At 44.1% G+C, this 121,896-nt stretch overlaps 6 protein-coding genes across 11 annotated transcripts; 2 read left to right on the top strand and 4 right to left on the bottom strand.

Moving 5' to 3' along the window:
* Positions 1–438: 438 nt before the first annotated feature.
* LOC119163877 (UPF0415 protein C7orf25 homolog) lies at positions 439–11,202 on the bottom strand. Of its 3 annotated transcripts, none has more exons than XM_037415952.2 (4): positions 11,124–11,202; positions 9,773–10,070; positions 6,637–6,930; positions 439–2,374 (listed from the first exon to the last, which is right to left on the bottom strand). In XM_037415952.2, exons 2-4 carry the CDS (start codon positions 10,058–10,060, stop codon positions 1,739–1,741), a joined length of 1,218 nt encoding a protein of 405 aa, XP_037271849.2. In that variant the 5' UTR covers positions 10,061–10,070; positions 11,124–11,202; the 3' UTR covers positions 439–1,738. The 3 variants fall into 3 exon arrangements, with proteins under 3 accessions (XP_037271849.2, XP_075728381.1, XP_075728382.1); XM_075872266.1 differs by having other exon boundaries at positions 10,888–11,173; XM_075872267.1 differs by lacking the exon at positions 11,124–11,202 and adding an exon at positions 10,493–10,865.
* A 173-nt stretch (positions 11,203–11,375) lies between these two features.
* Positions 11,376–19,197, top strand: LOC119163878 (zinc finger protein-like 1 homolog). Of its 2 annotated transcripts, XM_037415953.2 has the most exons (6): positions 11,376–11,691; positions 11,997–12,108; positions 12,805–13,010; positions 14,350–14,527; positions 16,023–16,149; positions 16,790–19,197. In XM_037415953.2, the coding sequence occupies exons 1-6, from the start codon at positions 11,590–11,592 to the stop codon at positions 17,007–17,009; spliced, it is 945 nt and encodes a 314-aa protein (XP_037271850.1). In that variant the 5' UTR covers positions 11,376–11,589; the 3' UTR covers positions 17,010–19,197. The 2 variants fall into 2 exon arrangements, with proteins under 2 accessions (XP_037271850.1, XP_075728383.1); XM_075872268.1 differs by lacking the exons at positions 11,376–11,691; positions 11,997–12,108 and adding an exon at positions 12,311–12,513.
* Positions 19,198–22,575: 3,378 nt separating this feature from the next.
* On the bottom strand, positions 22,576–39,122 carry LOC119163879 (putative E3 ubiquitin-protein ligase UBR7). Its single transcript, XM_037415954.2, has 11 exons — positions 38,920–39,122; positions 35,710–35,843; positions 34,395–34,458; positions 32,327–32,422; positions 31,390–31,443; positions 30,615–30,714; positions 29,269–29,391; positions 28,277–28,560; positions 27,229–27,394; positions 24,404–24,465; positions 22,576–22,970 (listed from the first exon to the last, which is right to left on the bottom strand). The coding sequence occupies exons 1-11, from the start codon at positions 39,085–39,087 to the stop codon at positions 22,878–22,880; spliced, it is 1,344 nt and encodes a 447-aa protein (XP_037271851.1). The 5' UTR covers positions 39,088–39,122; the 3' UTR covers positions 22,576–22,877.
* A 1,209-nt stretch (positions 39,123–40,331) lies between these two features.
* kud (oligosaccharyltransferase subunit 5 kud) lies at positions 40,332–47,454 on the bottom strand. 2 transcript variants are annotated; one of them, XM_037415956.2, is made up of 4 exons: positions 47,332–47,454; positions 45,503–45,615; positions 43,019–43,175; positions 40,332–40,588 (listed from the first exon to the last, which is right to left on the bottom strand). In XM_037415956.2, exons 1-3 carry the CDS (start codon positions 47,347–47,349, stop codon positions 43,049–43,051), a joined length of 258 nt encoding a protein of 85 aa, XP_037271853.1. In that variant the 5' UTR covers positions 47,350–47,454; the 3' UTR covers positions 40,332–40,588; positions 43,019–43,048. The 2 variants fall into 2 exon arrangements, with proteins under 2 accessions (XP_037271853.1, XP_075728380.1); XM_075872265.1 differs by lacking the exon at positions 47,332–47,454 and adding an exon at positions 46,672–46,725.
* A 738-nt stretch (positions 47,455–48,192) lies between these two features.
* LOC119163881 (very-long-chain 3-oxoacyl-CoA reductase) lies at positions 48,193–69,641 on the top strand. Its single transcript, XM_037415955.2, has 10 exons — positions 48,193–48,550; positions 60,166–60,212; positions 60,322–60,397; positions 61,721–61,831; positions 62,292–62,356; positions 63,857–63,901; positions 64,009–64,125; positions 64,461–64,526; positions 67,272–67,421; positions 69,035–69,641. Exons 1-10 carry the CDS (start codon positions 48,352–48,354, stop codon positions 69,224–69,226), a joined length of 1,068 nt encoding a protein of 355 aa, XP_037271852.2. The 5' UTR covers positions 48,193–48,351; the 3' UTR covers positions 69,227–69,641.
* Positions 69,642–74,767: 5,126 nt separating this feature from the next.
* nSMase (neutral sphingomyelinase) lies at positions 74,768–105,674 on the bottom strand. Of its 2 annotated transcripts, XM_037415958.2 has the most exons (10): positions 105,545–105,674; positions 105,413–105,458; positions 101,259–101,355; positions 97,811–97,887; positions 93,624–93,807; positions 81,675–81,893; positions 78,775–78,895; positions 77,629–77,745; positions 76,743–76,990; positions 74,768–75,500 (listed from the first exon to the last, which is right to left on the bottom strand). In XM_037415958.2, the coding sequence occupies exons 2-10, from the start codon at positions 105,454–105,456 to the stop codon at positions 75,255–75,257; spliced, it is 1,353 nt and encodes a 450-aa protein (XP_037271855.1). In that variant the 5' UTR covers positions 105,457–105,458; positions 105,545–105,674; the 3' UTR covers positions 74,768–75,254. The 2 variants fall into 2 exon arrangements, with proteins under 2 accessions (XP_037271855.1, XP_037271854.1); XM_037415957.2 differs by having other exon boundaries at positions 105,413–105,576.
* Between the last annotated feature and the right edge of the window lie 16,222 nt (positions 105,675–121,896).

The following is a 121,896-nucleotide window of genomic DNA, read 5'->3' as shown; positions in this document are numbered from 1 at the left end:
GACGTGCATAAAATTAGGGGAATGAAATGAAACCGAACGAAACTGTGCCTGTAAGGTACTTCAAGTTGTGTTCACACAGTTCCCGTGAACGATCACCACGCGGGTAGACTTCTTCAACTCTCGTTTGACTTCGCTATCGGTCATCCAAAGATTCGTTCGAAACAACAGCTTTTAAGTTGATTGATATGTAACGTCCCAAAATCACATCATTATGAGAGGCGCCGTAGTGGAGCGCTCCAGAAATTTCGACCACCTGGGGTTCTTTAACGTGCACACAAATCTGAACACACGGGCCTAAACATTTCTGCCTCCATCGGAAATGCAGCCACCGCAGCCAGGATTCGATCCCACGACCTACGGGTCAGTAGCCGAGTACCTTAGCCACTAGACCACCGTAACGAGGCGCAGCTTCTAAGTTCAAACAGAAACACTCACACATACGTATGAAGAAGCAGTTCATTTTCCCATCGCACAATGACATCAGAACAGTTTTGAGCAAGCAATTAGCTTGGTGGTTCAAATACCTTGCCCATCGACTATCGACGATCTCGCGCCAGTATCAAAGCAGGCACTTATTCTTACACAATCACGGCAAGAACTGAAGTGAGCCGCAAGACTGTTCACTGCGCAACCACATCAATAAGTTATAGGTAATTCAGAGGAAATTAGCGGGAGATTCAAGTGACATTCCTAGTATAGACAAGGACTACAGAATACAGTAGTTGGTTTCAAAACATGAGCAAATGCATGGAGTGTTGTTGTAACGACGACACATCTGAAGGCATTAAGTGCAACAATAGGAGTCTGTTGGAAATGTCCATTATCTGCTTTACCAATCAAAACACTCCAAATATGACAGCGTTCCGTGGCATGGACAACAAAGGCAAGTAAAGAATACAATAATGAGTCTTCATTAATAAGCAAATCAATTATGAATTACTGCAATTTCATTTCAAATAACCACCAAAAGGCATATCTTGCAAGTGAAGATAATACTCTGGGTTGTGAAAAAAAAAAGTCTGTACAAAATCTTTGCCACTTTTATTTACGGGCAAATGCTAAGGCAATTTAAGAGTAGACTTGTGCTTCTGAAGCCATTGGTTGTAGCTAGGTGCAGTTGATGTAAGTTTAAGCACAGCTCTTATAATTCTGCATAAGCGATCACTGATAAGTGATACTTGTTTTTTTGGAGGTTGGGAAGGGCCCGTACGATATTTATCAATACAGTTATATTGATAAAACGCGATTCCAGTTACTTTATTTTTGCTTGCATTTAAATTTACACCAATGGTACCTACCCACATACCAACTAAAGAACAAGTCTGGCAGCTTGGCCAGCAAGCTATTTAAAAAAAGAGAAGTGACCAGACTGTCAGGTTGATATTAAAGTGGCTATCAGACAAATGATAATCCTAATACAATGGGTACGAATCAGTAGCTTTAACTTAAAGTACAATAGCTGTCAAGACAGCATGATATTGCAGTCCCGACATGAAAACAGTCGCCTGAAATTATACGTAGCATGAAGCTTGCGACCAGTGAGTAGCAGATAACGACCAGGAGTTTGGCAGACAAGACTGCACACTAGGTGATACGTCTGCTATCTCAGCAAAGCGATCACACCCTACAGTCTCCAGTCACGACTTTGGACCTCCCTTCACCTACAAGTGGTGCTTTTTCAACATCACAGAAAGACAAAGCAAGCTAGCACCAGGCTTAAATTCGAAAAAAATACGTCCTAGATTGGCGTAGCGTTGACTTCCTTTGCCTCCGTCAACGCCCGCGACTCGTGCACAAATGCGACAAAGTCGGCGCCCTGGGCTTTCGCGGCTCTCAGAAACCCACTGTTCGCGGTCACAGTCACCGCCTTCAGCCGGTCGCCGGTCCCAAAGATGATCTTTGACCGCTTCCTGATTTTTCCACGAAGTGCGAGCCCTGTGGCCCGCTCGGAGGGAGAGTCTGGCACGACCTCAAGTCTTTCGAAAAGTCTGTGTGCCGCCTCTGTCTCGCACGGTCCGGCCATGATTTTCACGATAGTCGAGAAGTCGTCGTAGGCAGACTGGCAGCAGACGAGCTTGCGGTCTGCGAACAGCTCGTCTAAGGCAGGCCGGATGGGATTGCGGCGCTCACTCTCGGCTTGCTCGGTCAGCACGTTCTCGCGGAAGCGGAAGTGACAGCGGCCATTAGTCAGTGCGGATGCACAAGCAATCATCGTGGACACGTCGAGGTTCAGCACAGCGTCCTTGGGAACCTCATGCAGCTTCAATGCTGTAAAGTTTTCCACGCAGTCGTCTACGCCGGCCTCGCTGTCGTCTGCTGCAGCCTCGGGAGTTTCCTCGTCGCATGTCGACGGGACATCCTCGTGATTGAGAACCTGCGTGGAGTCAGGAAGGCGTGGAGGCTCTCCACATCAATGACAAAAAAAGTATAAATAGGTGTAAAAAAGACGACACTAATCTCATTAGTACATCACCATAGTCGAATCATATGGGTCCTAAAACTTGGGACAAAAAGTGTCGAAAACCTATTGCCACAGACATCAATGCTTGCCGACGATTGAAGCGAGACTAGGTGAGAAGGGGTCAAATAACCAAAACTAAATACTCAATATAATATATTTTTAAATATGTTAGTCATTATTTCATATATGTCAAAGTTAACTATAAGTTTACTTTAGGGTTTATCTGACACTTGGCTAAATAGTTGATTGCCTCAATGTTCAATCGGGTAGCATAAATGGGGGGCATATCTAGGTGACCTGCTATCAAAGCTTGCGTTTAGTTCGGCGCGTTGCCGGGTGAACGAGGAACCACTCACTTCTGGGTTGTAGTTTTGTGTGTACCTCCCATAGTTTATTTATTTGCTTATGGGCTGTTTACCGGTGTGACATCTCGGAGCAGAACAAGCCAACAGAAAGTGTAAACAGCCGCTCCTGGGACTGTCGACCGCCGTTGCGAGCGCACGCCCTCCCCTATGGTGACGGCGAATTTGACATGCTACGCAATGAGACGTTGTGCTCAACGGTTTCCAAAGCGATAGTCAGAAGGCTGCTTTCTCGTTGCAGTGATTTTCCACGATTGGGCAACGCGAGTTTTTGAACTATTATGCTATTTTGCTTGTGAACAGTTATGTTACAATTTGATCTGCAAAGTTTTCGGTGTATATCGCAAGTACACCATTTGGCCAATAAAAAAAATTTGCTTCTTCATCTTTTTGTAGGTCTTTCTTTTTTCTCACACATACAATTAGCCAGCCATAAGGCGCAATAAAATGGCATATTTGTAACGCACGTAAAAGGTCAACAATCAGGAAAAATTTCAATTTTATAAATGTAGGGCAAATACACGACATTGTTACCACTTCCAGTTGTGACGTCACATTTTATTCTTAATCTTTTGTTAGCTGTTAGTTGTCCCTTTTATACTTAGAAGCCAACAGTGGCAACAAGCCGCCAAGTACAGAACACATGTGCTTCAATGAAGTTAGGCTACCAGTTTACACATACCTTGACGTCGCTACGAAGGAAGCCTGAAGAATTTGCTGCTAAAGTAACAGCTGGAGTATGGAAGGCACGGACACAATGATTATGATAACAGTGCAAACATAGCACACAGCGCCATCGCTAACTTAACATCAGTCGAATCATTATTCCCACAAGCCAGTTTGCAAAGTTTAGAGGTGTGCTCTAGTGTACTCTAAACAGTATTTTTTTCTAGGATTGTCTGTCCTTCAGCATCTTGAAAAATAAAGCAATGCAAGGATGCACCCATCTTCTGGAAAATAATTAAGCTTGAGCAAATGGTGAATTTTAGGTTCGTAGCATATAGCGATTTTGGTTGAATGATTTCGAATTGAATTCAAATAGTACATATACTGCACATTATAAAGAAGAAAGGAACAGGAAGGATCCGAGAAGACTGGTATGATACCCTACACAGGAGAAAGAGTGAGGAAGTTTTAAAGATGTAGAAAGAGAGAGGGAGGAGAAAGCAAGCTCACAAAGTCGCACTTCACAGTCACCATAGCACAATAAGCTTATAATCACATGGTGCAAGCCTGTTGCCTTCAGGAAGCTGAGCACCGTCTTCACCCGCAATGTCCTCTCGGGTTTACATTCCAGATTTGTTTCTGCCTCTGTCGGTCTCTGATCTATGCCAGCTAGAGCGGCTGCCAGAGATGTTCTCTGCGTATTATAGCGGGGACAGTAGCAGAAGATGCGCTCTAATGTTTCCTCGCTACCATAGTTGTTGCAGAAAGGGTTGTCAGCCATTCCAATCCAAAAGGAGAACGACTTCGTGAAAGCCACTCTAAGCCATAAACGGCCAAGCAGAGTGGTATCATTTTGCTGTAGTCCAGTAAGTGCCAGAAGACGTAAAGCGTTCGGGCAGTGGCGGTTGTGCAGTCTACTTGCTGTATTCCTATATTAGAAAGTGACTTGTTGTGCAACCACTCGAAGTTGGATAGCGGCATCGATCCTCGATAGAGGTATTGTCTCGACCATGTCCCTCTGAAGAGCTGATCGAGCAGCAATGTCAGAATGTTCATTGCTTGTCATGCCACCTGGTGTGCTTTCTTGAAAGTACGGAGGAGATGCCTAACCTTGAGGACTAACCGTTCCTATGGTGCGTGCCGCAGGGCTTAAAGCACAATATTTTTTTTTTTAATTGAAACAAGGCTTGTGCAACTGTCATTTTTTTGTATCAAGCAAAGTGGAAACAATAAACAGAAGGAGGATTTGACTTTTGGTAAAATGCAAGTGATGGCCTGTAAGATATGTTGCTTTTTAAAATTCGCTATACTTAGAGCATATAAGTTTGTATAACAAGCTTTTAAACTTAAAAAATGAATCGATGTGTGAATAATATGTTAATTTAACCTTGAAGTGGGGCTTAGCAGCATTGTGGGTTTCCCTTGGATACGTGTTTTCACGGCTTACCATCACTTCATTGCAGTAAAACGACTTTTGCAGAGGGGTTACATGCACACAGGAATAAACACTTTCACGGCTTAACACTGCTTCACTGCAGTGAAACCACCTTTACAGAGTGTCACAAGCGAAATACATAATTTGTTCATTTCGAACAATTCAAAGTTTTCAATAATTTAAATTCGATTCAAAGTGAATCAAAATACTGAATTATTCGTTCGACTATTTGAAGCAGCTGAGTATTCACACAAGCCTAGAAATAACAAAGCACAGAAGAGACACAGGACAGGCGATATGTCCTGTATCTGATGGTCTCCCAGCTTTGCGAGTGCGCTTTAGTTTTGCCCTAAGGCTATGGTACCATCTGACTCTGTAGCTTATTTTTTTAATTGATCTTTTCTCTGTTCTGACAAAGCAACAATCGCAAAAAAGGATGCCAACAAGCCCATACTCCTATGCTGTCAAAACTGCCATCCTCTGGGCTTGGTGAGAAAACGCGTCCCACTGTGAAGCGGACGCTACTGTGAACAGCTTGGCCAAATCTTGCAGTCATGCAGGGCAGAGAAAGTTCAGAGGGGGTCCATGAAGTTGCCACTTTCTCAAGCGAGATGTCTTCATACGTACACTCGTCCCCACTCTCTTTGATGGCCAGGCAGCCTGCTGTTCGATGTCACACTGCAGACAGCGTGCTATTGGTCTACAGCCGATGTAAATTAAGGGCAGTGTTTCGATAAGATGCGCCTTTTGCCAAGGGTTGTCGTCACGTGCCGGCGCCATGCTTCACGCAGTAGTCACACTAGCCTGCACAGGAATCGCAACAGAAGAGTGCGATTCATCGTGCTCGCTCAACGTCACGACACACGCTGACCTGATTTCTTTACCCGTGCCATCTGTCCCTGCGCAGCTTCCTGTGTGCATGTCAGGATAAGAGCAGAGAGAAAATGCCTAAAGTGTGCGAAAAATCCTTGCAATTTTGCTCGTTCTTGACAGATTCAAAACTTTTTTCCAGCAATTGATTCATGAGGCTCCGAAACTGAGTTCATTCGATGATTACTTGGAAAAACTCGCAGCATACCCACGAAGTGAATGACGATGAGTGGGGCGAAGCGCTGGAGTTTTATCGCTAAACTGTGAACCACCCACGAATATCGCCCACTACATCATCAAAGACTCGAAAAACACCGCATATATTTATACAAGAAGTATCATTACACGTAAGTGGTAGCTATACATCGCTTCCGTTCCCCCTTCATTATAACGGCTTTATGGTCGGTGGGCCGGTGGATCGATGATGGGGAGTAGTGGAATGTTTTTAAAGAGAACGTATTGGGCAGTTTGCAAAAGTGGAACTATAGGCGGTCACGTACAAACAAGGAATGGATGCAGTGGGACAACCTATGGTTCCTTAACACGCACCTAGATACAAGTACACGACCATCTTGAATTTTATATAGACTACTTCTCAACAGTATTTGCATTATGGTCGGTGGAGTGGTGGATCGGTGATGGGGCGTAGTGGGATGTTTGCAAAGACGAAGCTGTAGGCAGTTGGCAAAGGTGAAACTGTAGGCAGGCGGTCACGTACATACATACATGCATACAAGGGATGAACAGACCCAGGCCTTTAGGAGCTTCGCCCCTAAAATGGTTCACAGACCCTTTAAAACAGCCGGGCTTGTGCTTTAAGGTACGATAACCAAAGGGCCCACCTCAGCACCAACAGCCTGAATGATCTCCCGGAGTGGCTTGGAGACGGGTAGCACGGTCCACACCTTGACCTCGGGCGCCTTGTACAGGTGCGGGTGGCAGCCCGCACACTCCACCATGTCCTGGAGTTGGTCCAGGATGGTGCGCCGGCCGTACTCTCCGTCTCCGAGGGACGAGGTCAGCAGGGCTTCCGGGTTGCGCGCCACCACTTTGATCCACGCCGCACCGTGATTGGCTACCACGTCCACAATGGTTCGATCGGCGCAACGCCTCTGCCTCTCACATTCGGCGTCAATCTTCATCGGTAAAACAGATCGATAATGTACACGTCTGAGAACAACTTGACCATTTTCAAAATATGGCTAATATTGCCATACAGGTATTGGTATACAGACACATTTATGTTCTTGGTCGCAGGATGAAGCCAGGAACGTGATGGCCTAATTTTATTTACAAAAAGTTTGAAGAGCCCTTTTTCTATGAAAGCGTCATATTTGCATGCCTAACCTACTGCCTTTCTCTCTTCTTTTCTTTCTATCATATTATAAAATGCTCCCTCCTAGAATTATTCTTTCTCCATTCCAGAAATCGGACCTCCATTCACGCGCTTAGCAGTACAACATTTCAGTAGCTACAAGAAATGATGGCAGGCATGCGTTCATATCATGGTGATACATTCATATCTTCGCCACAATAAAATGTGCCAAGGTGAAATGACAAGTGACCACGATAAAAGATCACATTGCCATACCATAAATGGCCGATTGTGAACGAGTTCCACAATGAAGAGAGCATGAATTGTTCCAAAATGGCACGCACAAATATGTATGCAACTGGTGCATCCTTGCGGGCTGCACGGCTGTATGCTTGCTGGCACCGAGTTTTTTCACTTGCAGTGCCACCATCTTATTCTGCTACTACCATATGCTTTTTGTTTTTGCAGTGGTACATATATGTAAAGTACAAGAGAATTCAATGCATGCAGGTGCGTCATAGAGGAAAAATACATGTAAAAAGCAAAGATGCGGGCGTGTATAGAATTTAAGATATGCAGTAAAAACAAAACGGTACCAAAACTTTTTTTTTTTCCTCGTCATCAAGAGGTGGTTCCTTATACAATCATAGTCGAGCCACTGTTTGGGCCTACTGGAAGGCCCATAGGATGGCATTCTCGAATGACCTCTTAATTTCGTTTTAAAAAATGTACCGCTGTAGAAGAGAAAGCATATGATAGAAGTCAGCACTGTGTCCGCATCACTTTTCGACTTCGATCACTAGTGCAATAACAAGCGAGACATGAATTAACATTGCCAAGCAATACACTCTTCTGAAAATTTAATCAGTCTCACAAGAGCATGAGCTCTCTTCAGTGTTTTCCTTAGCTTTAGATGAAGGGGCTGTAAACATTGAGCATGGAATGCTTTTAGGTCTTCTCTTTAGCCAGCAAAACGAGACATCTGTGCAACAAGAGAGTTTGACGGTGCAGGTTTCGTTGCCGTTTCAATAGATGGCCCCATACTATGCACAACATAGAGTTACTGTGTTGCACTGCATTACTACCTTATGCAGTGCAACAGCGCCTGGCCTCCGAACGCTCAGGCCAGCATTGCATCCTGGCAACGCCGGCCACAAGCAAAGCCCTAGATGTACCCTGCTTAGCGACACGATACAGTAGTGTCCATGTGTCCCATTACACAGCATGTTGTGATATGATGTACAGTCAACCACAAAAGTTTGCACACCATGCGAGCGCGTGCAAAAATGCCTGTCCGCGCCATCTACCGTCGACGCCAGTGTTAGGGCGGAAACTGCTCTTCTTTTTTTTTCGCAGGCATTTGAATTTTCCACTGCCGCATAGTGCATTGTTAGTTCGCAGTTTTCACGCAAAGCACTTATCTGCAGTATTACCGTCACATTTCTGTATTCATAGCAGGTTGAAAGTCATTATGGCGTGCCTCCAACAGTGTTCCATTGGCTGGTTATCACTTTGTGATAAAGATTGCTACAGTTGTGCTCATAAATTGCTGTCGAGGCAAAAGCACGTAGACGTATATGCTGAAAAGCGCATCGCGTTATGAAGTGACAAGTTAAAATTATTTGTACCCAGTCAGAAAACAGAAAGGCCACAGATTAAAGAAGGAACGCGCCTCAGGCGCTACGCTGCTGTCCATCGCTGCTGACGTTGCGAAAGTGTCGCGAAAGGGTGACCATGTGCTTCAGTGGTCCATAAAGTTCTGTGGTTGACTGTAAAATGTCATCGTTAATGAAAGGGAACGTGTGGACACACGGCTTGCACTCTGCAGCAGCTGCATACAGCTACATCAACTGACAGCTAACGAAAGAATGCCTGCTTTTGGCATCATTTATTGACAAAGAAAACAATCAGCCATTAGCAGTTTACAATCAATGTTAATTTATGTTGCCTCTTTGATTGTGCAATGGGCGATACCTGCAGCACATCACCTGCTGCCAACAAATCGAGTGTGGTGTGCCAGCACGAAGCGAGCTCCAAGCATTGCCTATTAAGCAAGCAAAGAGGCAGCATAATCTATCAGCAATTCACCGGCCATGACTCATTATTTCATTAGCCAATAGATGACGCCAAAAGTGGACATGCTTTCAGCTGTCGATAGAAGGAGCTGTAGGTAGCAGTCGCATATTGAAAGCCACGAGTTTGGTGTTTCTTCTCATAAACGGCGACAGTGTGCCACTGAAAATATGCACACGATTGTGGCTATATCTACTATGTCGGTACCTATTTCATGCTCACGTCTAGTCTCATAATGATAATAACAATAACATTTAGGGTTTTACGTCCTAAAACCATGATATAAGTATAAGAGGCACTGACGTATGGGGCTCCAGGAATGTCGACCATATAGTGTTCTTCTACATGCGCTGACATCACAGAGCACATGGGCTTTTGCCATTTCACCTCCATCGAAATACAAACCGCCACGACCAGGGTCAAAACACTTACGCCTGGTCTCAATTATGGGAGAGCCAGCTATGTTTTCACATGGGTGCTCACACGCTTTTGACAGAAAATTATGCCCGAATGTTTCTGGTGGTAGTCGGTGATGTTATTTGGGGCAGCCAATTTCAGAACGGTGCCAGATGAAATATACATTCGCTCACCTCGGGGAGGGAGAAAGGCTTGAGCACGTCGACCAGACCAGTGACGGTTAACGAGCACGTGACGACGGCTGACAGGTAGGCCAGGTTGGTGCATCGGAAATGCTCCTCCTTGATGCCTTCGGGCGTCTTCGAGAGCTTGCGCAGGAACTTGATCTCGGCCTGAATCTTGCGTTGCAGCTTGCTCTTGCCAGGGCACACGCTCAGGGAGTCGCACTGCGCCAGAAGCTTCTCGGCGTCGTCAATCTTCTCCAGAACTTTCTCTCTGGCACTGTCCTGCTGGAGCACCATGTCTTCCAACCTGAAATCGGATTTCGGTCAAGGTTACAACCCATGTCTTATAACCTGAAACTTGATTGATTGATATGTTCAACGTCCTAAAACCACCATGATTATGAGTACGCCGTAGTGGAGGGCTCCGGAAATTTAGACCACCTCCAACCTGAAATTTAATATTGGTCGAGGTTGAACACCACGTCTTCCTATATAAAACTGGGTTCTGGTCAGGGTTACAACCTCAGCTGTAAGCTGTAAGGTTGGCTGCGACGAGCGCTTAGTAACAGGTGTGGCCAGTTGCACCCCTGAAATCTTCATTTTCCCCACAACTCCATCACCCACTCCCAGATTGCTAACCACCACAAGAATTATCTTTCTCACTGTCGTTAGCAGTGATAGCTCAGGCGCCGGCCTGAGCTATCAGTAATACAGAAATATATCAAATACCTTTGCAGCCGCTCCGACAGTTCTACTAAATCAAACGACGGAACTAAATCGCCGCATCCTGGGACCTCCAACGCGTAATTAACGTGCTTAAAGGCGTAATGACAAGACTAGGGCTCCAGAGCCTATCAGGGGTATATAGCTGACAACTGTATCCACGATTTCGAGCAAACTCAACACTTGGCATAAGATAAAACACTCAGCAACTTGGCATAAGATAAAACATTCGGCCGCTTTTTCGAGGATTCGAGACGCAGTTACCCTCAATCCTCTGCAAAATTAGTTGGGGTCTTTGACAACAGTGCGCCAAGGAAAAAATTAGTAACGATCTAGTAGCCAGCAAAGGAGCACAACAAAGGGGTGAACGCCATAAATAAACAGTCGTGAAGGCTATTTACCGAGGTGGAGAACGAACAGCCTTGAAACAAGCCAGTAACAAACTGGACAACTGCCCGCTCACTTTGGGTATCTCACTGCTAACAAACGCGCCTCCAGCGTTCAGTAAAATGAGTCGAGCAAAGTAGAGGATAACTCGAGCGAAGCGCCAAGGGTGCCAAAACGAGCTGACAATCGCAAACAGTGGGAGATGCCGCCGTTTAATTAGGAAAACAGTTCACGTAAAAGCCGCACGTACTGTACAACATTCACCGCCGGAATCACAGCTGCTTGCAAAACAGAAACAAAACTTGGATAAATTAACTCAAGCCGCTCGCCCGTACTCAATGCAAACAACTTTTGCGCTGCTTCCGTTGCAAATATTCAAAACACTCAAATTAATAAATAAGCTTCAATTTTGTACTTCTGCTTGATTAGAATAAATGATGCTTTTAAGCAACAAAATTTGAGATATAAGTGGTTAGTACGAATGCTTAATTGCGGCTAAGCAGTGGGACGCCACCGAAACCGCACGGTGCCGCTCGTAGGAGCAAGTCGTGGCAAATTGCGAGTTATGACAGCGACCGTTTCCGGCCTTCCGCGAATGTAGTTTCTGAAAAAGATCGAACGATTTGTAGCCGCGGTCTCCCGCGCGCCTTTCGTGAGTTTCTAGTCGAAATTGGTCTCGGTGGAGCGGCCTTCAAAGCCGGCAAGAGGACGCCACCATGGGTCTGTGCAAGTGCCCCAGAAAGAAAGTGACCAACCAGTTTTGCTACGAACACCGGGTGAATGTGTGTGAACACTGCATGGTAGCCCAGCACCCTACGGTGAGCTAGTATTTCACACTATTAATAAAGCTGTTGTCTTTCTGAAGTTGGGTGCGGCGATGTCGGGACCAGAAAACGGCTACGTGGACGCGTTCCTCGTAGTTCCTATGTGAGCTTTGCACATAGGAACATAGGACCTCGTAGTTCCTATGTGCGCTTTGCTTCTTCGCAGCTCGTTTGAGCAACCTCGTTGATCTACAGATCAGAAAAACTAGCAAAACAGAGCGGGGCACGTTTGTGGCCTTTCCACGCGATGCAAACAAAAATCGCACGCTGAAAACAACGTCTCTAATGCGTCTTTGCAGTGCATAGTCCAAAGCTACCTCCAGTGGCTCCAAGACAGTGATTACGACCCCGTATGCCAGATCTGCCGCAAGGAGCTCGCCAACGGTACCTGCACCCGCCTACTGTGCTATCGTAAGTATTGACGCGCTTGTGGTTGCAGCAAACATTTTCGCATGCAGTTTCGGAAGCCACGCCCACACATAATTGTTGACATGCGCATCGTGACGTCATCTTTTACGGTAGCCAATACGCATCAGGGAGCGGCGGACCACGTGACGTGTCCGATATTGGGTATTTCACCTAGGCAGTATCTTTTGACAAGTAGTGTAAACATCATTTCTTTTGGATTTCTTCGCTTTATTTTGCCATGATACCAGCTTCTGGGGCCGTATTCAGAGTGGATCACTTTCGGCGACATTGTCGGTATGCGCGACAATTATCACGTGTCCAATGACTGAAGCGAGTGCTTGCCCGCCAGGAACCGAACCGGCGACCTTCGAGTAATGTGTTCGATGCTCAACCAACTGAGCTACCACGGTATCTCCGTCCACTTTTCTTTCTTCACATTTAGATATGAATTACTTCTCTATACTTTCCTTGGCATTATCGTCTGTAAAAGATCATTAATATTGTGTCTTACAAACAAAATCAAGCCCTTAAATATACATGCTTCTATTTAGTGTGAAAAGTTCACAATATTCAAATTTTGCGTCAGTGCTCCCTTTGGTCTCTCACTTCACAGGAAATGCCCTGATGATTTGATTTGATATCAACGCTCAACAGTATTTCCCGCTCATTCTACGTTTTGCGCTCGTACTGCCTTCTCAGATGTATTCCACTGGGCCTGCTTGGACGACCACTGCAAGCGGATGCCTAAGACAACTGCGCCGGCTGGCTACGGCTGTCCTTCGTGTGGCTCGGCTATCGTCCCAGCCATCAACATTGAGTCCCCAGTTGCAGACGCCCTGAACATGCTGCTCAAGTCCGCATCCTGGGCAAACGCCGGTCCTTCCATACCAGAGATCACACAGCAGGTGAGAAGCGAGTACAAAGGACGTCACAAACCAACATTGTTACATTCAAATAAACCTTTGTCGAAACGCTGCCACTGGTCGTCCAACTGCGCTAATTAGCTACAATTTTGCTTGTCTGCATTCGTTCGAGAGCAGCTTGTGCGAGGTACTTGTTCAAAATACATAACTTCACAAACCAGGGTCCCAAATTGGAGCGACTGTTGCGAGACCCTTGAATTTGGGACTGTGGAACTTGACCGACCAGCGAGATCTGCTTGCTAGGAAGCAGAATGTTTTTGCCTCAAATACTCTCGGTTGGGCCCAAAAACACCTGCCACGTTTCCACAGAACATTTCCACAGAATCGCAGTGCCACTGCATGCAACTTTCTCATCTAATAATAGTTTCACTTCTGTATTCAATAAGATACAGCATCCTATTACAGTACACACAAATTGAAATCTGAAAATTTCGGGCTTTCGTTTCCAGCATTTACAGTCCTTGATTTGCAGCAACATTGGCACAGTTATCATGAGCGATTGCTCAGAACAGTCATTATTCTAAAGAACAAGTGTCTCATTTCAGCCTGTGACTACTGTATCTACCACATGTTTGCCCTACGGAGCCCACACGAGCTGTTTATTGATTTGACATGTTCTTCATTACTGATGTTCACATCAAAGTCGTGAGAACTCGTCAAGCTGCCTAAGCAGTGGCTTTTATTTCTTTCATATGTGTACATTTGTGACATGAAATCTCTCGAATCTCTTACGCTTTTGCCTAAGCTGACTTGAAGGCGAAACTCGTCTTATTTTTTTCAGTAAAAGTATTAATCCTCCTTACTGCCCTTTCGAAAAATTTCCCCACCAAGCGTGGCTTCTTGCTGCCTCCAGGATCAGAGGCGTTGCAACCTTCCTGCATGCTGTCTCATCTAGCACTGCTGCTGTGATCGGCTCAACCTCGATCATCGTGTGAAGTTACGTTGTGATGTTACTGTGACGTGATGATATGGTAAATTTTGGCGATCTGTGATGTCACAATCATGTCATGTGGTGACGTCATCATTTAATGATAACTTCACATTATGTGATATCACAGTGATGTGATTACAACCCTGCAAATTTTGGCGAATTTCCATTTCATGATGTTATATGGTGACGTCATCCTGTGACAATAACTTCCTACATCACTCGTATTGACGCCGACGCTACCAATGCTGCAAATCAATTTCGGCATTTGATAAGGCATCTAAGGTTTTCGCCTTGATAGACGTTCATTGAAGCAGGATGTTTCTGAGAGATTAATCGCGTGCGCGTGAAGAAACTTAGAACTGGTCACCATCGGAACTGTCTTTGTTACAGAAACAGCCTTCCGGACCACAGGGTGACTTGCGTCAGGCCAATGCGAGTCCGGTCAACTCGTTAGCCCAATCTGCGCCTCCACCGTGGCGTGCGCAAAGCAGTGCACCCAACACCGCTTCGCCCTTGCATACGGCGATCGCTCCTGAAAACAGCGTCAACTATGGCACTGCCACCAACAGTACGTCACTGTCTCCTTGCCGCAAGACTGTTATTGGATTGTTTGATGTCGGCTATGGCGGATGCATTTTAATGGAGGTAAAATGCTAGAGGCCTGTGTAGTATTTCATAGGGTCAAAAGTTTGCATTTCATATTCATATTGTGGTTTCGGAATGTAAAACTTGAGCAGTCAACATTATTATTTTTATTATCCAATAAACACACTGATCCATCCAACAGTGTGGATTCCCTATAGCTTTATCGGGAACAAACATTCTGGAGAGTTGGAAGCTATGCTGCAAGGCATGGCCGTAGTCATGTGGTGTGCCCTAGGGGCTCGGGCCTTCCTGACATTTGGGTGGAGGGGCGGTGTTGTTCAGAAAATAAATAATGAAAATACGGATTTTTAAATGCCTTCACGAGTTGCCACCCCCCCCCCAGGAAATAAATTCCTGGCTACGGGCCTGATGCAAGCATAGCAAACCTCTGAACTCTACTGAATATTTATCAGTGCTAATGAAATTCGGGATCACATAATAGTTTGCAGCTGGAAACAATCTCTGAATGACATATTGACAGATATGTATTGATGAAGAGAAGTTCTAGTGAATTTGATGTTTTCTATGATCTGCAAACGTCGCATCAAATTTTATAAAAAAAGCATGTTCTTGTCTGCAACAGAGTTTGATAAGCACAGTGATAAAGTAAACTGTGTGAAAAAATGGTTACTTGTTATGGTAACAAGTAATAATTTCTTAACAAGTAATAACAAGTAATTAAGATACTCTGTTACGGTAAATGCAACGTGCCATCGGCATGATGAATATCTGCTTTGAGCAAGTTTTGTTTTGGTTTTCTCTCCGATTTGTGATCATTTCTCTAAAGATACAAAGGCTCGAAAAGTAAACGTCTAGTTGCAGTTTGCAGAATTCATGCTTATATGTTAAACCCAACATTTTTATAAGCGGGTAGAAGTGGAACGAACTCCCAAAACTCCTGTGTGACTATGGCAATACTCTTGTTGTTTGAGCCCGAGTGTGTCTATCGACAGGAATTGGGACGTTTGCCGCGAGAGAAAGCTATGTTAACGTGCAGAGCAGATAACCAGCAGCCTGTTGCTTTAATAGAGCAAAGAGCTCCATGAAAAAGGTAGCAGATGTTTACTGTATTTATTCAATTGTAACGTGACTGCGATCATAGCACGAGTAGTGAGTTTCGAAAAAGAAAAACAAAAAGCTATAAAAAAACTGGGCGCATCATTGAACTTATTAGATAAATTGAATTTCAGTATTCGATTGTAGCTCACGGGAAAAAGCAAAAGTTGCAAAAAGCTGGGGAAAAATGCACGTTACGTTAAGTAAATATGGTACTAGGTGGCAGTTAGATTATGAAAGTCGCAGATGTGAGGTGAATTTCACTGAATTGAAACACACATTTACCGGAAATAGTGACAGATGGGTCTTCACTGTTGCAGAGAGCTTAGAATTTGCTAATTCTAGACGATTCCTCATTGCAGGCCACCTGACGTCGTCGCGGAAGGTATTCACCGCGACCCAGGCCAACTTCGTCACATCTGCACCGGACTATGACGAGGACAAGTATAAACGACGATCCGGATTTGAACTGCTATCACGCTGGATCAAGTAGGTGTTCGCGTTTGTTGTGGGCTTGACATGTCTGAAAATTAGAGTGCGCAAATATCAGTTTTCACAGAACGATACAGTGAACGGTTGCCAATGTTGCCGAAACTTCCTTACATTATTGCCAATTGTTGACTGTTCTTGTGCATCTTGATGTAAACCGTATGCAGGTGTCATGTAGGTCGAGGAATGCCATTGGCAGATGTAATATTGCGTGGCAGCAGAGCACAATAACGCATTGCACAGTTCAGATTGTCTAATGAGTGGGGCTTTTTTAAAGCTTGCAATCCATTACAAAGAGCCTAGCTATATATCTTCATCATTAGCGACGGCATCGACGAAGTGCACATTATGTCTCACAGGTGCATAGCAGATACCTTGCTTCTTGGCAGAATAATGAATAATGGCATAGTGGGTTCTTTACTACTTCGTGAAATTATGATTTATGGTGTAGTGGATACCTACCTCACAACTATACTTGCATGTACTAGTCTTCTTGAGAGAATTTACTGAGAGCTCTCTGCCGCTGTGACTGTGTGCCCCATCCGCGCAGGCCTAGCGTTTTTTTTTTTTTAATCTTGTCAGTCTTGTGAGATCTTATTAAATAAAACTTGTGAAACGACGTTGTTGCCTTTCCCACCAGGTCAAGAACAATAATGGCCGGCAGTCGTAGACGAGACCCGCACACGTTCCTCAAGCGCTGGGTCGTCCTCTCCATCCTCATCGTGCTCGGGCTCTTCACTGTCGTCTATTTCCTCATGCACTGGGGCCGCGCCGCCGCGGAGTCGGACCCACTGCTAGACCCTCGGCTCAATCCGAACATCAGAGTCAACGACGAGTCTCAAGACTTGCAGCCACGTTGAAGTGTCGACCATCGCATGGGTTTGCGTCTTTGCTGAAAAATAAAGAGCTTGGGAAATGAGGTAGCATCGGTCTGTACATTTGGACTGGCCAATGCCACCTTAAGTGTGTATATAGTAAAGGGGTCTTGGTAAGCCTATCTGCGGTGTCTTTTGGGCAGGTAGTTGACAGTGCTTTCAGCGAGCGTGTGTGTGCGGTCGGCGGGTTAATAAAATGCGATAATCTGAGCATGGTTGCCTTAGGTGTCGATTCTGGGCCATCTACAGTGGGCACGCTGAACAACCATTCACTCAAGTTGTATTCAAGCCAGTGCTTCCAACGTTGCTGTGTCATGGCTGTGATGCAAGATGTATGCACCCTTTATGTGGGGACACTTCTCGCCTTGCTTGTGAGGTGCGTTCTACCAGGCGAAATAGCAGCATGCGTGCATCATTCCAGTGTTGGCAGAAGAGATCTACCAGTGGGAAGATTCGGCTCCAAAGCAAAAAGATATTTTCTAAAACATTGCTACGACGACTGACATGCTTGGCAACAATGCCAGCCTTTGCCGCAAGTTTTTTGCTTGCGGGAAAATCTCTCCGAGTTTCCAGTTGTAGTTGCTAGCGCACCATAGCCACATTCGTTTGCTAAGAAATCCAGATGTCCCGAAAAGCGCTGATTGCTAGGGCAACCCTTTTTTGTATCGAAGCTGCATTGTCCCACCGATAGGTATCCACTGCCTTCATTGGACCGATCAATGCACGTCGTCTCACGAGTGTCGTCACTGAAAGAGTGTATATTCTGTTAAATGTCACATATTGTGTTGAAGCTTTTGTGCACACATGTGTGCCGTGCCTTGTGGAGGATGCAGCAATTTTCTTTTTCAGTGATAAGCTCTAAACCTACGTCAAAATTTTTATAATTACTACAGCACTGTAGCAATTATGAACTGTTGCCAATGAGCTCAATTCCACTGTACTTGAAAACCTAAACTTTGTTGTCGGGTTTCGAGTCTTTTGCAGACAAGGTCGGTATCCGAAAGCCATCGCAAGAAAGAAGCATGGTATTTGATGGCTTCTCATAATGATTAAAAGCAGATAACTAAACTAATTAGTATGGATGTGTTAAACGACCCCACAGAAGAATACAAACAATCCTAATGCATTAACACTTGTCTTCGTGCATTATACAATGTCTCTTAATCTGGCAGAATGTCAAAATAATAAAAGCGTATTTTTGTATTCTTTACAGTTCTATGGAGGGCAACGCACATGCTTCATATTCTGAAAATTACACCTCCACGACAAAACAGTGTTTGTAATGGGCTGCTTTAAAAGCAGTCTCTCAATCGATTATGTGAACGTCGAAGTGTTTGATGGGGTGTGCATTCACTTCACACTTGCCAAGAGGTGTATACAGCTGGTCAACAATAGTTGGTTTAATAACATACGTGAATGTTGGTTCTGTTTTACATCTGCAGTCATGGAACTGCAACATCAAAGCTCGGAAATTGAGCGCATTGAGCTGTCTGGCGAATGTTGCATACAGTTAACTTTTATTGCCAAGTGCACATTTGCCATCTTGCTGGATGTTAAGAAAGCTATGTGCTTTCACTGTGACCTATTCTTTTGCTAATCACGAGTTAGTGCGCTTCTTGGGTATTTTTCAAGTGTGTATATACGAGATGAAAAGTTTTTCATGTACATTTGAAAGGGTTAGGCTTAAATAAAAAAAAATAAAGGCTCTGTTATTTATTCAAGCACAACCACAATGTCAGAGAATAGAGAGAAATAAATCGATTAATAAGTACCCAAGAATTAAGCATTTACTTGCTGTCCTTTTCATTTATGAACAGGTCCTAGTGGTCAATTATGGACAATTTTTTGGGAGTATGCAAGTTCTGATAGAATACGCCAGTGGGAGTGTGGACGTATTGAATGTCCAGCAACGTGCTAGTTCTAGTTATGAAATGTTAAATGCCCTGCACCACAATAGTAATGTATCACGCCCTTCACTTTCGCGCGCTAAAAAAAGGATAGAAATCATGAACACATCTCCATGCCATTTCCGGCTCGATTTGTACCCGTTCTGCCTACGGTGTGGTCAGTACTCTAGCCACCATATCAGTACAAGCAATGTTCCCTTGTTCATGTTATCAGTGGTGGTGCTTTTTTTTGCCTACGCATTTCAATAAATGATTTTTCAGCCTCAGTGTCCTCTTTATCAAGACACGACTCCTGCATGAACAGATAAATTGCCGTGTTCACTCCCACCTCGTTTATATCATCGAATTGATGTAAGTGCTGTCTTAGTAAACGAAAATCTCTTCAACGAAACAAATGCTTAAAGAGCCCTTGAACCACTCAGAGGTCGAAATGTATGTGTGCCGTTGCATTTGTGCACGAGTCTATAACAAACATGTGGCCGTGAGAATTTTTCGAGACGGTACAGTAATAGTGGAGTTATACGCATTTGACGATAGAAATGCAGCCATCGAATGATTCACTCTTTCCTTTGCTACCCTTAGTTCGTCCGCTCTCGTGAAGCCACCTCGCCATCCTTACCGAGTGCCTCCTAATTTCACGCGACGTTTACATCATTCCTGATGCGCACTTCGAAACTGTGTCCACTTCCGGTTACCATGACTATGTCAAATGCAAGCTTCTCAGCTACCTGCCGTTGTCGATCCAGCTAATGCGGTAAATCAGAATGCCAGGCAAGATTGCGTTGATATGCTAGCAATTTGGCATTCGCGTTACCGGTCGCATTTGCCAATTCGCGAGCGTGCACACGCAGGCAACACAACAAAAAATCTCCCTGAAGAAAATCCTGAGGAAATGCGAATGCATTTTTCGCGCCGAGAAAGGGCAGCGTTGCCATCAGACATTCACCTTCACCATCTTCTGCCATCGCCTTGAGAGGGGCCCAGCTAGCAAACGGTCGTGAGTGAGGAGCGAGCGGACGGACGGGAGTGGGGCATCAGCATTCTCAACTCTGCTTTGGCGTCTCACAGTGGCGTTTCGAGCACACATTTCCATATGTTCTTGAGAGGCGCCCAGCCAGCAAACGGTAGAGAGTGAGGCACGAGCGGACGAGAAAGTGAAGTGCAGGGAGGAGAGCAAGCGAACGACGAGAGGAGTGGCGAAGCTGCGCACCTACCCTCTCATACTCTCTCTTGCACCACATGCTCCGGTTGCTAGGGGCGAGGATAAGTGCGCGTGCCCTCAGCTGTTGCAATGGAAAAGGAAGCGAGAGCAAAAAAATAACACCTGGCGGCGCGCGACCACCACTACCGGATGCTTGACATAGCCCGACTAAGAAATGCATTCGCATTTAAAATAGCGAGGAGCTGCTTGCAGACCAAACCGAAGTCGCTGGTTTATGCCGACTGATCGCAGCATTGACTGTCAACAACATCACAAATGCAACGCGTTCACATCGGGCACGTCAACACGAATGCCGAAAAACCCGGAGAGAAGGGATCGTTTCGCTGAATTCATGGCAGGCCACAGTGTAACTTTGCCATGTCAGACATCATTAATCGTGACTGCATTCTGAGCATGATGCGTATGCCGAGATGTTTTAAAAAAATATTTGAGGTGGTTTAGGGGCCCTTTAAATAGAACAACTGCTTGTAATATGATTGATTTTGGTACTTGCAGTCTGCAACTCATTGATATCCCTATAAACAGAACTCTCATTAAATAAAATATTCTTCCTGGTCACCTTCTGGTTCCAAGTATAACGAGATTCCACTGCTTACATGGATATATATATATATATATATATATATATATATATATATATATATATATATATATATATATATATATATATATATAAGTGTGTGTGTGTGTGTGTGGCATCAAGAAAGGCAGGGAGGTTAACCAGAAAGCAAGTATCTGGTTTGCTACCCTGCATTGGGGAAGAGGGAATGGGAGATGGAAAAGTGAGGGAAAGGGGATGAGCGAGAGAAAGAGCAGGGATGAAAAGGAAACACACACACTAGAATGTCACAATCATTCAAAAAGGCGGGTCGATTGCAGGGCCTTCAGCGAGAAGCTGGATTTTTCCGGCATTCCAAAATTAATTTTTCGGAAAGCGGCTGGTCGTCGAGGCGTGCAAACACTGCAGACACGAACTGTCTCAGACAGTTGTACTGAGGGCACTGACACAAAATATGTGCGATAGTTTCATCAGCGCCACAATGTTTGCTCATCCAATGCAGCAAGCAAAGGCGTTCGTGTAAGACACCCCAAGCCACGTGCGGCAGAGAACGGCTGTCTCAGATCTGGATAACCCAGATGGAATGGAAAACCATAAATATGGATCCAGATGGTGAAGACGGGTGTGCATAAATCCGGGCTTACATGGATAAGTGCAGTATAAACGAGTTGGGTTTAACAAGAACGTGCACTTTCTTTGTGAGCAGCACCATACTTTCAATAGCCACATTTCAGCTTGCATGCCTAATGCGAAGCTGGAAAATGAATGATCGAGTATACTGAGCAGTTATGAAATTTCCTGGAATATCGTTTCAATATATAAAATATTTAATACTATATTGAATTACTTATACACGAAAGCTTTCTTGTGATACCCTCATATTAAATTTATCTGGGTTCAACATTATGTCCACTTGTTCTACAAACAGCATTTAAATGGTGCCGATCACCAGGAAGACTGCACAACGCAGCGGCGTTGTTATGACTACGCTGTACAGTAACTTGCACAGATTGTCGTTATGTGCATATAAGTGCAACACAACTGCTGCGCAATCACATAAGACATTCACAAGCCATTGCACATACTATACAGTGCAATGGATGTGCTTATGACCTTTTCACTAGGCCACTGACATTTTCTTTTCTAGCTTAGTAAATGTCTAGACGAGCGCTTCAAGTTCCCGACTTCACTGCAGTCAATCTGGTGCACTCGACTGGCATGCAATACTGCGCGCATGTTTGGGCGTGGAGAGCCGAAACGATGCAGTCTTGCAAAGTTGACAAGATTGTTCACAAAGCACAGATTGAAAAGAAATATTGCTCACTCCCTAGCTGTGAGCTTTTGCGAAACATTTTAGTGCATACAAAGCAGAACAAACACAAATGCTTCCATGAAATTTGTGAGAAGCATGATGTTTACCTGGAGTCATGCAAAAAGTGATGCAAAACTTTATGACAAACCATACGTCACAAAGGAGTCAAATCTGACAGTGCTGCTGCATGTCTACCATGAAGCAGTCTTCAGCAGATGGTCATTGGAGCACAACATGTAAGCGTTACTTAAAATTATGTTTTGTATAAATTATAAGCCTATGTGCACGCATTGGCCAACTTGCGTGAGAACATGCTACATAATGGTGAAAGATGACGTTTATTTGGCAGAACAAATTTAAGTTGTATGTGTATCTGTGAGAGAATTATTGAATCTTAAATAAGTAAATGCGATAAACAAAGTACAGTGCACTCTCTTTAATGTTATAAGCCAAATCTCTAACAGTGCTGAACGATTGGCAGCCAGCTTTATAGATGTCTGTGATTATATTGAGAAGTGTGATAGCTGACATCGAACAAGCAGAAGGGGACGTTTACACACAACAAATCTTTATTTCTACTACGCACAGCTATCGCCGCGATTTGTCGCGTGCACACAACATACAGCGTGCACACAACAACATACAGCGTGCACAGAACAACATACACTGAGATGATGGGAGATAACGTAGGTGTCATCCGGAAAAGACGTGCGCTACAGTTGGCAAAGTCCGTTCAATGTCAAAAATAAAACGCATGTACATAAACACAGATCAGGCTTACACCAAGCGACAACTGGCGACCACCAGTCGCAAATGAACACAAAGAGTTGAGGAGAGCACGCGACCCACCCTACTATCGACAGAAATACGGAACAGCAGAAGTCTTCCGCCGCTTGCGGGCTTCCATTCCGCTGAAGAACTCCCGAACGTCTTCTTCTCTGACGACCTAGTGGCAGGAATGAGAAAACGCACGTAGCATAAACATAGCAACATTGGATAACATGTGCAGCCATGCTTCTGATGAACATTACAAGAGTACTGAGAAAACTTTGAATGCGAGATAATTTGCAATAAATTTGTGTGGATACCAGTATCTGTGAACACACATCATTTACAAAATATTAAAAAATCTCATAACCTAGAAAACACTTCAAACCGAAAATAATAATAATAACAACAAATAACAATACAGTCAAACCCCTTTATAAGAGACACCGATGTAAGACACAATTAAGTAAAAGAGACGCCAGTCTGCCTACATTGAAATAGGTGTCGATAAGAAAACATGTGGTTCCCGGCTCTCAAGAGACACCTCATATAAACGGCAAGAGTAGCTCCCCAGTGCGTGTCTTTTATAAAGGGGTTCAGTGTCCCAAAACCATGATACAATTAAGGCACACCATAGCAGGGCTGCAGAAATTTCCTCCATCTGTTGTTCCTGCACTGGCATCATGCAGTAAAACAAGCCTCTAACATTTCACCTCTATCGAAGGGGGCGCAGCAACCGAGCACTGCAATCGCAACACCACTGCGGTGGGCAACCAACATTAAAGATGTGCAACATTCATAGCTGCGCAAAGGTTCAGTCTTAGATGAGATCAGCACACACTGATGGTGCTGAGGAATGCAAGACGGCAGCCCATGAGGCCGTGCCATGGTCGTGGCTTTTATTTGGGATGCGGGTGTAGGCGAGGTCCAGTTAGGCCAGAAGCTAGTCCGTTCTGAATTCCTCGTGGCTCGCGCGTCATGTGTCACGCGGCTGTCTCCTTCTTTAGTGCGGCAACTGGCCAAGACTGGCGCGACGCTACAATGGCATTAGTTTTGGAACAGCATAATTTTTTGCATTTTACAGAAGCCAGGCCAGGCAGTGTAGGCCTAGCGTACAAAATGCGGTGGCGAAGACAGACAACCGCAAAAGTTGTACTTCTTCCCTCACCTTTTTGTGGCACGGTGGCAAGTGCGTCTCGCGGCCGCCCGCCTTTGCCCAGATGCGCAGTGCCTCGATTATACCCAACGGTACTCTTACAATGAACGACACAGACGTAGTGGCGAGGGCTCTTCTGCTGCGCCGCAAATGTCACAGCAGGAAAGGCTGACGCACGCGCGTGATTACAAAAGAAAAAAAAAATCCTCTGCTGTGGCGGCCATTTTTCGCAAGATTCCAGAGAGCATTCGTACAATCGAAAAATTAGGTCATACGTCGGGAGAGTTGGCAGGGGTATGCATTTGGGAGTCTGTGTATTTCTTATGTGCCACCTGCCATGGGGAACCTCTGAACAGCTTTTCTCGTGATAAGATTCAATTGCTCAAAAATGTGGACCATTCAAAAGAGGCCTAGGGAACTTTCGGCTGTGCCAGTGCCCCAAAAACCCAGCTCACCTTTCTATTGTCGGCAAACTTTTTCAGGAAGTCGACCAGCTGCGTTTTGAGGTTGTTGTAGCCTGCAGTAACAGAATCATGACACCGTGGAATGTCACAGATACCAACATGAAGGCGTAGCAAAAATGTTCATAACATCCTAGATTTCGTATCACCAAAAAACTATCCGAATCTGTTTCCAAACCATGACATGCACACAAAAAGTTTACATTAGATTCTCAAGTATCTAAACTTTTGGTTAATTCAAACAAATTTAAGTTTTCAGTTGGCCCAATACGTTTTCAATGTATTTTAAGGCTACTCGATTCAAACTACCTCTCTGCACGAATTCAGTTAATTCAAACTTTTTGCTTGTCCATGCCCGGAAATGTCCGCCGCTTCTATTGCTTCTAATTGAACATTCGTGTTTTTGTGTCACTAACAGTCACTAACAATGAAGATTTCCTCACAGCTAAACGACCGAAACTATCAAACCACGCACACCAACAATCGCATGACTAAGAAAAAAAAGTGCTGGCTTTGCTACATTGAGTGCGGCACTCAATTGGGAGGTTTGCTGCGGAAAGTTGGTAGGTATGCGTGCTGCGCGTGTTGACACGAGGCTTAGCTCCTTCGCTAAGACCACCTTTTTTCTTTAGGTCCTCGTCCACATCTTACAGGACGTCTGTCTGCAACAACATGGTTTACATCGATGTGGCAGGCGCACGTAAGCATAGCACAATGACGCTACTTCAAGCATAGTAGCACGCATCATGTTAAAGAGAAAAAAAAAAAAAAAACACGCGACTTCAATATTATCCGTACACTATACACGAAGGCACATTAAGGCCTCCAAGATTAGCATGCACTATGTTTGAAGCTACAACGCAATTCATGGCGCCAAACATGTGCCTACACTAGCCTGCGTTTATGTAGGCACGCTAGCCCGCACTAAAGCGAGTTTAGCCCATGTGTGATTGCCGCGTCTTCTGCAACAGCATGGGCAGCAGCTGTTCGTACCTGCACGGCAGCATATATTCATATCAAATGTTGCAGGGTGAAAACCAGTTTGCAACTGAACTTTATTACAGTGGTTCTCATATGGGCGTCCGCAGACCCCCTTTCTATGATCAGCAAAACCCTCACTCGCTTTTTTTTTTTTTTTTTTTGTGACACATATTGATGAACTGTCCAAAATGAAGTGATGAGGCCCGTTTGATGTTCTTCGTAGCAATGAAAGGCACCTGTTTCACGCTCTAGTTGTGTTAATTCACCTACGTACCCCCCTCCTCCCTCCCCTTCGCTGCAAAGAGTCCCCCATCACTTCCACCAGCCCACAAGGGGTCCCCGACACAACCCTGGCTGAGAAAAACTGCTCTATTACATCACAGACTGATGGGCCTCAACCGGGAGGGATCACAACAAGATTCGTATTACCCCGAAATTTGTCCACACCTTCATCGTATAACCGACGTTTTACTGTATTAGGTATGAAATATACTAATACTAAGAAATAATTACTCATAAGGCAGGTTGTATGCACACATAAGTGCAGCTTTAGCAGAACATATTTCCCCTGAATAGGTTTTTGCACTGCATGCCCGAGCCGCAGTGAAGCTTTTTCTGAGGCTCGGGTCCATACTCAGGTGATGAACTGCTTGAAAAGACAGTTGTTCACAAGTTATTCATTTTGTGTTTGAAGCAAACAACTCAGTTGTTTGTTTTGAAATATCAAATTTCTGAAATATCAAATTAATAAAGAAGCGAATTCAAATGCTCTAACAGTTGTTTGAATACTTGAAAAGCATGAATATTCCCAAGCCTATTTCAAAGGAATGTCCTTATAACAGGGTGAACGAAAGTACACTGATGAGCAAGCATCCTTTAATTTAAAGAATGCAAAAGTCAGGGTTTTAAAAATTCTGTTTGGAAATTCGGAGATTTTCAAGAGATCTAAAGAAATATTACATCTAAAAGGGGTCGTGCACTTTTTGAGCGTTGTCAGAAGACGCTGCTGATCGGTAGTAGAGGCTCCAGACAACACGCGTCCTAGAATTCACAATAAATTATTAAAGTGATCTAAAAATTGCTTTCTCTTCTCTCAACAAATCACAGAATAAGCCCGAAAATCCCTCATAGTAAGCCTATCTATCAGCCATTGGCTGATTTGAACATGACGAGCTTTGTCGTTACGGAGACCGCCGTGGGAGGCCGCTACTTGTCCACGCTTGTGCATGCGATCGCACGGAAAAAGCAGCACATTCGAAGAAAAAAAAAAAAAAAGAAAGTGCTCAAGGTCACGAGGCATGTGTAACGTTTTTCTGTGGCCCTGTCATCTTTGCCTGCTTAGCTTCCAGCACTTTCGTCGGGACGAGAGAAGAGAGAATGCAATTGCAGCATGCAACAAACCTTTGCAACTCTACTCGCACTGGATCGACTCTTAAAAATTTTGCGGCGTTGAATTCGTGAGAAAATAAGCTCTTCCAGTGAATTCATTCCATGGTTACTTGAAAAGGTGTTTTAAGAATAACGTGCAAGCAGTAATTACTCTCAAACCTCGATATAGTGAACCCTGATATAATGAAGTATATGTTCTAACAAAAGAAATTAAGAATAGTCTTGCAATATATATAGAGTTAGGAATATACCTTTATGACGAATTTTTGGATATAACAAACTTAAATTTGTGTACTGCATAATTTTGTTATAATGAGGTTTGAGTGTAGTTAGTGCCCCAGACAGTTCGCATAGTTACAGAGCCACATGGCTCGGAGAGGAGAAAGTGATTGCGAACAGTGTCAACATTGGCAGCTACTGTGCAAGCAAGCATTTAGTTGCTTCCGTACCGTGAATGGCTTCGATCTGCTGGACCCGTCCCAACGATCCGAGGGCCGACATGAGGGGGTCACCCTCGGGCACCTGCGCACGGGCGGCCTTCCCTTTCTCCTCGTACGACTGGACCGTGTCTTCTTCGTCTAGCAGGAACAGGCACTTCTGCTCGTTGTACATGGCCTACGAATCATGGAAAATGCAACAGATACGATCAATTAAAACTACAAACCAGAGTTTCACTATCAAGATGCCAAAAAGCTCGGAAAAAAATTACAATAGAAAACATGGGATCATAGAATCCCCAGCTGGGTAGGGTATATTGCAGTGCGGAGGTTTGTCCACCTTTCCAAACTAGTTCTTCTCGTGATCTTCATTGCATTTGTCTGCATGGCATCGGCAGTGACAGCGAAGCCACTGTTTCATTTGCGGCGAACAAACTCGTCCACTTCCAAGTTCTGTGTGTTGGCCCTTGGGTTTTTCAGAACCCATGAGCTTCTCACGAGTTGTGCAGCGCCATAAAAAATCTGGTCCCACTGCTACCTCCACTTGATGATGCAAGCTTGGTCCACACTGAATTCTGCTGCAGCACTTAGGTTTCCATTATCCTCTGCAAATGCAATTGCAGCTCGACTGAACCTCAAGTTGTAGAAAGCCCTCTTTGCACTCGTACTGACCACTTTCAGGGCTATCAAACAACTGACAAAAAAAACACACACCTCTCCGTGACCCCGCAATGCCAGTGCAATCTATCCCAAGCACCGCCAACTTCTGTGCCGCCATCTCTTGTTAGAACCTAGCAATACACAATGTGGCTTCTGAGATTAGTGGCGAGAAAGTGTGCTTGGCAGCATTGACTGCACTGTGCTCGCAGGAGGAAAAAAGAAAAAAAAAAGAAGGCGCTTAGATTCAACAGCAAACTATTCTTCCCAATTCTTTCCAGGGAAAACGGGGAGAAGGGGGTGCTTAGAATTGCGAAAATACGGTAAAAAGCCATCTTTGGTTCTGCGTCCAGTGGGAAATGAATGATCAGCAAAAGCAATGCTTTCACATTAATGCACTCACCAAACACTGGATGCAGTGGCATAGGCGTGACCGCCATCCTCGCGGCCAGTAGGCGCACGCGTCGTGAGGCTTCTTTGAGTCGTCGCCGACGCTCCGCAGCTTTTTGAGGATGCATTCTGACGCTGAAGACAGCTGGCTACCGTCTCCGGCCATCTTTTCAACCTTGACCTCGCTGCAAGAACCGCTTGATCCCGCAGTCTGTTGGTTTGGATGGCCCTCCTCCTTGATTGCCACGGCATCAGTGCCGTTCTCACGAGCTGAAGCCACGCCGTTCTCCGTGTTTCCTGCAGTTGAGAAAATTTGGGATAGTGAGAAAACACCAAGGTTTCTGAAAAGACGAACATGCACGACTAGAAATTTTATTGCAGCAAACTTTCCAATTTCTCTCTCCATTATTCTCACTGCCATCCTTGGCCTTCCCTCCCATCTCTGTGGCTCTAACGGTCCGCCATAATAAAATGTCACTCAAATACGCAGGAGAGTTGCAAAACAGTAGCTATTTTTGCATAACCAAAATACATGCACCTATGAATAACAGCCCATACCCTCAAACCATGATATATAACAAAATACTGGTTATAACAAAGTGAATGAAATATAGTTTTGCAATAAATACAATGTTACGAATATACCTTTACTTATGACAAGCTTGCAACTTATTTTCAGGTAATATGCAACTTTTATATAATGACGTTCGAGCATATTCACCTTAAAAACTATCTACAGCACATTTTCTCTACAGTTGCCAGTGCAACTTTTGATGAACGTGATGGTCACTAAAAAAATTTATTTGCCATAAAAATGCGAATAAGCCCCCCCCCCCCCCCCCAAAAAAAACGCCACTGAAAAATTCTACACGCGTTTTGCCGAAAAAAGAAGCTCCGATTCGCTTCTTGTAAGCGAAACTGGTAACTCTGCTGCCAATCATTTGGTGCACCTGAAAATTAGCATTCACAAACGGCGAGGCAGGCTCACGTGCATCGTTAACGCACCTCCTTCAACCTTGACTCCATTCTCCACAGTAGTTGTTGAAGCGGCGGGGCTTCCATCAGCGTGCTGCTTCTCCGTGTCCTCCTCACAAATGTTGACGTCCTTCTCTTCCAAGAGCGCCATTTCTGCAGGAGGGGGGAGCCAGGCGTTTCATTACACTCAATGACCACCTTCCATTGAGAACGCAACTACACTCAAACCTTGATATCATGAACACAGATATAAGTAATTATTTGTTATAACGAAGTAAATGAAGAATAGATCTGTCACACATGCAGTGCTGCAAATATACGTTTATAACAAATTTTAGGATATAATGAAGTTTTATCGTGGCAGGTATAGCTTTGTCATAACAAGTTATAAGCATATAGCAACTTATCAATTCAAAGTATAATAACTACGACAAACCTCAAAAACAGAAGTTCAAAAAAAAAAAGAACGAAATAGAGAGAAACCTAGGATAATTGAATCTAACGAGACACGCCAGTTTCACGTTTCCAGTTATTTGCAGTTCTCCGGGTTACATTTTCCATCAGTACCTGCTTATCATTTCAGAAGACACCTGAGAAAATGACTGCACTTCCGAGCCACCACAGTGGCACATAGCAACCTTGATATCACCTTCACCATATTTGCACAGCGCAGGACTGCGAGTAGTTGCGGCGTAATTATGGTAGAAGAGATAAGGACAGAAAAGAGTGCGAAAAAAATCAACATCATCATCAGTGGCCAGATGGCACCACGTGTTTATTTGAGGCGATTGTATGCACCACTCATCACAATGTTTTGATTTGTTTTGCAACGCAAGCATTATTGATTGTCTAGTAAGATACAACATTAAAAGACAGAAGGGGCTTCACCCAGATAAACTAAACGCAACTATCAATTGCCTCTGTGAAAAAAAAATGAAAAGTTAGTTTCAGCACATGGGCAAGCAATGAATTGTAATATTATAGAAAGTAAGGCTCGCAGCTGGATCTTGTGGATCCAATCTTGCCTATCTCTACATAACGTCAGTATAGAAGAATAGAGTTCTTCCAGGAAGAGCTGCAGTCTTTGCACCATCTCTGTGCATTGAGAGCATGACATGTAGAAGGGGTCAGGAGCCATCCACTGATGCATGCAGAAACAGCGCACAAGACAGCGATGACAACTGGGCCCTTATGAGCAAAGTTCACAGGTGCTCAAGCACCATGCTTGTCAGGGCTGCGAAAAGATGCGTTTGTTTTTTCGGCTTACCCCGTGTCTTTTACACGATCGTGCGGCCCATGGAAAATCCAAGAAGTTGAGACACAGACTTAACACACCACAGCCTGATTAAACAACCCAAAGAAGCAAAGAAACTCACCATGTGCGAAGTACTGCCACAGGAATGGATGCTTGCTCATGCATCCAGTGCACACGACCTCGTAGTAATCCCGGTTTGCCGGCATGGCTCCACCAATGTGCTGGTAGGGAAAGAAGGGAAAGCCAGAAGGCAGGCCCGGTGAAATGCATAAAGTGTGTCACCATTAATTGTAATCTGCCAATCGCGTTCGGCTTGCCAGTTTTTTGAAAACATTTCTTCAGCATCGTGACTACACATCCGAATCGCTACAGGTAATTAAGACAAGTGGACTTGCAGGAATGTTAGCTCCGGCAACACTTCCCGTTCAATGATTTTTCACCATTTGAAGCCTCCACCCTCCCCCGAACTTCTGTCATGAAAGCAATTATGGCACCTAAATAGGTCTGTAGGACACAGAATAGATGTAAATATTCAGTGCATGTAATGTATTACATTTCTAATGGCCCTTTAATTATTCAATTAATTTATTAACTTGCTATTGCTCACTGTAATTCAATTCTCTTTATGAGCGACTTTTCTCTCTGAACTTACAGGAAACCACGGCACTCGGGCAGATCTGCACATAACTGCACATGAAAAGTGCCTGTGCTCAATTACGTTTCTGGTAGTTTTGCAACTTGCCAATTTTTTTAAAATACTCTGTATTGGTCACGGTACTTAAATTACTTATCTAAATAACCCATTCAATGCAATTGAACACCGCACTGACAAGGGGTAACAGACTGTGCAACCTGGAGGAGCAGTGCATTCCACTGCTTAAAAGGGCAACACCTACCCGTCCGTGGTACCAGTCCTCGCACATGATGCACTGCAGCATTTCGTCTTCCACCTAAAACAACAATATCAAAAAGAAAAGAGAGAGAGAGATACGAGTGGAAAGCACACAACATTATTCACAAAGAGCCATTACTTAAAAACTAGGCTTCAGCAAACACCAATTCTTTGTAACGAAGTGAATGGTTACTACAGTAAAAGCTTGTTAGTTCCACACTTGTTAGTTAACTGGAACATTCGGAAGTGTTCTCTGGTTTCGGCCAGCATATGCACTGTTTCATGGCATGAAACGCTTCATGATTCACTTGTATTAATTGCAACCCGGTTATTACAAATGATCCTCGTAGCACAAAAATAAAAGGTGGATGAATGAAAATGAAACGCGAGTGGAGACTTCACCTTGAGATTCACACACCAAACACCACGACATAGAAAATTTTGACGGCGTTTACTAGGACCTATGTTGTTCCTACTCGGCGAGACAGAAAAACACTGCCGTCTGTGGGGACCTAATGTACGAAGTTTCAGGATATTTCATCATTTTGAAATCCGTGACAGAACATACAGAAACTTCCTCGGTGAAATTCAAAGATGAATCTTTAACCAAGATTTTCGTCTCTAAAAAGAAAAAATAATAATAATAAAACTTACGGCATTAGAGTTTTCAGAGCACATTAATTTTAGCGTCCCTCTAAAGCGATCGAACACTTTTATAAGCCTAGTCTGTTACAGTAAGATTTGTGTAAGTTAAATTACACTGAAGTCCACTCGACATTTTCAACAGTTCAGAGATAACCTTTGGTACTAAATGCACGTCCATTTAAGTGCAGTGGATACCGGGACACGTCTGCCACACCACAATCTCTCCACACGTCGAAAAGGAAGCCGTTAAAATGAGACTACACACTAAATAAACAATTAAATCGCAAGGCACGTACATCATCATCGGGGTCCGGGTATGGTCGCTTGCACGTGCAGTACATGCCGTGAAAGTTGTGGTTGTACTTGTTTTCATAATTCCGAACAGCCTTCCTCTGCAAAAGAGATTCACATTCAAGGGGTACCGACACAAAAGTTTTCAGTAGCCGTTTTGTTTTGTGTGTGTGTTGTGGCAAAAGTAAAACTGCAATGTTGGTTTACCCATAATGATTTAATACGTTTATGGGGCAAGTTAACAACATAGCAAGAATAAGAATAATAATATTAATAAAATTATTGGAATTTTACAACCCAAAACCACAATATGATTACGAGAGATGTCGTAGTGGCAGGCTCTGGAAATTTCGACTATCTACAGTAGACCCACAACAATTCAAACTCTGATAATTCGTACTTTCGGTTAATACAAACAAAATTCAACTTTTTCATTGGCCCTCTATTCTTTTGATGTATTTAAAATCCTCTTAATTCAAATTCGCCATCTGGTTAATTCACTTTTTGTGGTATCATACTGGAAAATATCTACTGCTTTCTCACTATTTAAAAATTTGTGTGCTTGTAAAATCCAAACAGTCTAAAAGTGACAAACAAGCGCCTGAGGCCTTCGAGGAAAAAGGCTTTGCTAGTAAACAAATGTTTTAAATGAAGCACATGTACAGTATACCGTGATGCTTATCAAATGGTATAGAGAGCTTTGTGCTGAAGGCAGATATAGAAAAGAAGCAGTTGGCAATTCACGGTTTCCTGAAAAGGTCTGATCAGCAGTGAATGGCCATAGAACTTATGTATATTACACCTCTGCATTTTGTTCATTGGGTGCACTCATGGTTTGAAAACGCTTAAAAAATTTTTAAATGTAATAAAATCAATATGTCACTTTGCCCCGAGTCATACATACGAGAACTTTGGATAATTCAAACAACATTCAGAGGTCTCTTCAAGTTTGAATTAACGAGAGTCGACTTGGTGTTCTTTGACGTGCACTGACATCACAGTGCACGGGTGTTTGCGATTCGGCCTGCATTAAAATGCGAGCCCCGAGGCTGAGGTCGAACCCGCGACTTTTGGATCAGCAGCCGAGCACTGCTGCACGAACTTGACGCCACCGAGTGCTCATGAAAATGTCGACGATGGGAAATTCACAGAGGTAGAACGTGCTAAATGCACGATTTACTAATTTATCTAAGCGCACAGCAACAAAGACAAAAAGGAAGCACAAGAGGACAAGTGCTTACTCACAACTGAAAAAAACTTCTCGAACAAGAAAGCATATACAGTTAAACCCTGTTATAAGAGGCATGCTCTGGAGCGATTCTTGTCTTCTACACAAGATGTCTCATATAAGTAGGGGACTTTGTATGCATTTTCCTATTCCCCGTATCTTACTGTAGGCACACTGGTGTCTCTTATACCCATTTGTCTCTTATAAAGGAGTTTGTCTCTTACGTCAGTGTCTCTTATAAAGGTGTTCGACTATCACTCAAACCTCGATATAATGAACACAGATATAATAAAATATCAGTTATAACAAGATATATGAAAAACAGTCTTGCAACAGTGTTAGGAATATACCTTTATAACAAATTTTCAGATATAACAAACTTATTTTTGTGTAAGATGCAACTATGTTATAATGACGTATCGGTGTAAATAGAAGCAACTATGCGTGCCTTGGTGTGTGCTTATATCAGTTAAATCACGCATTTCCACGAGCTAGCCTAGCTATCAATTCTCTTGAACAAAAGTAATGCCACTTGAATGTCTGAATCCATAGGTACAATGGCTACGGATGTTAGATGCTATGTTGCATCTACACTCAAACCTCACTATAACTAAGTAACACCTGCATCAAAAATACTTCTTTATATATGAAAATTCGTTATAAAGACATACGTAGCACTGTATTTATGATAAAGTTATTCATAATTTACTTTGTCATAACTGATAATTCGTTATATCGAGGTTTGAGTGCCATGGCATCTAACAGTCCCGGTAGCGACTCTCACTGGCTTTTATATACTTTTTCAAGAATCTCTACGGTGGCAGTTGAAGATGTTGGACACTTACCGGGCACAGGCGGCATGGATTACTCTCGGGAAAGGATGCATTCCCGCAGTCGCATCGAAAGTTCCTGAAACCGAGTGAACAATCTTTCAGCAGCCCTTACCTACCCAGTCATAAAGCAGGTTACAAACTTCATGACTAGAGCTGCCATGTCATCCAAGGTAACAACGCACCCTGGCATGAAAACTTTTTGAGCACAAAATTGCAAACAGGGGGTGTTCTTTTTTTTTGTCATCCTTTTTTTTTATTCACCTCGAGTCTCTTTCACCGCCAGGTTTTATTGGAACTGTTCCAAACACCCTGCCGGCCTTCTTTTTTTTTTTTTCATGTTACACAGAAATTTTCTATTAGCAATGCAGTAGGACACTTTTCAAAGCACATAAACATTTATACTGGCCATTGTCTCATCGAATAAAATTCACTGACAAATAATTAAACCGTATAATTAGCCATCAATTCAGAGTGGCTAAGCCACTGATTATCTATTAAATATATATATTTTTGCTAGTAGCAGACAGTGATATAAAAAGGCTAAACAAGTGTACTCTGAATGGGTAAGGATTGCGTGTGTGTCGTCACCCGAGTGTTCTCAGGATTGGCAGAGAGAACGTTAAGCTAATACTAAGAGAACAGGTTAATGCCTATAACACTGTCAGCTGCAGTACTGTTACTGTTGAGATGCAAATAAATACAGATGCAAAAGAGAACCAACACGAAATACACCACATGAAATGAACTGTATTGTCCTATGATTGTGACGTTGACGAAGGCAGCAAACTGCAAGACGAAACCGTTTATTTGGCCAAACTTGTGGTCGGTGAACGGAAAGTGAGATGACAGTGACACAAGCCGGCACTGATAGCGGCAGAGAGAGCATCGGCTCTCAATAAACTGATCGTCGTTGAAACGCACTGCCTTTTATACATTACCCGTCAAACTATCCAGCCATATCACTGGCGGTTGCCCAAGTTCTGGAATAAGCTCAAGTGTTTGCATCATGCGCGGTATTAACGAAATGATCTACAACAGTCCTGAAGCTTCTGAAACACTGCAGGCATGGCCTGCACTGAACATTGCTTACAGTCTTTGTAGGTGATGATCGAATACAGCAGAAGCAAAATAACAAACACAGCATCGTAGATATGCGTACACGATTGGTAAAATAGCCTAGCAATCATTTTATGATGCAAAAGAAACAGTGAATCACAGTTAAGTGTGCCTGAGACAGACAGTCTACGCTGTAATCGCTACCATCCCAGTTCCAGTCCCCTGCTATGCTGTCAACAACCATGCAGTAAGTGTGCATAGCGAAGCCCACCTCTTGGTGTAGAGCTCATAAAGATTGTGCCCCTCGTGGCACGCATAGCTGCAGGCAAGGCACACACCGGCTGGCTGGGAATCCGGTCCCGTGCACGTGTTGCATGCATACAGGGCCTGCCGCTTGACGTAGCCCTGTCAGACACATTGTAGTAATGATATTTCAGGCATACTGTAATGGAGATGAAAAAGGACAATAAAAAAAAAGCATCAAGGCTGATCAACATGGGGCAGATTTTCGTGGCAAGTTTTCAATCGTAATCACTTATTTAAGGATGTGGAGGCATGCCATTATTGTCGGCAGGACAGCTGACATGCATGCGAAATCCCAATGACTTAAAGGAAGCTATCAATGCTCTAATGCTTTACTTAAGCAAAAACATCAGTTTAACGGCTTATACTTCATACAAAGATTTTTCAAGCCATCAAGGCTTTAATAGAGTATTCAGCATACTTGAAAGTACCAGATATTTGCTCACCCTTAGTTCTTTATTAAATAGACTAAGAAGATTACATTAATCTAAGATCATGTGCACTTGACTGCTTTGGAGACAATTACTCTTGTTATAATGCCAGAATATATCCTATTAATTTACATTTACAAATTAAACAACCAAAGGCATTACATGGTGAGTACTGAATGAAAAAGAAATAATTGGTTAATCTATACAATATTTTCAGAATATACAAACATGGAAATATGAAGAGTGATGACAACAAAGTTACATAAGTAAACCCATTCATCGGCTGGGTTACAAAATGAATGACGCATTTTTTACTTGAAGGTGTAACTTCCAGATTTAAGGGGGCCCTGAAACACTTTTGAAGCGTCTGCGTTTTATTCTTGAGTAGCGTAGACTGATGTCCCGGGGCAATTTCAGCGTAGGTCAAACAACGTGTATCAATGTAATACTTGCAATCATGCGATGAAATCAATACATCACTGCCAACCACATTCCCGCACCAAACACTGCGACATAAAAATTTTCGAAGCCATCTACTGGGTCCCACACAGCTTCCAATCGCTGAAAATAAAGTACGTTGTAATCTTTAGGTGCCACAGACTTAGCATACGAAGTTCAAGCAAGTTTTATTGAGCCAATGCCATGAAAATACCGAAAATACATTTTGAAATTTCTTACATCGTGCATGGAGATTTTGGAGCTAAACTTAAAAAAGAGAACTCAACCTTGACTTTCTCCACTGATATTGATTGATATGTGGGGTTTAACATCCCAAAACCACCATATGTATACGAGAGACGCCGTAGTGGAGGGCTCCGGAAATTTTGACCACCTGGAGTTCTTTAACGTGAACCCAAATCTGAGCACACGGGCCTACACCATTTGGGCCTCCATGGGAAATTTAGCCGCCGCAGCCGAGTTCCTTGGCCGCTAGACAATCGCGGCGGGGCGCTCCATTGATATTGAACCTATGATTGTCAAAGATATAGCATTAGAATTCTTAGAGTGCAGTTTGTCAATCTAAACCAAGTCAATGTTCCTCTTTAGTGTCCTTTCAAATGCAGTTACGGGGAAGTAAACACTCACGCAGCAAGCATAAGCTAGGGGTGTTTGTAAGATTGATGAGCAATGATGACTAATGCAGATACCCGGCAAAGTGATAGCTAATATGGAGCATGTGCATTTGTGAGCAAAACTATACAGACCACAGGAGCGCATGCCGAAAGTTGTGTCTGCGCTGCTTGTGGCAAGCTGCCGGCTGTTGGGTGAGCGTAGCAGTGGCGATTCCGCACCCACCAGCTATGCTTTCGACTACAGACTGCTCCCCACTAGATGGCGCAGACAGGAATTGCAGCTCACATTCCTATGGTCCGCATACTTTTCCTCACAGACGTACAAAGCTATAGGACGGTGCTCCTACATAGTCATGACAGGCAGCTGAAGAAGCGAGAAGTCAGTCACTTTAGTGACATTTAGGCTGCTTATAAACTTGAATCAGTGGGCACGTGGTACCACCTTACTTCTAAGGAGAAATTGCAGATAATCAGTATCATTCATTTGACTGCTCCATCTGTCACTTGCAAGCGTGCAAATACCGCAGCTGGGGAAGCATCGATATGAGCTGCAACAAGTGTCACGGCGACGCTGACATAAATAAAGAGAAAAAGTGGATGGCTGCATAATGCTTGGTTGGATTACTGGAATTCTGGAGGCCAACTTTAACGTTTTCTGTTGTCACTGTACAGACCTGAGGGCCCGTCGATTATAGGCGCCCTGTTACAGCTCGAAGCTCAGAGCGACTGTACACAAAGACAAGGAAATCAAACAGGTGTGTATTCAAGTAGTTCGAGGTAAAAGGGAAAAAAATACGCAAGGCGCCACTCTCTAGACAAGGAGAACTCTCGTGTTTTAGATTAAAACTAAAACACCGCTGCAAGCATCGCTTCCACAACCCGCGCTAAGGGCCAGTATGCACAGGGCTTATTTCGGTTTGCGTTTCACGTAACGTAACTTATGAAGGACGAACCGTACAGCAAAGGCTGCTCGTACTGATGAAGTGACACTGAAAGGAAATCGAAGATACAGATACACAACTGTTCACAAAATACAAAAAAAAAATAGAATACTCATGTAAGTACACAGGCGCGCGCGCACACACAAAGCTTTTGGAACAAATGATTTCGAAAACATACTCGAAACTTCAGTGACCAAAAACAAAAACCTCTCTCTTTAACATCCTCAGCCTGACATAAGTGTATAGACAGTCAAACCGAATGAAGTTTCCGCAGCTCAGACGGCTTCGCGGCAAATCTAGCGACCAAGGCCAATGGAAAAACACCACATTTCGCTGCGTCACGACAACAGCAGCGGTTGAATAACAGCGCACTAACCTGGGACCAGTGTTCCAAGCTACTTTCGAGCTTAACTGCTCATTACCGAGTAGCAGTAGCCATCGGCGAATAAATTATCGCTTCAATGCTACACAACGACGACATTTGCCAGAGCGCAGCAGTCGGCCATTCATGCGAACTGCTTCGCCCGTAAGTCGCGAAAACCGACAATCGCCGTCTCCCAGATGCTTGGGCATATATAAACGTCTGGAGTGACTGCGCGGTGCCGGTCGTCAAGTGCAAACAGTTTGGCACATTGAGAAACACGTACGAAAGACGTAGTTTCGCTCGAACGTCGCCTTCCGAGGCCATTCGCAGATGCGCGACCTAGGCCTACGGCGAGCTTCTTTTTTTTACCTGGTCGTACGTGCAGTTCTTGTCGTCGCTGCCACCCAAAACGGCGTCAGCGTCGTCCTCGAGCTCCTGCTCTTCGTCGAGGACGTCCTGCAGAGTCACGCTGTTCTCGTCCTGCAAGTCAATCGACGTCGACGGCGCGCTCTCCGAAGTCTTTCCGTCGTCCGCCATGATTTTTTGCCACAGACGCTCCCGCCATAAAACGAACAGATAGACGTATGTTACACGTCAGAGTGACGTAAGTTGTTGTCCAAGTTGGGATGACAGCTAGCGCCATCACTACCCCTTCACCAACGTTACTAGAACCTGGTTCTAGTAACGTTGCCCTTCACAGCGTGAATTTCTAGGGACATTTAAGTTAAGCGTGCAATAGGTTTGTATTGACATAATGTGCTCTTAGAAGTCTTATGTAGCTGATTTCACCTCCATACGCTTATTATTACGTCATGAAAATAAGGTCGAAGTTTCATTTTTCATTTTTTTTTTATTTCGGCGACATTGGCTCAAAGAAATTTTGTGAAACTTCACATATTTAGTTTATGACTATATCAGAGGACAATGCGCTTCATTTTTAGCGATTAGTAGGTACGTAGGGCATAGTAGACGTTGTTAGAATCTGTGACGTCACAGCACTCGGTGCGATATTTTCAAGGTGGCGTTACCGCACGCGTTTTCCTGATAACCAAGTTTGCTCGCGGCATGCGAGGCGATTTTGCAATTCTGAGAGTAAATTAATAATATTAGAAAAATCTGTTCTTTTTATTGTTCCTTTGTTAACATCACAAAACACCTGAACATGACTCAACACGTGCACTTCTCACAGTGATCAAATTCATCACACTTGATTGGACCCACTATGCAGCTCATGCGCATGAGCCAATCGCAATTGAGCAGTTCAATACACATCTAGCTTAATAGCAATTAAAATGACTATGTAATACAGTCAAGTAACCACTGCACCCATCCAACATATCGCCTTTCTCAGTCTCATTTTCGAGACGTTTTTCAAGTTTAAAGATGTATCAACTACCTCGCTTTTTGCACCTCCTCCAGTTTGTAACCAGTGCCCCTCAAAAAATGCATTAGTATTCCAATATTTTATTTGGTGCTTTGAGCGACCAGCATTCTTACTTACGAAAGCTTTTCTGTCGCACGAGAGCACTGTAACCATATTTACACTTAAGGATGTGAATAATTAATTTTACTAGCAAGCCTCACTAACAGTTTGCCACATGAACCCCCAGAAGATGGGCAACACGACCAGCATGCTTTAGCGTCAAAATCCCAATGAACTTGAGTCAAACACACGAGCCAGCTTACACTAAATTTGTAGGTATGAAACTACATTATTTAATGGAAGAAAAGCAAAGAATAAAGTCTTAACAAAAGTAGAAATCAGTCAGCTCACACTAAACTTGTAAATAAGAAACCGATTTATTCAATGGCAAAGAAAGGAAGAACGAAGGCTTATCCGAACTAGCCAGGAGCATTTGTAATCAGGCAATGCACTCTGTATAATTGAAAACAGACTTCATTGACTTTAATTCACAAGGAATGTACAACAATTTGAAAGAATAAAAAAGAGAGAAACAACGATGAGATGCTTTTTGAAGTACAAGGTGAGTAACCAATGCCATCCTTTCATTCCAACAGGACCCAAAAGAGGTAGCCCCTGCAACACATAAAAGTGCAGACAGTACAGAAAAATACAAGCTGTAAGAACTCTGTAAAGACAATAAGCAAAACTCTCATCAAGGACAGTCACTAATATCAACAAAACAGAACTATCATATTGTTTTGGGTGGCAATGTGTCTACTGCGATTCTCTGGTAAGTGAAGACATTCACATATAATTATTATGCAATAGCACTTAATAGCGAAAGTACGAACCACAACATCATATAGCTGACGTGAACCACTGCAAGTGATATAGCTGACGTGAACCACTGCAAGTGTTAATTAACGTGTGCAGTTTGATGTTGAGTGCGAAGATGCGATATCCTCTTGCCACACCTGGCAAGAGACAATAGGCTAAAACTCTTTCATTTAACATGATGGGTACCCATTCACGTTTGCCTATGAAGTACTGTATAAACAAAAGCAATGCATGCACAATATTGCTCCCTGTCTACCAGTGACCAATGCATACTACTGAAATTTTGCATACCGGTACACCGGTTGAATTTCATTTTCATAAATTTGCACTTCATTTGCAAAGATTGCTTCCAAAACATGACTTTGCACCACAAGTGACACTATTGCTAAAAATAATGCTGATTTCCGTGGTAGTGACATTTGCATGGTGGACCATACCAAACCAATGGAACGGTCATGCCAGAGGACCTATACATTAAATTGTGCAGTTGTATTTATGAAAACCGTACCTAATTATGAGGCAAGCAGAAGTGGAGGACTGGGAATTATTTTCAATTTGCTCTTATATTTAAAATGCACTTAAACAAAAGCAAGTGGGCCAATGATCCCAAAACCATTATATGATTTTGAGAGACACCGTAGTGGAGGGCTCTGGAAATTTTGACCACCTGAGGTTTTTTAACGTGCACCCAAATCCGAGCACACGGGCCTACAGCATTTTCGCCTCCATCGAAAATGCAGCCGCCGCAGCCGGGATTCGATCCCATGACCTGCAGGTCAGCAGCAGAGTACCCCAGGCACTAGATCACCGCGGCAAAGCAAGCAACTGAGCGTCTTCAGTTTTAAACCACACTAAAGTGAAGCTACAGAGTCCAGGTATCGAGCCGACATCATCTAGCTTGCATATTGACACCCATGCCACTAGTCTACCATGGCACGAGAGCCACTGCGATTATAGAGTAAGAGCTTGTTGATTCAAATCGCACTGGATAGGAAAAAATGTCCAAGTTAATTGAAATACATTTTGAAGGAATTAAGAAAACAATGCAGAAATTTCTACTAAATCACACTTTCACTTTTTATGAATACGTAGCTGCTGTAATTGTGTAAGAGAAACATAAAAGTCGCAATTATCGTCACCCTGAGACTTCTTTCAAAATGCCACCATTGTACAAGACCCTTATGTCTCAATTGAACGAAAATGTACGTTGCAACCCCACCTTATCAAATGCCATCATCGTGCTAAGCACGTGACGATACTTTTTCACTGCAAGACGAAAAACATTTGCTGCAACCGCTGAAGCCTCGGTCGCCTAGAGCGAGATTGTGGATGGCGACATCTTTCTGAACGCCCGCAGTCAAGAAAGTGCCATGTGCAAGTGGGCATGAGCGATCTGGCTTTCCCGTTGTTACCAAGTTCGCAAAGACGACGATGACAAAGCGGATTATACCTTGCTTACAACTTTTACCTTCAGGTCATCTGAGGTAAATGCATCAAACAACTTGTACTTGTGTCGTAGAGTTTTCTACTATTACATAGAGGGAAAACTGGCACTGCGACGCATTGCATGCATGGGAATGCTGCTATATGTCGGCCTCGGAATGGCATTCTCTGCTTTAATTTTGCGTTAAAGAAGTCTGAAATGAACTATTTTTGCTTTGCATTACATAGAAACAAGTTTTATATAAATTTGATTACTTCTACTTTGACATGCAGTTTTATGAAACCTAAAACACAGCAAACGGCCACTAAAGTTGCAATACAGACGACCATAGTTTGTTGTAGGCTTCTTTCATTCACCATTTTCCTACACCCTGCAGGAGTGAAATTTCGTTTTGAAAGTGTAAAACCATTTATCGGGATCCGTTTATTAAGCTTTTGTTTTAGAAAAACCTTTAGTAGTGCATTCGTATCTGCTTTTTAGCCAAAGCCTCACTCAACAACCGCCAACACTAGCCTAGCAGACACTTATATCATGCCATTTCCATCACGAAAACGGCACCCCTCATAAAATTTGAAGTGACAGTGGCACCACATTTCCCTGTAGGTATTATTGTGATGTAGCACAGCTTTTCCAAGTTTTGAAACGACCTAAGCTGAAAACAACTCATCAAAAATCATAATTCTAAGATATTTAATTTAGTGTCACCAGTACTGCCGATTAACAGACATGAATCAATCTGAGTGACATCAGTGACAGTGGTGAACGGCGTGTTTTTCTCTTACCCCCCAACGGCATCACGTGTTGCTACGTTGCTAGACGTATATGCCGACCCAGAGAAGCAGAAAGAGGATGCCAAAGCCCAGGAACACTGCGGCGACTAGAGAGATGATGAGTTCCTTGAAGAGGTCTCGCGTGAACTTTGTCGAGGTGACCTCATAGCTGGACATCAATGTCAAGGAATACAGAACGATTATATGCCTGAAAATGCCACCAACGCTCCCGCACCGTAGTGAAGTTCAAAAGTTAGTTTTTCCGCACAGCCGAATCGCTATGCAGTGAAGCATATTGTAAATCCAAAGGGAGTCGGTTATTTGTCACTTAGAGACGGTTATTTTGCCACAATAAACATACAAAAGTTGATAATGCAGCAGGTTTTCATTTTTAAAACTGATATATTGTTAAAACCAGTAACGTTATAACTGGGTCAGACTGATTTCTATTTTTGTTAACCTATCAAAACAGCACATTTTTTTGATAAAACTGGTTGAAGTTGCCAAAGACCACTCGCAATTTAAATTTATAACAAATTACACATCTTGTTGCTCAATTTTTTTTTGCTGACACTTCTGCAGCTTTTTGTGAGCAAGAGACTGATACTACTGTAACTTGCAAGTTTATTTAACAATGACAATTACTTTGTGTAACTAAAATGCTGCAATTATGCATGTGCTTTTATGGCACACACAAAGAAAGAGTCATTTTCAGCATATTTTATGCCTAGCTGCAGGACCAGGTCTGTAGCCAAAAAGGTGCCTTAGACCCCCCCCCCCCCCCTCCGCCCCAGAAATTCCGATGGAGAAGGGTGCTTTACCGAGGACAAGTAATAAAATAAATAGGCATTTTTCAAGGCATTCGACAAATCTCCCCCCCCCCCCCCCCCAAAAAAAAGGAAATTCGTGGCTACAGGCCCGTGCAAGACAAACGTCTCTCCCAATGATTTCCAAATTTGTTCTATCTGATTCAGTTTTATGCCTGCGAACTTCTTAATTTCATCGAACCATACAATTTTGCTTCTCCCTGGCTACTTCACCAGAATCTTGGTATTTCCGAATGACGATCATCAGTCCTCTGCCTCATGTGATCATCCCAGGTTCACTTTTGTTTTCTCTTAATTCTAGCTAAAATTTCGACCACCCATTTTTTCTCGCTAATTCACTCTGCTCTCTTCTCATCTCTTGAAGAGGCCCTGCAACACTTTCGAACACAGTCAGAAAACGCTGCCGATCAAAAGTCAAGGCTCCTGAGAACACGCGAGCCAACTATTATAGTGTAGCACATGGCCTAGAATTCACAAAAAATTCTCAAAGTCAGCTAAATATTGCTTTCTCTTTTTCGACAAATGACGCTACAGACTCCAAAATCACTGCATCACAAGCCAAATGTCAGCCATTGGCTGAATTGAGCATGGTACACTCGGCCGTTACTGGGACTGTCACGAGAGGCTGTGGCTTATACGCGTTTTCGGATGGTTATACTGAAAAGCAGTGCATTCGAAGAAAGAACAAAAAAAGAGAGAAAAAGTGATGAAAAAAGGGAAAAAAAAAAGAGAGTGCAATCGCAGTGTGTGACAAATCTTTGGAGCACTGCTCATACTGGACAGATAATGAAATATTCTGATGTAATGAATTCATGACGCAATAAGCTCCTTTAGTGAATCCCTTGTATAGAAGGTTTATTTTTATTTATTTATTTCAGACAACGACAAAGACAAATAATGTGTCCATTTGTCCTGCCTAGGAGGTGTGACAAAAAGGCACGAGTGCCTCACTGAGTGTCACATCCCTTCCCAGAGACACATAACTCAAACATCAGTGACAGATAATAAAAAACACATACAAAAGATTACATATACTATACATCATTAGGCAAAACATATACAGGGTTCTACAAATATATACATTATTCCATTACGTTGTGCAACTAAAATGCTGTAATTATGCATCTGCTTTTATGGCACACACAAAGAAAGAATCACTTTCAGGATATTTTACGCCCCACTGCAGGACCGGGTCTGTAGCCAAAAGGGTGCCTTAGCTGCCCCCCTCCCCCAGAAGTTCTGATGGACAAGGGTAAAACCCTTCTCCATCAGGTACGCACGTAATGTAATCGGCGAAGATCGGTAGCGTCAAGGTCGCCACTTTGGCGGTCCGCGCGCTCTCCACATGGGCGGAGAACTCCCTGCACGTGCTGTATCTAAGATCCATATGGCAACTTGTATGTCTAGTGACCTCTGCACGGACATCTGGACAAGCGTAGTATTGAACTTTCAAAAGGGCACGGCGATAGTGCTGCCCCCTTGCGAATCAAGGCTCAGTGCATACCTTCTACAGCTACTTGAAAAAGTGTTGCAGGGCCCCTTTAATAACATGGCTATCTTGATGCGTAACACGCATATATATCCACATAAAAGATAGGAGGGAACTTTCAAATATTAGTTTTGGACACTTTGAGCTCACGTATGTCATGTAGGAACATACAAAGGATACACGAAGAACCAGGCCATGAAGAACAGGCCAATGCCCATGAGCACCAGCGTGAGGTGCGGGTAGACAGCCGGATTGACCGGGCTGACATACTTGTACATGTGCTCGATGCCCAACTGGAAAATCAATCAATCAAAATCTTTTGATTTCACCCTTTTAAACAGAAGGTGAAAAAGGTAGGACTGGAGAAAAAGCCGAACATTCATCAGCTTGACAAAGTTACGGTCCCCAGGCAGACCTATAGTTAAGTTGTTTTAGCACAACATTAAAAAAAATATGTTACACGTACAGCATAGTGGAGTAGAATAGTACATAGTTCATTCGTATATGAATACCACAGGAATAAAAATGTAATGAATAAATTCAATAACAAGCATATAGACCCTGCAGAGTAAAACTGAAAGACAATTTATATAACATGGAAAGTTCAGTAACAGAAGCACACAATCAAAAGTCACTGAGATTTATTTTATATATGTTTTTGTTTTACGTTGTTTTGTTGATAACCTGCTATAAGAATAGGTCTAGCGTTTTAGCCTTGCTTAGTGTTAGAACATCAACATTTTGTTTGTTGAAATGGTTATTTAGGAAAGGCAGTGCATGACAAAGGCGCTGTTTTCCATAATTTGTGCGGGAAAAAGAAATTTGCCACGAAGCCTGATGGCGATGTGAATATATACTTTTATTTTCTCGTAGATCAACTTGGGCTAGAAATGAATCTAGCTTTCCTTGCCTGACATCCCTTGTACGTCACACTTTGCAGGCAAAACAGATTATTCTACGCTTTGATGTAGAGGTGATTATGCTCACTGCCGAGTCTTTGTATATTTAACAATATGTGAACGCCTCCGAGATCTGTTAAACCCTTGCAAGCGTGACTTACAAAGTGTTTATACATAAGCCACATTCACACAAAATTATTTCAAAGTGCTTAATATTATGTTGCAACAAAAACAAGATCATGATATATTGATATGTCTGTCTGCAATTAATCTGAATTAAACTTTAATTAAGGATTTATTTATTAGGGTAGCGTCTAACCAGGTTGTTAACAGCAACCTCACGTCTTGTAGCCTTTGCATTTAGGTTAGCATTAATTCTGCACTCCACTGAAGAGGTAGTTCGCACAGCTTAAACCGAAATAAGAAAGCCTTTGTTCCAAGTTCAAGCACTTTTTCAACGAAGGAACATTCGGGATTATCCACTCCCATGACCCTGATGTCAGTTTGATTTGGCGGTCCATGGCTATTCCTGAAACTCCGCACCAACACCGCGACCACGAGTTATCTAGCTTTTCATTGATATTTATGCAAATCCAACGATTCGCACCGACGAGTCATGAGCGCAAGAAAGCTAGACCTATAGTTACAAACAAGTCTGCGAATTTGTAAGCGAACAATAACCACTGTGCTCGAGAGACGAGCCGAAATGCCGACGCTACGTGGCAGCGGTTTCTCAAGTTTCAGCGCAGATAGCGAGAAAGCACTCGACGCAGCATTTTTTGGCGAAACTACTGCTCTATTCAAACTAGTTAGTATTGAGAATGACTCGTGAGCACATCTTTCATCGTCGGTGGCACTGTAATACTGCTGTCACCTCGTAATTTTTTCGGGTACCGAAATGCCGGTTGACTCGATAGTCGTGTGTCGGTGTCTCAAAACCATCGCCACGTGTACTCCTCCGTCACTCCTACATCTAGAAATAAAGCGATCGCTATTTCGCGTCTGCCGGTAGCGCATGTGTCTTAAATAATTCTAAGTGGGGCGCTAATAAAACTAAGAGGGGTGTAGCCGCGGTATAGCAACGCAAACCGGCGCAACCAAGAAACTCACCAGTCCGATGGTTGCCATGTTTGCAAGTCGAGTGACGTTTACGAAGACGTAGCGCAAGACGGGCTTGTTGGTAAACGCAGCCAGTAAAATCCAAAACTATGTCTAATCAAAAACATGACAATAATGACGTAACTTTTGCTTCTGCGATTCAAAATATTACAACCTCAGAGATTGACACAGTGTAAGGTGTCTGAAAATGATTACAGATAATGAGTGTGAACATGACTACGGAATATTACAGTCAAACTCTATAAAGTTGTATAAAGTTATCACAATTTTTAAGAACTTTTACGAAGCACAAATTACGGCATAGCATGCTTTTTGTACTAATAGTTGAGGAACATTTTCGAAAAACTATTTTGCTAACCAGAGTTTCGCTAAGTACCGCCATGTTTGAGCCATTTTCTCCTGTTTCGTTTTCTTTAGTTGGCATCATAACACGCACCCACTTGCACGTTTCTTTCAGTAGCAAAAGCAAAACAGGAAGTATAGACAACTTTATTTCCCTACACGCTATATTTTTGCTTCGTAGATGAAATACTTCACGAAAGAACACTTGATCGTCCCACGGAAGTGAAGTTTCTAAACCGTTTTTCGTGTCGCACCTCACGCAGAAGAAATCGGCGATCCAAAATCCCGCGAAGCTCGCAAGTCGTACAGTTGAAGCTCGTAGCTTCATTCAACCATAACGCCGCACCGTGAGCTCACGGAGCATTTTATTTTTTCCCTGTTTGCACCGTGGCACGGTATGAGGAAAATCGCCGCAAGCGGGCGTCGGCCATTTTCAGGTCAAGTTCAACAGGGCTCCGCCCCCTCTCTCATAAACGCGCCATCCTCTTCCTCCTCGCTTTCTTTTTTTTCCTCCGAGGAGAAAAAGGAAAACAGACGGGGGCTGCAAACAGATCGCCGGCAAGATTCCGTCGTCTCGGTGCAGCGTTGCTTTTCAGTCGGTGTTTATTTGAAGAAACAGTTCATCACTTGCCGCGTCGAGTCTCGTCGACGGCACACACACCCACGACCATGGCTGCGGAAGGCCAATGTCCACTCGCCGATCCCGGCGTTACGTACTCCGTGTCTGTGTTCGCGTACCTTGGACTTTTTTTCGCCGTCTACCTCCTGTGCCGCATCCTGTACGTGTTATGGCAGGGATTCTACACCTGCTACCTGGCCCGGTGGCTCGGACACAACATTAACTTTCGCAAGATGGGCGAGTGGGCCGGTAAGTTTTGATGCACCGATCTATTCCGCGCGATTAATAACCGGTGCCTCCCTTTGCTGCATCACTACTGGTGCCGGATTCAAGTTTCAGCGCATCGGCACCGTCTCTGTGCACATTTTTTGTTGTCGTTCTAATTACCGTTTCTCCGTTGCGTGCGTCACTTATAACCTTGGAAGTGTCGCTTCACGGAAAGTGAACGTGCGAACGCTCTTCGAGCCTGCAGGTTCTCACGTTCAGTGCCAATTTTCGAGCTCGTCTACGTAGTTTACGAGCGTTTCATTCTTCTGTGGAACGACTTTCACACCGCTATACTGCGTTTACTACGCCGTGAGCCGCCGTCGCTGCCAGTTTTTACGCCGGAAACGTAGAAATTAGTTCGATGCAGTTGATGAACTGCTATCAAGAAACCAGCCACGACGATCTATAGCGTGTGGCAGCTTGGGCTAGTTGGTATGACATGACGATAGCTATAGCGCGAAAACAGAACGACGACACGGAGGCAAGAAGGACATTCGTGTACTTCGTGTCCTTCTTGTCTCTGTGTCGTAGATCTATCGCGGTTGCAGTGCGCGACGGCTGACGTGAAGGTCGTGGGATCGAACCTCGCGGCCGCATTTCGATGCAAAGCGAAAATGCTTGAGGCACGCGCACTTGGATTCAGATGCCATCTAAAGATCACCAGATTACCGGAGCTTCATGCACTGCGGCGCCCCTCATAGTGTATCGTTGACTTTTTATGTAGAAACCGCTTCGGCGTGGGATGCTCGGTTTTGCTGGATCACACGGTCGTATCGGCGCGTGCCCGCTAAATCAGATGCACTGGGATGTTCTGAGATAGCGCCTCAGGCAGGGTCGTACCCAGAAATGTTTTTTCGTGGTGGGAGGCTCCTCCATTATTTCGGGGAGGGCACTCTTAAAATGGTCATTTTCCGCTCTCCATGCCATGGTGAAAACAAATTTCGGGGGGTGGGGGTAGGGGGGGGGACATTTCCTGGCTTCGCCCCTGGCCTCAAGTACTGACGCCGATTGTAGTAGTACAGACTACGACCGTTTGATAGGCTGCGCATTTTCCACGAACAGATCTTGTTGCGATCGCTTTTCTGGTGCCGTAAAAAAAAAGGCATTTATTGACCCGTAATTTCAATGACCGCGCTTTTATGCTAAACGCGTCAGTGCATAGTTGCAGTCTGTTCGTGGATCGCGTGTCACCAGTATTACTTACAGGCCTCGAACGACAAGGGGACACGAAAAGACCAGACACTAGCAGTTATCGAGGCCTTGCGAGGTCACTCAAAAACGCCTCCGAGGCCACGGTTTTTTTCTGATATGCATGGTGATACGAAGAGCATGATAATAATAATGAAAAAAAAAGACAAGGTAAAAGATCGCGTGTACCGCCTGTGGATAGGTCAAATGGCGAGGTCACATTGCAAACCCTGGAGATCGGAGAGAAAAAAATATCTTATTTATGTATTTTTATAAGTTCGAAATAATCCGCCTTTGCTATATTATCGCGATGTAAAGGCGATAACCCTGGGGTTAAATTATGCAAGCTGGACAGTCAACGTCGTCTGCTAAAGACACCGATGAAACGGTGTAAGCTAAGCACCCTTTCTACACCGCTTGCCAAGGACTTGGAATCGGACGGAGTGATTGTGCATGGTGCTTAGCTGTGGCTCAGCGACCTTGTTAGACCGTTTGCGATATATTTCCAAAGAAGGCGTCGCCTTGAAAGCTTAGCACCCGTACTACCACGTCTGCGAACTATTTCAGAGGAGGCGTCTGCGTAAAACAGCTAAAGTAGCTTTTTACGACGTTTTCAAATGGTTTAAGACGCAGCGTCTGCTTAACAATGAGCTTAGAGCCCTCGTCTCACAAGGATGTGAAGGTGTCTCCTACTTAAAAGTGAGTTCAGCACCCATGGTTACACCGTTTACGCAGGGTTTCGAAGGGTGCGTCTGCAGGGAACTGAGCTTAGCTCCCGTTTTAGACTGTTTGCTGAGGGATGAAAACGAGAAATATGTTTAAAAATTACTCTTAACATTATTACACTGTTTGTGTAGGATACAAGGGGCGTCTTCTGCCAGGAAGTGAGCATATCCGCCTTTTTATGTCATCCGTGAAGGAATTTAAAGAGGCGCCTGCATGAAACAGCAAAGCTCCCTTTTTACACCGTTGGCTAAGGATCACAGACAAGTCGTCCGCTTTAAAATAAGGCTATTGCACTTTACTTTTCATGGACGTCAAAGGATTCTTCTGCTTAAAAATCAGCTTGGCGCCCTTGCTAAACCGTCTACGAAAGATTTCAAGGTAGGCGCTTGCATGAAGTAGAGCTGAGGTTCCTTTTTACTCCGTTTGCCAAAGGGTAGAAACGAAACTCCGCGTAAATGACGCCCTTCTTACACCGTTTTCCCGGGATGTCAAAAGATGCCTTCACGTGCAAGTCCAGCAATTCTTGCTCCGTTATCGAAAAATTTTCGAAGGAGATAGTCGTGAGCAATAGGACGCGCAGGGGCGTAGTGGTACCTCCTAGATTTTGGTGGGGGAACCTTTTTGAAATGGTCATTTTTTCGTTCTCTATGCTATGGCAAAAAAAAAAATGGCGAGGGGCACGGTCCCCGTGTGCCACCACTTGGCTACGACCCTGAGAACGCTGAAGTTACGTTTTAGAGGTCTTAGCGACTAAACGCAGTTGTAAAACGTGAAATTCGTCATTACAAAATAAAATTCGTCGCATTCTTGTCGGGATATTACAAGTAGTCGTTGATTAAACATCGACTCTGTCTTCCTTCTTATATTGTCCACGGGCTGTGCGTGTTTGAAAACGTATACAGTTCTGGTTCTTGCTTGCTCGTTTTTTAATTAAGTCGCCTCTGTGATGTCACATTTCCTTGTGCGTCCGTGTGTTCACCATCGCGAATACAAATGAACGTTGCGCGTAGTACTAATAGGCTCGTCCAGCGTGACGACGCCGCTGCTCGCTGAAGTGTATATATTCGCGACGCCAGTTTCCGCGTGTAGAGGAAACGGGCGTAGCTGGCGCACCGACGGGTTCTCGGGACGTCGCGCCACGCGGCGTACGCCCCAGTCTTTTGATACTTTTGTGCGTCTAGCGTGAAGACTGCATAAACTCGCGTACCGGGTAAAACCATGGCGACGGGAAAGCTGCGCTGGTCTGATCGTCTGGAAACGGCGTCGTCGCGCAGCAAGTGTACTTTATAAGCGGACGCGAACTGCCGACCTCGCGCAGGCGCACGTAGTACATTTGTTGATATAATACTTGTAGCTGTTTTGCGTCCCGATACCGCGGTATGATTGTTCGAGGAATTGTGGCCGTCTGCTTATAATCCGCGCTTAAGGGCCTCAAGGTACTATCAGCATGGAGAAATATACCTGCATAAAGAGCGGACACTCCCGTAGGGCCCTGCGGCCCAGCTACTGTGCTGCTTTCGGCGCCACGAGTGGTCGGTTAGACCCGATAATGTCTTCGGCATAAATAAAATAACAATTATTTTTCCTTCCGAAAGTTTAACTTGAACGAAACTTGAACCCGTACCCTCATGCTCCGAAAGCGAGTGTCTTCACCACTAGGCTACTCACCTATGCTACCGCGTAGGGAATGCATGTACAGCACATCTAAACCACATGGATGTGCCTCTTTGTGCAAAACAAATGCAGAAAGACAACACTTTCCAGTCGTACTTTACTGTTTTGTGTTGTGATGCAATAAATGTCCTCAGCGGGACATGATGCATTTCTGATGGAGGCGGAAATGTTGTAGGCCCGTGTGCTCAGATTTGGGTGCACGTTAAAGAACCCCAGGTGGTCGAAATTTCCGGAGCCCTCCACGACGGCGTCTCTCATAATCATATGGTGGTTTTGGGACATTAAACCCCACAAATCAATCAATCAGCGGGACATGATGTACATACAGCCGGTATATAAAATTGCACAAGTTAATCAAATTTCTTCTTTGCAAAAAAGATTGATGCCGAAGTTTGGCAATAATTGTCCTCCTAAAGAGGCTATTATGTCTTGAAAAGGGAGGATGGGCACGCAATCTATCGACTGGTCATACCCTGTCTTGCTGGCCCGCGAATAGGCTCCAGTGGCCACTCAATATAGTATATTTCTCTATGCTATCAGCGTCAAATGAAACCCGAACAGCGGCAGGCCTTTGCGATGGTATAGTGCACACCGTCCACTTATCACTACTAACAGCCACGCATATATGCGCAAAGCTGCTGAACGGGATGCGCGCGCCTGTCAGTGGTGATTAACTGGACGGCATGCACTACGCTATTGCAAAGGCTTGCCACTGTTCGGGTTTCATTTGACGCCGATACTACACAGTCGTCAGCAAGCGTAATGACCTGATGACTTGATGCAAGCCGTGAAGCGCTGGGAGTTGTTGTCGAGGTGATACTTCGATGTGCTTAAAAAGTGTGTCGGCATGCGTGGGCAACATCTCGGCAACAGTCCAAAGCTACGCGGCGCTAGCGTCGAACTGTTTCAGGACAAGCTGTGGAAAGCTAGACTTTACATTAGTTGATGACGGCTTTATTCACCCAGAAGACTAAAAGTTAAGTGCCCTATTATGTGGAGATGAAAGCTAGGGAAGTAGTGGCTGCGATGTGTCTGGCGTAGTGAATATATTGCCATAGCGAATTTGTTATCATTATTGGCTATATTGAGTGGATTGTATTGGATAAACTTTATTTGGTCCTCCAAAACACAGACCACTGTGTTGCGGACAGCTCCCACGTGGGGACTGAGATGCCAAGCTCCTCAGCCGCCTCGCGGGCTTGGTGGACAGCCCAGAGCTGATCTGCCAAGGACGAGCTGCGGATTGCCGCCTCCCATCTGGCAGAGGTGATGTGCGATAAATGAGCGAATTTGGTGCACTGCCAGAGCATGTGTTCTAATGAAGCTATTTCCCCACAATGTGGACAAAGATTACTTGGGTATAGGTCAGGGTACATGATGTGTAACATTTTCAAAGTAGGGTACACCCGCGTTTGCAAAAGGCTATATTGAGTGACTGCAGAGAAATAGCCAAATATCCCGGTATTTCCCTTGCGTATGACGCGACGCATATGATTTCGTCAACGGCGGTCTCAAAAAGGAATCCCGTCGTAAAAAAAAACCGTTTCGAAAATAGAAAAGGTGCCATGACGTTCGCATCTTACGCAGGTGGTGTCGTCTTTGACGGAAAATTATTCACGCAAAGCTGGCATGTAGGCGAAATTATGTATGTTTACTTCTAGCGTCTTGTCCTCTTTATTTTTAATAAAGCTGGCTTTATTTTTCATTGGAGAAATGCATCTTTGTGGCTATCTTAAGCCTCAATCTGTCTTCTTTATAATGGTGTCAACATGGTGGCACTTTGCCAAGGGAAAGCTGAAAATTTGCATTTTGCTCTGCCCAATTTTCACATATCTTTTGACGACAGCCCACCAGTAAAATGCTTGTTTCTCAACTTCTCCTACTTATTTTGATACAAAATCACACTATGATGTAAAACATGGTCTCAGGATTATAGAAAAAAATTAATTGAAAAACTGAACATTTTGACCAAATTTGCGATTCCCATTGCCACGTCCCCCCTTAATTGAAGGCCCGGAGGGGGTTTCATAATGTGGCCCAAGCGGGCGTGTTTCACGATCGTTATCTACCCCCCCCCCCCCCTTTTTTTTTAGCCGCTAAGAAGCAAGGAAACTTTAACACGTTGTGCTGCTGTGTGCAGTTTGATAATTAATCTTAATTATGATTAACTCACAGTAAATGTTATCGACTAACGAAAGTGGCATATGAATGTGGCTGCCGTAACTGAGGGTTTTACTTCAGTAGAAATACTTACGTTTATTTACTGTCATAAAGAACTGAGAACGGGAATGGTAAAGGAACAGAAGACAAAGCAGAAGTAGTTTTTTTTTTTTCGATAAACGTGTCGTTTTGTTATGGTTAAGAACAAGCCGATTGAGGTTGAGATCAAGTTAGAGATAGTAATCAGTTATCACTCGGTGCTTTCGAATGTGTGCACGTATTATTTCGTTACGATATCGCTATTTCGCTTTTGTTTGCTGTTCGTTATCTCCGTCGAAGTCTCACTGGATCTGCCGCTCGGCACTGCTGATTAAAAAGAAAGAAAAAAATGTTCAGTCTGATAACTCGTACACCAAAGTCAGCGAAGCTGCCGCATTAGCCGGTTCTCCGGCCCTTCGGAGAGTAATTTGTCGGTTATTGTTATCTTTATTTTTGTATGGTCGCAGCCACGCTCAAATGCGGCGTCGCTGCAAGATACGTTGTTGCCTTGCAGTGATTAACAATCCGGTTGCACTGCTGCTGCGATATTGCAGTGCGTGTACCTACATTGGGATATAAATTAACCGTTGCAGTTGTACCAATGGCTAAACCCTTACCATGGAGGGAGGGGGGCAAATCTATTTAATAACCCCGAGCGTTTTGCAAACTTTTGGTTTACTTCGGCACACTGTAAAGGATCGCGAATGTGAAAAACAACAAAAAAAGCAATGAATCGGGCTAGATTGACGACCTTGAACACTCTGTTGTCATCAATATCACCGTCGTAAGTTTATTCGTGCAAAAGAAAAGATTCAATTTCAAAATTCGCGCCAAAATCTCATGAGGTGACGTCACAGATTTCTGAGTGCCTTCTCCCACACTGACGATAACGAAATTTGCTGAAATGCGGTATCACTCCCTGGTCCCCTCAGAGGACACTGTACCTCATTTGTTCCGATCATGAAGCTTTAGTGCGCGCCGACGAAATCTATGACGTCATGACGATCGGTGCGGGGATTTCAAGGCGGCTTCGCCACCCACGCGATTTTTATTTCTCATTCCGCGGTAAGCAGTGATACTTGTATTGTGAAAGTGATTTCCTAACAAGAGGAAAAAAAATCGAGTTTCTTCATTCAGTGTTCTTTTAAAAGTGAAACTTCAACCTCGATTTTCTCTCATATTCTTGAGCCTACGATGATGAGATAAACGGCAGTAATTGATCAGAGCATAATTTATCAGTAAAAACTGCTTCATTCTCTCACTTCAATAAAATACCGGCCCCGTATACTATGTCATCGGCACTGCGTTCAGCGCTGCGTTCTGATGCTGTACGCCAGCTCCCGTCTTTAAAAAAAAAAAAAAAAATCACGTGCGTACGTGTAGAGCTGCCGTGGAAAACGCAGCTATAAATATACACACGCAGCCGAGAAAAAGCGCTGTAACTGCGAAAACCGTATCGGCTTGTGGGAAAAGAGAAGCGGCGAAGTAAACATGTCTGTAGCAGCAAGAACACGCGAGAAGGTGAGGAGGGGTTCGAGAAGAAGGGGGGTCACCCCTCGGTCTGTTTCAACCTTGGAGGTGAAGGAAAGAAGGGTGAAGGTACACTGTAGTGAAGGGAACAACCACACTTCTTTTTGTCTGAGTGATGTGTGACGTCATCAAAAGGAGGATCGCGCGGTTTACTCGCCTTTTTTTGTCACTTTTCTTTTATTTGGACGTACGGGGAAGAATATTTTAACCTGGCTGAGCGCTGGATGGAATCTCGTCGCGCGGGTCATGACAAAATTTCGTCGCTGGGTTTTCTTTGGCGAGGAAAAAATCGCGTATGAGAAGGCTGCTGTTTGCTTTCTTTTTTCCTCGTCATTGGAGCGCAGTGGCTGAACGCTTGTTTACAAATTCTATTCCGCCCAACCTCGCCATCTTGTACGCCTCTGCGTGCCGATAACGCACCGTATCAACGAGCTCTGTTGATCTATACAAAAGAGTTGAATGTGCCGCAGTTTCCTGCTAGAGATGCCGAATTGAATTCTGGCCCTGACCTCAGTTAATTAATGATAGTAGCACAACCATTTATGCTATCTTAAGTGTTTGTGGCTTCTGAGGTTCTCTTTGCTTTCCTCTTGCGCTTTTGTGTGACGTCACGGAATTCGAGCTTGTCACCGGACTAGTACCTGAACATGGCGCGTGCATTACGTCATTGAACGCGCGGGCTTCGCCTTGAGCCTGACGCCGGCAACCTTTTCAACAGATTGTAATCGCTGTTATCGGTTCGTCGTTGGGCCGGGGCAAGACACGCGCGCCCGTTTTGCTCTCGTATAGCTTTTTTCTTTTTTCTGCCCACGCGGCTTGATGGGCGTTGGACGTGTTTGTTGCCCAAAGATGGCAACCTTGATGACGTCGGTGCGAACTATCGAAAAGGCGGCAATAGTAGTTTGAAATTTTCGTTTATACCTAAAGTTATTTCGAAAGTAAGCGATTTTCCGATCCGCGGAGATGTTTGAGATAAAAAGTAAGCGAATGCCGTATTTACTCGCATGTAACCCGCGATGAAATTCCGGTAAATCTACTTTAAAAAATTTCAAGTGGGAGTGTGAGCTATGTTTTCTTTTTTCTTTTTAGTAGAGTACATATAGGGTGCGGATTATATGCAAGAAACTATGTTTTAATAGGTGTGCCTGTAATTTTTCTGCTAGCAGGATCTCGGTGCCCGTGGAAAGAAGCGCTGGATTTGCCTCGGTAATCGGCAGGGAAACCTGGAGGTAGAGAAGCCGTCAATTATGCCGAAAGGGGGGGGGGGGGGGTCACAGCCCGCCCTCTGCAGAATGCATACGTAACCTAAGCTGTATCGTCTGCTATACATGTGGGTGGTGAACTGCAGCACTAAGATTCTACAACATATGAGATTCTAAATTTCGGTAACAACTATAACGGATCTTTATTAACTGAACAAGGGCGCGCACACAGACACGGACACTAGAACAGGACATTGAAAAGAACATGAACAGGAAATAGTCCAATTATCTGTGCTACTGCAATACAGTATGGTGGATCTTTTTTATTATTATTTTTCTAGGAGGGGGGGGGGGGGGCGACGACTTATTGCCAATGCACACTTTCGAGTCTTTGCCTGCCCAGGCCTCCTCCCCCCTGCCGGGATAAATTAAAACCTAGGCATCTGCGACTGAATGCAGTGGCTGCCATGTCCAGATTTTGCAATTGTAGTTGTACGGATGACGACTGTGCGCTAAATATTTGTGTGACATAAAAAAAAAAATTGCACCCACAGTTTTGTTTGGTTCATGAGCATAGGGGACACTTTACCAACAGCTGGTTTCAGTTGTTGAAAACAGGTGGGTGGAGCAATCGTGCTACGATTTCTGTCTCAGATCTATTTTTGCAGTGAATGCCATAAATTCTAGAATGATTGCCATCGTTCACTTTGATTGAACCTTCACTAATTAACAGTGTCAATCAAGTTCCTGTACTGTAATTGTGCAATTGAAGTCAGTCAGCCCCCAAAAAGAAAATAATATAATGCATTTTGAAATATTGTCTCCCCCCCGCCCCCCCCCCCCCAAAAAAAAAGAGAAAGCATCGAAACACATTGTCATTCCGTGTGTTTGCAACTCTCATCGCTTAATGAAGGCTGATTAAAAAAGTGATTTTAGATACATTTTGAAATCTGGTGCTTCTTTTTAAATTATTAGTAATCAGTCAGGCATGCTAAAGTTAATAATATAATAGCGTACTTAGGTGATTGTCAGACTGTTTATATATAAGGTCCTACTTGAGGTATCAAATAAATAACTGAATTGTCGCACGATTTCCGATCCACGTCACTGCTGACTATGTAGGTCAACATAAGGTATCGTCTCTTCAGTTTTATGATCTTCATCATAGGAGTGCAATTTTCCAAGGTTTAGTGCCACCTTGACAACTGTGCATTTAATACTACACCCATGACAGATATACAGGATAAGCTAGCATTTGCATTTCTAGATGTGCCTGCCTACAAAAACAATATGCTGATAAACAGAAAGGTGGTGAGGAGATTAGTAAAGAGACCTGTAAGTTACATAGGAGCTTTGTTAGATGTACTAGATGCACTGCCATTCTTATGTTTGAACAATAGGCTTTTCTCGCTAGCTCGTTTTTTTCCAAGACAAAAGAATTGCGGAGCTGGAGAGGCCCTTGAGAAAATATACCTTCATAATGCTTTTGCCCTGCTTTCTCCAAGGTTCTTTAAGTAGCAGACAAAGTAGCTGCTGTGTGAACTGTGGTTGTTGAACTGGCTCGCCTTTTTTCTTCATTGCTACGCAACCCCGAGTTGCGCCCCTTACAATTTGCCTGAGCAAATGAAAACTTGTTACTAGCAGTGTGTTCTGCCAGTAGTATGTAATGCGCGGAAATTTGGGAAGCCAGGAAATGCGCATTGCGCAGTGAATAGAAGCATGTAACAGTTATGATCCACCTAAAGCTGAGAAAGGCATATTTGGGTGCCTTTTTGCGACACTGCAGTAGTCGTCGCATATCTCATGGTGATCGCCTTGCTTTATCACTGCAATATCAATGCTGTTTGTCATGAGCGGGATGAGCACTGCGAGCCCATCACGCTGACATAGCACTACGACTCGTGACAGCTAAGGTAAGAAGCATTCAGTTTTTGAGGAAGTGAAAGGAAAGAAGCTAGACACTGGTTACTGTTATTTGGCGGGACGCTCCGATTTCACTTGCTTGGCTTACAGGACATGGTAAGGCAAAAGCATTAATTAGATAACACCTGTAACTAAGCACCATAAAGTGCAACATCGAAGAAAAAGAAGACTGACTTGCAGAATGCTTTTTGTTGGTTCTGCCTTTTGCATTTAATGCCTAAAGATGTTGCTTCATTAACCAGCTTTGATTCGTACCCTTGTTGGTCAGACAACGAACTGGATAGCTGGTTATACAAGTTAAGGCAGGTTATCGGTGTGCATAGCGGAGGTAACTGGCAGTCAAATAGAGCACCGAAGCTGTCTATAGGGGCCAGGAAATTTCGCATTAAGAAAGTGAGAGACTGTTATATATTCACATTCCCGTTTGAGAAGTGCGGCTGCTGGAGCAATAGTGACCGGTTCCTGGTGGTCCTTTTAAGATGAACTAGTCAAACAGAAAAGGCAACTGTTGTGAACAGAAAGAAAGATAATCTAGCTACAAAATTTGTGCATTCAGGTATCGGTAAGAATTGGCACAGTTGCTAGGGAGAGAAAGCAGGCCAGCTTATTTTATTGCAGTGCCCCGAAAATTGCATTTACTCAAGAGCATGGCACCTCAGTTTATCACTGAAATGATAGTTCGATGTCTCATTGGCCTAAGAGGGTTACTTGCTGGCGTTCCAGTTAATTTTTCATGACACTTTGGCTATAATTCGTATCTTCATATAGGCTGAGCTTTGTTATCTAACCCCAATTGTTTTCACAGGTGTGACTTCACTATCTCCCTTCATCTCTTCTTTCGCTTTGCCCGGCATAATATACAAGTTATGCATTGTACACATGGCAGAGCCATTTCCAGTCCTGTACCCAGCTTCTGCAGTCTCGGAGATAATTAACTGTCCTTATATATATGAAGGTTTAATATTTCACTATGGCCAGTTATCACTAACAGTGTGACTGCCTTATTAGTGTAATGCAATCTGCTCCTCTATTTTGTTACAACAAACTGGCGCACAGCAGCCACAAGCTGGAACAGAATTAGACTGCTTTTGGTCTTTTTTGTTATGATTGCTCTACAGTTATCAGTGCTCACCGGTGCTTTAATTTGTTTTTCAGTTGTAACGGGCGCTTCAGATGGCATTGGCAAGGCATACTGTGAGGAGGTATGTTTTCTTCCTTTCTTTCTTTTTTTCACTGTTTCACAAGCTTTTCAACCCATTCATCAGTGTTTCAGCCCATTTATCAACCAATCTTATTTCTCTATTCTTTCAGCTTGCTGCACGGGGTCTCAACATCGTGCTCATCAGCAGGACTCTAGAGAAACTCCAAGCAGTGGCTCATGAAATTGGTGCGTCACTCTTTCAATGTTGCTGGGGAATCGGATAGTCTTTTATGGGGTTTTTAGAAAGCTTGAAAAACTGGAGCATATGCCATGTAGCATACAAACTCTTATGCATAGGTTCATCGCAGCGCTCCTTTCTATATTATGTCAACGTATGGGGCTTACTTTGCTGCCCCCATCGTGCACACACCTATGATTGTGAGGTCACTTTCTTCACTGCTACAGCAAGGGATTAATTGAGTTACAGCACAGTAGATAGAGGAGTGAGCCAAAGCAACCATCAGAACTGCAGTATTCTCGATAAAGTTATTTGTTGGGCACGTTGGTTCATCGTGATTCGTGCGCAAACGGACAGGACGCAGGAAGAGAAGACAAATACATGGGCATTCGTGTAGTCGTCTGTTCACACTCAAAACCATTGCGGTATCCTGTCCATTGTGGCCGCCTTCTGCATTGTGGCATCAGAACTCGTACACCTAATAACACTTAAATGGAAAGTGTGTTATGAATCCACCTTTAGTTCATTGAAACAAGTATCAAGAAATTTGCTAGTTCACTGTGACGCTTGCGCCCCTTTTATTTCTCCTGTGGTTTGAAGTATTAAGATTTTCATATAAAGTGAGAAAGAAATGTTCAGATGTGGCGTTACTTTTGTCAAGTGCGTGTTTAAGGTGCTAGATTTTAATTTTATCTGCCTCCGACTGTGTGTATAAGTAAGGTTAGTGAGTGACAACAGGGCACAGCCACGTGACATGACACTGCAACCTAATGATGTTGATACTCATTAGGCACTCATTGTCTTGTCTTAAAGTTTGCTAGCTAAGCATGTGACACCAGAAGGATTCATGCTGAGACTTTCATGCCATATTCTTGGCTTTTGTAAAACATGCCTTCCTTAATAATTCAGTACTCCAGCGTGGAAAGCTTCATTAGAGGAAACAAATGCACTGTGTGCTCTTGATAGTACTTGACTGTGTTGAGATGAAGCCAAAAACATTGTGACCTAGGAAAAGTATGAAGTTGAACGAATCATTTGATGTATTTGGCTGATAATTAATAATCTGATAGAGTTACAGAAAGAAAGCATAAAAAAAACTGATGTAGAAAGAAGTGTGGGAAACGTTATCAAAGGTGAGAGAAATCTCTGGCACATTGAGATAAGAACTTAACATAAAGAAAATGGAGCTGTAATACGGTGTCACACACAGTTGAAGATTGCTATCAAGAGACCTTCATCATGTGATGAACACTGATAACAAACTGCACCGATAATTCACTTGCCAAAAAGGTCGGTTTTTTTAAAGGCTTACCAGCTTGTCTCATTTCTAGAGGAGGCATCGAATGTCAAGACCAAGGTTATTGCCGTTGACTTCACATCCAGTGGTGACATTTACAGTACGATCCGGAGGGAGCTGCAGGGTCTGGAGATCGGCGTGCTCGGTAGGTGTTGCTTCACGTTTGTGTTAGTTCTGTACTTTGTGCCATGTTTGCAAGGTGGAGCGAGGAACAGCAATGAACGGTAGGGTGGTCGTCGAGCATGACTTGTCGAGCATGATAGTGCCTTCAGAAAAGTGATATGCTACAGTACGCTGAAAACTGAATTTAACAGAACACGTACTTATCATGCAGGAGATTTAATTTCTCGTGAAGAAGGTTCGAAATGCTCTTTCTTAGCCACTAGTGAATGCAATTAGCCAAAGCAAGTTGTGCACACGAATCTGTACAAAGCACCGCCACAAGTTAGAATTAGCACAGGATAAATTATATTTATGAAATACGGTCAGAAGCGTAATGGTTATTTTGTTCTGTACAGCATAATAGCAATGCCTCTTTCCCAACTCTGCTTCAGTATTATATCTTGTTTGAAAGCCAAACACTATCTTCTCCCGTCTTCCTGCAGTGAACAATGTTGGCATCAGTTACGTTTACCCAGAGTTCTTCAGCGCAGTTCCTGATGGCGACAAGGTAAGTTGCACATTCTTCCAAGGAATAAAAAAATTGTTGAGACTATATTTAGTTAGGTTTTTTTAGTGTAGCGAAACAATTGTACTTTGGTTAAAGCGAAATAAATTATTGATCGTGTTGTATGAGTGAACTCAAATGAGCCCATGCAATTTTTTAACCAGCTTAACTTACACATCTGTGAACAATGCTCCTGTGACAAAATTTGTTAGCACAGACACCATTAGAACTGGCTGGAGTCAAAAGAGTGAAAAATGTAATGCAGCATAGAAAACCTTGTATAGTTAGTAATATTATAAATAATGATGTTTTAATAGTTTTAACAGTATTACTTCTATGAATAGCTTTTTTATAGCTGTTAGAAGCTATGTTGAGTCGACCTTTGCAGCTCTGACACAGTGCCTGAAAAGTTATATAATGAACTATGTGATGTTCATTTCATTGACTAGAGTATTGGGCTACATAGGTAGCATGACATAGCATTCCTGCATAAATCAGTCTGGAAAAAGTGGGTGTGCTAAAGTGTGGCCAGTGGCACGCTGAACTTGGTAGTTTGTCACGTAATAAAGGTAAATTGTTAATTTCATAATCTGAGAAAAAACAGCATTTCCGTTTTTGTTACAGTCATGAAAAATGACAGTTAAAACCGACAATTGTAGATATCAAATATTAGGACACTGTTGATTACTTGGAAGACTTTGCAGCAACGCTACTAATGTCGTAGGCTTATGTGTAAAAGTGCGATAGAAATTTGGACACCTCACAGCAGGTTGTGTGATGATAGGATTCTAACTGTGTGACCAAGTGCTGGTTGGAGGGATACTGAACAAAAATATGAAATCACCGAAATCACTCTTGGAAGGTGCCACTGTTCCAGTAAATGTTCATTTCACGTATTCGTGAACAGTTAACTGTATTTTTGAAGGATTGCGAGTGCGCGGCAGCTTTTGCCAGCGTGCGTGAGGCTGTGCACCAATGGCCATGATGTCAAGCATGCCAGCGGTAGAAGCCAAGTGTGCATTTTCCTCTCTCCTCTCTTTCAAGCTCTCTCCTTTACACCCCACTCTCCCCCTTCCACAAAGGGGCTTAGACGTGGCCTACACGGGAGCGATGTTTACTGCCTGTGTCCTTCATAACGATTTTAGGGATTGTAGCGGGGGTGGAGTAGGCTGAGAGACGCGGGCAGTGGCTTGCATGGTTGGCAGGCCTGGTTTTGGGGAGTTAAATCTCTTGTAATCCACGGCACAGCCGCCAGACTCCGCAGTTTGAACCAAGGGCATCGAATTCACTGTTCTCTACCAGTTTCTGCCTGGAATTGAGGTTTGGTTAGTCAGTTTGAACACCCGTGCTTCTAATTAAGCTGAAAATTTTAACAGCGATAACTTTGTTTCGTATCTCTTCAAATAATGAGCTATGATTGACTTCGAAGAGCTTGTCGCGGCATGGTTGTGAAAACATAAATTTTTAAATATGCGGTAACGTTTCAACGTGAACTGCTTTCAGGTCATGGAGAGCATCATCAGGGCCAACTGCATTGCTGCAACCATGGTACGTTTTGCTATCAATGTTCTAATGTGCTTTTGTTGCGATTGCTCTGGTCACAGTCCTTGATACAATTGTGCCTTCATGTTATTTTGTCTTGTCTGAATCTTCAGATGACGCGCATTGTCCTGCCTCAAATGGATGAGCGTCGCCGTGGAGTCATCATCAACGTGTCGTCCATCTCGGCAATGCACCCGCTGCCCCTGCTCAGTGCATACGCCGCCTCTAAGGTAAGAAGCTTTTTACTAACCATGGGTCAATCACGCTGAATAGTAGAGTAATTAAACGAGCAATGTTGCTTGATGCAAAATTTTAACGAGACGACTTCTCCTTATTTTATCTTTGCCTTGAAAAAGTTAAGCCCTCTTGTCCGAACAACGGCTTCAGCAATTTTTTTTTTTGTGTTAAGATGTGCTGAACCTATGAAAAGCCTGTTTGAAAGGAACTCGAGTTCATGCATAAGAAGCCTGAGGGTGAGGGGCATTTTGTAAATTATATGTAGATGTAAAACTGAGTGCTTGATTTCTGTGCTAAAAGTGTAATGATTTTGAAATTTGACCTGCAGGCTTACCTGGACAACCTGTCTCAAGGACTTCACGCTGAGTACAAGGATCGTGGCATATTTATCCAGGTAGGCTGTTGCACAGGGCTGCTACCTCCAGATTGTCTTTGTTGTTGTGAATTACGTCTGGACGTCTTCTAAAAAAATCGGCAGTAACATGGCCGCCAAGCTGATTGAACAAGTGCCTTACAAGGCATGGTGGTCTTGTGGTTGTGCTGTTTCACTGCTAATCCTGAAATCAAGAATTCAGTCTGCGAATTGCAGGTGCATATTAATAGAATTGAAATGGCAAAATACAAAACACTTGCGTACTTTGATTGAATTGCGCATTGAATAACGTCATCTGGTCAAAACTACTCCAGAATCGCACACTACAGCATGCCTCGTGGTCACGCCTTGTTTATATCATAACACGCCAGAACTTAATTTTTTGCGCCACAGCTTCCTTTGACTTGAGCGAGCCTCACCAGATCTCAAGAGTCTAAAAGGTACCTGCAGAATCTCGAAGACACTGAGATGCTTCAGAAAAACAAAGTGCAAACAGTCAATGCCTCATCTGTAAATATACCGGCTTTAGAAAATGGTTAGATAAGGTGTATTACGTAGTGATGCACAGTTGAATTTCTTTGTATGACACGCATCAGGGAAGCAGTTTTTGTCTCTTATGGGGTCTCCTATAAGCGGGATGCCATGTTTTCCCTGTTTCAATGTAGGCACATTAGTGTTTGCTGGCTTTCGGTGCTAAAATAAATGCGGAAAAACTGCACTTCGGTATCTAAAGGCGCCGAAGGAAAAAGACTGAAAGCCGAGCGTTGATATGGAAGAGCGTTTATATTTTTACCCCGCGTTCTCTTTTTCCTCATCCTCGTCGTCGAAGTCATTTGATGTGCATGAGATTCTCGCGGTACGTTAAAACCGTTTACAACAGAGGGGTTCGACTTTATTTGGAATTAGCCTTCGCACTGCCTCAGTTGAAGTGGCACGTGTAGTAGTCCTACAGCAGCAATCTGAAAAAAGCTAATTAAAATGTAATAAAAAAACCAGATGTATGGCTACATTTGGTTTCTTCAGAACCTCAGTATCCTGTTTGTATTTTCTACGTAACACCGGATTTTGTGTGCTGCCGTTAATGACCACTGCAGTTTATTTATTTATTTATTTATTTACAAGTACTGCTGTCCCATGCCTGGGACATTGCAGAAGCGGGTACAGAAAAATCAACGAAAGCACAGAAACAAACAATAGTGCGCACAAATTTATGTGACTAACACATAAAATTTTTCCCGAACTCTGCAGTGTTCAGTCTACGTAATGCACCATCAAGCTTGTTTCAAACTTCCACCACACGCGGAAAAAAAGAGAATTTGAAACAATCCAAATGAGACCTGAAGGGTACAAGGTTCAAAGCGTCTGTACTACATGTTGTACGCGCTGGTATATCAGCGAAAGATAAGGGCGCGTGAACGCGGGTCATTTTGTGTACAATCTTGTGCAACAAGATAATACTTTCACGTGTACGGCGATGTTCCAGTGAATGAAGTGACAACAAATGAGCATGTGAAGACTGGGAGAAGTCCCGATCATAACGGTTAAAAACGAACCGTATAGCTTTATTCTGCACAGATTCTAACCTGTTTTTATCTTGCTCAAGATGAGGCGACCAAACCACAGAGGCGTACTCAAGCATCTGTCTCACTAGTGTCTTGTAGGCAGTTAACTTACAATCTTTGGTCGAGTTTTCCAATCTTCGCTTTAAGTAACCAAGTTTCCTTAGAGCTTGACAAGTTATCTGATCAACATGTTTGCCCCATTTAAGGTCATGTGTAAAGGTGATGCCTAGGTATTTGAATTCACTCACATGTGCTAGGGTGGACCCATTGTAGTTACAACTGAAACTGAGAGGCTGTTTTTTATTTGAGAAAGTCATAGCTACAGTTTTCTTGTAATTTATGGGCATTTGCCACGTTGAGCTCCAATGGCATATTATAAAGCTTGTGGCTCTGTCAGGAAAGGCACATTTTTCAAAGGATGAAGGACGTTGTCCGCGGGCAAGTAGAGGATAGCTGACGCCAGCTTTGTCAGCAGACATGTTTCTTATTACATCAGCACTCTTGAGGGACAAACGGCCATTCACTGACAGCAGGACAAAATAAATCTATGGTATACATTTGTACCGGACATACGCGACTGAAAGGGTTCTGCAATCAAACACATCATTGCTGCACTTCAGGTGAAAAGCAGCATGTCGCGCTGATTCCGCTATATTCCAGTGCTGATTCTGCAGTTAGGTGTAGCGCTAATGTAGTGATGTGTTGGTCCTGGCGTAGTACTAAGTCCTGCCCACTAGTAAAGCTGCACTACCGTGGAACCCGAGAAAGCGAGTAGCACTGGCAACCAAGTGAATTCACTTGACAGTTGCGCTCTTGCTGAAGCGGTAGAACCCCTGCTTTGCACAGTTTGGGTATCTGCTGGATGTTTCAGGAGCGTTTTTTTTTTTTTTTGCAATTTTAAGTAAATTATTGCAGCTGATTCTTGATTATGCATGCTGATTTTTTTAAAATTTTAGGCCTTGTTAGTCTATTTTGCTCTGGTTATGAGCAATTTTCACCTTGGTTTATGCCTGTATTGACCACTTCATGGCCATGTGACATGAGTCGGTGGATTGAAAACAAGCGGAGCCCCTAAAGTGCTATGTCATTGAAAGTCCTTAGACTTCTTGCCTCGAAACTGCAGGTGCTAGCAGCGTGAGACGTCATTGCACTTTGCACGATACTAGATGCAGCATTTCTGTGTTCTGCCTCCTTCCGTTTACAGTCTGTGATGCCAGCGTACGTGTCCACGAAGATGTCAAAGATCCGCAAGGCCACCTACATGGTCCCCACGGCCACCACCTACGTCCGCGAGGCCCTCAACACGGTTGGCATCGAGCACGCCACCTACGGCTATGGTCCGCACAAGATTAGGGTATGGCCCAACATTCTCAATCTTTCATCGTTTGTTGACGTTGGACCTGGTTACAACTTTAAAGAAAAAAAATGGCAGCTCTGCTGCCAGAATTGCAGCAGAAAACCACCCTTTGCCTCTGAAAGGCAGTCACGCTTGTTTGTTTCTGCTTAGAGCGCAAGATCATTTTTCTCACCTAATGTACGTACTGGACATATAAATGAAAAGGTCATTGCTACTAGCCGAAACATTTCATTTTGCTGAAAATCACTTTCAGGATTCCCAATGAAATTTACAGGGACATTCAATTCACACCTAAAAGCAGCCGGGCAAACGTGGGTCTCTATACGAAAATGAACTATACTCGATCACGAATACGAGAAACTGCAATCGGATGGAGCATTTGTGTAAATTCTCTTTGGGAAGGATGATGGCTGCGAGAAAAGACGACATTTTTTTCTTAGATTTTAAGTGAGTATAGAATCGCAAGTACTGAAAAAAATCTTTTGTTTATACTTTGTTTATTTGGAGGGGCAGCAAAAAGTACAGGACTTGATTTAACAGAATGTAAGTTGAGCATGTTGTTTAACATGCACTAATTAGTAGCTGAAGTAGAATGTATTTTAACATAAATCGTGTTTGTGTAATTAGTGTACTTTCAGTTCCTCTTACTGTCCACTTTATCTGCTTTCCTGTGAATTTTCAATGGACAAAATTTAATATACAAAGCATAAGCTCAGATTATACTTTTTGTGATCATTATTTATGAACTAGAGTTTTAGAAGAAAATGTTTGAAATAATTTATTGATGATGATAAAAATTGATGCGAGTGATATTGATGTTTTGATATTATTAGGCTGCACACATATATTATAAATGGAATGTCACAGCATCGTCAAATATTTGCCTGAACTATCCATAAAGTTTTATGTGACTTTAGCAATATTTTTATAGAAAAAAAGAAACAAAAAAGAAAAAAGTTAAGAAGTAGGGGTCTTTCAGTGGTGATGTAAAATGCAGTACCTAGCGTAACTTCTGAAAAGTGGTGTGTCAGGAAAAAAATGGTTATTCAGCATCACTTTGCATTGATTTATTGCATCACTTTGGTGTTCTTTTGAAGGTGTCCTATTAACCACATTGGCACCTGCACTTATGGCATGATAGTTACAGTTCTTGGCTTCCGTGTTGGAGGTTGTGGGTTCGATTCCTGCAAGATCGTAGTTTTTGAGCTTTTGTTTTACAGTGAAGCTGTCTTACTCTACCCTATGCAGTCGTTTTTGTAGTAGTAGTAGTAGTAGTAGTAGTAGTAGTAGTAGTAATGATCAGGCACATTACCTGACGAAAAGGTAGAAGTGGGCAAAAAAAAAAGGTGATGATGCTCAGATTTATAAACGCGCACATTTTTAATCTAGCAGTTGATTTACGGCCTTTACATGATCTCACTAGCCTATCTCAATAACTAACCACAATCATCATTACCATATTAGATCTCACTAGCCAATCATATTTGTGTGTTACAAGGCATTGATAACACCAGGGCAGAGAACTTTCACACACTTTCTCCAAGCGTTTTGTTGTCTTCACGTAAGATGACGTCACGCAAGACAAATGCCATCATCTATTTCATCGGCAGGCTCTGGTCCAACGGAAGCTCATGGAGTGCCTGCCCCACAACGCATTCATGAACATCTCGAAAGCGTCGCTACTCCAAATCCGCAAGCTGTACTACAAGAAGAAAGGCATCGAGGACACCTTTTTGGGAAAACGCAGCTCCGGCGCCAGCGCAGGGGAGGGCGATGCTGGAGAGCAGATCAAGAGTCAATGAAAGAAAGCGGAAAGCATCGTCAATCATCTGCTTCAAACTTCTCACGTGTACATTGGCGCGTAGAGATGACATGCAGGAACTCATCACTTTCACACCTGTAACGAGTGCTCGGATTTTGGGAAAAGGGACAGTTGGGGATGGGTGGGGATGCTACTTTAGCCACTACTGCTACCAATGTTGAGGAGGAGAGGTTCTACTTTTTTCATGTACCATAGTGTGTTAAACCTGGGTTTTGATTCTTGCCATGCAGTTTTTGTCTCATGCTCAAACATTTCCATGGGGGGACCTTGTCGCGTGTTCCGATGCCTTGCATTCCATGTTTCATTTGTACAGAGATGCGCTGTGCTTTGTCTTTGTGGCTTTTTTTTCTAGTTTTGTCACGTTGTGAAAGGTCAATAAAGGTTTTGTAAAAGTATGTGTATGCAGTTCAGTTTCGTTCACACAAAATCAAATTAAACGTTTTTGCATTTTGTGACGTCCGCTTGCAGGACTATCAGTCTGAGCCATGTGCTAACTTTGCTTCACGTTAAAGCATTTTTCTACAAAAAAGAAAATGCAAAGATATTCAAGACCCATTTGCCAGATTTTTATATTGCACAAAATATTGCGTACATTTTAAACCAAATTGTGTTGACCACTGACAATGTTACACAGAAAGCATATATTTTTACAAATATATGACAAGACTGTAGCACAGGTAGTTGAGGTTGCCCTAGAGCAATAGGAAGTCTTTGCAGTATGTCAGCATTCCCAACTCTTTTTTTAATGTGATAGTGTTAAAGAGCTCGTACGGCAGAATTCCTGGTGGCATTGGCGGCAGCATATTTGGTGGCAAACGAAAATTTGAGGTAGGTGCAATAAAGAGAGGAGCCGGTGGGTGTTTGCACTGGCTTTTTTGTGGCACACTTCAAGTCTTCCCTGAGGAGCGATAATCGAAGGCAGGCTAGCAATTGGGAAGGCGGTGCGAGTGTGCATGTATTTGTGTCTATGCGCTGATATCACTATCATGTTTACAAGCCAGAGCTTAAAGGTGCTAAAATTTTTCTGCACAATTTGTAGCTACAACTGTGCTCCCAAGATGAACGCACAGAGAGAGCTTCATTGAGCCAGTTGTACAACAAAATAGCAGTCTTGATGGTATTGTGGTGATAAAGCAGTGGGGGGGGGGGGAGGGGACAAGAAAGCTGATGCAGTATTCTTGAAGGTTATACTACGCACTGTACATACTATGCTGATGGCAACTTGAAAACGTATGTTAGTATTTCTACACTCATATGGGTGCCTGAATTGAAAGGGCCCTGCAATACCTTTTCAAGTAACCGTCGAATGGCTTCATTAAATGAGTACATCGCTTTGCGAATCGACTGCTGCAAGAATCTTTTGAACCTGTCAAGTACGAGCAGAGTTGGAGATTTGTGCCACGGTGCAATTGCTTTCTCTTTTTTCATCCCCACGAGCATGTTGGAAGCTTAACACTAAATGGCAGAAAGTTGCGTCGTGGCCTTGAGCGCATTTTTTTTCCCTTTTAATGCATGGCTTACTTTGATTGCAATCACAAGTGCACAGGTACATGGTGGCATCTAGTGGCAACCACGATAACTATGCACCTCACTGTGCTCAAGTAAGCTAATCGCCACTAATTGGGTGTATGGCATCACTCGTGGAAACAAGGGTACGATTTCTAGCCGACTTGAAGAAATAATAGTAAACTCTAGGCCGCAGGCTGCTATGTTTGGATCGCGTGTTCTTTGGTGCACCGACCGGCAGAATTTTCTGACCACGCTGAAGAAGTGTTGCGGGCCGCCTTCAATATCAACCCACTTTAGTCTGCCTCTAAAGCTCTTGATGATGTATTGACGATGTTGTCCAATAACAAGGAGAACTATAATGTCACCAGCTGTTCCTTGCGTTATGTGCAGATGACAAACACATCTTATTTGTTAGATGTGCCAGCACTAATTAAGGTCAAGGACGGCACAATAAAAAATACGAGATCAGCAGTGGTATTAGGGCAGTGGCACATGTTGGAGAGCAATTCGGTCTCGCCAATATTAATTTTAGTTACGAAAAAAGAATGAAGAGGCTATGGGAAAATCGTGCATTGTGTAGAGCACGTTCCGAGCTGCCTGTTGAGACATGGACATACTAAGATGCAGTGCATACGTTGGGCGTCATTTTGTCACAATGCCGACAGCTGGAGTCCAACTTTGATGACGCGACGCAACCGGCACGTATGGCACCGTTGCATGTATTTCATTTTTTCAGGTGCATTAGCACTTTTCGCCATATGTGCCATGCTACATCAATGAGCTGTCCCAGCCGCCTTTGCGTGGATAACTATCAAAGCTGAAGCAATTGAAAGAATTTTGTAGCGCGAGGTGAAATACAGAAAGGGGAAGGGATAGACTGAGGACAAAGCGCAACTAGCAACAACAACAAGGTGTTGTCGCTAGTAGCACTTCTATTTCCATATTTTGTCTCGTGCTACAAAAATTATTTCAAATGCATCACCAACAAGCCCACATTGCAACTCGCTAGAGCAACCACTTGCAGTTACGGTACATTTTTTGTACAGCGAAAACTGTTATGAGATCACGACGATTTTTTCAGTTCCCTAGTCTGGCGCCGCAGCTGGTGTCCATAAACACTGTCACGTGAAATAAGAAAAGAACGAACTAAATAAAAAAGTCTGGGGGAGAACAGAATTTGAACCCGGGCCCACTGCGTGGCAACTTTGTATTCTACCACAGAGCCATGCTGATGCTTGAACATGCTTTGTAAAAGGACCCTATGCAGGCTTTATGTAGGCAGGGGGGAAAGGAACTACGTCAACATGTGTAATAGAGGCGCCGCGCTGCAAGTTGCGTAACGAGTGGGTCGCCGAGTGCTTCCAACCAAAGGCTCAGCCACAACGTCAACCAAGTGCACGTAACGCATTGCAGGTGTGTAGCGGGTACCATGCTTCTCTGAAGATCAAATAATGCATCGTGCACACTTTCCCCAAGTCACAGATATTTCGATTTATGGAGTAGTGGATGCCATGCAGGTGCACAACATGCAAAGATGCCATGCAAGCAGTTGCCCCAAGAGCCAAGAGTGTTTAATAACGGTCTAGAAAGGCCGTGCTGAACTGTGCTGCGCATTCCACTCGGACACAGCATTTTTTATGGCCGTCTGAGCATGCGCCAAGTGGTTGCTAGGCAATGCGCCCTGTCAGGGCTGTTGCAGCTCAGTCTCTCAACGCAATGCAGCTAGCTTCAGCAGGTGTGGTGCTGTGTGCCAAGAACACTGGAGCATAGCTCTGCCTTAAGAGTAATGCAATGACTATAAAAAAAAAGTAAAACAAATGATGGTAGCACAGTGTCTTGCAGAGTGACGAGAAGAGGGCATCTCTTGTAGAGATGAGAAAAAGCCAGCCTTCCTTGTCCTGCCAGCAGGACAAGCCAGGAAGGACTCCCCCTGCAACTTCGTTCACTTCAGTTCGATGATTCAGCAATGACAGACAACCAAATAGTGTGAACCCTTTAATGACTTATGAAGTGAACGCATAGTTCAATCGGAACGCTTATAAGACGAAAAGCATCCACACTTTCTGCGGCAGAAATGCGCTGTGGCTTAGGAACTCTATTCTGATCATCTTGGGCATCATTCGTCTCAGTCAAAAATACCTCACACGAGAAACAGCAGTTTCGTTTTAACATGAACTGCATGTTGGTGCGCATCCCTTGAGCCCAATGTTCAATATAAACATTTCATTTCCTCGAAGAAGTCGACTCCATGAATACTGGTGCACTACTTGTAGGCCTTTGCAGCTTCTGAAGTCAAATCTATAATTATATGGGAGACTATTTATTGGAGAGCGTGCCAACCACCACTTCCACACATTGCATAATCGTATCACTCTGAACGACCTCAAAGCATTCGAAAATCAGGAATGCAGAAACACTGAGTCAGTTCCTTAAAACCAAACTCACCGGTATTTGGGACATCACAAGTTCACATGAAATAGCTTCACATCTTGTGAACAATGCTTTATAAACACATCTTATTGCATTTTCTAGTAAAATGCATCTTTTTAATTTATAATCTTTGCACATACCTTGCATGCACACATCTGTTGACATAACCTCAATGACTTTACACTTTTTACACCTATTTCAGTAAAGATGGATTAGGTTTGATCAACCAGCTTGCCTTCAGCTGGTGGCAATAAACTTGCACATTAGTTGAAACGCATTTGATATTCAGTCACATGACTGAAAAGTGCTGTGCGCTTTACGAGGCTGATTTCATGAAATTGGCACAGATTTCAATTAACAAATGAAGTAAAGACATTTTCATCACTCACCACTGCTGAGTGCTTTTTGAAACTGTAGCAATCATGCATTAAAACTGCACAATACACATTTATCATTGTTACTGTGATTCGTTTACCATAAGACCGTTACTCCACTACCACGGTGACATAGGTGCATGTGCACATGTACCTTGCAAAGCTAACAAATTAGCAATGTCACCAATTCACTGATGACTTTAATCTGATGACAAAATCTCCGATTCAACATGATAAAATATGCTAAGTGAAAATACCCACAGGGGTTGTTGTCTTGGTTAAATGCACATCACAATGCATCACTTCCAAGTCATGATGTCCGGTGCTTGTCATGATGTGCTCATGAGCATGATGTCATTCAAAGCTTGTCGTCTATACAACCACTTTAATTTCAGTAGCAGGACTCTTCTTTAAAACACATCAACTTTCCTGTTCTGCACAGGAGATCTACATTCACTTCTAGATGGCGTCGCCTCACATTTGGATCAATCATTAATGTTTGTCGTCTCATGCCATAAGCTTGAGGACATGACACGTAAAAATGAGCACGTTAAGATAGAAACGAAAAACGAAAATAGTCCGGGTGTCAATAAAAGAGACTCTGCATTCATTGAAAATTCGCACCATACAGAATTATCTGCCAAGCAACGATGAAGAACAACGTTAATGCAAAAATGGCTAACATCACGCTAAACACTACTCATTCCATGGTGATTTTAGTAAGGAGCAGAACTACTCTAGAAACTATTAGTCGGACCTCATCGGTGGCTTTTTTTTTTACGCTCGCTGTTGAGGCACCAGTTTAGCGTAAAAACAGAAACCGTAAGGCCTATTTAACGCAACGGGCACTTTGTCCACAGAAACAACGTTGCCATTTGCACACAAATGTGAATGACTTGAACAGCAAAGAAAATTAACGGTGCATAAAAAGCACCAAGATGCGGGGTGGGGGGGGGGGGGGGGCAGTTTTGGTACGGTAAAAGTCGTACTGGAGATAAAAGTGAGCCGACGAATTGTGCAGTACATGAACCGTGACGATCACACGGGTCTAACGCAGGGCCAATAAAGACATGCAAGATCAATTAACTCACGTCTTGGACTGGATGCTATCAGACGTCTGGACTCCTCTACTCTCAACTACAGTACAGTCACCAAACACTCGGGGGCAAAATAGCCCAGATGCACCAGCTTGGCAAGCCACGAGGCTCCCCAATCGTGTTAAGCACAAATTACGTGTCGATAAACTAAAAGCCATCAAGAACTTGTGGTCCCCTAAAATAAGCGGGATGCATCGCTTGAGCAAACTTGTGAAGCTGCACTGCAGCACTGTACAGTGTGCTCGTTCACAGAAAAGACGAATCATGCAAGAATTTGCTCTTTTAAAGTTAACGACACCTAGTCGTCTCTGTCCTTCCAGAAGACACATTAAAACATTGCGAAACTTACCATTACGAGAATGTACACTACATTGCGATACTAAACATTTACAGTACGGCAACCTCTGACACATTAGCACCAACCAACCTTAGATCAAAGGTCACGTTTGTGCCGGCTTTTCGACGCTCATTGCTGACAGTAGTGCGGGATTGCGAAGCACGAGAGTTTGTTTTACAGTCACACATATGTTGGTCCCCGGTGCAACGCTGCCACAGTCCCCGGCGTCGTGAAGGCCGGAGCTGCGGCGGGCTGTGCCTGTCAGACTCGCTGATCCCCCTGTAGCTCCAGCAGAGGCTCGCACGGAATGGAGTTACGCGAGACAGGCGTCGCGCTCAGGCTCAAGTTGCCCTCGCAGGCATGCGCCTTCCACAAGAGGCGCATGGACTTGCGCGCCTCCATCAGGGAGCTCTTCTCCATGGCGGTCCAGAAGAACGCCATGATCAGGCAGAATCCCAGCAGCAGGGCGGCAATCGTGCGGCTCAGCACCAGGATCCAGTGGTAGATCTGGCGAGTGAAATTGGCGAGAAAGAACGCGCCAAGACCAATGTTGCCACGACCTCCTCAGATTTGGCAAAAAACAAAACAGCGCTAAGGACTGAGAACAAGAAGTAAGGAGGGCAGAAGTAACAGCGTAAACTTACAACAAAGGTTTATTCATAAAAAAAACACAATACAAGGCATATCTACGAAGTTAATGATGATGAGTGGACAGAACAGTGGGATCATTCGACGTTACCATTAATCACGCGTGACACTGACCACTCACGCATGTGTATGAGTGACATAGCCGTGTACACAAAGTTTATTTATCATAAATGGTATGTTGTGTTGAGCCCTGAATTTCATTTTGCCTTCATCATTACTGGTTTGTGGTATCGCATCCAGCCTGAAGTTGGCAAAGACGAGGTCTGTGCACGTTCCCCTAGTAGTTGTTCATTGTTTCCAGTCACACGAAATGCACCATTGAGCATATCGAGACGTCATATACTGCACAAGCCAGTGGTCGTCCAGGATCATCATCATCATCATGGCTATGGCACACACCAACGCCGCCAAGGGACAAGCCTTTACCAAATCTTGGTCCATAAAAGTCTCTTATGTCATGATGACTTCCCCAAAGTGTTACATAACACGAGTGACTCCGCCACATGGCATTGCTGCTTTGCATTGCCTCTGTGATCAGTGGACTACCTATCGAGGCAGTGTAAGAGCAGATGATGTGCCCAAAGTTTTCGAGGGGGGGGGGGGGCACATAAGAATCAATATACACGCAAACCTCATTGCAACGAAGTTGCATCTAACACTGAAACTAGTTGGTTATATCCAAAAATTCGTTATAAAGGTATATTTTGAACACTATCTGCTGCAAGATTATTGCTAATTTACTTAGTTATAACTAATATTTCGTTATATTGATGTTTAAATATATGGAGAGAAAAAAAAAAAGAATGGCTTTTGCCTTTGAGCCGTTTTAGAGAAAGCAGCTGGGACCCAGCGAGTATATTTTACTAATGTCAACACCAAATTTTTCAACTCAAGATATACGCTAACCTCATTATAACAAAGTCACATCTGCATTGAAAAGCTTTGTTACATACAAAAACTTGATATAAACGTATATTCATGCCACTGTATTAATTACAAGACTGTTATTAATTAACTCCATTATAATCAATAATTAATTATATCTGTTTTTGTTATATCGAGGTTTGACTGTAAGATTTATGACTTCATAAACGAGCCCACCTGTGGCAGGTGCAGGGGCACTGTGGCAGCCAGGATGCAGGCCATGAAGCAGGCAGCCACTATGTAGAAGATGCGGTCCAGGTGTAGCCCATCCATGCTCTGCTGCAGCTGCTCCTGGCCCCGGTGCAGGGCGTCCAGCAGGCCGGGCGCGGCAAGGCTGGCGCGCTCCACACAGGCCGCACCGCCGGCATTGGGTATGCCCAGCAGTGGCGACACTAGCGACGAGATTGTGGTCGACGCCGCTGCCACTGCAGATGGGAACGCAACATTACTAAGCGATTGCAAGGCCCATGCGTTGACAAAGAGCGTCGTGTCAACAAGGGTCAGTGAGGTGTCTGTCTCTTGCAAAGCACAATGGTCAGCGTAACAAGGGTGTATGGAAAAGACCCAAGATCATCACTACAAGAGGATGCAATTTATTTCACGAGATCCGACTGGCCCGAGCAGCACTGGTGTACGAAACCACAAGTAGTAAAAGTTGTGTTAACAAAATAACATTGTTGTGAGAAGAAAGAACAACATCTCACAGTGCTGTAGTGCTAATTGCACCAATCAACTCTGGTCCATGAACCTCCAATGATTTAATATATCCATGTTTGTTTTTGTTTTATGTATCAATTTTTTTCCCAAATAGTATTTCTTGAAGCACAACTTCAGTTTTTTTTCTCCAAACACACCTCCTTAATTGTTTTAGGCTTCAAACATTCCTCCTTTTCCATCAAATTATTAAGGGCAAATTAATAAGGAGAGGCCTCTGAAGAAATAATAATGATAAAAATAGTAGACTTGAGGCCCAGGAAATCAACCAACAGGCGATGAACAATGATAGCAGAAATTGCAGCCCTACCACACATCATATATCGCTCTACAAAGCACTGCAACTCACATTCGCTGGACTTATTGACCCGCATCACCACCTCGACGGGTTCATGATCCGAGAAGGGGAGCCCAGAGGGAGTCTTCAACTTCAGCGTAGTGCAAGACTTAGTCGTGACAGTGACGCCTGCAAAGGCCAACAGGAGGTACACCAGAAAGAAGATTTAAAGGGGCAGTGCACATAAAAGATTGAAAGTCTAAAATCAGTTTGGGCCAGCAAGTTATTTTTACAAGTCTTGCGCTTGCTCATACACTTGACTAGAAAGATGACTGCAAGAGAATAAATGGGCGATGCAAAAACTAAAATTTTTGTAAATTTTGTACTTGAAAAATGGCAATTCTGTGTGATGTCACGAATTTTGAATTCCTTGCGTGCACATAAGCATGCTTGGTGCAGAAAGACTTCTAGGAATGAATTGTTCAACCTATGTTAAATTTCTCTTTATGCAAGGCGCGATAATTTCTCGGTGAAAAACATCTCACTGTCTCAATTCGAATAGGCTCTTTTTACTGACTGAGTGATCACAAGAAATAAATGCTAACACTAACCTTTGCTTAGCCTTATCTCGTATGCCAAGGATTAAATTTTACCAATGATTTGTCATTGGTACAATAGATAATGAAGATTTTTGTTTTGATGCTGTTAGGCATTACAAAATGCACTAGTACCAATGCACAAAATTGTTTTGGTTTCTACCAACCAGATAAGGCAAAAGCACTCAGTGATCTAGAAATACTCTTTGCTGATCTAGTCTGTTCATGTGTTTATACAGGTCACCAAGATATGGCTGTTTTTGTGACGAAAGAAAGAGGGAAAGTGTGAAAGGAAGTGCTCCATTGACCTCTTCCATCGTTCTTTCGTCGCGCAAAAATGACCATATTTTTGCGGCGTGCACAGAATCACTTACTGATGACTTGTCTACGACAAGCTTGGTTTTTGCTTGAAGTGCACAGGATTTTCTCTTCGCGTCACCCAGTTTTCTAGGTGCCGGCCTGGTTCACCAGATGAAGTCAACACCGAGTGCCCATTACACCTTTAAGAAGTGTCGTTGTAACGGTAACAGCGCTAGTGGCACTACAGCAATGCAACGACTGAAACACCGTCATTCACGAGTCGAGAACAAGCTGTACAAGATCAGGGGGAGACTTCACACACCTCGGCCGACCTTGTACATGACGTAATCTATCCGTTTTCCCGTCGGGCAGTTGCTCTTCTCGTACGACGTGGTGTACTTGTTGTCGGGGTGGCCACACGTCGCACCCACGCACAGGCTCTCCTGCAAAGGAGGTGCATGTAAACGGGCAGTGTTAACCTTTTAATGCCTGAATTATCAAACTTCCAAACAAATTCAAAATCGTTTTCATTTTCCAGCATCAAATAGCAACCTTCAAATGATTCCACAGTTAAATTATCTAAAATTTCAACTGTAATGCATACTTTTATGTATGTCACGAAGTCTCCATATGCTACAGAAGCGAGATCCTTGCAACAAAAAACATACTTCAGAATTCTAGACATGTGTGCCACCTCTTGGGTGCACAGACAACAAACAAAATTATTGAAGCTAGAACTTGCGTCACCCAAACGACAAAGACTAAAAGGGAGGGCTGTTGCACGCACTTCACACTCTCCGCCATCTACAAAGCAATTGGTTCTAGCACAAAATACCTTGGACAAAACAGCGCTAGATTTTTCATGCTGAAAGCTACATTCCCTGTGACTAGTACTTGACAGCCGGCACTAAAGGCAGCATGCATTTCATGACACGCTGGCTTGAAGTTTTTCGATATGTCGCAAATTGATGACACTCGGCAGTAAAAAGTTGAAACAATATAGCTGCATGCTCCTTTTGAACATGCGAAAAAATAATGACAGCAAACATTGTGCAAGGACAGTGCAAGGAACGCCACAGTGAACGCACAAGACACAGCGGCCGAATGAGACTGTGTGTTGCCTGCCTCATTCTTTCGAGATCCACTGCGATAATGTCCGTGAACCAATTAGCACCTACCTATGAGCCTCCGGGTAATTAACACTTCCACTGAAAAGGCCGACAGCGTTGATAAAGGCAATTCACTGAGGCACTGCCTCTAATTTGAGACAGGAATGAGAAAACACAATTAAGGATATGTAGGACAATAAAGGTCCCAGGCTAACACTTCGTAGTGCAGGCAAGCAAATACCCAAACATGTTAACTATATGTCGTACCAGAAAAAATCACAGCCATCACATCAGCAACCTACAAGTAGAAACAGTTTGTCGGTACAACAAATTTCGAAGGGAACACCAAGGTTAGAGCGTCTCCCTCACATAAAGAAAAGAACAATCAAAGTTCAGGCAGTGAATATTCAAGCTATTATCTACATAAGGCAAAAGTTTATCCAGCGATCGCCTTATAAAAGTATTTGTGTATTTTATGTATGCATCCGAATGTGCAGCATTGAAGTTGGCTTCAAGATAACACCTCTGAGAACTGTTTATTGAAAACCATGACGTTAATAGGCTTCAACACTGCGGCACCATGCGCACATCGGTATGCACAGTGATATCATTCACTGCAAAATCTTTAGTCTTTACAAGGTGCTACTGTGTGGCTTCAAAAATAACCATCGAAGAATAAATTTTGAAGAATTAACTCTGCTAAGGTGACGTCTTTATCTTTTTACCTTGCACCCTAGCCAGACCATCTTCCTTTTCTTCAGTAAGCTGGCAGCCTGTCCAACATGATCAAAAAAAAGTTTTGGTTTCAGGCCATTAGCGACTAAAAATATATACAGAATCAACCTTCCCCACGACCGAGAGGCAGGTTTTCTTGGCAGTCAACAGAATTCTAAAAACTTCACACTTCACCAACACTAAAAAAATCACTTTGATTTTTTTTCATACTTCTGCAAAGAACAGAATTCGTACCCACGCAGGTCGATGTGGGTGTGACTAACACACGTCAATTAACTTGCATAAAGACATGAAGTGCCTGGGCAGTAACTTCTCGCGTGGACTCGCATGTGCGTCAGAATAACAGGTGCATGCCTGCGCATGTGCCGGTAAGTTTTTGCACCTTCTTGCTTTACCACCGCAGTGTGTACTCTGTGTCTGACTGGTCGTCGCTTGTGTTGTTCCAAACTCTGTTCTTGCATCTGAAGTTTCTTTATCATGAAACTGTACTAGCCAGCTCAGCTCAGCCTAATAATTATTAACAATGACAATTGTTGGGGTTTAACGTCTCAAAACCACCATATGACTACGAGAGATGCCGTAATGGAGAGCTACGGAAATTTCGACCACCTGGGGTGCACCCAAATCTAAGCACGCGGGCCTCAATCATTCTCGCCTTCATAAAAAATGCGGCCGCCACGGCCGGGATTCGAACCCGCCACCTGCGTAGTCTGCAGCAGAGTGCCTTAGCCGTTAGACTGCCGTGGCGGGTCACAAGCAGCCCATTCACAGCCAAAGCAGGATGAATGGCCTTTCTAGCTAGAGTGCACTGTGAACTCTCCAGGGACAACTACCACAATCACATTTTCAAGGTACGCATTACACCATAGACAAACTTAATTTTGGAAAACAAAAGAAATACTCTCTAGTCTATGCTATTATTTATCATTGTGCAGAAAAGCGGGAGGCCACATACCTGTAAGGCTTTATGCGCACTTTGGTGGTGCTGTTGCTGGAGAAGACATATAATTACAGCTGAGCCCTTTGTGATAAGTGGGAAGCTTTAGACCACCCACTCATGCGATTCTCAGTTTCTATCTTACTCTTCTACCTTGCTATACTACATATGCCAACACGATTCATTGCCTGATACGAAGCCTGTACAGAATCTTTTTACAACAAACTTCTGAGCACCGACAACCAGTGTGGCTCTGCAGTAGAATATTTGACTGCCCCGCAGAGGGCCTTGGTTTGAATACCACTTCATCCTAGATACTTTTTTTTTTCTCGGTGTGCGTGATTGTCGTTACACATACGGGTGGCAACAACGGCGGACAACTACGCCACCAAAATCTACCGTTGCGATCTCATAACAGCTTTCATCGTAGACGTAACCTACCCTATTGTATTTCTCCTGATCCACGAACGCATCCACCAGGTCCGAGTTGTAGATGATGATGTTGTAGGGTGGGTCCAGGGGCTCGGTGTTGAAGTCACCCGCCACGATGGCCAAGTCACAGGTGGCACTGGTGTGCTTCACGTACTGGCTCAGCTCGAACGACTGGCAGATGCGGTGGGACAGGTAGGTGTCGTAGTTGCGGTTGTACTCCGCATGGAGCTGGCGAGGCGGAACGTGGAAAGTTAATGAACACCGAGCTGCAGCGGGATAAGTACTATATTTATTTGAATGCAACACTAGTCTCCCCTCACCCCCCAAAGTTTTGTGACCCGATGTTGACAGGTGCATTCCGATTGAATACTGAAAATTCAAGTTGCCTTAGAAGGGCAATGATGCACACAGTTTTGAAATCTTAATTTTCTTGTTTGTTTTTATTTCCTGGAAGATCAGCCCTCATGTTACAACCGTGGTCGTGTTACAATCGAGTAAATATGGCAACAGGCACAGGTTACTTGACGAGCTTATTAAGTACAGCTAGACCTTATGAAAGCAAGTCACATCTGTACTAGAAAGACCTTTTTATGTGCAATAGAAGGCAACTCGAGGAGAAACGTTTGGTGGGCCGATCAGATTACGTAGCTTGCGGAGATGACATGGCCACAAAAAGCATGGGACCAAGTTAAATGGCAAAACACGGGGCAAGCCTTTTCCCTGCAGGGAGTGCAGTAAGGCTGACGATGTCCAACAATTGACTATTTGCGCAAATTTCCAAGCTGACTTTTCTGCATGGTTGTTTTCCAACTGAAAGGTCTCGTCCCCAGACTGCTTGTCTCACTCATTGCATTTTTGCCTTCCCCAAGTCCTTTCTTTACGAACGACAGGTGTCTCAGCCGCCATGGGATTTGAGGGATCGTTCAAAGTTTGACAACCGCACAGTTATTGTTGGGGGAAAAAGTTGTTTTGTTGCACTCGCATGCCTTGACAGGAATAGGGGTGGTAAAAGCACAGTGAGCAAGAAAATCAGTCTGGGCAGGAGCTATTTTTTTTTTTGTTCTTTTCCTTCTGGTTGGAAAACAGCCTTGCAGATTTCTGCAAATGGTCATTTCACTATGAATACATATGGGGCAGACTGCAAACGCGACAAGTGCATCTACAGACCGTTTTGCTGTTTGTCAACACAACTGCGTGTGCCAAACGACCTGTCCACGAAGGTAAATTGAGTAATGCCGGGCGACGTTGCATGGAATAGGTACAAGCAGAAACTGCAGTGGCGAGGAGACGATTTGCCCAACAGGTAAGTTTTCGACTGCAGCTGAAAACCTGCCTCCTGCCACAGCCACCGACATATTTATGTACATTTGTCTAGGCACACAACCTCATGGAAAACGGTTATTACTGCACCTGTGTTACACTGGGCACTTTTGATAGAGATCAGCGCCAATCAAAACTACTCGCGACCCGAAGAGTTTGGTGTGAATGAGATAATACAAAATGTACTGATTATTCGATAATGTCAGGTGCAGCTGAGTCACATGAACCACTATGTTTTACTAACGAGTACACTATTCATGCATCAAACTTTCAAGTTAACCCACCTGTCGGCACAGTCATCTGCCACTCATAAAAGACGCACCTTTTCCGAATCCACTAGAATAAAAATTCCGAATAAACACCCATCGAATGATGTTTCAGGCTAAGTGTTCTTTAATTATACTTGAAATAACATAACTGAAGTTTCACATTCAAAATTTTTGTAGAGAGTTCTCTCATGGAGTCAATATCCCATGAACTTGACGAAGCCATCCCCAATTCATTGTGCTCAGCACGCTTCACATGAGCGCCAATGAAAACGGTGAAAATAAGTTTTCAGTAGACATATTTAATTAGTGCCCGAAGAAAAGCCTTAGGAGGCCCCGTGCAGCGAAAACAAACCGGTATGTACAGAACAACCCGCAGAAGTCTCAACGCCGTTTTCATCACTGCAGTGCATTTATAGATGAGATATTGCATAAGATGGTATCATCCAGCCACTTATTCCAAGTGACCTTATATGCGTAACATTTATCTGCAAATCTGCGTGCGTTCCAGATCAACCCACATATCTCAGCAATTAATGAACTAGCTTCAATCTGATACCATTCCCGCATTCCGCGCAATGCAACCTCTAAAACACAAGAAGTGCGCAACGAAAATAATCAAATAAAAGCAAGCGAACACTGCAATTTCCAGATTCGGCAAACGCTCGCCATTAGAGGGGCCGCTTATCGGCCGAAAAACGCAGCGCACACAGCGCCTCCCCCGGCGCGGAAGACCGCCTTTTCACGGCCAGCATTTCAGATAGGGTGTCTAAGGGCATCAGGTGCTCCCACATACTGACGATTCAGCGGGGACGCTACCGTATCGAGGCCACTTTACATTGGAGGACAAGTATCAACGGCCCTAAAGTCCCTAGAAATAACTAAAGTAGCGCCAATCGCGTCGCCGTGCAGGCTCCTCCTCTCCCCCGCGCTTGGCAGCCTTGGTAGTGCGAGCGCCATCTTGTGTGTCCTTGGCACCATGCTTTTTTTTTTCTTCTTTTGCTTCCACGACGACACTGGCGAGGAGGAGGCGATGCACCTCAGCTAGGGTAGAGCACTGATCTCCACTAGTGCAACCCTAGTGGAGATCAGTGGGGTAGAGTGTGCTAGAAGGATCTTCTAGTACACTCTAGTTAGGGATTCTAGCCACCCTATACCTCAGTGGCTGCACCAGCTTACCCTCCCATGCGAGCCGGTAGAGAATATGCCGGTGTCTGTAGTTTCTTGCTGGACCCTGTAGGGGCGCTGCTGAGAGAGGAGGCAGAGGCGAAGGGGTGCGGTTGGCACTAAACTATTTTTAGGGACATTACGGAGCGCACGTCGACCCTGGGGGCCTCTGCGGAATAAACGAAGGAACGCACACGAAGTAAAAGAAAAAAAAAGATAAAACTGGCAAAAAAGATCGCCCCGCGCGATTTGGTAATCGCGCCTGCAATCTGCACTGCACGTGTGTAGCGGACGATGTAATCTGAAGATAACGCGCGCGCTAGTCTGCCCCGCCGCATCGAGCAAAAGAAAGGGAAAGTACGTACGCGACGCTTATAATCTCACATCTTTATTTCCTTTTTTTTATTGTTTCATTGGAAGCGGCGCGAGATAAACATCGGCTGGGCATAAATTTAGACCGTTTCGCACGTCGGCGGGGCGCGTAAGAAAAAAGCGCGTTGGTTGGTTGAAGCAGCTGCTTCAAGACTGTAGATGATGCGGCTTCCGACGACAACCTTCCGAAAAAATGGTGACGTAACCCTTTAATCGCCGAAAGGACGTCAAAACGAGATAGCAGTGTGAACCCTTTTACAAGGTCTTTTTCTGTGGACCACGTTCTAATGGATATACCGACGTTATCTGAATTTTCTGATATCTACATTTTCTTCTTTTCGCCCAAGAACGTTTCGATAAACGCGTGCCTTCGACACGTGCTCGCATGCGACCTTGAAAGTGTGGTTCAAGGGCCGGTACAACACACGCAAAGACCGCATGTACAGGTCTAAACGTGTATGTTACATAATCCGTTTTTTTTTTTAAAGACGTTAGTTTTTCTTGGGATACTTTCACGCAGAAATTTTGGTCTGTCTTTCTGTCACACGAAACGATTCAGCATTCTTCATATGGTGGCTGCATTCATACTTTTGAACATTGCCGATCAAAAAGCAAATATTACACACATCTGAGGAGAAACATCAGTAGGTAAATATTAGGTAGTGTGTTTATTTATTAGATAATGCATACATACGTAATTATAAATACCCTAGTGTTTCTGACACTGCACTGCCAATGCAACACTTAGCCCGAAAAAGCCGTGTTTCCTACGCTTCGCCAACACGATGAGGTGAAGAAGGCGGATTGTTTGCCACCGGCGTCGACATTGGCGTCGCCGTCACTCACCGTATATGTATCTGTATGAAAACGCAAGATAGAAAAATTTTAAAAAACAGACTCCGGCCCGCGGAATCGATCGTGGGACATCTGAAGTTCGAGTGCAAGGTGTTAAACACTGAGCTAAGAAGGAGCACCTCCTACAACGTTCAAACGGCAAAGTATTTATAACTAACACTTACTGCTGGTGACGGGCATCTCGGTGGGAACTATCGTGTTTTCAGCATGACCAGCAAGATGGCGCGATGATCGCACGTCGCCACATCGTCCCGACGCGGTGGCGGCGCGCGCTCTCCCACGCGTATTTTGCCCCGCGGATAGGGAGCTGGGTGGACGCCAACGGGGCACGTTTCGATCTGCTTAACTTTCTGCGCGTGACCTTCCAACTTGTTGCTATCGCGCTCATTGCTTCGCCTTTGCGGCAAAGCTGTAACTTTTTCTTATTTATTTGTCCGCGGACTCCACAGCATTCTCAGCAGCACCGCCTACTTCCTCACTTCACTTCAATATCTCGCCTCGCCGGCGCATCCACCACGCTAATGGACATGTTGCAAAATAGTAACTGCGTAAGCGCGAGCAAGTTTGTTTTACACCAGACAGCATCAACTAGAGCCCCAGACTTTTCCCTCTTAGTTAAGTGGGCCCTGAAATACTTTTTTGAGTAACCTAGGGATTAATTCACTGGGAACGCATATTGCCTCCCAAATTCAATGCGGCAAAAAATTTAAAAATCCGTCAAGTACCAGCGGAGTTACAATCATTTGTCACATGCTGCAACAGCATTCTCTTGTCCCGACGAAAGCGCTGGAAGCTAATCAGGGAGAGGTAGGAGGAGCAAACAAACAAAAAAAAAAAACGTCACACAAGCCTGGTGAGCTTGAGCCCCCCCATTTTTTTTTTCTTCGAATACGCAACTTTTTTTTTCAGTGCGCGCGCGCACGCGTGGACAAGTAACGGCCTTTTGCGGCGATCTCTGTAACAACCAAGCGCGTCATGTTCAAATCAACCGATGTCTGATAGATGGGTAATTTACGTGTGATTTTTGAGCATCTCCTGTCATTTGTCGAGGGCAGAGAAAGCAATTTTTGGTTGACTTTGATCATTTATTTTGAATTCCAGGCCACGTGCTGCGCTATAACGTTTGGCTCGCGTGTTCTCGGTAGCCTCTACTACCGATCGGCAGCGTTTTCTGACCATACTCAAAAAATGTTGCAGGGCCCCTTTTAGTGGCTCCTCTTTTCCCGGCACTTCGTCAGGCGCAGCCGGCGTCTGCCACCATTTTCTTCTTAACTTGGAAGATTTACAAGGCCACATACATCTAAGTACATTAGCCACGCATTTTTCAGAGGACGCGACGTGCCTTTCTCCCCCTCTCCCCTGGTCAGTGCACCGTAATTAATGAATGGGGAACTAGTTTCACAAGGCACTGGCAAAGCGTTGGAAAGAACAAGGCTGCCAACCGAAAACGAGCGTCAGCCTATGAGATTCGTCGATGGCGCTTCGATGGCTATCGGTACTTAAATGGACACTAAAGAGGTACAATGACTTGGTTTAGATCGACGAACTGCACTCTGAGAACTCTGATGTCATACGTTTAACAACCATAAGTTCATTATTCGCAGAGAAAATAAAAGCTGAAGTCTAATTTTTAAATTTAGCGCCCAATGTCCGCACGTCACGTAAGAAATTCAATGTGTACTTTAGGTATTTTCGTGGCATTGGCTTGATGAAATTTTCTGCAACTTCGTACACTAAGTCTATGGTACAAACAGACTACAATGTACTTCATTTTTACCATTGGAAGCTACATAGGGCCCAGTAGACGCCTTCGACATTTCTTACGTCACAGTGCTTGGTGCGGGAATCTCAAAAGGGTGTCGCTACCCACATTTTTTTCCTCGTTTTTTTGCTTATTAGGCGTCGTGTGTGGTAAGACTGGTGCTTTCGGAATTGTAAATAGTACTTCACCAATAAGCGAACAATCATTTTACTTTTTAGTGTCCCTTTAATAAAGAACAGGAAAAAATCTAGGGACCTCAGCCTCAACTACAGACTAGCCAGGACACTATTATTTCCATTCACCATTATAACCACTTAATTTATTTATTTCCTCTCTGCCATTCCTTTTGTTACATGAGGGGAACATGTAATGAGGAGTGACATTTTCTTGCAGTGTGCTTTGAAAAAACCTGTGTGGTACTCCAACACCTTTACTGGATTGATAGGGGTCAATTCATGGATGAAAGAAATAAAAAATGAGGAGGGGGGAGAGCACGCGTAGCATCTACAGCCAACCTCCTTCGTAGCCACTTGCTCCTCGCGATCACACTCATTTCCCATGATGCTCCTGCTTAGTTCTCTTCTATGGTGGGCAATCGTCAAAATCTGCCATAATCGCACACTCTTCACTACGCGGTGTGGGTATCCCTCTGGCTTCAGTAAAGACTATGCGTATCGCAAGGGAACACGCTCAGTGCAGCTGGCAGTCAGTCCCGGGACTCCGCGTAGTACAGGTGGATTTTCTTGCTCTGCGTCTGTGTACATCTCGAAAGCTTCAGGCAACCCTTGGCTTTCACCATACAGCTGGAACAGCCAGAGTTAAATAAAAGTACAGGGCACCCTCGGCAACCCCTTCGATGATATGAGGGTGCAGTTGCCAACCACACCTTCACCTCCTTTGTGCATGCTCATCGTCGAAGTACAACTACTAACGCGTGTTTTTGAAATCATCCTAGCGTTTTTCATCGGAAATATGCATGGCTATTGTGGATTTCACCACAGTAGCAGTACAGAAAAGAGAGCAGCCTTATTTTAAATCTTTCAAGGAAATTGGATCGCCATGCGCCAGAAACGGTGGCTCCATAAGAGAGAAAAAAAAAAATGGCTTCACCCCTTCAAAACACATGGTTGTGTCTGAAGGTTGCAGGATCAGTCCTTGCCGGTGACAAGTTGCCTTTTTGGACACTTTACTTTCTTCATCTCTGCATAACAATTGCAATGAACTTAACTCAGTACAATTAACATCCCATATACACTCATTGGTTTTATTATCAGCAGATTTTCGTAAAGGCTGTGAGGAATGTGTAACAGCCTTTCTAATATTTTGTGGGTAAAGCTGGATGAAGATTTTTTATGCTTCATGTACACAGCACTTTAGGAGCACAGCTTGTCATCCATTCATCACACTCGCCATCAAGCGGTCAATACAGGCTTAAAACAACGCTATCATTCTCAAAAACCTGGTTAAAGAAACGAACAAGCTCTAAAGTAAGTTATTAGCAGAAAACACCCAAAGTGTGATGCAAATAATCAACTTACCATTGCTGAAAGTGCATCAGAAACATGCGGCTGACACCCAACCACCTGAGAGGGCGCTACCTTTCAAAGTATATATGATTGCTCCCACGACCAGCGCTTTTCTTTGTTTGTCACTACATACGACCGAGGAAATGACCTGACGTAACTTGTTGCAGATGACATGTATCACAAATGCCGTAACAATTAGGAAGTTGATGAAGTGAAGCAAAAGGTGGCATGCATGTCACACACCAAGTTTGGAAGCTTCCCAATTATGTTCTGCTTGCGTCGTGGAAACCCTACATGCTTACATTAAACACTCACGTTGTCGACGGTTCTGTGAATAGAGCAGTGGGATCTCAACAAACGGGAATCCCTGCATTCCTGTGTTATAAGCACTTTCTCAAATCCTACAGTAGTGGAGCTGCATCTAACGTAGAATTTAGAAAGACACTCGAACCCTGGTATAACAAAATACTGGTTATAACAAAATAAATGAATGGTACTCTTGTAATAGATGTAGTGCTAATAATATACATTTGTAATGAATTTTCAAGTATACTGAACTCATTTTCGTGTAAGACGCAACTTTATTATAATGGGGCTTGAGCACAACAATCACTAATTAACGTTTTCAGGTAGCCGAAACCTTGCTTCCGTTCCTGTACGCGGTACCTCTAACAGCACATAGAGTACTTCTTTAAAGAGGGTGGCTTAAGTACTACTGTTAACCGTTCCTGCTATAATAAAAAAATTTTTTGTAGACATTTGTTACTGTAAGCTAGTAATTTTGTTTATGTAGCTTTTTTGTGATCCTCGAGTTTTACCCTTGTGAAAGCACTTTTAATTTCCTGTGTGTTTACCATGCACAGTTATGTCTAGGAATTAAAAAGAGAAGCTTCATTAACATACATTTTTTTGCTGCATTGCAATTTCTAATTTAACTTGATCACTAGATTATTATTTTAGCCATGTGAGATAATTACACGTTTCACAACAGTGGATCTAACGTATAGACAGCATAAACGGAACCTCAAGAGACAAGAAAAAATGCGTTACGTTTGCCGAGAGATGAAGAGAAGCGCATTATTCAAGTATGAAACTGATCATATTAGAGGCAGTTGTTCCATTCAGGCAGCATTTATTTCAAAATATTTCTGTTTACCGAGTCTACTGGTCTACTGTACATAATAAAACTCAGTTCACCAAATTCCCAAGAAATAATCTTCCAGCCAAGGCAAAATTCATGGAATTTATTGTGGTATATTTTTTTAGAATCGCCTGCTAGGCCAGAAAGTTTTTGTCTCGCCTGGACCACATATTGACTCTACTGTGGAGACGGACCGTCATTAGTAAGTTCAGTTTGCCAGCGTGGCAGAGACCGAAATTAGAGAAAAACATGCTATTAGAGGAGACTCTCACTACTTTACAAGATTAAGAGGTTCTAAAGAGTGGTCGAGCCATCTGATGGTGCAGAGCCCAACCAGACAATAAACAGGCTTGACCTGTGGTAACCAAGCATATTCCACATTGCTGCTAGCGCATTTCAGAGCAGCATAATTGTAGACATGTTCTATTTTTATGTGTGTTTCTCTTTAAAGACGACCACTTGTCAGATGCAATACCATGTCTTCGTAGTGTGATTGTAGTGTCATAAGCAAATACATTAGGCTTCGTGGAGACTAGGCCATATATTCATCGCTGCTATATTTGACCCTTAGTGCAGTTTTAAGGTGCCCCCAAATAAAAATGTGACATCAAAACTTCAAGAATCATAACTGCCCTACGCAACTACTCGCAATAACCACATCATTGTTTCTGGGTTCCATGTCGTTTTGTTTTTAATTTTGCTTGTTGTATTTCTTTTGGTTTAATGGTTGAAACAGCTGCTAGTTATTGTTTTATCAACTTTGAATCATCACCGTGGGTACCATTGCAGTACTGCATTTTAGAACCATCGTCTATGTTTTACGTTCTGTAACATCCTTTTTCATAATAAAACTGATTGATTTATTGGTTAATCATATCCTAAAATTCATATCCTAAAATCATATCCTATTGGTTAATCAAACCCTAAAAAAATCTACGCATCTACACGAAGTGAATGATGATGAGTCGGGGAAGCACTGGGGATCATTCTTACCGTAAATCACCCATGACCTTGGCCACTCACCATGCGCCAGTGGGAAATGAGTGACCACGCATGCACACAGTATATACAAAGAGTTTTCTGCCACTGAAACGCCGCTTTCAACGCCTCCAACACTGGGGTAGCACCTTGCTGTCAGCGTAGGCATTGAGCTGCTGCCTGCTGCATGCACTCTAACCTTCCGAATAGCAGATTGTGGTCGACGTGGCCGCCTTGCCTTTCCCGGGCGAGAGCACTTTCACAATGGTTTTTATCCATGGCAGAGAGAGAATGTGTGTTCTGTAACGCACTTATTTCTTATCGTCAGCAGCGTTATCGTCATGCCGCATCATGGGTACCTTGCATGTGCTGCGCTGTGATGGCAGCGTCATCTTTAGCATATTTTGCATGTGCTGTGCTGGACAATGGTCAACTCTACGGTACTTCGCCCCTAAAAGATGCTGGTTCTGACACAAGTGTACGAGCTAATATCGCGCCGATGGGACTTGAACAGACGATGGCAGAAACGGATGTACAGATGTGCATTACTTGGCCCTAAACTAACACATCTCGATCCATGAGCACTCTTTATACTGTACATCGTTGCATCTCTGCAGTCGTTGGTGGCTGCCAACTACTATTTTTAAAGCACAAGTACAAAACACACTAGAAGACAGTAACTTGGGTGTAGCTTAGTGTGACACATGCGACGTGCTCGTGCCGAAGCACCAGCTTGCAAGCACACAAACTTCATTTTTGTTGTCTTTTAAGGAGCTATAATACTATGAGGCTTGTGCGAATATCGCTTTTTGTGGTCAGAAGTCAAGTCGAAGCAAATGGTAATTACATTTGAATGATTCTGTAGTGAATTCAAAATTTAAAAGAACTTCAGCAGTAGCAAGGTTTAAATTGCAAGTAGTAAAACTTATAAGCCCATATGTGCCCTTTGTGTTTTCAAGTTTTTTATAAAAAAGAAATGCAGCCAGCTCTACTTCGCAAACACTGTCTGAACGGTGAAGCTGGTGACCCTCCATCACGAGGCTATTGTGAGTTTATGTCTTTTTAAGTTTTCCCTTGATTGGCACTTGGCATCGTCCTCTATTGCGCGAAAATCTTGGTTGGCTCGGCAACAACATGCCGTTCACGCGTAAGCTCTCAGTGACGCTCACGTTAGGTGGCTTCTTTCTCTGGAGCAGTATTCGCCCTCACGAAAATGTGAATTCACAAAGAACGAAAGTCCTGCTTTAGACTTTCATCCGGGCACTCGCCGACCGACTCCTCGCAAAACGGCTGGATTCTTCTACTGAGCCTCCCCTCTCGCCCCTCTTGAGAGCCTGTCACTAGTTGGCCAATCAAATTTCACCCTTGCCACGCTTGGCACTGTGCAGCCTTCCCCTTCCTACAGGGCCTCACTCTCGACCCACTGCGATGCCATGTGATCAGTGTGGCGCCCTCGGACAGGGAAACCTTGAATAAGAACAGCTTCACCATTACAAAAAATTATAGTAATCAGAGTGAAAACTTCCTCTGTATATGCAGTCTCACAGCATAGCTGCCCCGAATCGCACTGACACCTGCTGCAAAGCCAGGCTACATGTGGTAATGTATGCCTATTTGTTTGTCTCAATTAGTACTTTGAAATTCTGAAAATGAGTTCACGTGGAGGTGTATTTAAACACTGCAGTATGAGCTCGAATATTCAAGGGAGGATACTGGTTTTTAAAATAGAAAAAAAATGAAACGAAAAGTGAGCCCCACAACTTTCTGCATCAGGGTGCGACGCCTCAGCAGTAGCTCTCACAAGCGAAGGGGATAAGGAGGGATTAAAAGTGAAAGGGAGAGAAGCAAAGTTTGAGAAAAATATAAAAGATTGGAACTTGGTCGAAGGAGTCCAAAGATGGGGCACCGATCCGCGAGAGCTACATGACACTAGGGGATCGTAAACGACGGCTTGAACGGCGAGAGCCACGCCAGCGCAGAGGAGATTGCGGACAGCAGAACCGTTCAGTACGAAATCCACCGAGCAAGTTCGTGCACTCAAAACACTTGAATAGGTAGGTGCACAGTCCTAGCCATTGTTTGATAAGCGTGACAAATTTGAATGTCTTTTGAGTGCCCTTTTACGTAGTTTCTTTTCTTGTTTAGAACATGGCACCACTTTAGCTCCAGGGAGATGGGCAGACAAGCAATGATCAGCAGAGACTGCAGTCGCCCCACCCCTCCCAATAAGCTAAGGATGATAGCACGGTGGAATGAATTGCCTTCTGAAGTAGCAGAGGTTACTTCACATGAAGTATTTTCAAGATTACTGCAGGGTCTAGAGTAGTGTATTCACGAGGATCTGTAGGAACGAAATGGTACTGTGAAGCTGCTTTGTATTGTGTACTCCCACGTGCCACTACGTAGTTGACAATGAATTGTGTTATTATTGTGGTTTAGAAGTGTGAGTATCTGTATTCAGTTTTGAAATTTTGTATTCCTCCCCCCCCCTACTGTAATACCCTTGGGGAACGAGGGTACTGTGATAAATAAACAAATAAATAGAAGTCCCACATCGTGGCCACAACTCACATGCGTGACGTAGAGGTTGACGTTCAGCCCCCGGTGGCGCACTTTACACAGGCCGACCACCTTGCCGCCGAACCAGTCGCCGTGGAAGATCTTGTGCGCATAGCCGTTCAGGTTGTACTTGAGCAGGCCCGTGTCAACGATGGGGCTCTTGGATAACAGGCACACACCACTGCCCATGACACCGCTGCAGGCACAAAGGACAGAAGAACGGGGGCAATCGAGTAAGCACTTCTGGAGACAACATAAGGGTGTAAAAATTCAAGATCTTTGAACGAAAAATTCAATACGCCCGCAGGTCGCGGGTTCAAATCCCGACTTATGGCCCCGCCGCGGTGGTCTAGTGGCTAAGGTACTCGGCTGCTGAACCGCAGGTCGCGGGATCGAATCCCGGCTGCATTTCCGATGGAGGCGGAAATGTTGTAGGCCCATGTGCTCAGATTTGGGTGCACGTTAAAGAACCCCAGGTGGTCGAAATTTCCGGAGCCCTCCACTACGGCGTCTCTCATAATCATATAGTGGTTTTGGGACGTTAAACCCCACATATCTATCGAAAATTCAATACACTTGTTGGATCATATATGGGGCTTCATACAGTAAAACCTCGTTGACAAGTTTCAAAAAAAAAAAAAAAAAAACACTGGAAGTAAACATAAAACCCAGGAAAACTTGCAATCCGAACTAAATGATTCGAATCGGGTTATTTTTGGTTTTCTCGATTGTAAATGTAGGTGCCAGAAAATTTTATTCAGCGGAAACGTATCAAAGAAGTTTTACTGTATCTCGAGGCGACTTTGGCTGTGACAGATGCCATAGCGGAGGACTCCACATACCTTCAGCCATCTGGCATTCTATGGAGGGCCACTAAAAGAAACCGAAAAATCAGTTTGAATTCGTAAATTGTGCTCAGACAATTCTGTAGTTAATTTCACCATCACAGGTTTATTATTAATAGAGCAGAAAATCAAGGTCAAAACTTCATTCTTAAATTTAGTGACAAAATCTCTACGTGCAATGTTACGAATTTCAAAGTGATTTTTTTATAATTTGGTGATATTGACCCAACCATATTTCACTGCGCAACCTGTCTTGGCCTCAGCAATTTACTATGGTCAACGACCTTTCATCTAATGTTTGTGATGTCATGGCCAGTGTTCCTGAAAGGAGTGTGCTAGGTCCATTCCTCTTTTTAACTGACAATAACGATTTGCCCTCTAACCTTTCACCTTAGAATTTTTGCCGATGATTGCATCACCTACCACAATATTAAATGCTTCGGTGATCATTACACTCCCAAACAAAAATACTTTGAGCACACGTGCACTTGGCAGATGTCCTGTAACGCCTCTAAATTGTACTATCCATCTTACAGATACCTCTGCATTTACCTTTAGTTGTATCTATGCTGGACAATGCATACAGCAGCCGTAACTTCTCAATTTCTCAGCTATCTTTGCAGAAACTTGCGCAAAATTCCTCATGTACACACATTAACATACATATATTACTTATGCTTGCCCGCAACTAGAGCACGCATCGTCCACATGGTCATCACATCAAAATTATCTAGATCGTATGTCGTAAGCCATTCAGAACAGAGCATCAAGATTCATCTCTGGTAACTACAATCAGCATTCAAGTATTACACTAAAAAACCATGTATTAAAGAGATTGGAAGAATGCTGCATCATTACTCTGCTATGTTTGTTTCACAGGTACACTTATAGTCTACCTGTGAAACAAATTTCACTCTCTGCTTCTTCATTCTTATGTGCACAAATCTAGACACATTTGCAATGCACCTGTTTTCATGCGCATTCATCGTCACGCTCAGACATTTTACTCATCCCTACTACACAGCATTAATGCACAGTAAAACGGTGTTCTGGATCATAAATCCACCTCTAATTGTCAAACATTTTATGATAGCTAGATTTCCCTGTCGATTCGTATTGTATGTTGCTGTTGCATTTTGCCATTTGTAATAATTGTATTTTTTTATGCTTCATGCTTTTTGAATCTACATTTCGTCTTGTAGTTATAGTGAAGCCCCCTTAATGAATGCCATTCAATGGGCCTGTAAGGTATTTTGAATAAATAAAAATAACGAACATAATTATTGAATGACTCAAGGACATTTTTTGGCAATGAAGGGTAATCTACCGAGCGGAGTTTCTGCACATAAACACCTACACCAACTAGACCTCATGGGCCCGTATCTTGGACCAATATGAAAAGTGAGGGTTATGTGTCATAAGCGGTTCGTGACATTTGGCTCGCCTGCTTCACAACGTTTGGTTTGCCCACTTTGATGACCATTCGTGGGTGAACTTTTTTCGCGAGTTTCTTGGGCAAATAAGCAAAAGAGATGGAATAACGTAGATATGAAGATGCAGATGACATTTAGCATTTGATGTATACATAGAAAGTGCGCAAAAATGCAAAATTACAGTGTCTAAATTTAAATAAAAACAATTATATTATTGGTGTCTATCACATCCTGTATCAAAGAGCTTTCTGAAGAAAATGAAGAGTTCTTTTATAATTTTTTGTCATTCTCATCTAGGAAATGCGGACATGACTGTGGAACCACATTCAGTAGCAGCTGAATTCTCGCACTTTGGCTCTGTACCTATGGATTAACTGCGAATAAAAGTTCCCCATGACTGTATAGCGAAGTAATAAAAAACTTCTCACCTTTACTGCAGCGCTATCTACTTAAAAATTTTGTTATAGAGTGATGCAAATACACTGTAATCAGGTTGCATTGCAGTCACTGCTCACAATTATGAATGTTTTTTCAAATAGTTTGTGAGAACTTTAAATCCTCAACTGTGTGTTGATCCCAGTGGCCGCAAGGGACATGAAATACTACAAGCTTTAATCTGTCATGTGCATTGTGTCCCTCAAGGAAGCTGCACATTATTAAAGTGAATGGAGTGCCTCTTCCGATGTTGGTCTCTTACACAATAGTGTTTGAGCCTAGCCCACTCCTCAAGACATTAGAGGGACCCTGAAATGGTTTGGACGATTTTGTACACACATTGGGCCTATAGACCAAGTCCTAAACGTCATTTACAAACTCACTTAAGCTCTCTGCGTAAACTGTGTAATTCATTACAACGCTTTAATGCTGCAAATCACTGGGGCTTAGACAAACGTGTTTTGAACTGCCCATTGACAGTAGGACATCTACTGGAACCGTGACGTCACCCAGACTGCTGATTTTATTGGGTGTGGAATGCGCGGAAGTAATATCGGCTGGTATGGAGGTGAAACTTGTCGGAACTCCGCGATCTTTGTCTCTGTTGCCAGATAGCAAGCGAGCTGCCGGGTGCACTGAACTATGGTCTCAGAGATTGCTCACAACCTGTCGGCGAACAATTTTGGAGGTCATGACTGGGCCAAGCTCAAATCGTTGAGTACGCTCGTGAGGGCTCTGCGATCACTAGCAATGCCAGCATTCTCATGAGTTGAGGAGGTGAGGTAGGGGTGAGAAGGATATCACAATGTAATTGTCCGTAGGGTCCTTGGTACATGACGTGTCACTAAATTTGCGATATGAATGGTTTGATGAAGCTTGAGCCTACACGCTGACAAAACTTCAAGAAACCATTGCAGGGTCCCTTTAAAGGGGCCTTGCAACACTTTTTGGGCATGTCAGAAAACGCTGCCGATCGGTAGTAGAGGCTCCCGACAACACGCGAGCCAAATATTACAGGGCGGCACGCGGCATGGAATTCACAATAAATTATCGAAGTCAGCTAAAAATTGCTTTCTCTTCCCTCCACAAATCATGGAAAATAAGCCCAGCAAGCCCATCTATCAGCCATTGGCTGATTTGACCATGGCGCGCTCGGTTTTTACAGAGGTCGCCGCGAGAGGCCATCACTTGTCCACGAGTGCGCGCGCGATCGCACTGAAAAAGTTGTGCATTCGAAGAAAAAAATTTAAAAAATGCTTAAGGTCACGAGGCGCGAGTGACGTTTGTTTGCCCCTCCCATCCTTCCCTGCTCATCTTCCAGCGCTTTCGTCTGGACGAGAGAAGAGAGAATATGATTGCATAGTGTGACAAAGCTTTGTAACTTCAATCGTTCTGGAAGTGAATTAATTTCATGGTTACTCAAAAAAGTGTTTCAGGGCCCCTTTAAGCTCTGATTATAAGGTATGTAAAAAAAAAAGGCCATCACCTGAAGAAGTAGTGACCATAGGGAAGGTTGTGCTTGGCCTTTTTGCGGATGCGCTTGAAGTCCTCCTGGCTCCAGACCTGCAGAAGAAGTCAGCTGATGTCACTCCACGGTGTAACCAAGCAGAGCATAAGCATGATTTAAATGCATGAGCCATTACACCAAACCTTTAAGCTTGAGTGATGCACCACATGTTAAACAGCAATCCTTCACACAGCAAGCAGATGGTCAATTTTGACCATCTGGTGTTCTTTAATGAGAACCAACATCGTACAATACACGGGCCTCCGCCCTTTCGCCTCCACTGAAAATGCAACTGCCGGGTCCATGAAGGTACCGACAACCTTCGGGTAAGCCACCAGGCACCGTAGCCACTGGTTCAGAGTGGCGGACTGTCGTTGGAGCTTAATGGCTATGACAATGTGCTGATGACCATAAGATTGCAAGTTTGAATTCCCATTGTGGAGGCTGCATGTCAATGGGGCAAATGAACTGTCACACTTTGTAATTTAGTTCTGTTAAATTACTGTTAAATAGGGAGTGACAGATGGTCAAAACATGATTGTATTATTGCAAGTTATATAGGCTTACATAAATATTACGCCGCAGTCTGAAGAATACATGTAACGATTTCGTACACGAAAACACTCAATTTTCTTTCATAGTGCATTTTGGCTAGCAGAAACTGAAAATCCATGAAAATGGGGTGTCATTGCACAGAACATTTGGATAAGTGGACTTGTCGGAACGTCAGCTCCAGCGGCGCCCCGTGTTCACGAACTTTTTGTCTCCTTAAGCTTCCATCTTTCCCAAAAAACAATTTGCCTACTTGGGCTTTCATTAACATTCTCTCCTTTGAACAGGTTGCCCATTTCACGTTACCAAAATAAAAAAGCTTTAGCTTGAGAACCTTCGCTCTGAAAAAACATTCAGAATCAATGTCCCTGGTGTCCAAGAGGTTGGTCAACCTGGCGGTCCATAGAATTCTTAGTAGTCTATGCCAGCATCAGGGCTTTGTGAGATAAATTTGGTATTTATACAGACAAAGCTGTTACGGGATCACAATGACAGTTGTTTATGCCATTCCAGTTGTAAACTGCTGCCAGTGTACGTAATCACTAACGCTCTAAACAAAAACATCAAATTAAAAAAATATTCAGAATAAAATGGGATTCTATCCTGGGCCCTCTACATGGCAGCTGAGTATTCTATCACAGAGCCACACCAGTGTGCTTGAAACTCCTTTGAAAACAGGCCGTGTGCAAGGTTCATGTTGGTGAAGTAATAATGTTAACATATGCAATGTGATCTGTTACAAAATGTGAATTGTGTAACAAGTTGGTGACTGAATGCTTCCAACTATGCAAGTTGTATTTCTTCATCGTCATGAGCCACAGCATGTAAAAAGTGCACCTGATGCACTTTCAGTACTTGGCCCACTCTTGTTTCTTAAAATTATAAGTGACATTGCTAATGACATCCCTCTGAAAATTAAACTGTATGCGGATAACTGCATGATATATTCAGAAATTGATACTATCAGCAAACAGATTCGACTAAATGAAGCCCTTTATAAAATAGTGAAGTAGTGCAATGATTGGCAGATGGGTATCAAGTTTGACAAAACAGCTTTTATGAAAATTTCACGCAAGCGTAGCAATCTGAATTTCCAGTAATAGGCACACAATGTCTTGCTCTCTTAAGTCGACCACATGAAATATCTTGGTATCTAAATTTGTAATGATCTCAGATGGAACAAACATATCGATACTATGTATAATTCCACCAATCAAAAGCTTTTCTTCCTTAGACAGGCTTTAAGATCCGCAACTCCCGATGTTCGTCTCCTTGAATTTAACGCAATTGTACAGCCTATAGTAGATTACGCATCCATAATCTGGTGTCCGTTCATCAAAAAAAGACATCGATAAAGTAGAAGGCATTCAAAAGCAGGCGATTCGATATATATACAACAGCTTTGGATGCACTTCAAAGGCAGCCTTGCTAAAAAGAGCCAATCTACCAACCTTGACACAAAGAAATCGTGTTCTCAGGTTAAAATTTCTTTATCAACTTATCAAGGGACACTAAAGCCTTAATATTGCCGAAATCATCTTATTTTCTACAGGTTATGCTACAAGACAGCGACATGCTCTAACAATCACCCCCTTCACTATTCGCAACAACTGCTTTAAGTACCCATTTTTTCCCATAGTCATAAATGAATGGAATCAATTGCCCAACAATGCAATGTTCCAGCCATCCCTGAATTTGTTCATGTCTCATATTGTGTAACTAGCTTATTTTCCTTTTTGTTGTGTTAATAACTGCATTTGACGTAGTATTTCAATTATACTTGAAGAATATTTTTTCTATATTTGCATAGACATTGTACCACATGTAGTTTATTTTTATTGTTTTTGTTTGCCCTAGTAGTTGAATCAAACATTTGTATCCCATTTTGCCCTAGTAGTTGAATCAATATTTGTATCCCATTCTAAGAAAATCTCTTAATGGGGTTACAGTATTTGTAAATAAATAAATAAATAAATAAATAAATAAATAATGCCTTACAGGCTGGTAGCAGTTATCACGCTTATCCAAAGAATGATAAATGAAATGCACCTGATGCCTTACAGGTGGGTAGCTAGTACCACACTTATCCAAAGAATGATGAATACAATGATGGCGCAGTGAATACTTTTCTGCTTCACAAAAATTATGATTTATAGCGTACTGGCTACCTCTATAGTGTTAGGCATTAGCTGCCTGGGAATCATGTTAACACGCGCAATATAGTGCCGTAGAAGAGTAAAACAACAGCTTGGCATCACGGTATGTGACTTAGGTAATCGGTGGGTCCTTTACAGCTTTCAACGCATTACGAACGGCTCAGTCCTCATCAGTCTCCACACAAACAAACTGCACACAACGCCTTACAGGCATGTATTGGGTACCTTGCCTTTTTCTTACCAAAACGCCGAACAATGGAGTTATGGGCGTTTCTAAACTTCGCAAAAATTATGATTTATAGCGCAGTGGGCACCATGCAGGAGTACTTTAAGCAGTTTCCCCAAGCGAGTTTACAAAAGACTCCTGAAAAACCCCTCTTTCCGCCTTCACAGTGACAGTTCTGTGCGTTCTGCAAGGCCTGAAATATTTTCTTCCGTCTCTTCTTTTTTTTTTCCATATTTGCACAGGACCCACAATTTGAACAAGGGGTGGGTGGGGGTGGCATAAAACGTTCACAGGTCACCATCCTACATTCATACAGCAGCATGGCTTGTGAACTTTTGATGACCACTGAACATCTTCACACAAAAAAAAGGGGGGGGGGTAAAAATTTAATTTAGAGGCTTACTGTACAGCGCTCCTAAGCATCGAAGAATTAGTTTTGTAGGCCAAGAACAATTAACCAGCATATTAATCTTGCTGGAGAGCACGTGCTCACCTCTTGAAGAAACACAAAGTCGTACTCTGTTGTGGCGAGGTAATTCGCGATGGCCGTCATGCGTTCGACGCGGTGCTTGCTGATACCAACAATGCCCCTGCAAAGCGAAAAAACAGGTAAGTATAACTTTCTCAAAGGAGGAGAAAAAAAACGCTGTCACACTGGGCTGCGCGCGAGACTGCAAAGGACAAGTCCCAGCCTCGGCCTTGCATTTTTGGGGGAAGGAGGGGGGGGGGGGGTCAAAACCAATTTGCGTGACCCAGACAGGACTATGACAAGACCCAGGGAATTGTTTTCGAAAAGGTCTATAGTGAATGCATGAACCACAAGCTTGACCAGAGACAATGCGACTGCAGAAGAGTTGAAAGACGGGCTAGTCTGTATAGGATCATTGTGAAATATTTGCAGTGCAAAGTAAAGGGACAGAGAAAGAACGGGACACAAATACGCACAGGGTAGATTTGTTACGAAATATTGCCAGTGCAATATTTGTATCTGTGCTTGTTTGTGTTCATCTCGCTCCATGTTTCGTTATTTTGTACTGGCAATATTTCTCAGCGAAGCGGACTAAATTTTCCTCAAGCAGCCACACAATTTCTTTATTTCTCAAACATGCTGTTGTTCCCTTTAACACCAGCACGACAAGTGATCCAGCTGGAGACAAAATTAGTCTTTTACCGTTCCACGCTGAGCTTATTCAAGTACGCCCACAGACACTGACAGTGTTAGGAACAAAACCAGTAGATGTCAGTTCATCCAATTAGTACCAAATAACAGGCTGCGGTGGTACAGGGTCACGGTGCTCTACCGCTGAAGCGAAGGTTACGAAAAGGAATCTCGGCTGTAGCGGCCACATTTCGATACAGGCAAAAAATGCTATTAAGCCCTGTGTACTTGTATTTGTGGGTAAATTAAATAACCCTGGGTGCTTGAAATTTCTGTAGCACTCTACTGCAGTGTTCCTTATAATCATGGAGTGGTACTGGGACGGAAAACCCCCAACAACAATTACTTATACCAAATGAAGAATGTGACTGAATTAGACAGATCAGTTGTAGTAACTGAGCACTCTATGGTCACATACAAGAAAAGTAAATTTAGCCATCAGAAACACGAAGGCACACGTTAGGGAAATTGTGAAGTTACACAGCCAGTCGTGATAACACGAATTAGTGACACGATTAAAGCAGCACTAAAGGGCGAAAAAGAATTTTCTCATGTCAGTAAATTAAACTTTGGCAATGGAAAAATGACCAATCTCACTACAAGAAGGTGCCTGTTAAGTAAAAAAAAAAACACATGAAGAAAGTGCTAGTAGCGACACTGCCTTGAAATTTCCACATTCAATCACTGAGACATCAGATTCTGACGGCATCCACTACAGCGTATGCAATTTCTTATCAGTAAAGATGAAATACACTGTCCTCAGAAAAGGGCCGGTAACATAATATATCGAGTTTTAGGTAATTTCAATGCATCAATTTACCACAAAATGCGAAAACTACACTCTGAAATCTACGATTTCACATACAGTGATCTTGACATGAAATTTAAAAATGGCACTTTAACCTAGGCTTTTTACTCTATTAATGAACTCATGAAAGCGAACGTTTCATTTTAGCATTTCTTTAAGCACGGCATTTGCTGAGGATGTAGACAACAACCTAGAAATTGCATCCGGATTTCGAAGATACATTAGGCAATGTTCACTTACATTCCTTCTACATGTATGGCTGAGTAACTTGCACTTTTTCCCTTTGTTTATTTAAGCCCCTATCTATTCTTACCTGTTCACCCCTGTTATGCGTATACAACACGTCTGATGCACGAATCAAGAACAGATTAATCAGAAGACAGTGTAACATCTATATGATATGTTTCGATGTCTAGATCTTTTTTCCCCTTTGGTTACTAATAGATTTCTTCCAGCGTGCCTTTTTTAAAATATCTGAATTTAATGCATTCACACTTCCCTAATATAACCACGAACTTTGTTCAACTTCTTGTTAATGCTCATTAATGCATTGGACATTTATTACAGACATTTATTACTATATATTAACTTATAACACATCTCATACAAATTAATATTTACACTTGCTGTGTTCGTGCGCAGTACTTTCTCGACATTAGTAGGTTACATAGCTTCGCAATTTATTTATGTCATAGTTGTGTTTGTAGCCCTTCATAAATTCTTTATTACAATTGGTAAAAATGAAAACAGCATATTAAGTACACAGACACTCACATGATTAGTATCTAGAGAATATGAAGTGACTCAGCATTCGCACAAGATAGAAACCACATATTGGTGTGTAACACAATATGCATAAAGTCTTATACAAGTCTCATAATGATTGTTATTCAGCTGAAAGCTAAAGTCATTGAATATTATATCAATCATAATTTTTTGATGAGAAGGGCTTGAACAATGTCCAACACAACAAATCTTACAGTGTTTGAGTGACAAGCCATGCACAGATTGTTTGGCGAAGTTTGAAGATGACATGCAGTCCGCTCAATGAGCATGGTGGCTTGAGGTTGTGACACTACGGAAGGATTTTTGCCGCAACACAGACTCAAACAACATACGTCAAAAAGTTGGCAACTGTTCCTTGTGTTCGTAACGAGGTATCGCAAATACGCAGAGACCATTTTGTACTGACTCAAAGCCCCTCGAAGAAAGTGACAAGACATAAATAGCAACCTCTTTCAAGCAGCGACTTCCGTCAGCCGCCAGGAATTGCACAATCGGGAGGAACGGGGTACTCGTGTCTGCCCCATTCACTCAAAGGACGAGCACACAAATGCGAGCCTAAATTGAAATACTTTTAGACACAAGCTGGTCATTCTGTCAATCGTACATCATCTTCACACGTGTGTCATGATGGCAACACCAGTCGTGCATGCATGACACGTCTCTGAACGAATGGAAACAGTCTCTGCAACAACTCAAGGCACCGTTCTGGAGTCAGGTTCGTTGGCCACTGCCGTAAACAACCGCTACCTCGATCACGCATACCTGCATTTGGGCTTGCTCGAACGAGCTCACAGCGTTTGTCTCTCCACTGAGAGAACGAACTCCGATCCAATCGGCAAAACTACAATCCGAATATTGCAGAAAAGTGTTTAAAGCAACGTCAATTGAAGTACGTGCGCGTACGTACGCATACAATGAAACACCTATATATAGACTCTCTCCTGACCCAGAAAAAAAAGAAAGGCGGCAGCCGTAGGACCACCAGGGAATGTCCCCCCGGGCTAAGATTGCGTAGGCTGGATATGTGTGCCAGGCGCCCAAACAAACGAGATAGGAAAGAAGAAGAAAAGACGCTCGAAGCGAAACAGGATGGTCTGACAGCTATGAGGAAGCGCTCTCCCTTGAGAGGCTTTCGCTTTTTTTTCTCTTCCTCCGATCCGATTCGACCGTTCGCTTTCCCTTTCGCACGCGGTAGTGCGGCGCGATTTTACGAAGAATCGGCGCAGCGTTCTTTTCTTATTTGTCAGCTGCAGTTTCCTGAAAGCGAGTGGTTAGAATTAAGGGCGGGCCGGGCTATGTAGTTCCCGTGTTTGCTAATTTATATGTTTCGCGGAGAAGCTAGGATTTCACACTACCGGCATTCAAAGAGATACATGAGTCAGACGTGATCAGCTACGGCTAATAGAAATTTAATTACCCGTTTGATTATCGGGTTGCCGATGACACGGAGTAGAGACCGACCACGGCCGATTCATAGCGACTTCTTCCGAACGACTAGTTGTATGACAATTTTGTTGCTAGGAACAAGGAGTACCATCAATCCAACGCTACAAGCGGCAGCACAGATTCAATTTTTATTCCCCTTCATTTTAAACTGTTACAAACAAACACCGAGCTACGATCGAAACCTTCATTCAACGAGATCAAGCAACCGCGGCCTCTGCTGCAGTGATTACACCTGCAGCCCACCGGGTGCTTTTATTAAAGAGGCGTAAAAAAATCTGAAGTCGCAGTGAGATATCACGACCATGAAATCCCCCTGATAACAGACTAGGGACACGCTACGCCGTCGTTCCGTTCTTTTTAAGCTTACGCAGCAGCGATGCGTGTGTTAGGCCTAACTCGACGGAAGGAGACCCGACACGGTAACGACGAAATAAAAGGAGTCACTTACCAACAATTGAGGGTCAGCACACGCACTTCGACTTCCATCTTCATTCCTGCGAGACGCGTTTCCCAAAAAGAATGGTCATCAAGCCCGGACCGCGCTTTCGGAGCTAGAGAAACAAAATCGAGGCGCCCTTACACCGTGAGACGATAACAAGCCCGGGAGAAGAAGCAGACGACGAAAAGCCAGCTGGGCGATCGCGAGAACTCCTGGCGATCGCTTCCGGAATCACTCGAGTTGCGAAATTCCTGTCGTCGAAATCGTCGCCATATTCGCCATCACGGTGGCATCCATCTCGCTTGTCGATGTGTCACGCCAGCTGCTTCAATACCACGCGTCGTCGACGAAGAAGCGGCACAAGACTCGCAGGGGACTTCTTCGGGAAGGATAAAAAAGATATCTGTGGTGGAGAGGGAAGTGCGCGCGCGGCAATCTCAAACCCGGCGCGCGCTCAAGTAAAGACAGCGAAAAAACCAGGAACACCACCGTAGCTGCGCTGCGCGGCCTGTTCTAAATACGCTTCACGCTTCGTGCGCGTTGTCCTGGTTCGTCACTGTCGCGGTAGTACTGCAGCATGCGAGCTCACACGCGTCGCAAAGTTAAAAAAAAAAACACCTCGAAATAGCGTTCAAGTGATGCGCTTTTCAACCTCTTAATTCACGCTTCACATACGCGCGCAGAAAGGTCGGTAGACCACGCAACACAACCGCGTCGGCCGGCGGCGCACGACAGTCTGGAAGATTTCGGAACTCGACACTAAGTTTTTTTTTTTGCCTTTTTTTTTTAAGAGCTGTTCGCTTTTACTTCAATGCCGAGATTGCGTTGACGCGACGCGCCGACTCAGTTTCGCTTCATTACTAATGGCGTTCACGAAGGCATCACACGTGCGCGGTAAAAATTCAGCATTTGAGGACGCGGCCAACGCGGCTCGTCCTACAACGACCCCGCGCTTTCTGTAGGGATGTCTTCTGTACATTTGCGCTGCCAAGGTCGCTTCCTGACCACTGACCGTCACGCGCGCATTTCAAAAGCCCGCTTCGCAACCCACGCCGTTACATTTTCATACAGAAATGAGCGGGTTCGTATATAAAGTCGGTTTACACAGAGTATGCGCCTTGAGGACAGAGTTACGTTGAAAGACAACATAGAACCTTCATATGTTTTTCGTCACGTGAACTTTCAATGAATTCATGTAGAGGGCACTCTTCAATTCAGTCATAAGGTCGCCATTAAAACAAGATAATGATGGTCGCGAGCCTGTACTTGCCGTGACAATGCCGGAGGACATGAAGAAATACCCCACCCCACTGCAAAAACAAACAAAAAAAGCGACAGTCGACTCTCATTCATTAGAATTTTCGCTTATTTTGAGCTATGCGCAGTGGTTCGGACGAACTTGAATGTCCTGGTGAAAAATTAAGGAAACTGTTTCTGTCCGAAAACAAAAGTTTACCTGGCGTCTCCCTCATGCACGCATTCGGTGCGGACAACCCAGTAGATGTGGGTTTCCATGGTTACATAGCAAATGGACACTGGCTACAAACATGCGATGCAACTGACAGGCCACATGTTTTTTGTCGTGAACGTTTGTTTAATCTGATCCGCAGCAGCCGACCAACGCTGAAAACTCTGGGCATTTTCTGGAGAAAAGTTTTCGTCAGACGAAAAAGCTAAACTCCATTGATCTTGGCTTCGGGTGGTAAAAACTTTTATTCCGTTTCCTACAGTTCGGGCGACCCAGGCTCAGGTCCCCCACGTCGGGACGTCCAGGTCTTGCTTAGTCGCCGCTACGCGTCCAGATTTGACCGGTGAGCTCTGAGTTTTGCAGGATACATCCCACCTCGCCGATCGCCCGCCGCGGGGGTCTAGTGGCTAAGTTACTCGGCTGCTGAGCCGCAGGTTGCGGGATCGAATCCCGGCTGCGGCGGCTGCATTTTCGATGGAGGCGAAAATGCTGTAGGCCCGTGTGCTCAGATTTGGGTGCGTGTTAGATAACCCCAGGGAGTCGAAATTTCCGCAGCCCTCGACAACGGCATCTCTCTTAATCATATGGTGGTTTTGGGACGCTAAACCGCACATATCAAACAATCAATCACTTCGCTGATAGAACGTCGGGATTGAAGGGACACTAAAGAGCAAAACCATTTTTCACGTATTAGTAGAGTACAATCTCGCGATCGCGGAAACGTCACTTTTACCGCGACATGACGCTTGTTAAGCGAGAAAACTCGCGAAACGAAAGTGTGCTCGAAGACGCCACCATAAGATTCCTGCACCAAACATCGTGACGTAGTAAACTTCGAAGGCGTTCATTGGGCCTGCATAGCTCCTACTCGATAAAAATGAAGTACGCTTTCATGTGTGAGTGCGATTGACCCAGATCACGAAGTTTCAGAAAATTTCGCCGAGCCAATGTTGCGAAAACGCAAGCAATACATTTTGCAATTTGTTACGTCACGCGTGAAGATTTAGGCGCGAACTTTAAAAATGGAAGTTCAGCCTTGATTTTCTTCGCTAATAATGAATTTATGACAGTGAAACTTGTGTCAATAGAGTTATGAGAGTGGAGTTTCTTTATGTGAACAAAGTCATTGCCACGCTTTAGTGTTCCATTAAGGGGAAGGGGTGTCGCTGCGACAAAATTTCGTCCCCCCGCCCCGAAGCAGAACCATGGGCAGTTGTCCCCTCAGCCTACACCAATACTTGCCTTTTACCTCAGCCGCGATGCAACACGAATTTACGAATTTGCAACCCCCCCCCCCCCCACCAAAAAAAAAATCTTGCCGACGGCCATGTAAGGGGTACGATACGTAGATCGACCAACGAAGTAATTATTTTCATTTCTTCACTAAAAAGATAAAACAGATTTTGAAGGGCCAAGCCGTGTGTTGGGGTCCGCGTAATATTTGCAAGTCCCTTGACAATGACGCGAAAGACCGCATCTCCTAAAGGATACGCGAGCTCTATTCCATCGTTGCGTTGTTTCTGCGTGTATGCAAATTATAACTATGGCTAGATCAGTTGAATATATATTTCAACCATTTTTCGTAAGTTTTGATTGGTTATTTTTTTCTCATCAAAATGCATTTTTAGCTCAATAATTTGTCTACGTTGTCAGTACGTTTCACGCGTGCTTTAAAACATAAAATGCTTTTTAGGGGCGAAGCTCCTTATAGCGGCACCCGTTCGTCCCCCGTAGTACGTAACAAGTATAACATTTTGACCTCCAAGGTGGTGCCGGTGAGAGACTTCTGTGCGTTGTTCAACAATAAAAAATAGTACTCAATGTACATGTCAATGGCTGCTAATGGGGAATGAGAGACAGGAGCATTCGGCTTTTAGTTAACGCGCAGGCTGAGATTACCATTAGCAGCCATTGGTATGTACATTGAGCACTATCTGATAAGAAAGGGTTGCTACGTTATACTCGCTGGGTGTAACCTCCTTAGCTTTAGAAAGGTTTAGCGAGCGTTGAGCCGCAGTGCCATGAATACAATGAACTTGTATATACCATGAATGAACTCGAGGTGGTTAAAAATGGGAAGTAGATACGAAGCGCAAGCAGTAAGAAAGTAAAAGCCGAATTCTCCGCCTCTCATTTCCCATTAGCAGTCATTGGCATGTACATTGAGCACTATCTGACTGAAAACGTTTGCTACGTCATACTCGCTGGGCGTAACCTCCTTAGTTTTAGAAAGGTTTAGCGAGCGTTCGGCCGCAGTGCCATGAATACAGTGAACTAGTATATACCATGAACTCGAGGTGGTTAAAGGTGGGAAGTGGACCCGGAGCGCAAGCCGTAAGAAAGTGTGCATGTGCCACCTCTCGTTTAGTCCTTGGAATGTCCGCTGGATGGCGGTGCTTCTATATGGGGAATATATGATGAAAAGATGCGAGATGGTGGTACTTGAAGTGTTGAATAGATGGACGAACGGACACATAGACAGATGCATGGATGGACGCATGAACGGACGCAGGGGCGGCTGCATGGACGAACGCAGGGACGGACGCACGAACAGACGCACGCACGGACGGGCTGATGGACGCATGGACGGTCACACTGACGGACGCATGGACGGATGGAAGCAAGAACGAATGGACGGACGAATTCTTCGCCCCACTCTCCATCATTCACTCCGTGGATATGCTGCCTTTTTTTTTTTCGGTAAGTTTCTTTAGAATTTTTCTAACTTGATGTACCTTTTCTGGAAAACTTTCCGACTGATTGCGCTACATATTTTTCAGATCACACCAGAATCCCGTCCGAATAGCCTGGCCATAAACTTTTATGAAATGATTAAGTTTTGATTAAGAAAAAGAAAAGAGTAATTGGAAAGCCGCCCTCGTGGCACGAGACAAGTGAGGACAATATTTTTTTTTATATGAGATAAACATAGGAACTCGCTTTCATAAGATTAATACAAATATAATGTTGAATAAGTGCGCTCCGCATTGCACGATCATACAGTATCTGGGTTTCGAGAAAAGGCACAACTAATTTTGTGCACCAGTCAGAAATTGGGTACTCAGCTAGAAGTAAGTAAGTAAGAAAAGCTACAGGGTCAAAATTGCATTGATTGAAGGCTATAAGCACTTTTATCAAACGCACAAGATATCACTATAAAATGTAGGACATTTCTTGAGATATAAGCCTGAAACCAGGACAGCCTGCCTACCCTACCATAGCACCATATTTAGTATTTGGTTCACAGTCCCAGAGCCAGTGTTTGAGTGTGGCAGTTTCTATACAGTAGATCTTGCAGCAGCCATCGTGAAAGATCTGCAGTGCAGAATCTGTAGGATACGCTTGCGGGTTTGGGTTGTCAGTCTTCACCTCCCGCCAAGAGCAGCTGGCATTCTGCATAGAAAGCCTAAGTAACTTCATTTTAACATGTTAGCTTGTTCTTGTCGGCGTCAACGTAGTACAGGGGGGGGGCGGAATGTCCGCCCTATACATTGGCATAATAAAGAGGGGGGCGCTGCGATAAACCTTCTCCCCCCTTTCTGAAGAAAAACTCTACGTTCGCTTATGTGCGCCCACCACGAGGGAAGTGATGATGATGATGATGATGATGATGATGATGATGACCCCGAATGAATGGCGCTCGTTCACAAAAGCGGATGGGACAAGAATAGGGTGGCAGGAAGCTTAAATTAATGGACTGCGAGACCAAAACAAAGCTGGAAAATTAGTTTAGAGATAAAACTTTGAGTAAATGAAAATGCGTACTGAAAAAGTGGTCCGGCCATCTAAGCTTCCTCATAAAAATAACGACGAATTACAAACCAAAGATATGAATAGATAAAGATAGACGAACACGGTAATGTTTTCGTTGATTTGGTGTATTCCGGCCCCGCCGCTGTGGTCTAGTGGCTAAGGTACTCGGCTGCTGACCCGCAGGCAGCGGGACCAAATCCCCGCTGCGGCGCCTGCATTTTCGATGGAGGCGGAAATGTCGTAAACCTATGTGCTCAGATTTGGGTGCACGTTAAAGAACCCCAGGTGGTCGAAATTCCCGGAGCCCTCCACTACGGCGTCTCTCATAATCGTATGGTGGTTTTGGGACGTTAAACCCCACAAATCAATCAATCAATCAATTGGTGTATTCTGTATCAGTCAGGTCAACCATGTCGCGTGCAGCGGAGAGCGGCCTTTATGCAATTTCACGAGCTTACGGCGCACCAGGAAATGGTGACCGAAAAGGATTCAATACCGCTATAATATCGAGGCCACCGTGAACGGAACGTGACATCGGGGCACGTGACCTTCCTTAAAGCGGTGTCGTGGTGACGTCACTCAAAGCGCTGTATGCCAATGACACAGAGGTGATTCAATTGCTGACGCTTGCGCGCGAAGGATCCAACGTGTCATATTATTTCATTCGCTGAAAAAGTCATGAGGTAGTTGAAGATGCGCACGTGTGAGTTTTCCTTCTGCAATGCCCTCTATCTTCCCTTCTCTGGCTCTCACCCGGCAATTGACCGCTGCAGCGGTAGTCAAGCGATCGAACGTCCGTCCTCGACGCAGGAGATATTGGGTTCGATTCCTGCAGGGATGATGGGTGCGAGCGTCCACTTATCTAACGTGGAGAAAGGTATGCCCTGACGAAACCAACGTTTATATACAATTGTACAAAAGTCTGTAGTCCATGTTTCACATATATCTATGATTTCACCATACAGATATACACGTTTGCACTGCCAGTTTTATGTAGTTAACTTGCACGTGTTGATGAAATTCGTCAAGTATCCTGACATCGCTGTCCGGCCAAAAGCATTTTTGAGTAGTAACGACCATCAGCAAAAAAAAAAAAAAAAATGTGGAGCTCACTCAAAGACACTCATGAAATATAACCCAGACATCGCACTCGCGGAAGTTTTCTTCAACCGGGCTCACTAATTTTTTTTTTCAACTGGGCTCACTCGGATTCAAAACTCGCGAAAATATTACTCCCCTGGTCTCACTCAGACTGAGACTCATGGCTGGATCTGAGTCTGACTGAACCCCAGTGAGCCGGCTCATATGAGTGAGTCTCCCGACATATAGTAACGACGAACCGACAGTGCCAAACCATAGAAGGTTGAACATTGACATTAGAATTCGATTTCTAATGTCTATGAGTGCTCAGCGCCCTGCATTTGGGGCACTCTCAATTACCGTTCCCGCTGTGTCCCACCAAAATATCCAAAGGGAGTTTTAGGGGTGCGCGAGGAAAGCCTCTTTTTTTTGTTAGCTTTCGTACACGCATTAATCATGATGACGGGGCGAAACAGTTTAATATTTCAGTGCTACCGTAAATCACCCGTTGTATTGACCCTTTACGAGTGTAAATGAGTACCAAGCAATGTATACAGTTATATACAATGTTCATTGGTCATAACTGGCATATGTGGTTCTGAATTTCGTTTTTCTTCATTATTACTGCTTTGTGGCGTCGGATCTAGCCTAAGTTGGCAAAGACGAGGTCTGCGCTCTGTCTGCAATGTATTTTAAACTGCGCCAATTGTACGTGGACTTAAATTGACAAGTTGTTATTGTTTAACGCACGATGAAACAAAAAATCGGCAGATCCCGCATGCCTTGGGAATCGATGTTGTGCGAAGCGTGCAGATGGAAAGTGACTGTATTGTATTTTTCATAGCGTAAGCAACACTGGCCGATGGTACGTGATGACTTTAGTTTCGCGTGGCTTATCGAGAGCGGCGTGCTGCGCATGCCCGCGAGGAGCAGTAACGTCACATGACGATCAGCTGGCGCACCATCACTCCAGGAGCTTTCAGGTCTCCACCTGAAAACTCCTGGGGTGGCGTGTCACTGGTAGGCCCTAGCACTTGACTCGTGTCAGTTCACTTTCTAGCCCGTCCGTCCCTCCGTAGCTCACGCCACAGCTAATTTTTAGATGCGAAGCGGCCCTTTGACTAGCATGTGTAACGCTGTCCCTCAGTCCGAACCGCGCTCCCCTTGCCGTAGGTGTTGGGGCAGTGCCAAGTAGGTCACGCCTTCGGGTCTCCACCTGAAAGCTCCTGGAGTGACGTGTCACTGGTATAGGCCCGAGCGCTTGACTCGCGTGAGCTAGCTCTCTAGCCCGTCCGTCCATGCGTAGCTCACGCTGCGTATAATATAGCATCCGAACTAAGCCACAGCTAATTTTTAGATGCGAAGCAGCTCTTTGACTAGCCTGTGTCAGGCTGTCCCTCTGTCTGCACCACACTCCCCTGGCAGTAGGTGTTGGGGCGGTGCCAAGCAGGTCACACCTTCCCTCGCAGTGCGCGCGCGTGGACGTCAATCTCTCCCTAGCCTGTCGCCACTCGCCGCGTGTCATCTAACTCGCTTCACGCTCTCCGCCGCTCTCAGCGTTCGAGCACACATCCAGTGAAGAGTCTTTATCTGCGATGAAACTTACGCGAAACCCTAACCGCCTCGCGCGTTATTGCTTTTCGAACAAACGTTTACTCAAGTAAACGCTACACCGAGTTTCGCTTCAGACCGTTCTTCCAGCACTCGCGTCGACCCCCCTGTTCAACTGGGTCAACGCCATGTGCACCGCCACTGCTTCGCATCCCATCAGCATTCCCTTCGGGGAGACGGTCCATAATTTTTTTATTGAAGAAACATTTCTGAAATTACGCTAAATGTATGTACGAATGTATATGCACGCACAGACTTGCGTTAAACACTTGCATATGTTTTATATAACCGGTTTAAGGTCATTCCTTTTCTCTAGTTATTCACAGTTGCATAACGATGCCAACAGCAACATGTATATTACCAACACCATAAGTGATAGGCGGATATAGCGCTTATAGGCTTGCGGGAATGGTAGTCTTGGACACAATTACATAAAGGGACCAGTTGTGATGGCTGTGTCATATTGGAGGACATGTTGGTACGTGCGAGGAACGCAAAGGCAAAGCGTGCTGCTGAGAGTCGGTCTATCTCTCCCCATCTCCCTCATCGCGCCTTAGTTGGCAGTGCAGATAAATGGAAAGGAATGTCGAGATGTGATACGCTGGCAGCGCCACCTACTGAACCGCGGTGCACTTATTGTTCACCATATAATACATATGCAATTTTTATAAAAATTACATAGCCAGCACTGCCTCTACAATCAACGCTTCACTAACAATACGCATAAATATGGCCTTTTCCAGAAGGAATTCCGAGACCTGGCATGGCTCTGTTGTATAATACTACATATAGCCATGCAGAATGCTTGGGTTTAATTTCCGCTGGGACCATAACATATATTATTTGCAACGCTGCCAATATCAGTTTTCTTAACGTTCTCGGTATTAAATTACCAATGTCCCTTCACATCGTTCCTCGGAAGATATATACTGTCGAGCATCTATGGCGCATACCTGCATACCTGTAGCATGTATCCGCCCGTAGTATACTGGTATAGAGGAGACCCACGCCGAGGGAGGCGCTGCGTAGCGTGGCGCTGTCAGTCAATGTGGGGAGAAAACTGGTTACTCGAGTGTTGGCCTCTCCGCTGTCCCATTCAACCTGCTTGAAAACGCGTTGCTTTGCTCGACCGCTGCACGCGTTTTGCACGTGTTTTTGAGAGTCTCGCGTCGCGCGCGGTTATGATGTATGCACTCTCTCCGCATTTAGTAGGATGCCGCAATTGAGGATTTTTTTTTTTTCGTGGCAGCAATTTGGTAAAAGGGCAGCGAAGCAAGTTGTAGCAGACGACGCCGTCCTCGTCAGAGCGAAGTGCGTTTCGCAAGTGGAAGACGACGCTGTTTACGACGTTAGAGGTGAATAAAACTTTATGTACGTTCATAATTATATACCTGTTTTATTTGGTTTACTCTGTACTGTGCACTATGTTTGTTACTGGATGCATGGGTAAGGCCGCTTCTCGTGCTTTAGGTTAAGCGGTTCTTGCGCTGTAACTGATATATTAGTTGGGATACCTTAATTTACTAGCACCCACCCAAGTTATCGTGCGGTATATACACATCACTTCAAAAATAAATGGTCTATTTGGGGCTTCATTCTGACCCACAAGAATAATTCACATCTATCTCGCGTGTCTTTCCTTGCATTAATTATCACCGTTCTCATAGCGGGTACCTTGAGTTCACGAACAGCGTGCGTACCATCATGATGAGCGCCCAGCTTTGAGACAAACTTTTGTGTGTGTGTCTAATCTGCAGGGGAAGAGCGCATTGCTATAAAGGCATTTTATCTTGGCCCCGTATCAAAAATGCACCGTGTTGTTCGGGCTGCCCCTGCACACTCAGTAACAACTAGTTCACTGTATCTGCCAACGGACGTGCAACAACGGCTAATGCATTTTTTTCTTTTTTTCATAGTTGTCCAAGCTTTTGGCAACCACACACTTCTGTCGGCGCTGCGTAGATTTAAAAAGATATAACAACACATTACCAATACCACATGTGCACACAGCTTCAACTACTACGTCCTCAACAATATCGAATAATAGTAGCAGCATAAAATATTTCTTCGCTATTTTTTAACAGTGCTCTAAAGACGGGCGTTGAAAATTTATACTTTTAAGATGGGGACGTGCATCTCCCAGTAACTCGATAGATTAGAGGAATGGTGACGCAGGAATTAACACCCGTAATTTTGAATGCATTGTGCGCGTGCCAATTTTTATGAAAAAAATTGTTTACATACTTTTTTCGGCACACTGCTTTAATCCATTTCTGTCGTCTGCTTGTTTCGTACCATCGGTTTGGGAATCGGTATAATTTCACTGGCGGAGTCGACCTCTTCGTGTTGGCATGGTTATTGTGACAGTTGACGACGCAGCAATGTCACCCCCTTTTCTGTTGGGGTGACATCGCGGAACGAGGGACGTTTCACGTGCAACGCGTGCTTCGCATATGCGTGGAAGCCAAAGGGAGCTGAAGGGTCGGAAGGCTCTACTGTTGTGCGCTTTTTCTGGCAGGGGAAAGGCAAGCGCTGGCGTCGCCGGGCAAACTTGAGCGGGTCTCCCCTATGGGCCACACATGTCTGATGGAAAGAATTTGGCGACATACGCGACAGGATTGCCACACTATTCATGTCATGAGCAGCCGGTCATATTCGTCCAACCTTCTTACCCTCTTTTGACATACCACCAGCTAATGGGGTGATCGCAGCCAGATGAAGGTGGCTAGACAGACAGACAGACAGACAGACAGACAGACAGACAGACAGACAGACAGACAGACAGACAGACAGACAGACAGACAGACAGACAGACAGACAGACAGACAGACAGGCAGGCAGGCACGTAAAATGTATTCAGTACGCAAATGAATGCTTCGTGTTTAATAAATTACTGTGCACGGCCACCTTTGCATTTCATCCTGAAGCAGAGACCGGCGGCCGTTTCGCGCAGGGTTATGAAGGAATCATCATCCACGATATTGGACATGCAAGAAAACGCAAACGAACTCTGATAAGCGTCTATAAGCGGAAATTTATTACTACTATAATTGCCCACCTGTGCTTCATTACAGTCTCGAGCATGTACGGAACAAGAAAGGTGGCATCGAAAAACCGTTAGTTCACTCACGGCCTTGCCAAGTGCCGTAGTTGGCAACGATGGACACCCGGAGGACTCGTCGCAGGTATTCTTGCTCTTTCGGGTCGTCCGACGCCACCACGACGACACGCAGACCCCGGTCTCTCCAAAGGCGCACGAAACACTCGTTAACGTGACTCATGTCGACAACCACGGCCGAAGCCATTGACGCGCGAGTCAGCAGGCCCCATCCGAAGCACCATCGGTAAAACCAGTCAGCAGCCGACGCCACAAGGTGCCAGCCGAGGTTATCGTTGCGCGGCCTGGTGCACATCGCGTCCGTATAAGCCACGGAGCAAGGGCACCAGACCAGTGCCTTCACGATGGCCTTGTTGTTTCCTCCCAGCGTGAGAAGAAACAACGGGCTGGAAGATGCCACCACGACTCGTCGGGACATGTCTGGCCACCAGCGGAACAGGTAACTGACGAACTTCGCCGTGCGGCCGTCGTGATCTTCGACCTGCAGCATGAGCCTGACGTCATGGCGCCGAAGGCTCTCGTAAATCTCTTCCACCAGCGCCGGCTTCTTGTTGCGGAGGAGGTCCCAGTCGACGGGGCCTTCGATGCTCAGATTCAGATAAATCCTGATTCCGTGGGCGCCCATCCGCTTCGCTTTCAAGATGGCCTCCGACACGTCTAGTGGTCGGTCCCGCGTTTCGCCGAAGTCCACGAACACAGGCGGCAGGCTGCTCTCGTCCTCTCGCCAGTCCCCGAGAAGCGCCTCGGCGGCCAATGCATCGTCGGCGGGCTGCGCAAAGTACAGCACGGCGAGCGACAGCGCGAAAAGCGCCACGGCGGCAGACGTCACCATCGCGGACACCATGGCGGCTTTCGACAGGACAGAGCATGCGCCGGGTCCGAGGTTACCTCGCCGTACGTCGACACTAGCCGCCTTACCGTCGTGATTTTTTGTGTCTTCTTTGGGAATGGAGCGCCTTGGGGGATTGGCTGGCAGACGAGTGAGAAACCAGCTGCTCGAAATGGCGGCGACGCCTGCAGGGATTTCTTCTTCTTCATCATCTAAGCTGCTTCTTTGCACGTGCACACCAATACGAGTGTCACTCAAATGTGGAAGTATTAATTAACGTATACACTTACAGAAATAGTGACCATTGGCTAACTTTATCCGGAGCCCTTCACTACGGCGTCTCTCATAATCATATGGTGGTTTTGGGACGTTAAAACCCACAAATTAATCAGTCGATTGGCTAAGTTTTTGCCATCCAGCGTTTATGCTATTACGGCTTGGTTGTAACAAGGTTTATTGGCCGTGAACTCGGGAACGAACAAGCGCAACGGACCCGAAGATGAAGCGCACGTTCAAAGACGAATCATGACTGTCAGCCAGAACAGGTGATGATGATTGACTGCTGTCCACATGAGGATGAAGCGCATAATAGATGCCTACAATACCGTTATCGTTCTTCCTTGTTAAGAGCTCCGCGTTATTTTCTTGTTGTGTCTTGTCGCCTAGAAGATCTCGGCTCATACCCACAAGGGGGATTGGCCACAGTGTTTCCTTCATCTTCCCGACACCGATGTTGCCACTTTTTATAAATCAGAACTATCATCAGCATCGCTTTACGCAGGTGAAAGGTCTTAGCATGAAGCTTTCAATACACATGTTCACGGTAATCGCTGCGTTATAGTGTCTTAACTTATTAGAAAGTCGATAACCATTCGTGATATATGTTTATAGAAAGTGCACACGGGTATTCTGTTACCATAGTCATACGAACAACGCTTTGCAAATTGATAAGGGTCTTACATAAGGGCTCAACTATCACTGAAGTTTCCTGACAGCTGTTTTTGTGAACGATTCCATGTCATTGCGTCGTTTTAGGGGCGGAGCTCCTATAGCCGTTGGTCTATCCATGCATGTTTGACTGGTTCATAACTACATAGTTGTATGATTCACTCAGCAGGTGGTGCCATAATGTGAGTGACAGACAGACGAACGGACGGACCAACAGACGCATGGACGGATGGAAGCATAGATGGACGGACAGAAGCGCGGGCTCACAGAAGGACGGATGAATGCTTCGCCCCGAGGATATGCTTTGATTTTTTGTTAGATGTTATTTGATTCGTAAAATACATGTTAGTTATTTAGATAAATAACGATCACAAATAAAAATACTACCATGGTCCCTTGTGCAAGGCTGGGCGAATATACTCTGGAACAGAATCCTGATAGGATACCAGATACTCAAGTAAGAAATATTCGAGATACCGACACAAGATATTCACGGCATTACTGTATCCAATGTGATACTCCCCGATTGTATCTTAAAATGCTTTGATAAATTCGCCAATTTGCTATAATAGATCCATAGAGTGAAGCGGCAATAGCCTATGTACCCTCTATAGTAATCTCATGAAGTTTTCTTAACTGCGACGAAGCGAATTTTTCAATAATTTATTTTTTCTATCCCGAAAATTTGGTATATTTCTCGCTCAAGGAATACTATAATTACGAAACAACTTATTGGGATTTAGTCGGCTGCAGTGTTGAGGGATACTACCCTCGCACGCACCAGCGCAAACACCAGCGCTTCATATCAGCTTACCACTTATGGTGTTGCTAGTATCCAAGCTGTTGTTGGCATCATTATGTATACAGCTGCTAATATAAAACACATGCGGCTGTGTGACGTATGTGTGTGGAGGGATTTGTACATATACGTATTTAGCGCCACTTCACAACGTCTTCGCATCACATCGATTCCCAAGGTATACGCGGGATCGGCGGAATGTTTTCCTTCTTCGTCTACTATGCGCTAACCAGCTCAATCAAGCACATTAATCAGCGCCCAAGAAAACACGCACGGAACCAAGAATTCTTTTGACCAAAATTAAATGTATTAATACCTCTCATATTTAAGTCCCACAATGAGGCCCACGATGAGTCCAACGATTAGACCCACGATGAAGCAGAGCTGCCTGTGATCCGTGGACTCGTTAAAGCTGTTGACAATGTTGACGTTGACGTGGTATGCGCAACTTGCGTCCGACGGTCCGTCAGCGGGCTCTTCTAGCGGCTGTGGTTCTTCCATGACAGGAGCGCACCGCCATAGGACACTCGCATAGAGGAGGCCGAACACTACGACGCAGAAGCCAGCAATCATCAGGGTTCTGACTCGCAGCGTCACCAAGCCCTGTCCATGACCTCGGGGCCCGACCGCATCACCTTCCTCGATCTTCATAGCTGCGTACACAAGCGCAGGCTCTTGATTCTTCGTGGAGTCACCGGCTGAATCCACAGGCGCGCCACGTTCGCGACCTGGGCGGTGCGATGGTTCGTTGTGCAGTACTCGCAAAGACATCAGAAATTGAATTCGTTCGTCCTCCGCACCAAGAGCTAAGCTTGGTCTCGTTCCACAACGAAGAATAAGCCTTCTTTTTTGTCTGGCTTCCGTATTCACAAACGCTCCTCGACTCGACTTCCACCCTTCATCAATTTCATTATGGAATTCTTTATCACATGATATGAAAGACTTAATGCGCATTCATGTTTTTAAGACAAAATTGAAAAAAAGTCGATATTAAACGCATAACTGCTGCATTTTGTTAATTTTCGATATCTTGCTTTGTTCGCAAAAAAAAAAAAAGTCCGAAATGTTCTTGTGAATTGCTCTTTCGTTATTCGCATTTTAGCTTTTTCTTTGTATTACCATAGGAGGTCCCGCCTGCGGTTTACTACCTTGGGACCTCCTCCTGCATACTTACTCACAATGTACATTTATGACGCTAATAAAAAAAAACATTGCTTGATTGATTCACTCGACAGAGTGGAGCACTGCGCCACCGCTCGGCTGAAAATGACGCTGCGCTACTCAAGAATCGCATCAGATTGTCGCTGATATGCGGTGACTTGCCGTTCTCAAGTGAAGGTGAAGCGTTGAGTGAAGGGACGTTCTAGAATACGAAGGGAAAAGTGTATTACGTCCAGCGAAAGCTCCAATATGAGATCCCAACTGCCGTAGCCGGTGTCGGTGTAACTGCTTTCACGCGAACAAAAAAAAAATAGAAAAAACCTGTCCCAAAGCACTCCGTCCAAATGCGAAGTTAAAACATGCAGCCACAAGCGCTTGCACCGAAGCAAGGGAATACGCTACCATTTTTTTTTCCTCCACGAGCTCACGAAGAAAAAAAAGGAAAAGAAACAAGAGCATGATGGTAATTGTGACACGAGCCTGAGGAGTTGGCGGCTCGAAAGGAGGTTGGCTTATAGATGCGAGGCGCGCTCTCTCCTAGTTTTTCCCCTCTCTGGTTGAAGCGCATTCACAGAACACTTACCATTCCGTTCCTCCAAATTTAAGGCCTGACCCCACGTAACCGTCGCAGCGCGAGGCTTTTCGACGTGATGGCGAGCCCTCTCTCTAACGAGAAAGTGGGCGCATGGCTACTCGAAGTCGCGCGCTCTCTCTCCCTGTATAGAAGAGGGCTCAACACCGTTTCAAAAAGACACACGCCGACGCGCTGCAACGGGTACGTTTGATCAGGCCTTTAGCCGAGAGTTCCGAAAACTTCGTGACGTCAAAATGACGTTGAACAATAGAAGAACCGAAAACAAAGGGTGTGCTGCTCGCCGAGGCCCTACCAGTCGGGGCCGGCTGAAATGAACGGTTGATTAGATGGACGCATCGAGAAGTGTTCCTTCGATGAAGGGACGTGTTTCATGTCTAGACTCCCCTGTTCGGGCTAAAACGAAAGATTAACGGCGGCGCGCCACAATTATTGCGCGACGGCGGCTTGATGACTCTCGGTACTTCAGCGGCGGCGCGAGCGGCGTGACCGAAAGCAGGCAGCGGTGCCGGCGCGGCGCAGTGGCGCACAGCTCTAAAGTCTAGTCTAAGTCTAGTCGAGGATAGTCAAGAAGGTTATAAAGGGGACGATGATAGTTATAGCGCGACAACAAAACGACGACACAGAGACAAGGACACGAAAGACACGTGTCCTTCTTGTCTCTGTGTCGTCGTTTTGTTGTCGCGCTAAAACTATCGTCATGCCATACCAACTAGCCCAAGCCGCCACACTTTTAAGTTATAAAGAGCTCCGGAGTGGAAGATTTCGCAATGACTTACCGGCAAGAGTGAAGGTTGCGGTGTTCAAAAGATAGTTGTTCCTGATCAAGGTAACATACCTAGTTATAGAGATAGCAACCTCTCAAGCTAGTGAAAGGTGCCCGGTGCATTGATACCAGCGCTACGCCCAATAAATGTTTTACGTGATTTATTTTCATGGTTATGTCAGTCACTTCTACCAGCCTTGCAAGGAAAGGGGCGTCGAAGTAGCGGACATCTTTCTTCGGCCGAGAGCGTCTATTCCTAGAGACCGCAGGATGTACAGCTTGAACCTACGGCGCAAACCTAGAGTGACAGCCGGCTCGTCCTCCCTGTCTACCGCATACGTTCGGCTCTGCGTGCAGGGTTTCTCCTG

Source organism: Rhipicephalus microplus, chromosome 8 (assembly GCF_043290135.1).
Source record: "Rhipicephalus microplus isolate Deutch F79 chromosome 8, USDA_Rmic, whole genome shotgun sequence".
NCBI classification, from domain to species: domain Eukaryota; kingdom Metazoa; phylum Arthropoda; class Arachnida; order Ixodida; family Ixodidae; genus Rhipicephalus; species Rhipicephalus microplus.
Note: the sequence above shows the minus strand (reverse complement) of the source record. Positions and strands in the feature narration are given on the sequence as shown.

Bases quoted from the DNA above. Each gene is read 5' to 3' on its own strand.
- nSMase (XM_037415958.2), bottom strand. From the start codon at position 105,456: ATGAAGATGGAAGTCGAAGTGCGTGTGCTGACCCTCAATTGTTG. The intron at 81,894-93,623 runs GTGAGTTGTGGC...CCGCCTCGCCAG, and splicing joins TCAACCTCTACGTCACGCAT to CTCCATGCGGAGTACAACCG. The intron at 77,746-78,774 runs GTGTGTGAAGTC...TGGCCTTTGCAG, and splicing joins CATGTACAAGGTCGGCCGAG to GCGTCACTGTCACGACTAAG.
- LOC119163877 (XM_037415952.2), bottom strand. From the start codon at position 10,060: ATGGTGCTCCAGCAGGACAGTGCCAGAGAGAAAGTTCTGGAGAAGATT. The intron at 6,931-9,772 runs GTGAGCGAATGT...TTACCGATGAAG, and splicing joins AGCCTTTCTCCCTCCCCGAG to ATTGACGCCGAATGTGAGAG. The intron at 2,375-6,636 runs GTGGGCCCTTTG...GACTCCACGCAG, and splicing joins TTCAGGCTGTTGGTGCTGAG to GTTCTCAATCACGAGGATGT.
- LOC119163878 (XM_037415953.2), top strand. From the start codon at position 11,590: ATGGGTCTGTGCAAGTGCCCCAGAAAGAAAGTGACCAACCAGTTTTGC. The intron at 11,692-11,996 runs GTGAGCTAGTAT...GCGTCTTTGCAG, and splicing joins TGGTAGCCCAGCACCCTACG to TGCATAGTCCAAAGCTACCT. The intron at 12,109-12,804 runs GTAAGTATTGAC...CTGCCTTCTCAG, and splicing joins CACCCGCCTACTGTGCTATC to ATGTATTCCACTGGGCCTGC.
- kud (XM_075872265.1), bottom strand. From the start codon at position 46,710: ATGGGAGTGGATAATCCCGAATGTTCCTTCGTTGAAAAA. The intron at 45,616-46,671 runs GTGCTTGAACTT...TTGATTTTCCAG, and splicing joins AATGTTCCTTCGTTGAAAAA to TTGGGCATCGAGCACATGTA. The intron at 43,176-45,502 runs GTATCCTTTGTA...ATTGATGTCCAG, and splicing joins TTCATGGCCTGGTTCTTCGT to CTATGAGGTCACCTCGACAA.
- LOC119163881 (XM_037415955.2), top strand. From the start codon at position 48,352: ATGGCTGCGGAAGGCCAATGTCCACTCGCCGATCCCGGCGTTACGTAC. The intron at 48,551-60,165 runs GTAAGTTTTGAT...TTTGTTTTTCAG, and splicing joins CAAGATGGGCGAGTGGGCCG to TTGTAACGGGCGCTTCAGAT. The intron at 63,902-64,008 runs GTACGTTTTGCT...CTGAATCTTCAG, and splicing joins ACTGCATTGCTGCAACCATG to ATGACGCGCATTGTCCTGCC.
- LOC119163879 (XM_037415954.2), bottom strand. From the start codon at position 39,087: ATGGCGGACGACGGAAAGACTTCGGAGAGCGCGCCGTCGACGTCGATT. The intron at 32,423-34,394 runs GTAAGTGTCCAA...TCTCTTTTGCAG, and splicing joins ATCCATGCCGCCTGTGCCCG to AGGAAGGCTGTTCGGAATTA. The intron at 24,466-27,228 runs GTACGGAAGCAA...CTGTTACTGCAG, and splicing joins GCAGATCGAAGCCATTCACG to GCTACAACAACCTCAAAACG.